The sequence below is a fragment of the Macaca fascicularis genome, chromosome 8, assembly GCF_037993035.2.
Source record: "Macaca fascicularis isolate 582-1 chromosome 8, T2T-MFA8v1.1".
Taxonomy (NCBI): Eukaryota; Metazoa; Chordata; class Mammalia; order Primates; family Cercopithecidae; genus Macaca; species Macaca fascicularis.
Genome location: NC_088382.1, coordinates 14,535,918 through 14,680,096, shown reverse-complemented (window position 1 = coordinate 14,680,096; position 144,179 = coordinate 14,535,918). Strand labels below are relative to the sequence as shown.

The 144,179-nt window shown below is 47.0% G+C and overlaps 2 protein-coding genes, 1 long non-coding RNA gene and 1 pseudogene across 6 annotated transcripts; 1 reads left to right on the top strand and 3 right to left on the bottom strand.

Annotated features, from left to right (window-relative positions):
- Positions 1-513: 513 nt before the first annotated feature.
- On the bottom strand, positions 514-25,619 carry LOC102144674 (SH3 domain and tetratricopeptide repeat-containing protein 1-like). Its single transcript, XM_065518855.2, has 9 exons — positions 25,583-25,619; positions 14,462-14,734; positions 13,883-13,972; positions 10,347-10,527; positions 9,021-9,171; positions 5,701-5,823; positions 4,837-4,993; positions 3,679-3,875; positions 514-898 (listed from the first exon to the last, which is right to left on the bottom strand). The coding sequence occupies exons 1-8, from the start codon at positions 25,617-25,619 to the stop codon at positions 3,772-3,774; spliced, it is 1,116 nt and encodes a 371-aa protein (XP_065374927.2). The 3' UTR covers positions 514-898; positions 3,679-3,771.
- An 8,275-nt stretch (positions 25,620-33,894) lies between these two features.
- On the bottom strand, positions 33,895-52,494 carry LOC141407560 (uncharacterized). 4 transcript variants are annotated; one of them, XR_012417077.1, is made up of 3 exons: positions 52,287-52,494; positions 34,570-34,870; positions 33,895-33,946 (listed from the first exon to the last, which is right to left on the bottom strand). It is a non-coding gene; the product is annotated as an uncharacterized lncRNA (long non-coding RNA). The 4 variants fall into 4 exon arrangements; XR_012417078.1 differs by lacking the exons at positions 33,895-33,946; positions 34,570-34,870 and adding exons at positions 48,251-49,437; positions 50,541-50,699; XR_012417076.1 differs by having other exon boundaries at positions 33,895-34,870.
- An 8,618-nt stretch (positions 52,495-61,112) lies between these two features.
- Positions 61,113-78,052, bottom strand: LOC135964498 (zinc finger protein 705D-like; annotated as a pseudogene).
- Positions 78,053-81,323: 3,271 nt separating this feature from the next.
- LOC135964649 (SH3 domain and tetratricopeptide repeat-containing protein 1-like) lies at positions 81,324-142,559 on the top strand. The gene is made up of 8 exons (XM_065518849.2): positions 81,324-81,353; positions 90,038-90,161; positions 132,557-132,737; positions 133,913-134,063; positions 137,250-137,372; positions 138,080-138,236; positions 139,198-139,394; positions 142,175-142,559. Exons 1-7 carry the CDS (start codon positions 81,324-81,326, stop codon positions 139,299-139,301), a joined length of 870 nt encoding a protein of 289 aa, XP_065374921.2. The 3' UTR covers positions 139,302-139,394; positions 142,175-142,559.
- The last annotated feature ends 1,620 nt before the right edge of the window (positions 142,560-144,179 follow it).

The window sequence follows — 144,179 nt, the reverse complement described above, 5'->3', positions numbered from 1 at the left end:
GGGCCACCGTCACTGGCTTGTGGCTCTCCCGACACCACAAGAGAGGTCCAGGAGCTGACCTTGGGTCCTAATGGGGGACACCTTCCTGGCTGCAGGCTGGCAGGGTGGTGTGGTGGTCAGTGTACTGGGCTCTGCGTCTCCGCCCCTACCTGCTGCTGTGTGACGGTGGGCCAGACACCTAACCTCTCTGTGCCTCTATTTCTTCAATGGCGAACAGGGACACTAGCAGACCCCACATCCGGGCACAGTGGCCTGAAGGTTAAAGTCAAGGGCGACACGAGACCTACGGCAAAAGCTCTGAGCAGGGAAAGCAGGGAGCTGCCCAGAGAGTTCCACCACCATCTCCCCTCTGGCCACCGAGGAAACCGAGGCTCATGGTGACCTGGCCCAGGTCTGTTGAACTCACGGTCCTTCTCTTCCCCAAGATCAGAGGGCTGCCACCAGGGAAGGGGCTGGCCCCTAGACACAGCCCAGGAAGCACACAGGGAAGGATGCCCTGGGGACTTCGGTAGGTTATTGCAAAGAAAAATTTATTGCTATTTGAACCCTCCTTTCATGCCCCATTTCCCAGAAAATGAGCCACGGGAGACACCAGGAGAGGGAGGAGACCATCCTTCTTGCACAAAACCCACTCCCTTGGATGCTGTCCTCAGCCAGAGTGGCTGGGGGCCAACCAGGGGGCCCACCCGCAGAGTGGCAGAGGAGGCAGGTTGACCCTCCGGACGTTGAGCTCTGTGGCGAAGGTCCTGGCCTTCTGGTAGAAGAGGAGCGACTTCTCACGGTCCAGGAGGAAGTTCTGGGAGATGGTGGCGGGCCGCGTGTAGATCTTCAGCTGTGCCTTCTTGTTGCCCAGGTCCACGGCGGCTGCCAGTGCCAGCTGGTAGTACTCAAACGGGTCCTGAAGGGGACAGGTCATGCTCAGCAAAAGGGGGACTCGGAGCCCGTCTTCCCAGAGGCCGTTCCTGTCTCCAGGTCATTCCACGTGTCCAGCCAATGCTGGCTCACCCCATGAGCCCCGAAACCTGTTACACTGCTGTGGTCTCAGCTGCAGGAAGTGGGGACGACCCTTACACCCCTGGAAGCCTTCCTGACTGCCCCTACGCCCCACTCACCCCAAGCCTCCTGCCCCAGTGCCACCCTCTCCGCAGGCAGTGGCTGCTTTCCCCATGGGCTGAGGTCAGGGCAGATCCTGCCTGCTCTGAGAGTTCCATGCAGGACCCGTGGCTCCGAGCCACAGCAGGGGCACAGCGTTGAGTGACCCAGGCTCCCCTCTGGCCCCTGTCCATGCTGACCATTTCCAGGCCCTCCACGGGACAGGCCAGGTACAAAACCATCTCACAGGTGTCCTCTCTGGCAATGTTCCCTGAAATATTGACGGAGTGTGACTCCCCAGACATCCAGTCCCATTTTCAATGCATCTTTGGCCCAAACTCACCATCCCTGGGTTGGGATGCCGCCTCCCAGACCTCCTCCTTCACCCTCCCACCCTCCACCCGGCTTCTCCCCAGGCGCCTCCTCCACATGGGGCCACCCAAGGAACCTCTCTAAGACCCATGCCTGGCCTGTCCCTCTTTACCATCTCAAGATGGCTCCCAGGGTCAAGGACAAAGTCCAAGATGCAGCAGTCCATTCCCTCACTGCCCCGCCCCACACATGGAGCAGGGGCGTGAGAAGGCCCCGAGTCACCGCCACTGCTCATCCAATGCCCCCGGCCCAGCCGAACACTGGACTCTGTGCTGGGTGAGTGGCTGAGCCTAACGAACTTGCTCCCAGTCTGAGAGACCTGGGAGTAAACACTGACCACACAGGGTGGCCCAGGCTATGGCAGAGGGAAGCCCAGGAGCCTGTGGGGGGCCCAGGAGGCCCCAGACTCAGCCGGGGGTGGAAGGCAAAGGTTTCCTGAAGGGGTGGGGGCATCCCAACTAAACAGGAAGGAGCCAGCCAATGCATATGTCTCTGCGTGTGCCTGTGCGTGTGCCTGTGCGTGTTTGTGTGCCTGTGTGTGCGTGTCCCTGTGTGTGCCTGTGTGCATGTCTGTGTGTGCGTGTGTGCACCTGTGTGTGCGCGTGCTGTGTGTGCATGTGCCTGTGCCCGTGTGCATTTCCATGTGCCTGTAGTGAGTGCAACAGCTAGTGAGTGGCAGGCTGAGCCAGGACACACCTAATCCTCCCTATTCCAGGGCTCCCTCTCACGTGTACACTAAAGGGGACCCCATTTTAGAGGCAATCGGCAAAGATGCCCATTTACCCCTGCCTCTCTGCCAGCCTTCCAGGCCCCATGCAGCCCGGCGTTTTCTCCTACTCCTCTGGGCCCTGGGTCCAGAGCCTCCTCTACAAGGAGGAGGGTGTAGCCTTGGAAAGACAGCCGCCCTTGGGGAATTCCAAGGGGCCTCCCTGTGGGAAGCTGGCCTGCGCTGACAGCATAGTCACGATGACGCCCAGAGGGCTGTGCATGGGAAGGAGGTGAAGGAGGCCTCTGCCCCTCAACCCCAACTGTGGACTTTGGCCTCTCAGGTACTACTTGGCCCTTTCCTTCCTCCTGGGCAGGCGGAGTGGGCGGCAGGCTTGACCAAGAGAGATAAAGGCCTCTTCTGGGAGGCCCGCCCCCTGGGTCCCAGGCGAGCCCCTGAGTGGTGAGCAGCGTCCCTGAGTCTGACACTTGGCACCTCCCTGTCTGGCTGGGACTTGGGAGGCCACAGGGACCACTTCTGACCACCAGGTGTCGCCAGCACTGGGCGGGGGCCTCCCGGGCAGCCCCAGGCCTGCGGTGGGGGATACGATACGGGGCGAGGTCGTAGGGCTGCCCCAGCTCCTCATGTTGTTCTAAGGACCCCAAGATCTCGGCCCCTGGACTGGAGTGCCCTGGCCCCTCAGCCCATAAGGAGCACTGATGCGGTGCCGGTGTGATGCTGAGGAGGGGCGGTGCCTGCTGGGCAGAGGGGTGGAGACACCCCAGGTCTGAGTCTGACACTCCCAGCTCTCCACCCGGGCAGGGCTGGGGGCAGAGGGAGCACAGCACCTCCGCTCCAGACAGACTCGACCCAGCAAGGCCTCAGCCTGGCTGGTTGAGGCCCTGCCCCACTGTACCTGCCCTGAGCTAGGGTTTCCCTGTCTGTGAACCCGATGGTTAGACACTGGTCCCACCCCACCCTTCCTGGGTGATGTGAAGATTCAAGGTATCTCGGGACTCCAGGAAGGAGTTGCTCAGTGCAGGCTGGCACCCTGGGCAGGCTTCCTAGAGGAGGCGCCACGATTTGGGTTGGATCTTGCAACGTGGATTCAATGTGAGGATGATGCCATCTTCCGAAATGTCCTTCTCCCGACCCTGTTTTCTTTGTTAAATGCAACTTGACACTTGACTGTCAAGACTCAGTTTTGGTGTCACTTCCTCCAGGAGGGTCCCCCTGACTACAATCCCCCTTCTTTACCCAGAGGCCACCATTGCCCACTCATGTGTCAGCCTCCCTGGCTGAGACTGAGTTCTTGAGGGTGGGGCCTGGCCAGCTTGGGAGCTGGGTTGTATCTGCCAACATTGCCGGTTCCTCCAGCCACGTGCAGAGCTCCAGGGAGGCCACTGGGCCATTCCTAAGGAAGGCTGGAACCCAGGCCTCTGGGTCTGGGTAGAGATCCCACTCCAAGGGGGCCGGGAACACCCCGAGCCCTGCCCCTCCCCACCCACCTTCAGGTCGTAGAAGATGATGTCACCGAGCACCAGGTACACCTTCACGTAGTAGAGGGTCTCCTCGTCGAACTCCAGTGGCGAGTTGCAGAGCTACAGGGCCTTGAGGTAGAAGTGCTCCGCCAGCTTGCCCTGGCCCAGCTGATGGTGCAGGGCGGCCAGCCAGTGGTAGGCCACGTGCTCGTTCAGACGGTCTCCTGGGGTGCAGGCCAAAGGGGCAGGTGTAAGGACGCGGCTCCCTGGGGCAGGGAGGGCACAGGCCCCTCAGCAGCAGGTATGAAGACCCCGGGCAGCACCTGGCTTGCCTGCAGGCACCTGCGGTCGCCTGGGCAGCTCTGGCCAGTCCCTTCCAGGTTCCCAGACTCACTTTCCCATCTGCAAAGCAGAACTAATAAGGCCTGCCCCTGTCTACTGTGAGGCTTTGGCAAAGTCGGACTTGGATGGCCCAGCTCTGTGCCTACACATAGCCACCTGCCTTTGCTCACTGGTTTTAACCAGGGGAGCCCAAAAGCCATGCAGTCCAGGTGCTCCCGGGCACCCCGGCTCCAGGCAACCCACAGACGTGACATCCGACTCCTCCTGCGTGTGTCACAATCAGAGCCCCCTACTTTGGGGAGTCAGCTGCACACCTACTGTGTACTGGGCCACGGGGCACAAGGTGCTGGGGCATGCGGCCTGCCTAGGGTTCCCTGTCTCTGGAGGGGGACAGATGACCCTGGCACAGCACCAGGGGATGCCCGGCCTTAAGGGGCAGACTGCTGGAAGGGGAACTGGGATTTTATCAGCCAGAGAGCCATGTGGTTGATGAGGTTGGGAAGGGCACAAGATAAAGGGAATGTGTCACTCAGCCTGGCACATACAGGGACCAACGAGATGCCTGGCATGTCTGGAAGGCAGAGGGCACACTGGGCGGCCCTTGTGGTCAGCAGCGGGAACAGGCAGAGGAAGCAGAGCTCAGTCAGGCAGGGAGCTCTACACTGCCTGAGAGACCTCGGGCCGTGCCCCACAGCCAGACAGGGAAGCCAGTTGGGCAGATCTGCCTGCCTGGACAGGAGACCAGGAAAATCCAGCAGCTGTTTCAGCTCCTGCCCTGCAGACCTGGAGGCTGGGCTCTGGCAAAGTGTGGGTCCTGGCAGGGTGGGGGCTCAGGGGACTTACCCAGAGTGATGCTGAGTGCTAGGGCCATGTAGGCAAACTCCAAGCCGTCCTGGGGCTTCTCCAGTGTGGCCAGGAGTGCCACCAGCTTTTTGCACAGCTGTAGCTGCAGCTCCGCCTTGCAGTTGCCCGTAGTCACTGCCAGGGCCAGGACCCGGTCCTACCACACAGGCAGGTGGGGTCAGGTTTCCCGCAGCACCCACCTTGCCCAGCGCCCTCCTCAGAGCTCAAACATGTGCTTGGAGCTTCCCACACCCCAGCTACCCCTGCACCTCCACAGAGCTCTGTGCTCTGGGATAACACACAGTTCAGACACCTAAGTTGGGGGCTGAAGAGTCACCTGAGGCCCATCCAGCTACACCCAGCAGCCTCAGACCAGCCTTTCCCACCTGGGCACCAGGGGGTCTGGCTGGGGGGAGCCAGCACTCCTCTCTGCTCTAAAAACACCGCATTTATCTGTGCCCAGGGCTGAGCCACACCGTGAGCTCAGAGGAAGGGAGAAGCTGACCCACTTCGGGGTGCAAGCAGACCTGGGCCTCCCACTGACATGCTGTGTGTCCTTTGACACGTCCCTGTGCCTCTCTGAGCCTCAGTTTCCTCATCTGGAAGATGGGGACAGGACTTCCCGCTCATGGTTGCTTGAGATCATCAGGTACAAGGGTAGAGCCATTGTCACATCCAGGCCCCAAACGTTTGTCCCGGGCAGGGGCATGGTCAATATCATTCCCGGTGAGACCACTTGGAAACTGAGCAGGTGCATGGGTGGCCCTGCCTCCAGGTGGGAGGCCTCTGCCCTGCCACACCTGTGCCTCAGCCCTCCAGGTGCTCCCCTGAGGCCCACCCACATCAGCCCACAGGCCAGCTCACCCGGTAGAAGGACACGGCTTTCTCCCGCTCCCAGGCCCCATTGAAGAAGATGTCTCCAGCTGCCTCAAACAGCTCCAGCCTCAGGCTGGGGTCGCCTGTGTACAGGACCACATTCTGTGCCACCTGAAAGGAGACAGAAGTTCCCTCAAGACCCACACCTGGCGAGGTGGCCACGCCCACCTTTGCCAGCCTCCTTCCTCTTACACACTACAGGTACACCTGAGCGTTTTTCAGGCTCTGTGCATTAGGGATGCCCCCACCACTGGCATGAGGACAATGAACTGATGCACCTGAGTGCCAGGAGGTGACTGAGCAGCTGCAGCCCAGGAGCCCGACACCTGTGAATCCTACCACCAGGGCTAGCCCTAGCCCACTTCCCCTGCACTCAAACCAGTCTCCGTGGCCCCCAGACTGCTGGGAGCCCATCCCCTGGCTCCTTTCTGTGTTGCCACATCCCTGCCACACCAATAGTGTTTGTGGGTGGGCCAGGTCCCATCTTGGCCATGAGCTCTTGATCCCTCTCCTCATCTCATGGAGGTATATAGCAGGTGCTCAATCACGAAAGCTTCACCAGGCTCGTGGGCTTCACAATTTGTTCCAGATCACACTGTGTTTGGGAAAGCCTCTGAAAACAGCCACTATGATAGATTCATTTTGTAAGGAGATGTGCCACGTGTCGCTTGGAGCAAGTTCTTCTGTGTGTTAACTGAGTGGTCACATTATTTGAGCATGTGCTGTATACCAGCAGGTGCTGGGCACTGTGAGGGGCCGCGCCTCTGCCCTCAGGGAGAAGATGCTGGCCACTGGGGGAGGATGTGCAGGAACCAGTTGGAGGGAGGGAAAAGGCACACAACAGGTGCTCAGCAGTGGCTTAGGAATGAGTGGATGGATGGATGAATGAATGGATGAGGAGATGTAGACACATGGATGGATGGATGGATGGATGGGTGTGTGGATAGATTAATGCTGGGATGGATGGATGGATGGATGGATGGATGGATGGATGGATGGATGGACGGACGGACGGACGGACAGATGAATGGATGGATGGACGGACGGGTGGGTGGATGGATGGATGGATGGATGGGTGGGTGGGTGGAATGATGTGTGTATGTCTGCATGTATGTATGGGTGGGTAGATAATGCATGGATGGGTGGAGGGTAGATGATGTATGTGCATATTGATGGCTAGATGGTGGATAGACGAATGTATGGATAAACCAATGGACAGATAGATAAATGGAGGGATGGATTAATGGGTAGATTAGTGGGTGGATGGATGTATGATGGATGGATGGATGAATGAATGGGTGGATGGATGATGGATGGATGGAAGGACGAACAGGTGGATGGATGGATGATGGAAGCATGGATGGATAATGGAAGCATGGTTGGATGATGGATGGATGGATGAATGGATAAATGGATATGTGGATGGATGATGGATGGATGGAAGGATACACAGGTGAATGGATGGATGATGGAAGGATGAATGGACCGATGGATGGATGAACAGGTGAATGGATGGATACACGGGTGAATGGATGGATAAAAGGATGGAAGAATGATGGATGGATGAATGGACAGATAGATGGACAGATGGATGAATGGACAGATAGAAGGATGATGGATGGATGGATGATGGATGGATGGATGGATGGATGGATGGATGGATGGATGGATGATGGATGGATGGAAGGATGAACAGATGAATGGATGGATGATGGAAGGATGGATGGATGAATGGATAAATGGATAGATGGATGAATGATGGATGGATGGAAGGATGAACAGGAGTTGAGTGTGATGGATGGATGAATGACGGATGGATGAATGGTGGATGGATGGAAGGATGAACAGGTGGATGGATGGAAGGATGAACAGTTGGACGGATGGAAGGATGAACAGGTGGATGGATGAAAAGATGAACAGGTCGATGGATGGAAGGATGGAAGGATGAACAGGTGAATGGATGGTTGATGGAAGGATGAATGGACGGATGGATGGATCAACAGGTGAATGGATGGATAGACGGGTGAATGGATGGATGATGAATGGATGGATGATAAATGGATGGATGATAAAAGGATGGATGATAAAAGGATGGATGGATGAATGGACAGATGGATGGATGATGGCTGGATGGATGATGGATGGATGAATGGATAAATGGATGGATGGATGGATGATGGATGGATGGATGGAAGGATGAACAGATGAATGGATGGATGATGGAAGGATGGATGACGGAAAGATGGATGGATGATGGAAGGATGGAAGGATGAATGAATGGTTAAATGGATGGATGGAAGGATGAACAGGAGGTGAGTGGATGGATGATAGAAGGATAGATGGATGATAGATGGATGGATGGATATATCAATGAATGGATAAATGGATGGATGGATGAATGATGGATGATGGAAGGATGGATGGATGAATGGACGAACAGGTGGATGGATGGTGGCTGAATGAAGGGATGATAAAAGAATGGATGAATGAATGATGGATGGATGGATAGATGGATGGATGGATGGATGGATGAATGGAAGGATGAACAGGTGAATGGAAGGATGAAAAGGTGAATGGAAGGATGAACAGGTGAATGGATGGATGCTAGAATGAAGGAAGGATGGATGGATGGATGGATGGAAGGATGAGCAGGCGAGTGGATGAATGATGGAAGGATGGATGGATGATAGATGGATGGATGGATGATGGATGAATGGATGGATGGAAGAATGAACAGGTGAATGGATGATGGAAGGATGGAAGAATGGATGGAGGGATGGATGGATAGGTGAATGGACGGATCATGGATGGATGGAAGATGGTTGGATGGATAATGGAAAGATGGATGGAAAGATGGATGGAAGGATGGAAGAACAGGTGAATGGATGGATGAAGAGGTGAACAGAAGAATGATGGATGGATGGATGGATGGATAGAAGGATGAACAGTTGGATGGATGATGGAAAGATAGATGGAAGGATGGATGGATGGACGAACAGGTGAATGGATGACGAATAGGTGAATGGGTGGATGGACAGGTGAATGGATGGATGATAAAAGGATGGATGGATGATAGATGGATGGATGAATGGAGGGATGGATGATGGATGGATAGATGGATGGATGCTTGGAAAGACGAACAGGTGAATGGATGGATGATGTAAGGATGTAAGGATGGATGGATGGATGGATGGATGATGGATGGATGGATGGAAGGATGAGCAGGTAAATAGATGATGGAAGGATGAATGGATGGGGGGATGGAGAGTGAAGAGCACAGGGGTCCTCCTGCATCCCTTGCCACTCACCTGGATGTACAGGTCCACCAGCTCGCTCTGCCGCAGGATGTAATAGATCTTCCCTGCTTGCAGCCAGGCATGCGCCTCCTTCTCTTCCTTCTGAAGGTCAATGAAAATCCCCAGACTTCCCTTGGTGTAGTCCAGAGTGGATCTGCAGGCCCTGGAATCAGACACAGGTATCAGAACAAGGGCTCTCATCCTCCTGGAACCAGTCTGCCTCCTCCCGTGGGTCTGGTGACAGATGAATCTGGAATGTGAGGACTGGGAACGGCCCTCTTGTGTGTGCAGTGTTCTGCTCTTCCCAGGCTGCTGGGAGGGCCAGGGTGAACACACACGGCATGGAAAAGATGAAGGACATCCTTCAGAGGGAATCGAGCATCATGCTACCCTGTGGCAGGAGGAGTGTGCTAGTCCATCTCCCCTGCCTCCCAGACATGGCCTGTGTCTTCTCCAGACGCACCAGGAACCGTTAGTGTTCAGGGGCTATCTGGGCCGATGGTTCTCAAGGTGTGCAGGCATCACAGTCACCTGGAGGCCAGTCCTTATAGCTTGCTGGCCCTGCCCACAGAGCTTCCGGCTCCACAGGCCTGGGGCAGGCCATAGAACTCCCACTTGCCACAAGCTCCTAGGTGACATGGATGCTGTTCTACTGGTCCAGGGACTACACTTTGAGAAGCATGGCTCTAGCACACTGGCCCATTTTCCTTCTGTGAACCTGAGACCAAGACTGGAGGCAGTCTCCCGGGTCCCCATGGAATCTGGCTCCTTCCCTGCTCTCTCAGTAAGTCTGACACTCGAGGGGGTGTGACTGCAGCAATGTCACTGGGCCCTGTGGGTGGGGTGGCCAGGGCCATGGTTACCCCACCAGGTCAGGATGCTTGGGGGAAGCCGAGTAGGCCACATATGGGACGTGAGACCTTGAAACCCTGTCCCAGGGAAGCAGGTGACACAACTGGCTCTGTCTTCTGTGGGAGCGAAGCCACAGGTGGCTGGTGTGGTCACATTTAACGGGACAGATAAAGGCCAGGAGTGAAGATTCGGGCAGGCAGAGGTCAGAGGACAAAAGCCACCATAGTAGGAAGAACAGCCCAGAGTGCACGTACTGCCTCTGCTGGGGTTGAGATGACCTTTGACCCAACAAGGGACGCTCAAGCTGGGACTCACGGGCCAGCAGCAGCCCTGGGACGACCCCAGGCCCACCAGCTCAAAACATCTGATGCCAAGGAACCGAATGATCAAAAGGAGAGGGGCTGCTGGGGTCCTGGGCCAGCTTCCCTGTGCACCCCTACCGGCCCTGCCCGCTCCCACCTCCACCACTGCAAAGCCAGCCCTTACCACTTGTTGCCCAGGGACAGGTAGAGTTGACTGATGGTCTCCAGGAGCTGCCCCTCCAGCACCTTGCCGGCCACCTTGCGGGCCAGGGAGAGCTGGAGCTCATGGTAGATGACACACTGGGCCTCGCTGGGCATGACGCTGCTATAGAAGTAGCACAGCTGGTGAACGGCCCGCAACTGGCCTGGGCAGAAGACAAAATGGAAGACGTTAGTCTCCCAGCATCAAAGCCAGGCTGGCTGGGCTCGGAGGCCCCTGCGCTGTGCTTGCCTCTTTCACACCTCTGTGAGCCTGGGCCCCATAGGCGGGGAGACTGAGCGCAGACAGGCCATGCACCCGTGCCAGGGCAGACGCCGAGCACACAGTCACATGGGCACACCTTGGTGCAGAGGCTCACGGTAGAGTCCGGCCTTCTTTACAACTCCCAGGGCCGAGGTCCTGGCCAGGCTCGGCCCCTGCACCAGGCCATCTATTTCTGCTTCACAAAGCCCCTCTGGCCAGGACCAGGGCCGCCTTCAGCCTAAGCTGATGAGGCCAGGGGCACAAGTAGACCCTGTCGCACATGGAACCCTGAGAGAGCAAAGCCAAGCGTCATGTCTGCCACACACGGCATCATGTTGGCGGAATGGGGTTCAAAGCCAGGCCCTGGCGTTCCCACACATGCTTCTTTCATGCAACCAGGCTCCCAAGCCACAGGCTCACTGGCCTCTCCCAAAGCCAGGGCGCTGGGAACGATGGAAAGTTTCTGATTTTCTAGTGCCAGAAACATTCCGGAGATTAACACAGGAAACCAGGTACGCTGAATGGACATCTGTTACACACGCCACCCAACAACAGCTGAATACACAGTCCTCTCGAGCACCCAGGGGACATTTCCCATGACAGACCATGTGCCAGGCCACAAAATGAGCCGCAGTGAATGGAGAAGGACTGAGACCGAAGCAGAGGTGTTCTTCAGCTGTACTGGCACAAAACTGGAAATCAACAGTGAAGGAAATGTGGGAAATTCAAAAATATGTGGAAATTACACACTCCTAAACAACCAGTGAGTCAAAGAGACCATCAGGGAAACTGAAAACTAATTTGAGAAGAATGCAAACAAATGCACAGCCCGGGCCAGCGCGGTGGGTCACGCCTGTCATCCCAGCACTGTGGGAGGCCGAGGTGGGAGGATCGCTTGAGTCCAGGAGTTTGAGATCAGCCTGGGAAACATGGTGAAATCCCATCTCTATAAAAAAATAAAATATAAAAATTAGCCGGGTGGGGTGGTGCATGACTGTAATCCCAGCTACTCGGGAGGCTGAGGCATGAGAGTGGCTTGAACCTGGGTAGAAGTTGCAGTGAGCCAAGATTGCACCACTTCACCATACCCTGGGCAATAGAGCAAAACCCTGTCTTAAAAAAAAAAAAAAAATAGCACAGTGTATCAAAAATTCCAAGATGCAGCTAAGGCAGTGCTGAAAGCGAAATTTATAACTGTAAATGTCTACATTCAAAGAAAGAAGAAAAATCTCAAATCAAAAACCTAACCTTCCACCTTGAGAAACTAGAAAAATAATGAACTAAACCCAAAGCAAATAAAAGGAAGAAAATAATAAACATGAGAGTGGAAATGGGAAGTAAAAATACAGAGAATGGAAAAACAAAAGAGATAATCAACAGAACCAAAAGTGGGTTTTTTGAAAATAATAACAAAATTGACAAATCTTTCACCAGACTGACCAAGAAAAGAAAGATGGACACAAATGACTAAAATCAGAGACTGAGCCCCATGGCTCACGCCTGTCATCCCAGCGCTTTGTGAGGCCGAGGTGGAAGGATCGCTGAGGCCAGCATTCAAGACCAGCCTGGGGGAACATGATGAGACCCCATCTCTAATAAAAAGAAATAAATAAAAAATTAAAAACCCAAGTTTCTAAAATCAGAAATGAAAGAGGAAACATTATTGCCGACCTGACAGAAATAAAAGGATTCCATGAAAACACTACGAACAACTGTAGACCAACAAATCAGACCATCTAGACACAACAGCCAAGCTCCTAGAAAGACACAAACTACCAAAAGTGACTCAAAAATGACCCCAAGTAAGCATGTGGGGTAGCAGCCCCGCCCTCGGTCTCCTCGACCGTTCAGCGCAGGGTGGGGAGACAGGAAAGCATGATCCCCGTTCCCTGGCCTGCATTTCCAAGTCTGAATCCCCCAGCACCCTGGGGAGGGCCTCACAGGAGGAGGTGCCACAGGCTATTGTGCCAGGAGCCACGGGAGGCTGCAGTGGGGGTTAGGGCGCTGGATTCCTGGAGGGTCTCCTTCCAGTCAGGGAATGCCCCTGGGGAAGAAGCCTGGGTCTGAACCCCCCACCCCTCCTTGGGCAGATGTGTGGGACCGGGGCCCCTTCACACGGTCCTTCCCAAAATCTCATCCCTCCTAGGGCCAGGAGTGGGTGCCAGGCCTGTGCTGGGAAATGGGCAGATTTGGCCACAGCCCCTGGGGCTCTGGTCCAGGCCACAGGAGGCACCTCTGAGTGGTCTCACTATGCCATGACAAAGCGCTGCAAGGCAGAGGGGACCCACAACAGTATCCCTTGTCTCGGCCATTTCCCTGGACTCAACTTCCTCATCTATCCTCTGCGGCCTAGATTTCAGACAGCCCTGCCCACCTACTATCCATTCACTGCTCAGTCTGCAGTGACTGTTCGATAGCACTCCATGGCTCCCCAGTGCTCTTGGGGAAAAGGCCAAGCCACAGCCTGAGGCCCCAGGCCCTGCTTAGCTCTCCAGAAGAGCTTCTCACCATCCAGCACCCAATCCACCCACTCCTAACTCTGCACCTCCCTGCATAAGCCCTGCTCACTCACCCCCGCTCACACCCCACTTATCCCCGCTCACACTTCCGCTCACTCACCCCAATCACACCTCCGCTCACTCACCCCTACTCAGTCATCCCCGCTCACACTCCCACTCACTCACCCCCATCACACCTCCAATCACTCACCCCCACTCACTCATCTCCACTCACACTCCTGCTCACCCCCACTCACACCACCACAACCCACTCATCCCCGCTCACACTCCTGCTCACTCACCCCCATCACACCTCTGCTCACTCACCCTTTCACTCATCCCCGCTCACTCTCCCGTTCACTCACCCCCACTCAATCACTCCCACTCAATCACCCCCACTCACTCACCCCAATCACCCCCACTCTCTCTTCCCCGCTCACACCCCCTTCATCCCCGCTCATTCACCCCCACTCGCTCACCCCTGCTCACACCGCACTCATCCCCGCTCACACTCCCACTCACTCACCCCCATCACACCTCCGCTCACTCACCCCCACTCACTCACCCCCGCTCACTTACCCCCACTCACTCACCACCACTCACCCCCACTAGCTTATCCCTGGTCCTTCACACAGGCTACACCACCAGGCCCTCCCCCACCACCTATTACTTGACTAAATCCTCTCAACCCTCTGGTCCCAGACTAAAGAGGCTTCCCTAACCCGGGGCCAAGTGCTGGCCCGCCATCACGCCACTCACCCTTTTGTGGCTTCTCTGGCCTAAAGCTCACATTCCCACGCTCAGTCCCTGCCACCCGAGGACCCCACAAGCCCCATTTGTGGGTGGGGCCTGACACACACAGTGCACAACAAGCTGCTTTTGCATGAACTGCTCTGCGGCTTTAGGCAATCACCCGCCCCGTGTCCTCTGTGAAGTGGGATGACAGGTGCGCAGGCTGCCAACATACCAAGCAGATAACACAGGCACAAGAACCGGCGTTCACAGCCTGGCTCATGGAGGGGCCCCAAGTCCCAGCTCAGCAGAGCCTGCCTTGATCCCAGGGTTATGGCTAGGGATTCCCAGCACGCAGGACTTTCCGTGCTCAAGGCAGCATGGTCCCTGGGCAAACTGGGAAGAGCTGGCTGCCCCAGTAGGGCAGAGGGCCTGGCCCTGTGTGGGAACCGCCTGTCTCCAGGGCGCTTGCCAACATCTGCTGCTGGCCATGACTCAGCACTTTCAATGGTGGAAAAACCACCACTTGTTTCTGAATCACAAACCCCAGGTGTGCCCTGACCCGAGTGGCCCCGGAAGGCATACAGGAGGAACCGGGGCACTCACTCTCCACATGGCCCATCTCCACAGCGACCAGAAGGGCCCACTCATAGTAGCCCTTGCCCTGCTTTTCCGGGCCCTGACGGGTGCAGAGGTGGCCCAGCCACAGGAGCACATAGGTGAAGTCCCGGCCACACTCCCTGCAGGGCAGCCTCGATAACAGCCGCACGGCCTCCAGGAGGTAGTGCTGGGCCATGCTGCTGGCACCCGCGTGCAGGCACAGGGTCCCGAAGTTGGCCAGCACCACTGCCTGGTTCCTCCGCTGGCCCAGGTCCTGAGCTGCCCGCAGGGTGTGGTAGTAGCCCTAGGCTGCCTGTCTCGTCCGGCCCAGCAGGGCAAGGGCTACTATGCCTTCAGAGCCATGTCTCTCTCTTGTCATCTAACCCATTTAAACTCTCCTTTCAAACTCTATGCCAGACCTAACCACTTCTCACCTTTCTCATCATTTCCAACCAGGTCCAGCCCTCATCATAGCTCTCTGGGTTACTGCAAAAGCCTCCCAATCACCAGGCACAGTGGCTTATGCTTGTAATCCCAGTACTTTGGTAGGCCAAGGTGGGTGGATCATCAGAGGTCAGGAGTTCAAGACCAGCCTGGCCAACATGGTGAAACCCCTCTACTAAAAATACAAAAAATTAGCCAAGCATGGTGGTGGGTGCCTGTAATCCCAGCTATTCGGGAGGCTGAAGCAGGAAAATCACTTGAACTCAGAAGGCAGAGGTTACAGTGAGCCGAGATCGTGCCATTGCACTCCAGCCTGGGGGACAAGAGCGAAACTCCATCTCTGAAGGTTTAAAAAAAAAAAAAAAAGCCTCCCAACCTACCTGTCTCCTTCCACCTTTCACCCTGCCCTGCATTCTACCTTCCACTCTCAAACATTTCAGAAAAAAAAAAAAAATTATATCCACAGAGAAAGAAAGAGAAAGTAGAAATGGGGTGAAATGTTTGGGGAATCTGAGGGAAGAGTATATGGGAATTCTCTGTACTATTTTTGCAACTTTTCCGTAAGTCTGGATTATTTTGAATTCAAGAGTTAAACAAAGAAAAAACAAAAACAAAACACTGTCTCCCTTTGTGAACCCATCCTGTCTTTCCCCTGGTAACTGAAGGACGCTCTCAACTAACACATCTATTTTTTCATGAACACTAAAAGAACCCTTGCCTAGTTTTCACTTTCTGTACTTGGCAGTAGAATTTCATATATATGTGTGTGTGTACATATATGTGTGTGGTGTGTGTGTATATACAAAGAGGGAGAAATATATATGTGTGTATATATATATAAATATATATTGTAAATTTACAATGGTAATGTGTATATATATAAATATATGTGTGTGTGTAAATATATATAATACATACCCCATAGCCTGTCCTTAACCAGTTTTAAACTTAGTCGGAAAAACGCATACCTAAGCAGAGAATTTCAAAATAATATGATGAATATTTTGATCGAGGGATGTGTTGCTATGGAACATGCTGCTAAGACACAAAACCTCCTAGATGGGGCAATGAATGAATGAAGTTTTGCACCTATAGGCACCCCCTCTGATATCCCCTCAAACATTTATACGTATATGCATTTGCTTCCCCTAGGACCCCATTTCATAAGGGTTAGTCCTAGAGCCTAGCGAGTTCCTACTACAGCTGGCACACATATGCCATTCAAGAAACAGTGGCTGAGTGAATGACGAGTTAAGAACCATTTGTCAGCCAGTGCTCAGTAATACAACATGCACTGGTATGGAAATTATATTTTTGTTGAAAGCAAGGGCAGGATCACAAAATATCTTTCCACAGAAAGCAAACCTCAAAAGCTTCTTTACCCTAGTAAAGCACGTTCTAAGAAGCTCCCCTTATATAAAAGAAAACCTCCTCATTCGTTATCAATGGCATGTAAACCTAATAAGCCTTCACCTCTGATGACATCTCTTCCATCCCCAGGGCTAGATGAAGGAGGTTCCGGAAACCCTGGTAGTTGTGAAGGTGGCCCCCAGCTCTGACAGTCTTGAACCCTGTGGGCGCGGGGGTCACACAGCAGAAGAACAACAGAGGGAAGCATCATCAGGCTTCGAATATGTTTGAACCAGAGATGGCAAATAGGCTGCAGCCAACTGAAAACACCAGAGATTCATGGTGGCCACCTGAGGGGTTGTGCTCTTAAAAAACAAAAATTAAAATTAAAAATTAAAAAATTAAAAAAGGAAGGGGTCAAGAATCCATCAGGTCTGACTGAGACGTGTATCAGTGACTAACACCCCATATGGCAAAAGTACTCCGGTGCGCTTTGGGTACTCACAGCTTCAGCAGTATTCAAAGGCGTGTGCTTCCCTAAGACTAAGTCACGGGAATACCCCCCCCCCCCCCGCAACACTGCCAGGAGAAACGTCTAACATGGATTTGGCTAGAAATACAGTTGTCTTTAACAAATTAACACTGAATACATCCTGACTTATTAGAGCCTGCGAGAATGACATTCTCAATGATAACAGTTATCACTACAATCTCCAAACATCTGCGATCCTGCAAGGAGGAACTGTGACAGCGCAGGCCACGTGTCCAGACTGCTTCCCAGACTGCCTGTTACAAAATAAAAGAAATGAAATCCCCCCAAAAATGTCTTCACTCACATTTAGCCAGTTGTTCCTTTGTGTGCATCTCTGTGCTAAAATGGCCATTCTTCCCCACAGCCTGAAGTCATACGCTAAAATCAATGAGACTCACATGAAGCCAGAAACGTGCAGATGCCAAGGAAACCAACACAAACGAAATGGGCTGGAGAGTGTGGCCAGGAGGATGGTACTTCCCAGGAAGCAATTACTTCATCTCTGCCCATGAAGCAGGCAGCTGTCACTGTCCCCCAGGCCCATGCCAGCCACTCGAAGTAGGTTCTAACCCAACTACCTCCAACAATCAACGTAAATACACCACACAATTGGCTTCTGAAAGGACACCTTGCAACCAACAAGAAACTGTAAGCACAACTTTGAAAAACTGTGCAACTAAAATCCTTGGGAAGGGATCAACACTGCCACATTTTGACTCAAATACTGTTTCGTGGTAGCACTGCAATAATTCACTGAAACAAAAGAATGAATGAGGAACATTATATAAATGAATATAAAAGAATGAATGAAGAATGAACATTATATAAATGAATGTTTATATAGGAATCAGAGGAAGCATGACTAATCATTTAAAGAAATAGGTCAAGAAACTGCTAGGTTCAGATGCTACCGTGAGACACTGTCAGGGCCTTAGGCAAATTCACTTCTCTTGGTCCTGTTTCTAGGTTCATCAAAAATCAGCTTTGGACTAGGGAATCTGTTGCTTTCCAATGCCTTCCTTCTGCGATTCCAGCCCAGATTTTAGGACTGCTCTCCCACTTGGTATATGAAAGCACTTTCTATGTGTAATAGCAAGAGTACATTTCTGTGTTGAATGCTGTTTGGGACCTACTCTATGAGGCAGAATATCATCATGTAATTTTAAGCATGACGACAAGGCGCACTCTAGATAAGAATAACACATAAGACGTGGCCATACACCTGCGCGTGCCTGGCAAGGAGATAGGGAAGTCTCATTTAATGAAGCCGGGGTACCTGTTGCACCTTAATATCCTCAGTCCACATCAAGTTCACAACGTCCTTCTGACATCCAACCACAGGTATCACATACTTTTCCACACTTTCCACCCAAGATTGAAATATGCAGAGCACCGTGATAAAGACGCCTCCATCCCCAGCATGTGGGCTCTCATTCTGTAGAATTACATACTTTCGGGGCAAAATGGTGACCAGGTTGTAGCGGCAAGCAAGACTGAGCTCCGTGGGGAGAGCAGGCCCTGCAGCAGCCACCACTCCTGTCGCCACAGTCTGATGCAGCTGCAGAGAAGCTGTGGCTGAGGCCATTCACTTTGTGAGAGAACCGCACAGGAGGGAAAAGCTAGGGAAGGTAGGGAAGAGGGCAATGTCAGGCTTCTGAGCCCAAGCCAAGCCATCGCATCCCCTGTGACTTGCACGTATATGCCCAGATGGCCTGAAGTAACTGAAGAATCACACAAGAAGTGCAAATGCCCTGTCCCACCTTAACTGATGACATTCCACCACAAAAGAAGTGAAAATGGCCGGTTCTTGCCTTAAGTGATGACATTATCTTGTGAAATTCCTTTTCCTGGCTCATCCTGGCTCAAAAAGCTCCCACACTGAGCACCTTGTGACCCCCACTCCTGCCAACCAGAGAACAACCCCCCTTTGACTGTAATTTTCCTTTACCTACCCAAATCCTATAAAATGGCCCCACCCTTATCTCCCTTCACTGACTCTCTTTTAGCACTCAGCCCGCCTGCACCCAGGTGATTAAAATGCTTTATTGCTCACACAAAGCCTGTTTGGTGGTCTCTTCACACGGACGCACATGACAGGCAGGTGCAGAGCCAGGGAAGGCTCTGTGATGAGAACAGAAAGGAATGCACCTCCCTGTACACACACTCGGATTTTATGACAATGTGGGTAGGGGGCTGAACTGGATGCCTGAGAACATTCCTCCAAGTTCCTTTGCTGATTTTCTAAATATTGGTGTAAAATCTGAACTCAGAAAGTTTTTTTAAATCGCTTCAATCAACATCTTTGTCTGGTGCTCAGCATCATGTCTACATGATCATCTAGAAAACCAACTTCAGTTCTAAGGCTCACGTCCTCCTACAAAGTGCCAGGGATTTTACAAGGGAATGCACCTCTCATTCGCATCAAGAACACACATAACTACCGTTAAAGAAATGCTTAATTTGCTTACACAATTTTTTAAACACCCAGATTTGAAATACAATAGAGAAGACAACTTTTTGATAGCTCTGCTTTGCAACAGGGAACTGCAGGTAGAGAAAATAACCTGCCCTGATTTCTAACCAGCCAACCACCTGTCTTCCCTGGCTGCAGTAGGAGCAATCTTCCTGAGCTCAGGATGAAAAAGAACCCAGCTGGTTAAGGGACAGATAGTCATCAGTTCTCAGCAGGCCTCCCGGGTCCCAAATCCCCATGTAATACGTGGAAGTAAAAAGCTATCAATGACCAAGCATCTGAACGCTTATCTCACCTCCCCATCTGCTTCTCCTGCCATACAAATATAAAATTAATAAGCCTGGTATTAGAGAACAGAGTTGGTGCTGCATCTGTCTTCCTAAAATTACGGATAATTACCAGCCCACAATGGCTTCTAATCAGATTTGAGTGGTCCCTTAGACAGGAAGCTAAAGTGCCTCAGCCCTAAACTGAGAAGAAAACTGAAACTGGAAGGCTCTAGGTTTGATTTTTTCCCCCTTGTTCTAAAGTTGCTGTTCCCAAATCTCCATCTACTGTCTTGTTTATAAAATGTATGAGAAACAAGGAAATTTAAAGACACTATAGAAATGGCCACTTTTTCTAGGTACAAATTTTGTGAACATGATTTTCAGCTGCTGGGCTTTTTCTCCACAAACTGTGAGCCTGGGGTACATTTTCTCCCTCGTGGTTACACATTCAGAGTCAGGGAAAGTGGTTTTAGCAATAAAGAGGGGAGTGCAGTGAGAAGTGACCGGGCACTGAGAAGGGCAGACAGGGACTCTACCTCAGTGGCCTGCAGCACTCCTGGGCCTCGGCCTTTACTTTTCTATCTGTACAAGGGATCTAAAGGCCCGTGATTCTAGGCCACGACAGCTCTTCATACACACATACGCAAACATCACACGCCTATGTGAAAAGCTGTGACACTTGGCTGATTTCCTGAAGAAGTTGTCTTGTATCATTTCTACTCAAGTACTCCACATCCTTCCAGACAAGTATCAGAGGATGATGGGCTATCCCACAGCAATGTGTGTAACCTCTGCTGCTTACGATCCCCGTTCACATAGCATTTTCCAAAAGCATTTGGTGTGAAGTGACAGAAGAAAGAAGAAGAAGGTTCTTTCAGCTCATTCATTCATTCATTCATTCAACAAATATTGACTGACTATCTACGTGCCAGGCACTGGTGATATACCAGGGAACATATAGTTTTGTAGGTAGAGACAGACAACCAAAAAGCATGTTCAAGAGTGATCAATGCTGTAGAGGAAATACACTAGGAAGCAGGAAGAACAATACCCCAACCACCCTACACTGGGGTGACGCTAGCGTTACAAAACGGAAACAGCGGCCGGGGGCGGTGGCTCACACCTCTAATCTCAGCTGTTTAGGAGACTGAGGCAGGTGGATCACCTGAGTTCAGGAGTTCAAGATCAGCCTGACCAATACGGCGAAACTCTGTCTCTACTAAAAACATAAAGATTAGCTGGACGTGGTGGCACACACCTGTAATCCCAGTTACTCAGGAAGCTGAGGCACAAGAATCACTTGAACCTGGGAGGCAGAGGTTGGAGCGAGCCGAGGTCGCGCCACTGCACTCCAGCCTGGGTGACAGAGCAAGACTCTGTCTCAAAAAAAGTAAAAATAAAATGTAAACAGAGAATAAGATACCAAAGGAAAGAACATGAACGATTAATTGTAACAAAAGCCTTTGTAAGCTGATACTTTCCTTCCTGGATCCTTGTCCCTTACAAATGGAAAAACACGGCGGGTAGGGGTAGCATCAAAATGATGGTGATGTTTTAAGATGGCTTTGGGTTTCAGATGTCTGACAGCCATACTCATGTACTTCAACGAGAAAGCTCTAGCTCTATAAGCCATCTGGGCAATGGTTTAATGTCTTTTTTTTTTTTTTTTTCCCCAATGGGTTTTTAAAATACAGGAAAACATGTGTGTTTATTTGGCTGCTCTGTGCCCGCACACGTGCAAACTGTGCTAACAGGTTTTTCCATTTTTTGCTGAATTTGCCAGCTTGCCATAAACAGGCTTCCGTGTCTTAATTGTCTATAAATAGCACAAACACCCAAAAATGCAAATCAAGACAAGCTGTTCCTTCAACTGCTGCTGCCATGATGACAGCGAGCGACAACTGGCCAAATCAATACCTGGAGACTGAAGCTGTCCGGCAGACAGCACAGGGTCCACTGCTTTTCCCATAGCATTTAAAGAAACAAGCGGAAACGGCTCTCCACACAGGACAGACACGTCCTTTGTCCTTTGAATAAATGCTGCCAATGCCCAAAATACTTTCTCCATCACACTATCTATATAGAATTCAAGTTCCTTCCAATACCATAAGTAACGCCAGTGATAGACTATGTTTAGCCATCATGACCCATTAGCATTCCTTTTCCTCTAAAATGTTGAAATAATAACATTGAGTGAGCACTCACAAGGTGCCAGGCTCTGAGTTTGATCTCGCTGAGTTCTCATTGAAATCCGGTAAGATCAGTACCATATTCTCTCATTTTTCATAGATGAGGAAACTGAGGCATAGAAAGGCTAAGTAAGTTGTCCATGGTCACAGGTTATTTAGGAACTTTTCTCCAAACTTTCAAAAGTTAACTACTACCACTATTACAAATGAGTTTCTGTTTGTTTGTTTTGGTTTCTTTTTTTTGAGACAGGGTCTTGCTCTGACCACGCTGGAGTGCAGTGGCGTGATGATGTTTCACTGCAGCCTCTACTTCCCGGGCTCAAGTGATTCTCACACCTCAGCCTCTCCAGTAGCTGGGATTACAGGCATGAGCCACCACACCTGGCTAATTTTTTAATTTTTATTTTTTGTAGGGATGGGGTTTCACCATGTTGCCCAGACTGGCTCCGAACTCTGGGCTCAAGAGATCCTCCCAGGTCGGCCTCCCAAAGTGCTGGGATTACAGGTGTAAGCCACTGTGCACAGCCCTACAAATGTGACTTGTACAAAGTCAGAGCAGTGAGCAGGAAGAGAACAGAGACTTCGGCGAGTCTCCTGGCTGTTGCAACACCATATCCCTCCTCCATACCGTAATGTGTCTGCACCCACCAAGCTCCTAGACGTTGAAGGCAGGCCAGCTCAGAGACGAAACAGAGTCAAGAAAGAGAAGATGCAGACATGCGTCCTGATTTCAGCTCGAGCGTGCATCTCTCCCCTGCAGCTGCACAGGCAGAAACCAGGGGCCGTGAGTCTGAGGCAGTGTGTTTGGTTCCTGGCAGGTAATCTTTTGGGAGACCATCCCATACAATTAGTGTTACACTTCTCAAAAAGGAAGTGTGACTTGTATAGAAAAATCGATTCCATTTGGGAGAAAGGTCTAATAAAAACACAAAAGGATAATACATTCATACAAAAAGAAATTCAATTCATCTGTCACAAACCGAAATCCCAAAGCCCTCTGGGCACACAGCTGCTTTTCTGAGCTGAAATTCAACTCCAGTTGAGAAACAGGTCAACTTTTCTAAAAAGATTTCTTTTTCACATGCCTTCAATAAAAATTCCTTTCCCTCACTTGTCATTTTCCAGATTTAATGGCTCTGTTGGCCTTCCTCTCATTTAGGCCATGAACACTGACTGCAAGTCTGCTACGGCCCAGACTCCAAGGGAGGCACCCTAGGGAACACAGATGACCGCAGCACAGCGACACCCTCAAGGAGCACACATGGGGAAGGCAAGATGATACCATCGCAGCCTTCACACACAAATGAACTTGGCATCCATATCCCGTCCCATTTCTAGAAAACAACGATGCTGAGTCAGTAAAATGTACTGAACAGCCTGCAGTATGGAGGCAGGCACGAGGGGGCTTCATGCGGGGAAGAGCACCTTCAGAAGGGGGCATGCAAGCAACGTGGAGGCAGGAGACGCCCCCATGCACAAGGGCCAGCCTGGGGGCCTGCAGAAATGCCCATGCATCTGGGAGGACGGAGAGAGGACAAGATACTTAAATGCTCCAAAATGAATAGAAGCCTCCCAAGAACCTCTCCCGAGATGGGGCAGGGATTTACAAAAGACCAAACCGAGCATGCGCAGTTACCTGAGCATAGCGCCACCAGAGCGAGCTATCCAGGAAGAAACAGGGTCATTAGAAGCCTGAGCCTCTACTCCCAGCTCTGCAACTCATTCACCCTATGACCTTGGTGAAGGCTCTTAGCTTCTGTGAGCCACAAGAGAATCACGGGAAAACAGAAGATATGAAAACTGCTCTGCCTTTTTCACAGAACTGCTGAGGGAATAAAATCAGATAATGGATTTTAAAATTCTCTGTGAATTACGAAGCAAAATACAAACGCATGAAATCATTCTTACCATTAACAACAGCACTGTCAAATTAAGAGCAGAGTTAAGACCACAGCATTTTCCACCCCCCGGCTCCCGAGAGAAATAGTGAGTCCAGCCGATGTATTTGGGCAACCCCAGTATCTAGGCTTTGAGAGCCTCAAACAGCTCATGAACTCTGACAGTATCGCTCCAGCCCAGTGCTCACTAAGTTCTCCAAGACAGCCAACTGACAGAAAATACTATAGATTTTTCAGCTGGGCTTGAAGCCCTCCAAGCTCACAGCACAGCTCAACAATGAAGAAGAGTTTTCTGCCACTAGGCTCAAAAGCTGGCTTTTGTAGATTCCCATAGAAAGAACATTCAAGGCCAGGCGTGGTGGCTTATGCCTGTAATCCCAGCAATTTGGGAAGCCGAGGCAGGAGGATCACCTGAGCTCAGAAGTTCAAGAACAGCCTGGCCAATATGGCGAAGCCCCGTCTGTACTAAAAATACTAAAATTAGCCGGGCATGCTGGCGGGAACCTGTAATCCCAGCTACTCGGGAGGCTGAGGCAGGAAAATCGTTGAACTCAGGAGGCTGAAGTTGCAGTGAGCTAAGATCACGCCACTGCACTCCAGCCTGGGTGACAAGAGCAAAACTCCATCTCAAAGAAAAATAAAAAAAAGAAAGAGCATTCTTTTTTGCTGATGTTAAGTTTCCTGTGCTTAATACAGAGAAATCATATAATACTGAAATCCTGAAAAACATATCATAAAAAGCATTTAGTGACTGAAAAGACATTCAATATAACCTGTAACAGTGAGTTCCCCTCCTCTCTCCAGCCAGCTCCACTAACGCTGTGACCCTTAACAATGCTTTCACTACCACAGAGGAAAATTAATAGGACCTCTTACCCCTCTCAGCTGACAGCTAAACCAGTGCTTCTCCCTGGGCTCACTAAAGATGACCTTTACCCAAAACCAGGCTGCAATGACCCTGTAGATGTTGACTAACAATTTCAAAATTCCCATAATCTTTGTCCACTCTTAAGGAAGATGAACTGAAGCCAGGGGTCTCCAAGTCAGAACTAACAGAGGCCTTAAACATCAGATGGCCCATCCCCTTCTTTGACAACCAGGGGATCTAAAGCTGAGCTTATGGAAGAAAACAGCCTGTTTAGTAACAAAGCAAAAACCAAAGCCTAGTCACTTAACCTCTGGTCTAGAACTCCTGCAACAACCCAACTCCCATACAGGATGAGTCTCCCTAACCAGAAACTCCGAAATCCACAACTTTTTTTCAGTGCTGACGTGACGCTCAAGGAAATGTTCATTGGAGCAGCTCAGATTCTGGATTTTTGAATTCAGGATGCTCAACCAGCATGTATAATACAAATATTCAAAAATCCAAAAATGTAAAAAAATCTGAGACACTTCTGGTTCCAAGCAGTTTGGATGAGGGATATTCAACCCGCATTTTTTTTTTTTTTCCTCTAATGAAGGAAATTAAAAATGAGGACTGAGCAAAGTCATTCAATCCATACTAAAGTCATTCAATAGTTTAATTAGTACCCATTTAAAGTTAAGTGCTACCCACAGATATCTAAAAGGATGAACAAATACATGCCTACAATCCCAGAACTTTAGAAGGCCGAGGCGGGAGGATCATCTGATGTCAGGAGTTCAAGACCAGCCCAGCCAGCATGGTAAAACTCCATCTCTACTAAAAATGCAAAAATTAGCCAGGCGTGGTGGCGCATACCTGTTATCCCAGCTACTCGGGAGGCTGAGGCATGAGAATCACTTCAACCTGGGGGGAGCACGTTGCAGTGAGTCAAGATCACACCACTGTACTCCAGCCTGGACCACAGAGCAAGACTCTGTCTCAAAAAAAAAAAAAAAAAGGAAAAAAGAAAACTAATTTAAATTGTGTTTTCACATGGAGCCCATGTTCCCAGAACACAAGCCCTGCTCTATGCTCCAAAGGGTGCCCCTTTATCTTAATACTCACCATATTCCATGGCAGCCATTGGCGCGTGTCTGTCCATCGCACTAGACTTCCTGCACATGAGGCAGGGATCATATATTATTACCTTTCTGCCCCAATGTATGGCCTAGAAGACACTCAGTAAATGATTACTGAACTAAGTCAGTTACTAAGACATTTAAACTTGTATTAACAAAATTGATTTAAGAATTTTGCCAATGCAGTGTTCATACCACACAGCTTAAATCTCAACCTGCGGATTCATCTTGTGTTCTGCTAGATTATCACCTATTAACATTCAGGAGGCACCTAGTATGTGCTAGGCATTACTAATTGCTGGGGACCTAGCAGTGGCAAAACAACATTCCTTGTTCAAAGAGAAGTTCTAGTATAAAGAGGAATAGAACAGGCTAGATTAATGAGAGAGCTAAGAAAAGGACAGGCTGCTGTGGGAAGCACCTGGTCTTGTCTGGATGGTACACAGTTAACGAAGTCTGAGTGCTTCATATAGCGTAAGATCATCTCCTCCAAAGAAGCTAATGAAGCTTTGATTCCCCAGTAGCAGAAGACACCACAAAGGTGCCCACAGCCACGTGCTTAGTGTACGAAGTGAAACCAACCAAACTAACAAAGCTCCAACTTCCAGAGGCAACGGTCCAATTATGAAATCCTCTGGCTATGTTCAATTGAAATTCAAGGTATTCAAGAGGCCAATATTTAAGTGATAAATTAACCCAACCACTTAAAACTAAAGTAGTCTTTGGTTCAAGGGGTAAGGGTATACTACCTTTTACAAATTTATTAGCTCTTAATATTTACATTTAAATATGATGAAGATGGTGTAATAATAACTTTACTGAGTAGTTACTATGTGTTAGGCACCAAACTAAGCACTTTACACACACATTTGCACGATCCTGTGAGATGATAATGACCCCTTGTCATCCCATTTCATAGATGAAAGTCAGGTTTATATAAGCTTAAAAACTTGCCCCAAATAACACAGCTAGTTAGCAAAACCCAGGCAGCCTGACTCCATAGGCCTTGTTTAAAGAAGTAATATTTATAAACTGTCCAGCACAGCGGTGGTGAAAACAAGAGTTCAATAAATGCCTAAAGGGTACTTCATACCCAAAATCGTTTCCCGCCAATCAAACTAGACTTACTCTGGTTCTGCATAACCAACTGTCAAATTATTGTTCCATGAAGAAAAGGTGGAATGGATAGAGATCAGAATAGAGTGAATAACTGGTAAATATACTTGATGACAGGTAGTAACAGGATGTGGCATTTAGGCTATTTCCACATTTGTTTGCATAACACTTTTTTCACAGTTCTAAAGCACAAGAACCATTGTAAGCTGGTGAAAGCATAAGGCATGTCTATGATCCAGGACTCCAATTCACTGTGGATCGGTGGATCTCAACCTTTACGGTATATCAGAATCACCTGGGGGTTTTTAACAGCACTATAGCTGCCCAGGCTCCATTCCTGCAGATTCTATTTCAACTAGTCTGGAGTAAGCACGCACGCATTTTTCACAGCCCCCCAGATGCAGCTAGGTTTGCAAACCACTGTCCAAGATGCTCTCACACTTCTGCTCAGTTCAACACACACTCACTGAGATTCTAAGCACTAGGAATCAGGGTAAGTTAACAAGTCAGGCTCCACTCCCTAATAATATTGGCAAAGAAACCAATATCAGAGATTTATTTCAGTCCAAACCAAATAAATTGCCGGGTGAAAAAAATGCCCTGGCATAGTTTGCCACACAAAACAACTTCCTGTATCTTCCCAGTCAGTAGCCTAGAGACTGACTCTGAGCCATGAGAATTCAGAATCAGGGGAAAATGCCAGTCTGAGGCATCTGTCACACTCCTAGCACACCCCCAAAAGCGCCCAGCTACATTTCACATCCACTGTCCTAACAGGGGTCGAAATAGGGAAGAGCAGTGCAATACAGAAAACAGAGCCTGCTGGGTGGCAAAAGGCTGGGAAATTCCAGTCCTAGTCCTGCTACCAATCGCTCTGGTCACTTCTCTCTGGTCCTGGTGTGGCCAACAGTTACATGAGAGGGTGAGGCATAAAAACACAGATGTCAGGCAAGCTCCAGCATCGAAAATACATAGAAATTAAAAAGCATTAAGGTGATATCAAGGAATGTATGCCATCAACCAGAAAAGTAACTGAAATATTCCTTTTCCCATTCTTAAGAAATCAAAAGTGGAAGCAGAAAATTGAGCAATCAGCCTATCAAGTTGACTGGGGCAACAGAATACACTCATGGATTCTGCTCACAACATCGGGGGTGACAGACCAAAAGAAGAACCGCAGAGCGTCCCTCTCTCCTCTGTCCACCCATGCCACCAGCACGTGAGTGCGTCCACATGCAGCGCCCAGTCTCCTGTTCCACCGACGCCAGCGTCCACTCTCCGCAAGCCTACTAAGTGCCACATGTGCTATGATGCTCCCTCATCTCATCACCATAGACATCCCTGCTGGAGGTGAGTATGTGACAGATGAAAATCATGGAGGCCTAGGGAGGTTGAGACCCGCATTCCCACTGCGGTGAGGGCGTGCTTGAGAGGAACCCCACGGCTGGGCGTCCATGCTGCTCTCCTCAGTAATCACTCCCGGACCAGAGCAGCGAGGGGGAATTTTCTTCCTCTCACTATTTTCAGCCCCTTGGCTGACCCACCATTCCCCAGAAAGCTATCGAGTTCTGGCAGCTCTGAGGCCACAAAGCCATAAACGCAGGGGACACACAGCCCATCTGTCTCGAACGGGTCTTTTCCTTGTCATGCTGGTCATTTCTAAGAGCAGATGGGTTAAGAAACACTTGGCAAGTTACCACGAAATGAACCCTCCACTCCTCCCTGGGGGAAGGCTGACTAGCCAGCAGTCAGGCCGGCTTTCTTCCCCTCTTCCTGCATTCCTGTCCCTAAGGAGCCACAGACAATCCCATCAAATATAGGCAGGGGACAGCCGCCTCCTTCCTACAGCTGGAGGGGGGAAGGGTCCTCTCGGGCCTTTCTAACTGCATGAAAACCAAACTGGGAGTTGTACTGACTCGGGCCTCACCCATGTTGCAGGCATGTACAACAAGGTGCCCAGTGGTATCATCAGGCAGAACTACGAATGTGCTTTCCATCGTTTTCATACAATGATTCCAGAACCGCTATCCACACAGCTCCACGTCTCACACATACGACGTGCTTCATGGATTACACAGCATATTCACCAAGTCCCTCATCCGCTCCTCCCAGCAGCCTTGTGTAATACCTTGAGTGTGCTTCTTCATCGCCATTTCTTAAGAAATGGAGTTTCTGAGGTTATGAAACCAAAACTTTCCCAAGAACATCCAGCTAGTGTTAGAACCAGGATATGAGGGCTTCTGATTCTAGAACCAGTATTTGTGCCACTGTTCCACATGGGCCCCTCCAGGGATTTCTGCCTGATCTTGAAATGCAGACAGGAAATCCATCTCTCTACAGTCCTGGGGTTCCCTATAGACAAGAAGTCAAACTTCTAACAGAAAGCTTATACTTTTTTGGAAGACTACCTGGGATATTTCTTTTAAGTTAGTTTGTTCATGTTTTGGAAAGATTGTTCCAATGACAATGCGGGGCATGAAGTGTAGAAAGGATTCCATGATGAGGCAGAGAAACAATTCGGGGGCTCTTACAACAGTTCAAATGAGGCATGAGGTGCAACCAGAAAGGACAGAGGGAAAATGCATTGGAAAGAAATGCAAAATGAAATCCACTCAGACCCAGGATGGAAAAAGGGGGATTAAGCATGATGGTGGTTTCTAGTTTGAAAGACTGATGACCAACGATGTCATTAACTACTGCAGAGTGGTATCTGGGGCCTGGGTGCACCAGTTTGTTTAACCATTCACCTGCTGAGCAGTCTCCGGGCTGTTTCCAGTTTCTAGCCTTCATGATGAAGCAGGAGAATCACTTGAACCCAGGAATTCCAGACCAGCCTGAGCAACAGAGGGAGGCCCTGTCTCTTCAAAAAATTTTAAACATTAGCTGGGCATGGTGTTGTACACCTGTGGTCCCAGCTACTTGGGAGGCTGAGGTGGGAGGATCTCTCCAACCTATGAGGCTGAAGTTGCAGTGAGCCATGATCGCACCACTACATTCCAGCCTGGGAGAAAGTGAGACTTTGTCTCCAAAAAAAAAAAAAAAAAAAAAACTAGAGCATCACCCATATTAAAGACAAGTATTGTCTTTTTGAAAATTTAATTACAGTTATGTAATGGACATGTAAAATGTCCACTTTGAAAGCTTGAAAAATATATAACTCTAAGTATTCTTACCTTAAAATTCTGATTCCTACCTAAGATATCGCATACTGTTTACATAAGTATCACAATGTCTGGACAACAACTAAAAATGTGTACGAGAGAGAAAAATGAGCATGTATGCCTATTGAGGTATATTTCCCCCTTATTACATAAACAAGTCATCACGGCAAACCCCTGTGGCTGTATCTAAAGCAAGCCTGCAGTTTTACTTCTCTGTATTACAAAATGCAAGGCTAAAATTCAAATACTAAACATTTCCTGAAGCCAAGGGTAGTTTACTTAAAATAAATGCCTAGGGTCTATATCAAAAATATGAAAAAGCTAGCTACTTCATAGCCATTCCAATCTAAGTTCAGCTTTTTTTTAATTGACACATAATTGTGTACTGTACATACGTATGGAGTACACATAGTGATGTCATAATACATGTAATGTATGTGATCAGTGTAATTAGCATATTCACCATCTCAAACATTTATCATTTCTTTGTGTTGGTAACGTTCAATACCCTTCCTCCAATTATTTGGAACTATATATTCTTTCTTTTTTTTTTTTTTTTTTTTGAGAAAAAGTCTTGCTCTCTGTATCCCAGGCTGGAGTACAGTGGTGTGATCTCAGCTCACTGTAACATCTGCTTCCCAGGTTCAAGCTATTCTCCTGCCTCGGCCTCCCTGGTAGCTGGGGTTACAGGCACCCACCACTATGCCCGGCTAATTTTTGTAGTTTTAGTAGAGATGGGGTTTCACCACGTTGGCCAGGCTGGTCTCAAACTTCTGACCTCAGGTGATCCACTCACCTCAGCCTCCCAAAATGCTAGGATGACAAGCATGAGCCACCGCGCCCAGCCTGAAACTATATATTGTTGTTAACTACAGACATCCTATGTTATAGAACACTAGAACTTATTCCTATCCAGCTATAATTTTGTATCCTTTAACAAATTTCTCCCTATCTCCCTCTTCCCCCACCCTTCTCACCCTCTAGGATCCTCTGTCTACTTTCAACTTTCATGAGATCCACTCTCTTTTGCCTTCCACATAAGAGAACATGTGCTGTGTAACTTTGTGTCTCTGGCTTATTTCATAATATCTTCCAGTTCCATCCACATTGTTGAGAATAACAGGACTTCATCCTGTGTTATGGTTGAATAGTACTCCACTGTGTATAAAGACCACATTTTCTCTATCCATCATCTGCTGTTGGACACCGAGGCTGATTCCATATCTTGGCTACGGTGAACAGTGCTGAAGGAAACACACAGGTGCAGAAGCCCCTCCGACACTGATTTCCTTTTCTTTGGGTATCTACACTGTAGTGAGACTGCTGGATCACACTGTAATTTTATTTGTAGTTTTCTGAGGACCCTCCATACTGTTTGCCATACTGGGTGCCCTAGCTTACTCACTCTTATTCTTTTTTCTCTTTGAGACAGAGTCTCACTGTTGCCCAGGCTGGAGTACAGTGGTGCAAATTGGCTTGCTTACTGTAGCATCCGCCTCCCGGGTTCCAGTGGTTCTCATGCCTCAGCCTCCCGAGTAGCTGGGATTACGGGCGCCTGCCACTGCACCCGGCAAATTCCTGTATTTTTTAGTAGAGATGGGGTTTCACCACGTTACCAGGCTGGTCTTGAACTCCTGGCCTCAAGTGAACCACCCACCTCAGCTGCCCAGCAGTGCTGGGATTACAGGTGTGATCCACCACTCTCAGCTAATTTTTGTGTTTTTACTAGAGACGGGGTTTCACCATGTTGGCTAGGCTGGTTTCAAACTCCTATCATCAGGTGATCTGCCTGACTCGGCCTCCCAAAGTGCTGGGATGTCAGCGTGCGCCCCGCGCCCAGCCTGCTGCCCTAGTTTACACCCCCCTACAGTGTGTAAGAGCTCCCTTTTCTCCATATCTTCACCAGCACTTGTTATTTTTTGTCTTTTTGGTAATATCCATCCTAACAGGTGAGATGATACCTCACTGCGGTTTCTGATTTGCATTTCTCTGATTATAAGTGATACTGAGCATTTTTTCACATATTTTTTGGCCATTTGTATGTCTTTCTTCAGGAAATGTCTGTTCGGTTGGGTGTGGTGACACAAACCTGTAAGCCCAGCACTCACAACGCTAAGGCAGGAGGACAACTTGAGCCTAGACCAGCCTAGGCAGCATAACAAAACCCTCGCTCAAAAAAAAAAAAAAAAAAAAAAAGAAAAGAAAAAGAAATATCTGTGTCTGTTCAGCTTTTTGATCTCCAAAAATTAAGAGCCCATTTTGGAATCAGACGACCTGCCTGATTGAGAAACAATCTGTGTTTGGTTCTACTCTGCTACTTCCTATGTGACTTTGGGAAGTTCCCTTAGCCACTTTGAGCTCAACTTCCTCAACATTAACCAGGAATAAGTAGCACCTGCCTCTGCTGGTTAACGCTGAGGACTGAAAGGAGAACCTCCACAACGCCACTTGACGATGCCGCCTGGCGGAAGCCCCTCAATGCGGGGCTGGTAGGATCATCTGAAGCCAAATACAACTTTCCTTTCCACTGTCCCAGGCTCACTCTGCATGCGATTAGCAAGGAATAGCGAAAAAAGGAAACCAAAATAGTTGCTTAATTTTTAATAAATTTTATAAAGAGGGGGTGGTGGCAAAATAGGAGGGAGAGGAGGGGAAGGAAAAGCAGCCGGTCACAAGTTCTAGTCCAGGGCTCATCCCCGGCCTCCTCACTCAGGCAATCACCAGTCCCCACCTCCTGGGGAGGGGTACTTTCTCCGCTGGCTTCACATACAGGAAACGCACTGCCACAGGTGTTCAGAAACCAGGAGCACCTTGAAATGGGCAATGTGCTTTGGGTAGGAGACCTACAATTTCCCCAAAGAAACCACGGCACAAAAGTGACCCACATAGGAGGGACCAACCGCTGTAAACCCTTGGTGGCAAAAACGGATGTCATACCTTCTGTACAGGAGACACACACCCAAATAAAACTTGCCAAAATAGCAGAGAAAAAAATACAGCAGAAATCCAGTGCCATTCTGTCACAGAAATATTTATATCCCAAAGCCAGGGACCTCTCTGGAACACTGTCTTTATTTCCACGTTTCATGGAAGATGTTTGAGTGCACTCACGTGTGTCTCAACAAGCTTCCAGTCCCTCCTCTAAACCCTGTGGCTCCTCAGCAAAACCCAAAAACAAGTATCAGTTTTCCTTCCAAATGGGAAATTTCCTGACCTAGCGAAACCAGCATCAAATCCACTTATTACGAGACAGCTGATTACAGGCGAAGTCCTCTAGTCCAGGATGACTCCCCTCCTGCAGGAGCAGGAAGGATGGGCATAGCAGTGGCCTGCCAGACCACATCTCCAGGCAGTTTGAAACCATGGCTGCTCAGGTGAGCCATGATAAAAATCAAAACCAAGTATCTCTGAAAAGTGTACATGGCAAGACCCAGACCTCGGACCAGACTCAGCCGAAATGAATGTTGCAAGGTTTGTTCAGAGACCTCCTCCCCATGCCCCCTCTCCCCGGGACCTCCCTCCTTGAACTAGGGGCCCAGGGCCAATGGACAGCTCCCTTACCTCTAGCCCAGTGCATTTCCAGGACCAGCTCCCAGACTGTACCAGACCCTGAAATGTATTCACTGAATGCACTATTTCTTGAAATGATCATAAATCACCTGATTATAACAACAATTGTTTTAAAAGTGTTCTCTCTCTCCCGCGGGAATCGTGCCATGAGTTTGAGCACGCAGCTTTGCTTCTCTCTACTGCAATTCTATCACTTGCAAAATGTTAACAATTACTGTGTTCACCCATAGCATTGTTGTAAAAAGCCTTAAGACCCACTTCATGTAGCCTGCCTGGAGCACAGACCCTGTCATATGGTAAAAGCCCACTGAAGGTGAGTTATCTGTAGCTATTATTACCTAGTACTACAGCGAACAAAAGGAGTCGATCAAGTCTCATCGTATCACCATGAAAGGATGTCCATGTAGACTGCGGAGTGGGAGTAGGGGGACTCAATGTGTATCAGGTACTATTTTGTTTTTTACAATGTGTACATGTATCTTTGTAGGTACACTGGAAAAGATCTGGAAGGAAATACACCCAGTGTTAATAGTGACTACCCCAAAGACACATTCATCCAAACACACAACAGAAAAACACTCACCATCTTTCTGTCTTCCAAATCATTTGAACTATTTTCAATAAGCATCTATGGCTTTTGTAAAGTTTTTGAAAGGAATTTATTGCAATTTTTTTCTGGAGAAACAAGCAGGAGCATGAAAAAGGTAGAAACAGAAGGTAAAATGGAATGGGACTCAATGGAATTGAGTCCCAGCCAGGCTCAGCAAGCACACGAACCACACACCTCTCACTACAACTCAACACCAGCTCTCTCTTCTCTTGGTCCTATGGCCCAAGACTTAGAGATAAAATGTTTATTGTTATCACATCAATCACACCAAGGAGCTTGGAACCACCCTTTCAAACTCCTCTGGTTCTGTGTACCTGCCCGGGGCTGTTAGCTTTCCTCCTGTGTCTTTGGCTGGCCTGTAATCCCCTAGTGGTGGAAATGCACCCGGACACTTAGCTATCATCCCCACAACACTCAGCACCGCAGAGACCAGGGCAGTGATGCCCACTCGGACTGTGATTCTACTTATAAAGCAAAGGACCAGGGGCCAGATGTGACTTGTCTTTGGTAACTTACCAGCTGTTGCTTGAACCAGAACAAAGCCAGGTCTCCTGATGCCCAGAAAAGAGCTAGTGCCTGTCCCGCTAGAAACGTGGTGAAAATGTTTTGCTTGCTGTAAAAAGATGCACTACTGGAGAATATGGGTGCAACTTCTCATGGAGCCACTCAGCCGAGATCACTAGGAAACAGGGCTGCCGGATGAGACACTCGGCCCAGGTCACCAGGAAACAGGGCTGCCGGATGAGACACTCGGCCCAGATCACCAGGAAACAGGGCTGCCGGATGAGACACTAAGCCCGTCCACCGGAAAGGAAATCTGGTTGGGCAGTAGAGGGAAATTCACACAGGTTACTCCAGCCCAACGGCAGCAACAACATGAACCAAACAAAAAATACCTGACTGGAAAGCCGTAGCCTGGCTAGCAAATTCGAAACAGAGCCACAATCCTAGCAGCACATATCACTGCAACACAGAACTTCAGTCAGTGTGCACACACTTTAAGTAGAAATGTAAAACGCCCATGTTTTTGGAACAAGCGGTCTATTTGTGTGTGTGTGTGATGTCAAACAAAATAGCTCAGAAGAAACTGTTGGCAAGGAAATAGAAATAGGCGCCCTTACACATTGACAGTGAGATAACGGTATGGCCCTAACGGAAGGGAATCGAGCAACACCCATCAACATTTAAAATGTGCAGAACCGTGGATCCCACAATTCCATTTCTAGCAATGCATCCTATGAACATATTCACGCAAATATGCAAGAATTACGTACAACTCAGCACTGATTAATCCAAACGGTTGGGAACAACCTAAATATTTACCAGTGAGGAACTGGTGGAGAACAGTATTTATCTTAAGCCGACATCTGTGTTTTTAAAAAGAAGATACATAGGCTGGGCGCAGTCGCTCACACGTGTAATCCCAGCACTTTGAGAGGCTGAGGCAGGTGGATCACGAGGCTAAGATATCCAGACCATCGTGGCCAACATGGTGAAACCCTGTCTCTACTAAAAATACAAAAATAATCTGGGCATGGTGGCGCACGCCTGTAGTCCCAGCTACTCAGGAGGTTGAGGCAGGAGAATCGCTTGAACTCAGGAGTTGGAACTGGTAGAGAACAGTATTTATCTTATGCCAACATCTGTGTTTTTAAAAAGAGCTGAGGTCACGCCAGCCTGGTGACAGAGCAAGACTCCATCTTGGAAAAACATACAAGCAAACAAACAAACAAAACTGACAACAGTGGTCACAGAGCAGTGATGAGAGCAGGACTGCCTTTCACTCTCCAGGACCTTTTGAATGTCGCTCATATTACATATTCAAAATATATGACTACAGTAAATATTTTCAAAGTAACTATGAAAAACTGGGGAAATAATAATAATATCTAACACACAGGACTGCTGCATAATTAAAGGATGAAAAATTTTAATCACTATCAGAGTTCAAAGGAAGAAAGATTAATTCTACCTTGGATGTCAGAGCAGGGATCATGTAAAAGAAGTGAGTATTTCAAGTCTTGAAGGATGGAGAAGATATAAAGAGGCAGAAGTGTGGAGATGATGTCCCAGATGGAGATAAGAACATAGGCGAAGAAGATGAAGAGATGAGAAGGTCTAAATTCTAAGTGCAGCTCTCAGGCTGGGCTTCAGAACAGGGCTTAGGCAACAAGCTGGGGTGCAAGGCTGATGGCGGGAATGGAAACACTGAAACCCAAACTTCCGTATCACTCCCGGATCATGAGCCTTGAATGCCAAGCCAGGGAACCCGTCCTTGATCTTAACAATGAAAAATCACTGGGCTGGCTGTGGCAGTTCATGCCTGTAATCCAGTGCCTTGAGAGGCTGAGGTGAGAGGACTGCTTGAGGCCAGGAGTTTGAAACCACTCTGGACAACACAGCAAGACTTCGTCCTTACAAAAAATTTAAAAATTAGCTAGGCAGGATAGTACACCTGTAGTCCCAGCTACTCAAGAGGCTGAGGTGGGAGGATCACTTGAGCCCAGGAATTTAGGGTTACCGTGAGCTGTGATGGCATGCCTGCATTCCAGCCTGAGCAACAGAGCAAGGGCATGTCTCAAAAATAAAACAAAATGAAATAAAATCACTAAACGTTTGTAGAGACATAAAGTATAAAATCATACCGTATATGATTTAATCCAGATATATAATATAAGTTCAAAGAGGAAAAGAGAAATTAGGAAGCTGTTATAAGAAGACAAGACTCAACTAAGACATGAGCAAACGCCCTGGGCTCACAGCGCTGTCTTTATATAAAGGAATGAACTGCCACATTTATTTTCATGGCATCACCAAGTTAAATACAGGCTACAGTATTCTGGAACCATCTCTGTATCAGTCAAATCACATGGCCATAATACCATAGGCAAATACCATAAAAAACACCGTAGACTGTGTGGTTTAAACATTAGTTTATTTCTCACAGCTCTGGAGGCTGGAAGTCCAAGATCAAGGTGTCGGCCAACTCAGTTCCGAGACAGGGACCTCTTCCTGGCTTGCAGGCAGTCACCTTTCTTCTTGTTTCCTCACACCAGGGCAGTGGGAGCTCTCTGCTTTCTCTTTTTTTTTTTGAGACAGAGTCTCCACTCTGTCACCAGGCTGGAGTGCAGTGGCACATTCTCAGCTCACTGCAACCTCTGACTCCCTGGTTCAAGCAACTCTCCTGCCTCAGCCTCCCGAGTAGCTGGGATTACAGGTACATGCCACCACACCCAACTAATTTTCATATTTTTAGTAGAAACAGGGTTTCAGGATGGTCTCAATTTCCTGACCTCGTGATCTGCCCACCTCAGCCTCCCAAAGTGCTAGGATTACAGGTGTGAGCCACCACACCCAGCCTGGTTTCTTTTCTTCTAAGGGCACTAATCCTGTCAGACCAGGGCCCACGCTCATGACCTCATCTAACCCTAATCATCTCCCAAAGGTCCTATCCCCTAATGCCATCACACTGGCAGTTAGGGCTCCAGTACAAGAATCTGGAGGAGACATAAACATTCACTTTATAACAATGTCTTTTCAATCCTGTTGAAAAAAGCAACCAAATGAGTAGGCGAAGAAGTACCTTATATGTAAACAAGTCAGGACTTTTCATATTTCTGCTAATACATTAAGGTCAATTTAAAATGTCTGATAACAAGAGTCAGAAGCAGAGATAAATGAAAGTTAGCTACTCTGCATTTTAGGCCCACATTGAGTTGTCTTCCAATGACATTGCGGCACAAAGAACACTGCTTTCTATTCCTGGTTTTGCCACCAAAGAAGCTGGAACATTTCCCTGTATTTCCGTTTATCTTGAAAATCACTGGGCTGATCTAGCAGACCTCTAAGGTCCCTTCCATTCACAAATTCCACAAATAACTTCCTACCAACAGAGGCTACACAAATAAACTACACTGATGAAGGGGAAAGCTAACACTAGCAAACAATGAGATGCACACAAGACAAGACGTATAGAGAAGTGGATCAACCACAAACCGGTGGACGATGAGCCAGCGGGGGATAAAAACACATTCCCTAACGATGGACAGACAGGCAACGGCGCCGAGGTAGTATTGTTGAAGATTTCCTATTTTATACCTTCAAGATAAATGGCCCAATTGTTTATATTCATTCTGATTAAATGTGAACGTGAAAACTTCCTTCAGGGGACACAGACATCTAAAAAGTTCCCAATGTATCCAATTTGTCATTTGATATTTTTACTGACCAGAAAAATGAGGGACTGAATATACAAACAGACCATGCCTGATCATATGTATAAAGACAGAACTCAGACCACAACCGGTAGCTGCCCACCCGGGAAACCAATCCCCTATCTACAGTCAACAGCCAGGAGGCCAGCCAGGCTAGCACATCAGACAGGAAGCCAGACTGCTCTCTCTCCACAACCCAGAAACTAAACCACGACTCTGTCCCACGTGGCCAGGATTTGACTCAAAACTGACAGCCACCCTAATTTTGGCCCCTATTTCCAGTTAGGATAATTCAGAGAAAGCCATATATGCCCCTAACCAATCACATAAAACACCCCACTTCTGCACAGCCGCCTACAGCCCCCAAAACAGCCTCCACTGGGAGCCGTTCTTTTCCATCCTGAAGCTTCCCCACTCCTCATCCGCCACTCACTGCCATGTCAGTCTCTGCCACACGCAAGTGACGGTGTCGACTCCATTGCCACAGCAGCTCTGAGAAAGTTGCCTCTGCCTGTCTCATGTGGGCAGTCTTCCTTTATTTCCCCCAAAGAATAAGTCTTAAATGAGGGGCTTCTCTCCATATGGCCAAGCTATACAATTCAGAAGCCCAACATGGCAGATTCCAAGCCTGGAAAGACCGTACACCCCTCAGGTCCTCTTTCCACAAAACACAGCTTCCTTGAGTTCCTCAGTCACTCCCCACCAACCAGGGAAGGAACCACGTGTTATGGAAAGATCAAGGGCCTTGAAGTCAAACTTCTGAGTTCATCAAGTACTTCATTTTTCCACTTAAATTACATGGCCTTGGCCAGGTGTGGTGGCTCACACCTGTAATCCCAGCACTTTGGGAGGCTGAGTTGGGCGGATCACCCAAGGCTGGGAGTTCAAGACCAGCCTAACCAACATGGAAAAACCCCATCCCTACTAAAAATACGAAATCAGCCTGGCGTGGTGGCACATGCCTGTCTTCCCAGCTACTCCGGAGGCTGAGGCAGGAGAATCACTTGAACCTGGGAAGCAGAGGTTGTGGTGAGCCGAGATCGCGCCATTGCACTCCAGCCTGGACAAGAAGAGCAAAACTCTGTTTCAAAAAAAAAAAAAAAAAACGGGACCTTGAACAATTTTCTTAACTTGTCTAAGCCTCTATCTTCATCTTCAGTAAAATAATTTTACCTCTAAGATTGCATTCAATGGAATCCCACATGTAAAACAGCTGACAAATATTAGGGGCCCAACAGCTGTGCGCTCCTACTACCGCCCCACTTTACCCCAAGGGAGAAGCACAAGATGTCCAGAAAAAGCCTGTTGATCCCTATACCTCAGCAACTGGTGTTCACACAAGGCACAGTGGGATCCAGACTTACCAGGGTCACCCAAATACAAGACATGTTTTCATTTTTCAACTGAGGTACACATGGCTTCTAACGTTCACCATGTATGATCCATAATTTAGAAGAGATTTTCCTACACTACCCCGTGGTTCTATTTTAGCAGACTTAGATGTGCCATAATAGCTCACTCTCTTAAGCCCTCTTCAGTATCAAAAACAAAATTTTAACCTGTAACACAGTTATCAGCAGCGAAAGTGGAAAAGGTACCTATGAGTCAAAATGACCTTCTGCCCCGCCCCGCCCTACAAAAAGCTGTTCAGGAGGATTTGGGCTGGTTATGAGAATGCTGTCTGTATTCCCAGGGACAGACAAACGCCTACCCTCATTAGAAGCTGCGCTGCTCAGCCTCCAGGGTAGAAAGCTCCCCACACCCGCTACCCAAGGAGAAGAGAAGCAAACGGGGTGGCCAGGCTCCAGGACGTGGACTGTTTAGTGTGGTTTCTGCAGTCCAGGTCACCGCCCTAGGTGAAGTTTTTCCTTCCTTCTTTTCCACCCAAGTGGCCAAGGTCCTACGGCTGCTGTAGGGTCTCTTCCCTAGAATGAGCCAGCCCAGCCATTCCCTTTCCCTCTTTTCATTTTTTTTTTTTTTGAGATGGAGTCTCACTCTGTCACCAACGCTGGAGTGGAGTGGTGCAATCTTAGCTCACTGCCACCTCTGCCTCCCAGGTTCAAACAATTCTCCTGGCTCAGCCTCCCTGGTAGCTGGGGTTACAGGCGCCCACCACCACGCCCAGCTAATTTTTATATTTTTAGTAGAGACGGAGTTTCTACTTGTTGGCCAGGCTGCTCTCGAACTCCCGACCTCAGGTGATCCACCTGCCTCGGCCTCCCAAAGTGCTGGGATTACAGACATGAGCCACCGCATCTGGCCGAGTCAGCCCAGCCATCCTGACTTTTTGTTCTGGCAAAATTACTCTCTTCCACGTCTACCTTCCAAGTAGCTAAATCAGAGATCCGGCCTTGGGGCAGGCTGGAAGAATCCCTGATTTTGGTCCTCAAGGGGTCCTACCAGGGTCTGGGACAATTCCAAGACTTGTGTTCTTAAAGAGGAAAGAAGCCTCACATACACAGCTCTCGCAGAGCTCAGGCAGAGCTCACGCAAGGCTTGGGAGGCGGCCCTAAGGTTTGGGTGTGCCATCTATGATAAGAGCTAAGAGATCTGAAGCCAGCTGTCTGGGTTCCATCCTCAATTCCAACAGCGCTGGCTGTGTGATGTTAGACAACGTCCCCAGCCTCTCTGTGGTTCCGTTTCCTCACTGTAAAAGGGCCACAATAATAGAGCTGCTCTCAAAGTTAAGTGAATTCGTGCATATAAGGTATTCAGAACAATGCTTGGCACATGGGGGACTTCAATACACGTATTGAACAGAGTAACTTAGCAATTAGTAAATATATTCATGCAGGCCATGCACGGTGGCTCATGCCTGTAATTCCAAAACTTTGGGAGGCTGAGGCGAGAGGATCACTTGAGCCCAGGAGTTTGAGACTAGTATGGGCAACACAGCAATATTCCATCTCTAAAAATGTGTTTCTGTAACGTATATGTATATATACACTCATGTATTCACAGCGTATTTATAATACACAAAATAGCTGGAATGCAGACTTAACTATTCACAATGGTTACTTCTAGAGAAGGGGGAATGCAAATTTCAGCTTTTTATGCTACACGTATATTCTTGTATCATCTGAAATATTTAAGCAAATTGTATGTATAAATTTGCCCCAACACACATAGCAGAACAGTGTAGTTTTGACTCAAAAATCTTCACATCATGGAAGATGGAATTGTTCTGTGAAAGTTATAGAGATGAAAAGTCTCCCTCCAGCCTAAATGCTCTTTCATCTGACCTATATTACACACACCAATGCAGACGCCCCAATCCTTTCCCCACTGTCATAAGAATTTTTCAGTGAACTGCAATCCCCTTTACAAACTAGATGATAGTTAGAGTCACCAGGCAAGAACGTGGATCCAGTTCTGCTTTTTCAAAGCCCAATGTTCCTCACATAATAGCAATGCATTCTTCAACCGGTCCACTGCCCCCAACACCTGACCTCTCTGTTGTACACAACTCAGCAAAGCCTGGGAGAAAGCAGGTGCAAATTTCACTTACTCAGTAACAACACATCCCGCCTGATTCCTCTGCTCAGCTAGTTCTCAAGTCATCTTTTTCTAAGCTTTCATTTGGCTCTACCACATGTACCTAGGCTGGGTAAAATACTTTACCAGGTTTTTTTTTTTTTGAGACAGCGTTTCACTCTCTACCCAGGCTGGAGTGCAGTGACACCATCTCGGCTCACTGAAACCTCCACCTCCAGGGTTCAAACGATTCTCCTGCTTCAGCCTCTCAAGTAGCTAGGACTACAGGCGCACCCAGGACTACCACCACACCCAGCTAATTTTTGTATTTTTAGTAAAGATGGGGTTTCACCGTACTGGCCAGGCTGGTCTCAAACTCCTGACCTCATGATACGCCCGCCTTGGCCTCCCAAAATGCTGGGATTACACGCGTGAGTCACCGCACCTGGCCTACTTTACCAGTTTTATTCCTGAATTAAACCTGTTATTACTATCAATAATGTCAATCAGTGCCATTTCATTCACCGTATGACACACACACACAAAGCACTTCATACTCGCTCCACCTATCTGCTTTTCTGCAATGGCCACAGTGTTCCCCATCTTACATGAGAGGCACAGACAAAGACAATGACTTCTCCAAGGTTTTGTAATTCACAATCAGTGGCAGAACCAACATGACCAACCACGTCTGGCCAAGGCCTGTGTTTCAGCCACACCACCTGGTTGCTGCCCCTAAGGCTCAATGGGCAAGTAACAGATCACTCCGATTGCAGAGGCTTCAGAAATGCCCTCCGCCATGGTACAATGGACGGTTCGCTCTCAGGAGGGGAGGCAAGGGTGGGAATCAGCACACAGTTCTGCTAGGTTTCTCATGCAGGGCACAGACTATGTATTTTGTGCCTTGCTTTACAGGTGAAATGTCTCCTGCCCCCTGTACAACAGCTTTCTTTGTCCTCTCCACATAAAAGTACAACTGAGTTCCTCAGGGGAAGGCAGTGATCACTGCCCTGTGCCACACCTGACTGATGTCCAAACAAGTGGACACACAGGCTCTTCTCTTATGGCCCAGGTTGCTCCCATCTGCTAAGCATCGAAAACTACACACAGGATTCGCAGAACATGAATGACATGGAGGTGACCGCTTTATCTCTGTGGAAAACTTACTGCACTGTCTTAAAAAAGGGAATTCAGGAAAAGCTGAACATTTGAGGCTGGCTGGCTGTAATCTTCAGCTGCTGAGAAAGCCTCAGCTGCTCGGTTCCACTGTGGAAATCCAACTCCTCCCTCAAAGTCCAACTCAAGTACACCTCCTCTGCGGTGCCTGCCCCTTCCTCCCTTTCACAAGCACGTGTTCCCTCTGCAGTCCCAGAGCATTCTATTGCCACCTCTGGAGCCACGCTGTCCCAGCCTACAGCCAGCTCAGTGCGCAGCTGCATCTCCCTGTGTGTACCTGCAGGCCCCACCTGGGCTGGAAGGCTGCCTTCTTCTCCTCCGCACAGAGGCCGCACTCAGGAACTACTGAATGAGGGATGGAGTGGATGAGCAAGATCAGCCAAGGGCTACAGGGAGTGACCTGCAGCTCCCAGCAGGAACAGCCCCTGCCCTGCCAATCCGGAGGTGCTGGCTCTGTTCTCAGCAGGGCCGCTAAAAGCTCCGTTATAACAGCTCTAGGCCACAACGGTCAACTTGGTGTCAGGCCCTAGAGACACCGAAACTCCTAACAAATAAAGAGACCGCGTATGCAGCATGCCGGTTAAAAGCACAGGCTTCGGAGTCAGAGCTTGAATTCCACTTATTATGTGATCTTGAGCAAGTTACTCAATGCATCAGTCTCATTTTGTCACTGGCAAAATGAGGACATTATCTGCCACACAGTGTTGCTGAAAAAGTAAGTGAGGTGACAGACGCAAAGTGCTTGGCAGTTACTTACTCTTATTGGTTTATTACAAAGAAGAGAACACGGGAACAGCCAAATGCAAGAGAGGCACAGGGCACACCACGGGGCAGAGAGGTCGGGGCTCCCATGCCGTCCCTGGAAGTGCCACCTTCCCAGCACCAAATGACTTCACCAAACCAGAAGCTCCCCAAACCCAGTGTTTAGAGGGTTTTATGGAGTTTTCATAACATCAACATGATTAAGTCATTGGCTACCCGTGACTAGCTCAATCTCCAGCCTGTCTCGTCTCCCCTCCCAGAGGTAGGGGTGGGGCTGACGTGTCCAACTCTATAATCATGACTCATCTTTCTGGCAACCAGCCCTGATCCTGAACCTGTCTAGGGGCCGAAGCCACCTGTCATCTCATTATCATACAAAAGACACTCCTATCACCCCAGAGATTCCAAAAGTCTTAGAAGCTCTTGTATCAGGTATTGAAACCTAAGACCAAATATTATAACCAATGATGTTCCTATCACTCAGGAAATTACAAGGGTTTTAGAAGCTGTGGGCCAAAAACCAGGAAGAATACTAAATATATACACTATTGTACTATGTATCCCACTATCACAATAATTTTTTTTGAGACAGAGTCTACCTCTGTTGCCCAGGTTGGAGTGCAGTGGTGCGATCTCAGCTTATGGTGCGATCTCAGCTCACTGCAACCTCCACCTCTCAGGTTCAAGCAATTCTTGTGCCTCATCCTCCTGAGTAGCTGGAACTATAGGTGTGCAACACTACAACTGACTAATTTTTGTATTTTTTAGTAGAGATGGGGTTTCACTGTGTTGGCCAGGCTGGCCTTCAACTCCTGGCCTCAAGTGATCTCCCCGCCTCGGCCTCCCAAAAATCTGGGATAAGTGACGAGCCACTGTGGCTGGCCTCACTATCACAATAATTATACTGAGAGGATGGGGGAGAAAAACATGGGGAACTGGAGGAGCGGGGAAGGTAAGCAGCCTGAATCTTTGTCTTCCACAGTAAGACATCTCCCTGTCTTTCACACAATCTGGAAGAACGAGCTAAAACATAAACACAGTAACCTCCAGGGACCAGGGATCAGAGTGGAGAAGGGTAAGGTAGGGGATTGCTGGGTTTTGTCCTAAGCCTTGTTAATTTCTGACTCTTAGAGCTGTAGGTCTGTACAACTTTGCTAAAAATGAGCATTTACCTGTAATCCCAGCACTTTGGGAAGCCAAGGTGGGCGGATCACGAGGTCAGGAGATCAAGACCATCCTGGCTAACACGGTGAAACCCCGTCTCTACTAGAAATACAAAATATTAGCCGGGCGTGGTGGCAGGTGCCTGTAGTCCCAGCTACTCAGGAGGTTGAGGCAGGAGAATGGTGTGAACCTGGAAGGCGGAGCTTGCAGTGAGCTGAGACCATGCCACTGCACTCCAGCCTGGGCAACAGAGCGAGACTCCATCTCAAAAAAAAAAAAAAAAAAAAAGTTTTTAGTTTTTAAACAAAATCTGATACTTGACCAACAACAATAGTATATTAAGTGATATGGTTTTGTGTTTTTGTTTGAGAGAGGGTCTTGCTCTGTTGCCTGGGCTAGAGTGCGGTGGTGTAATTCTAACTTACTACAGCCTCAAATTATTGGGATCAGGTGATCAACTCTCGAGCAGCTAGAACCACAGGTGTGCACCACCACGCCCAGCATTCTTTCTTTTTTTTCTTTTCTTTTTTTTTTTTTTTGGTAGAGGTGGAGGTCTCACTATGTTGCTGGTCTTAAACTGCTGACCTCAGTGGATCCTACTGCCTCAGCCTCCCTAAGTGCTAGAATTACAGGTGTGAGCCACCACACCAGGCCAAAGTGGTGTATTCTAAAATTTTTTGTAATCCAACCACTTTGAAAAACTATGGAGAGCTATAAATCGTCTCCCCATAAACACACATGGATGCATACACACAAAATTGTTGCACAGGATTTTGGGGACTTCATAAAGTTCTGAAAGCCAGGTTAAAAACCTTAGGATTATAGATTCTGGGTTGTTTTTTTTTTTTTTCCTTTTTTTGAGACAGAGTCTCACTTTGTCGCCCAGGCTGGAGTGCAGTGGCGTGATCTCCGCTCACTGCAAGCTCTGCCTCCCAGGTTCACGCCATTTTCCTGCCTCAGCCTTCCGAGTACCTGGGGCTACAGGAGCCCGCCACCATGCCCGGCTAATTTTTTGTATTTTTAGTAGAGGTAGGGTTTCCCCAAAGCCAGGATGGTCTCAATCTACTGACCTCGTGATCCACCCTGCTCGGTCTCCCAAAGTCTGGGATTACAGGCGTGAGCCACCGCGCCCGGCCCTAGATTCTGGTTTATTAAAGGAAATTTATTTCAAGTCAGAGCTTGTCATTTATTGCACAGGAAAATAAAAATTTCGTTAAGAAAATCAAAAACACCTACATGATAAAATGAGGTCCTGCTTGGTCTTAAACTACTTGGTGACCACCATCAGTTGTTTTCTTGACCACAGGATGCACCTAATTCCTAACTATGAATAAAGGTACAAACATTGTTTATTGGGCTTTTGGCTTCAGCCTGAGACAATCGGATTCTCTCAAACTCAGGAATGTGAATCGCTGTTGGGTGGATGCAGCTGTTTCCATTCTAGAAATGGACCTGGAATCATGTACTTTGCGACTATGAGGAGTCCTTTGTGTAAAACTTGAAAAGGCAAGGTCCCAAATTCCCCATATGGGTGTTTCTTCCAGTAGAGGAATTACTCTAATGACTTCTTAGCAAAACTTACATGATCAGGGCAGGCCATCAAAATACTCCAGAACACAAAGTTTAGCTCCATTTCTGATGGACCTGTCTCCACTGCTATCAGTCTCACCAACAGCCTCACATCAAGTCAGAGGAACGGTTTTTTCATTTAAGAAGGATCTTCATGGCTGGGTGTGGTCGCTCACGCCTGTAATCCCAGCACTTTGGGAGGCCAAGGTGGGCGGATCACGAGGTCAGGAGTTTGTGACCAGCCTGGTCAACATACTGAAACCCTGTCTGTACTAAAAATAAAAAAATTAGCCAGGCTTGGTGGCACGTGCCTGTGGTCCCAGCTACTTAGGAGGCTGAGGCAGGAGAACTGCCTGAACCCGGGAGGTGGAAGTTGTGGTGAGCCAAGACTGCACCACTACACTTCAGCCCGGGCAAGAGGATGAGACTCCGTCTCAAAAAAAAAAAAGAAGGATCTTCATGTTCCTGCCAATTTGAAAAAAAAAAAAAAAATTGGTATCTGTTAACCAGAGGTAATGAAAAGCACCTCCCAGGCTGCTGTAGTAAGTGGATTGGTAACTGTGGTGGGAGATTCCAACCCGCGAGACCTGTGACTATATCACGCAGCAAAAGGGCTTTGCCAAAGTCCTTAGGAGGAGTATCTTGGGCTATCCAGGGAGGTCCAATCTAATCCTATGAGCCTCTAAGAGCATAGAACTGGCCAGGCGAGGTGGCTCACACCTGTAATCTCCGGACTTTGGGAGGCTAAGGCAGGCAGATCATGAGATTAAGAGATGGAGACCATCCTGGCTAAAATGGTGAAACCCCATCTCTACTAAAAATACAAAAATTAGTTGGACATCCTGGCGGGCACCTGTAGTCCCAGCTACTCAGGAGGCTGAAGCAGGAGAATCACTTAAACCCGAGAGGTAGAGGTTGCAGTGAGCTGAGATCATGCTACTGCACTCCAGCCTGGGCAACAGTGCGAGACTCCATCTCAAAAAAATATTTTAAAATAGGGCATAGAACTTTCTCCAAGTGCAAGAAGAGAAATGCACACAGGGGAACTGAAGAGCCTGACCAGGTCCCTGGGTTAGCTAGTCCTGAGCTGATGGGACCACGTGCAAAGACCAGATAGAGGCCTCAGGAGCTGAGGGCAGCCCTCAACAGATGGCCAGCAAGGGAACAGACACCTCAGTCCTGCAACCACAAGGAACTATATTTGGCCAAAAGCGCTTGGAAACAATTCTCCAGTGAGGAATGCAGCTCAGCCCACATTATGATTTTTGCCCAGTGACACCCACGTCAGAACAGTGGGTGCCCCAAAAAACTGTGAGATGATACAATTTCAATTATTTTAAGCCACAAAATTTGTGGAAATGTGGTAAAGCAGCAACAGAAATGAATAGTGGTTTACGTGGAAACCCCTAGAAGAGTGTCTGGCACGGTGTTGACACTTGACAAGTGTTTACTGATTTCCTCACATCGCAAGGCAGGGCTGGCCACACTCCATCCAAAACAATAGATGATAGACTTGTTCTGACAAAACAGATTCAGTGAATTATAAATGGCCCAGAACACCTACAAATTTTAAGTTTCAGGTAAGTGATTGACTTTCCTTTCACTTAGAAACCTCCCAATGCTCATCTTACTGACAAACTCTAAGTACCAGGCAGGAGACTAAACACCAGACAAACCCAGCCCCAGATGCCCCGAGGGAGCCCGTCCCAGCACTCACTCCGCTGCACTGAAATGATGTCCAAGTCAGTTTATCCCACTAGACCAAGAACTCCAGCTCTCCATGTGTGAGTCACCAGTGCTGCCTCTGCATCTCTGCTTCTAGGATGGTGCTTCTGCACTTCACAGGAAATCTGTATCAATGTTTGTCAACACTATGTATGACAGTGTCACTTAATATCTGCACAGAAAACATCAATTCTTTGAGGACCAGGGCCGGGTTTATTAGCCTTCGTACTCCCACTGCCACTGTCTGGGACATCAGAGGCACTCGGTAGAAGTTGGTGAAGAGAAAGAAAAGGCAGAGGAGAGAGAGGAAAGCAGGACCAACACCGCAGACACAGATTCTGAGGTGGCTGGAGGAGAGGCAGGACAGAGAATCTTCCTGGTTGCTGGGATGGGGTTCACTGTGATACCTGCTGCTGGATTTCAAATGTCAAAGGTGACGCTTTGCTGACCTTGACGTCTGACTGCCCTTTAGCCTTCCCAACCTCAAGACAGGGCACTTAGAAACTGCAATGTCAAGAAATTATGCTTCATTAAGGCATGGGAATGTTATTTACATGAACCTTCATTACTGCATTTTTTTTTTACATGGGAATGTAAATAATTGAAGAGATTGTTAAAGACTAATCACGCACATTCAATAACTTTGTAAAATATTAATGATAACTGAAACACAAATTTTGATGTTCCCCAAAAATGCTAACATATAAAACAATACTGGCCAATTAAAGATAGAAAACAATCCTAATGAAGCTCCCCAACAGACACATTAAAACTTCTCTGTACATTAAACATTTGAGATTTCAAAGGAAAACCCAGATTCATTCCATTCTTAATATGGCGTTTAAAAAAAAATCTTAGGTAATACAATATTTCATTTAAAATTTACAAAATTCCATTACATTCATAATTTCGTTTGATCCTCAAAACAATCTCCTGAGTTAGGCAGAACAGGTATTACTAACAACTAACTCCATTTTATAGGTAAGGGAACTGAAGTTCAGCAAGTACTTGGGCTTAACAAAAGTTTTAATAGGGCCACATATCGAAACCAAATCCTCTGCTCAAAAGAACTAGAATAAGTTATCTTTTACATATTATTCATACTGATATCCTGTCAATATCCAAAAATGTTTTGAGGTAGCCTGCAATAATAGACACCTATCCAATAAAAACATTAAAATGAAAAACGGGGAAAAAAACAGCAGGTGATATGGGAGACAGACGAAGGTAGATAGCAAAGGCTGAGACTTATAATCTAAGAAAACTTCATCTCTGACCTTCCAGTTCCAGGGAGATAACGCTAAAGGAAACAAGATGGTTTATAGACTCAAAATCTGACAAAAGAGAGGTTGCATCAGTTCTTAACTCTGAAACACTCCTAGCAGCCACAGCAAATCTCTAGGACAACATACCAATGGCATCAAAGCAAGAGTATACTTCAGTGATAGAGTGAATTAAGTTCCCTGTTTGGGACCCAGGCCAGGGCTAGAGAAAAGAACTCTGAAATATAGAGCTCAGAAATAAATCCTCTGTCGGCCACAGGCAGTGGCTCACACCTGTAATCCCCAGCACTCTGGAAGGCTGAGGCGGGCAGATCACGAAGTCAGGAGATGGAGACCATCCTGGCTAGCACAGTGAAATCCTGTTTCTACTGAAAATACAAAAAATTAGCCAGGCGTGGTGGGAGGCCCCTATAGTCCCAGCTGTTTGGGAGGCTGAGGTAGGAGAATGGAGTGAACCCAGGAGGCGGAGCTTGCAGTGATCCGAGATCCTGCCACTGTACTCCAGCCTGGGCAACAGAGCAAAACTCTGTCTCCAAAACAAACAAACAAACAAACAAACAAACAAAAATATATATATATATATATATATATATATATACACACACACCCTCTGTCTTCTCCATACCCATATGTCCCCTTCCGTGAGAGACTTCCTTTCATTTAATCCATATAAAAATCAAGCCTACTCTAAATGAAAAATACTTCGACATAGAAGCAGCATTAACTAGTTAAGTTTTATTAAGACATTAATAAAATCTAGAAAACAATAAAGAAAATCTGGTCGCGTTTTGAAGCCCTCTCCTAAGATCAGATTCCCCAAAAGAACAAAGTGTATGGGGCATATAACAAAGATATTTTCCTAATCTAAGAATGCAAATCAAAATAAAGGCAAAATCCTACTGAGCGAAGCAAAAATTGTAATTCAGTAGCTCAAGACTTGACCAAATGTCTATTTTTAATCCCTATAATCATCCAAATAACTAGGAATAGCAGAGAAAATTGTGTCTCCTTTCTACAGAGACACATGGTTTTAAGAAACTCAAACACATCAAATTCCCACCTTACCAAACAGGTAAATTGGAAAGGAGCTTGGTATTTTATTTTTAAATTATTTATTTACCTTTTTATTTTTTAGAGAAAGGGTTTCACTCCGTCACACAGACTGGAGTGCAGTGGCATGATTATAGCTCACTGCAGCTTCTAATCTTGGGCTCAAGTGATCCTCGCTCCTCAGCCTCCCAAAGCGCTGGCATTACAGGTGTAAACCACAGCAACCGGCCTATTTTAAAGAATTAATTACCATATACCTTAGAATTGTAGCTCCTTTATAGGTCATTCAACATGTGATGCAATTTTTTACAAGTGCATTTTTTTTTTTTTTTTTTTTTTTTTTTTTTTGAGATGGAGTCTCACTCTGTCGCCCAGGCTGGAGTGCAGTGGTGCAATCTCCGCTCACTGCAACCTCCACCTCCCGGGTTCAAGTGATTCCCCTGCCTCAGCCTCCCGAGTAGCTGGGACTACAGGCGTGTGCCACCACACTCAGCTAAGTTTTTGTATTTTTAGTGGAGACGGGGTATTTTTAGTGAAGACGGGGTTTCACTGTATGAGCCAGATTAGCCATCTTCTAACCTCGTGATCTGCCTGTCTTGCCCTCCCCAAGTGTTGGGATTACAGGTGTGAGCCACCACACCTGGCAACAAGTGGTAATTTTCAACTATGCTTCAAACCATTACACAAGCCAAGTACATCTACTCAAGGCACTCTCAAGTTTCCATTTACTCCCATTTTAGTCAACAAAATAAAATGTTAAATTGGAACATATTTCACATGACACTTAAAAGATCAACAAAATGCTCCTGAAAAGTTCTGAGCTCAACAACTCCATTAATGAGAAAAAAACAAATCAACTGGATATAGGGAAGATGCTGCACATAAAACACAATTGTGAAGAATATGCAAGATATTGCCAAAAAGTTACTTAAGTTTTCATCATAGATACTTGTCCTTAAGTCTGAGATAAAGTATATACTCATGTAACTAAACTCGTTTAAAAGGAAACAAAGGGGAAGAAGAAAAAGAACTTCCACTTTAGAATCCACATTTTCAAAGGCGTCCATTATTTACACCATTGCGGGGAAGAGAATTTTTCTCTGCTGTATTTGCTTGAAAGAATTAAAGCTGTAGGGCAAAAATTCTTGGAAATTATGTAGTTTACGATCCTCAAAAGTGAGAAAAATGAAGCCCAGAAGAGAAGGCCTTCCAGGAAAATTCCAGAGCCGGAGGTAGACCCAGTACATTGTTTTTGTTTTTGTTTTGAGAGGAAGTCTCACTCTATGGCCCAGGCTGGGGTGCACTGCAGCCATTTCACTCACTGCAACCTCCACGCAGTCCCCTCAGTGAGTTGGCGAAGCAGTCTCGCTGCGAGGGAAGGCGGGGAGGGCGGGGAGGGCGGCGGAGTCTCCCACTCGCGGTGACCCGTACCCCGCCCCACGAGTGGGTCCTCGCAGGGCCCCCTCTGCCGCACGCGGGGACCAGCCACCCTGCGGGGTACGGGGCAGAAGCCCGCGCCCGGGTCCATGCAGTCCACTCCGCGGCAGACGCGGGGAGCCGGGGAGCAGTGGGGACCGGCCCCCACCCGCAGGGCAACCGGGACTCCCCGCGCGGGCCCACGCGGTATCGCAGCAGGCGCGAAGCCCCCGGTGCCACACGGGGCCGAGACAAAGCCCAGGCGCAAGGACCCCGGATCCCGACCTCGGACCCTGCGGAGCGGAGCTCGGACCCTGCGGAGCCGAGCTCGGAGCCGCCACACCCGGGGCAGAGACGCCCACCCGGTCTGGAGACCCCGTCGCCCATGGCGCCGTCTCACCTCAGGCCGCCGCCTCGCAGCCCTAGCTCCTCGCCGCGGCGCCTGGGCCGACTGGAGCGCAGCTGAGCAGCCGACAGAGCCACCGCAGCCTCAACAATGGAGCCCCAGGGCGGGGCCGCCGCCGCGCCGCTTCAGCCCGTGTTGCCCGCTCAGGATCCGGCTCGGATCAAGGAGCTGCAGCTGGCGCGGGGCTGCGGCCCGGAAACACACCCTGCAGGTGCACACGGCCCCGCCCGCCGCCCGCCGCCCCGCCCCCAGCGGAGCCGGGCGCCCAGGGCCCGCCCCCCGGCCAAGGGGGAGCCAGCTGCGCGGAGAAGGTGGGGCCTGGGGGAACAAAGGGAGGTTGGGCGGGGCGGCGCTGGGACTGGGCGTGCGGGGTCCCGCGGGAGGACCGGACCCAAGAGCTGGCCGGATCCTGGCCTCCTGGAAGACCCAGCTCAACGTCCACCTGGAGTCTACTGTACAGGACGCGCTCATCTCAAGCCCAGAACTCAGGCTTTTAGGACAGAGAGCGAGAGACAGGCTTGCTTTACAAAAAGGGAAACTGAGGTCCAAGGAATAGGATTGCCTGCTGCCCGAAGTCACGTAGTCCCATTCACTCGTTCACCTTGTCATTCAGCAAACATTTGGAAGCACGTATGGTGGGTGTTAGGAGTGAAGTAGGGCCGGGCGCGGTGGCTGGCGCCTGTAATCCCAGCACTTTGTGGGGCCGAGGCAGGTGGATTACTTGAGGCCAGGAGTTCGAAACCAGCCTGGCCAACAAGATGAAACCCCATCTCTGCTAAAAATACAGAAACTTAGCCGATCGTGGTGGCGCGTATCTGTGGTTGCAGCTACTGGGAAGGCTGAGGCAGGAGAAATCGTTTGAACCAGGGAGGTAGAGGTTGCAGTGAGCTGAGATGGTGCCACTGCATGTGCTCCAGCCTGGGCGACAGAATGAGACTCCGTCTCAAAAAAAAAAAAAAAAAAATTAATAGATGGGAAGTAGAGGCGAACCTAGGCCTTCCCTGAAGGAGCTCGGCCAAGGAGTACCTGAAATGTCTCTGCATCTCTTTAAGGTCTGATAAACGAACCAGGAGCGAGCACTAATCACTTCCCTTTCCTGCCACAGAGCTTTCATGTGTTTGCTGTTCCCCGCCTGAAATGCCAAGTACCAATGGTATTTATTTATTTATAGAAATGGGGTCTCCCTATGTTGCCCAGGCTGGTCTCAAACTCCTGGCCTCAGGCTATCCTCTCGCCTCAGCCTCCCAAAGTGTTGGGATTACAGGCATGAACCACTGTCCCCAGACCTGATCGTCTTTAAAACCTCTTTCCTCATCTTATTTGAGCTTCCTGCTTCATGTGACCCCACACCCTTGGTTTCCCTGTACTCCCATAGCTGCTCCTCGGTGGGTCCCAGGGACCCACCCCCTTCTCTGCCCAACTTGTATATGTCTGGACTCAGGCCAAATGCCCTTCCATTTGCAGTGGGCACTGCCACAAGAAATCTCTTGCTCTTCCGGGCTTCACAAACCATCCACATGCTCGGCTGCCTGCCAGAGACATCCATCCCATCAGATGCCCAGCCCTGACCTTTCCCAAAGCTCCACCTGGACGCAGGGAAGCATCTCAAATTTTCCACAGGCCAACACAGAGTGCTTTATTAGTGCCCTAACCTGCTCATTCACATTCTTGTGATTCTCTGTGAACAGCCCCTCCATCCACCCAGCTGCTCAGGTGAAAATCTCAAATCCTCCTCCAGTCCTTCCTCCCAGAACCTCTCATGCAGCCCTCTGCCTTCCTAGGACACTGAGCACCCCTCACTCCCAGCGCCGGCTGGGGTGCTGTCTGAGTGGCTGCCACCCACGTGGCATGAATTGTGACCTTTTGCCCGGAGTGGTGGCTCACGCCTGTAGTCACAGCACTTTGAGAGGCTGAGGCAGGCAGATCGCTTGAGGCCAGGAGACTGGGACTAGCCTGGCCAATATGGTGAAACTAAAATACAACAATTAGCCAGCCATGGTAATGCGTGCCTATCATCCCAGCTACCCTACCGAGGAGGCTGAGGCAGGAAAATTGCTCGAACCTGGGAGGCAGAGGTTGCAGTGAGCCAAGGTCACACCACTGCACTCCAGCCTGGGCAACAGAGTGAGAATCTGTTGCAAATTAAAAGAAAAAAAAAAAAAAAAAAAGCAGAAGAAGAAGAAGGAGAAGAAGTGTGACCTCTCTAAGGCAAGGCAGTGTCCCACTCTGATTCAATTCCATGTGTAAAACAGGACCTGCACCCTGAAGGCACTCACCCAGGGAGGCTGCTGGGATGGGTGGATGCAGTTAAAGTCTTCTTGGTGGCTGGGGCTGACCCCATCCCCATCGCTCTTCCCACACACACCTGCACACTCATCACTCCCAAGCTTGCACCCACCACTGAAAGCCTGTTCCTTAATCTGATTTGCCTAACAAGGTCCCCGGATGAACAACACATGCTTCCCTACCTCTCCCCTGCTAGGGCCCCACCGTGTTCTGGGATGTACTCAGGGATCAGGAGAACAAAACCTCAGGGAGTGAAAGGACATTCCAGGGTGCAGGCCTCTGCATCCCCCTCCATGCCCTCACCCCTGCCTGACACACCCTCACCCCTGTACTTGACCAACTCCTACCAACCCTTAAAGTCTCACCAAATTCAGTGGTGGCAGCCACACCCTAAAGTGGCTGACCACCCCCCAGTGACCTATGCCCTTGCATAATCTTCCTGACCTTGGGTACGAGCAAAACCGGTGACTGGCTTCTAACCCATAGAGCCTGGCGAAAGCAATGGGATGTCACTGTCACAGTGCATCACCTTCGCACACTAGAGAGAACGGTTCCGCCTGCAGGCGCTGCAGGAGGGAGATGCTGTGCTGAGAAAGGACCTTTGGAGGGCCCCGTAGGCAAGGAAGCAAAAAGCTGGGCCCTTGCCAAGCGGGTCCGAGGAAATGAATTCGGCCAATAACCTCGGCGGACCTGGAAATGGATTCTGCCCTGATGTAGCCTCAGATGAGGATGCAGCCCAGCTGCTTAGCGTGAGATCCCAAGCACACGACCCGCTAAAATGTGCTCAACTCCTAGCTTGCCAAAATTGGCTTAAAGGTGTGTGTTGTTTTAAGCTTCTAAGTTTTTAGTTATTGCCTATGAAAGTGTTAAAATATGAGACAATAACTTAAGTCCCCTCCCCATCACACACATTCTGCTTTCTGGCATTCATCACAATTATACTTATTGATTTAAAATCTCACTCTTGACTGGGTGCAGTGGCTCAGGAGTTCCAGACCAGCCTGGCCAACATGGTGAAACCCCATCTCTACTAAAAATACAAAAATTTGCTAGATGTGGTGGTGCAATCCTGTAATCCCAGCTACTCGGAAGGCTGAGGCAGGAGAATTGCTTGAATCCAGGAGGCAGAGGTTGCAGTGAGCTGAGATTACACCATTGCACTCCAGCCTGAGTGACAAGAACAAAACTCTGTCTCAAAAAAAAAAAAAAAAAAAATTGTCTCTTACCACTAGCATGAAGGTTCCATGAGAAGAAAAATGGAAACTCTTGCTCATAACAGTGCCCCAAATGCCCAGCACGGTGTAGCTCTAGGGCAGTTAGTCAATGGTGCATGCTGCTGGTTGGAGGGCCCAGCTGGTCCTCCCAGCTGCCTTCTCTTTGGTCACATTCCATTATAGAGAACAGAATAGTTTCTTGCCTTTCCAGAGTCCCTCTTAGTGGGGATTGGCCTAGTGACATTGTCCTGCCCCGGGAGACATAAGTGGAAGTTGGCTGAAAGGTTTCTAGCCTTGGTGTGCTGGGACAATTTGAACCAGGACATGACAGCTGACCGTCCATTGTGTGGGAATTCTGCAACTTGGTTGTTCAACACATTCAGTACTTAAAAATATTAAATAATATAAACTCGCAAATTAAAAAATGCATTAGACCAGATGCAGTGGCCCACGTCTAACACATTGGAAGCCTGAGGCAGGAAGATCACTTGAGCGCAGGAGTTCAAGACCAGCTTAGGCAAAAAAGGAAGACCCTGTCTCTACAAAAAATTTTAAAATTAGCTACGCATGGTGGTGTGTGCATGCAATCCTAGCCACTCAGGAGGCTGAGATGGGAGGATCGCTTGAGCCATCTGTTCAAGACTCCAATGAGCTCTGATAGTGTCACTGCACTCCAGCCTGGGTGACAGAGCCAGACCCTGTCTCAGAAATAAATATATTTCATATATTAATAAATTTATAATAAATGTATATATACACATTTATGTATTATAATTATATATTTAGACATAAATATCTATTTCTTGTTTTATTTATTTATTTATTTATTTATTTTGATATAGAGTTTAACCCTTGTCACCCAGGCTAGAGTGCAATGACACAATCTGGGCTCACCGCAACCTCCGCCTCCTGGGTTCAAGTGATTTTCCTGCTTCAGTCTCCTGAGTAGCTGTGATTACAGACAAGCACCACCACGCCTGGCTAATTTTTGTATCTTTAGTAGAGATGGGGTTTCTCCATGTTGGTCAGGCTAGTCTTGAACTCCTGACCTCAGCTGATCTGCCCACCTCAGCCTCCCAAATTGCTGGGATTGCAGGTGTAAGCCACTGTGCACAGCCTATATTATATATTTATATATTATAATTATGTATATTAATTTTATGTAATATATATAAATATAAATATAAAAACTTTCCTTGCCTTCTCTTGTTTCTACCTACAGTCAGTCCCATGACTTCAAATACTATCTACATGTAGTAATTTTAAATTTATAGTTTTTTAATATATATATATTTTTTTATGTTGTTGCTGTTGTTGTTGTTGTTGTTGTTGAGACAGAGTCTCGCCCTGTCACCAAGCTGGAGTGCAATGGCACAGTCTCAGCTCACTGCAACCTCTGACTCCCGGGTTCAAGCGATTCTCCTGCCTCAGCCTCCCAAGTAGCTGGGCTTATAAGCGCCCACCACCACGTCCAGCTAATTTTTGTATTTTTAGTAGAGACAGAGTTTTGCCATGTTGGTTAGGTTGGTTTTGAACTTCTGACCTTAACTGATCACCCACCTCGGCCTCCTAAAGCGCTGGGAATACAGGCGTGAGCCACCTTGGCCAAAATATTTTTCTGTTTCCAAACATTTTATATGAGAGGAAAGTGGAGAATAAATTATCTGACACTCTACTGTAAAAAAAAATCTTTGTGCCTCTCTTCTTTTCATCTTTCCTAAGTGCACATATTACCAAAATGTCTTTAGGTTGAGGTCTCCCCGTGAAAACTTTACAGGGTGTTGTGCCCTCAGCCACCCTCCTGTCTTTTCCTAGTCCTGGCATTTTAGAACTGTCTGGGGATGACCCAGGATACCCACTGTGGCCATGTCTATTGGAGGGTCTAGTGAGTATCAGCCCCAGGGTCATCTCATCCCCAAGGACAGCCCGAGGTAGGGGGTAGAGTCTCTCATGGGAGCAGCTGGATGCTCTTGGCCTTAGAGGAATCTCCTGGTATAGTTTCATCTAAAATGGTGACCCCTTAGGGTTATTAAAATTTTAGGACATTAAAATGAATGGACAATACAACGTAATGTCATTAAAGCTAGGTTATTGAAACTGTTCCTCCAGCCGGAGCTTTTATTCCTCGGAGACACATTGACGATCCGCAAATGGGATGCTGATATTGAGAGGAAAAGGCAGAAATGATTTCTGCTTTCTAGATTGTCTCAGACTTGCGAAGAGAGAAAAATTGTCCCAAAGGACAAGGAAACCCACCCCAGAGAGGATGTGCAAGAACCTGAATATGAAAATGCACTTAAGGCACACAGGAGGGCAAAGAGCAGTGCCAGTGCCTCCTAGGTGGTCACTGAGTGCTTTACTGAACAGGATGGGTGTCCCGAGGAATAGAATGGCCTGCCGTGACACTTAGAAAGGTCTGTGTTGGAGTCAGCAATGCCTCTCCCTGAGTTTGTTACCTTGATAAGGCTTGTCCGCTTATTTGACTTTCAGTTTTTCATTGACTATAAGATACATGTTGTCAGTACAGCTTGAAAGATAAAGGTACTATTTCCAAAGTAGCAAGGTAAAATGACGTATATAATTTGCTAAAAATTCATATTTATTCCTTCCCCAGAGTGAGTGTAGTAGGTTTTAAAGGTCTGTTCTTTTTAAGGGTAATTTCAAATGGAATTGTAGGACTTAGCTTTGTCAATGCTACTGGTGAAATAAAAGTATGATAGATAAATTGATGGTTTACAAAGATTCACCAAAATGTCAGTTCCCCTCTTGTAGCATGGTGAAGAATTTATGACAGTGGATACATCTGTATCCTCTTATCTGGATATCTGAGGGGTTTTTTGGTGTTGTTTTTTGTTTTTTTGGAGACACTGTGTTGCTCTGTAGCCCGGCTGGACTGCTGTGGTACCATCTCTGATTACTGCAACCTCTGCCTCCCGGGTTCAAGTGATTCTCCTGTGTCAGCCTCCCGAGTAACTGGGATTATAGGCACCTACCACCACACCCAGCTAATTTTTGTTTTTTTTAGTAAACACGGGGTTTTAGGCCTGGCACGGTGGCTCATGCCTGTAATCCCAGCACTTTGGGAGGCCAAGGTGGGCGGATCATGAGGTCAGGAGTTCCTGAGTTCCAGAGCAGCCTGGCTAACATGGTGAAAAACTGTCTCTACCACAAATACAAAAATTAGCTGAGCCTGGTGGCAGGCACCTGCAATCCCAGCTACTCGGGAGGCTGAGGCAAGAGAATTGCTTGAACCCGGGAGGTGGAGGTTGCAGTGAGCCAAGATCTTGCCACTGCACCCAAGCCCAAGCGACAATGCAAGACACCATCCTCACACTTGACATAAACCCTGGCTGCAGAGTAAAATCAATCACTTGTGGAGATTTTTTAATATAATGATGTGTCAATTTCAACCATGGATAAGGCCATTTAGCCTTAGTAAGACCTATCGTGTTAAGATTGTGCCTGTTTTGCAAAATTTCATGTCATCATCCCACTTGTTATTCAGGAAACATTTTCTCTTGAGTTTTAGGTTCAGTACTGAGGCTCCTTGATGGACAATACATTTTCCAATTCTGAGGACAAGGCAGAGGAAGCCCCCTCTGTGAGAACTTTCATTTTGCTTCTGGAAAAGTACATTGAATCAAATATAGGAAAGGCTTGCATGGTGGCTGACAGGTTCGCCTGCTTTATCATGCTGGTGTTTTATCTTCTGGACAGAAGTAAAAGGAACACAGCTATGTCTGTCTCTGTGTAATAACTCAGGACTTACCTGAGTAAACTCTGGGGTGTCATGAGATGAACTGCTACCTCCACTTAGAGAGGCTTCAGGGACAAAATTTCAAGAGATTTCTGAGGGATAGAAGAGCAGGGCTGCCTTATTCTCTGATCCCAGGTAACTACTCAGAGACCGAGGCAAGGGTTGGGGACACCCAAATGCATATACTAGGTGTCTTTGATACAGCCTCCATTTCCTTGCTAAATCTATGCAATGACACACTGAGAAATCTGACGAGTGGGGCTGAAGATCCCTGATGTGTCAGTTCCAGGGTTGGATGGAAACAAGTGGTTTCAGTGGACATTGAAGTAAAGGGAGGTGAGCTGTGAGGAAAGAGCCGTCGAAGACTGGGGAGGCTCGGAAGTTGGGGTAGAATGTCGGCCCATAAGCCAAGGAGTGCAGATGCACATCGATTTGTTAGGGCTGCATAAATGAAAGAAGGACTTCACCAACACACTAAGTTTTTTCAACAACCGATTGTATTCTTTCAATATTTGTAAGTATTGATCTTTTGGAAATGTTTAATGAGATTTCTTATATAATTCTGCATTCAATTTATGCCCAGGTCACTTTGCTATTATACATTTATGTGCTGCATTTTTATGAATAGACATTTTCTCAAATTTCTTAATTATTTTGCTAAACTATGTGTTAAGAGTTTTTTCTATGTGTTAAATCAAGCTGGAAAAATAGTCACTTTGCTATTATACATTTATGTGCTGCATTTTTATGAATAATTTTCTCAAATTTCTTAATTATTTTGCTAAACTATGTGTTAAGAGTTTTTTCTAGAGGTCCACCTTCTTGACTCACTTTTCTGATGAGAAATCTATCAGGTTTCTCCACAGTGATTTTCAAATTTGATAGCTCCTCAATGTGAGAAACTTAATGTCAACTAAGAAATGAATTACCACTAAAGAATATTCTCCTTTCAAGATGCTAACCGTGTTTTGTCCAGTGTGAAATCTCACATGTGCCACAAGCGTTACTCTGTGAAGAAAGGATTTCTCATGATTTTTCAAGGCATAACTTCTCCAGTAAGAAGTGTTTGGTATTCCAAGAGAATTCATTGCCCTTGGAAAGACTTTCCCTTCTTATTTAGCTTATAAAGGATTTCCTTTCTTATTTTCCATTTTAGCAGCATTTTATCACTGTGTTTTCTTGTGAACATCAAGCCTAGTGCTTGGCTGAATGTTTATTCACAGAAAATATAAATAAAAGGTTCATCCAAGTAAAGTTTTCTTAGGTTATTTGACAACAAATTGCACATAAAAACATTTTCACACTGAACACAGAGCTAGAGATTCTCTACCTGAAAGTCCCACACGTTTTAAATTATTAAAACTGTTGCTGAAGACTTTTAGTTTATCATGTTGACAGTTTCAGCTCTCTCGTGTCATTTATGATCAGATCACTAACAAGTCTTTGGTACACACATGTCGTACAATTTCTCTTCCATATGAATTTATTGATGTGGACTGAAGAATAAAGGCAACTGAAGTAACGTCCATGTTGGGTATAGTAAGTCTACAAAATGTGGGTCCTTTGGCATGTTTAGATGTTACACTACAGCTGAAGTCTCTTCCATATTCCTTACGTCCATCATTCCTAACACCATGTCATCTAAAGTCAGAATATGTTCTGAAGGCATTTATAAGTTTCTCTCCAGGGTGAATTTTCTGATGTTATTTAAGATTAGTACGTTGACTGAAGGCTTTCCCACATAAATGGCATTCATATGGCTTTTCTCCAGTGCATGTTCTCTCATATCATCTAAGGTCAGAAGATACACTGAAGGCTTTCCACACATAGAAGACAAGCATGTGGTTTCTCTTCAGTGTGAATTCTTGTGTGTCCTCTAAAGCCAGAGCTTTGACTAAAGACTTTCCCACTTTTATCACATTCATAACGCTTTTATCCAAGGTGAGTTCTCTTATGTCTTCCAAGGTTAAAGGATTGAATAAAGCCTTTCCCACACTGATGACACTTCTACGGTCTCTCTCCCGTGTGGGTTTTCTCATGTCTTCTAAGGTGAGAACACAGAGTGAAGGATTTTCCACATAGATGACATGCATATGGCCCGTCTCCAGTGTGAGTCATCTTGTGCCATCTAAGGTGAAAGCAATTAGTATAGGCCTTTTCACATATATTACATTGATATGATTTACCTTTAGTATGAATTTGTTTATGTGGTTTAGGGGACAACTGATTACTAAGGGATTTTCCACACTGTTTGCTGACGTAGGGTTTCTTTCCACTCTGAGTTAACAAACACTGAGTCATTGTGGAACTGTGAGTGCAATCTTCTCCCAAATCATTACATTCAAAGGGATCCTCCAGAATGAGAGAGTTCTCCTTTAGAGACAAAGATTAAAAGCTCTTAATGATTTACCGACATACATCTATACATTCATTTCACCACCTTTGAATCCTAGACCAACCATTCAGTGGTAGAGCCCAGTTGAAATGTTTCCAATGTTACTTGTGTGAAAGGAAATTAAATTTTGGCACCCCAAACTCATTTAACCAAAGGGAAAAATCAAGCTGGGAACAGGGTCACACAAACCTGCCTCCCCCTTCTGGTTCCTAAATAATACGGCTACAAGATGAAAAGCTACATGCCTCCCCCATATTTTGCCCACAAGGAGATTCCTGATGAGCTGTTAAAATTACACCATGACAATGCGAACTGATAGCTTGTCTTTACAGGCGCAGTCATCCCCAGTTCACCAGACACAAATGCATATCCAATTGTTTCCCTGCCCCATTTTGCCTATGTTGTCTTATATAAAATGCAGCTTTCCTGCATTATTCCTCTGCCTCATTTGTTTATGTCATCTTATGAAAAAAAAATCCAGATTCACTAAGCCAGAAAAATTCATGAATGACTAGTTTTTTCTACCCAACTTTTACATGAAAATTGTGTACTTCTCAATATCCCACCCTTTCCCCCTTTAAATTTGGAGAAAATTATCTTTGGAGAAAGGTATACACCTGTTCCCCAGGTGCATGTCCTTAACTCTGGCAAATACATCTCCTAAAATGATTGAGACTTGTCTCATCATTTTTCTCGATTGACACTTGCGTACACATTGTCTCCTGCAGACACAGATATTTTCTCTTTTGTAAGATCCCAACTGCAGAGTTATTCCATTGATTGTGATGATATCAATATCTTTCAAAGTCTGAGCATGAGTAATGTGTATGCACTTGTTCTATTTTAAAGATCTCATGTTATGGTTTACAACACAGGTCACTTTATTCACTGAATTCAAAGTATCAAATTTTTTTTTTTTTTTTGCTTAGAAAGCACTTAGTGCCAGCCTAATTACACTCAGGTGCCTGTGCGTCATTACTAACTTAACCCATTACCAGATCTTTAACTTAGATGACTGGTGTACAGAGCTATAAAACTCACCATTGTCATACCGGTGGATGCATCTTTTCTGATAGGATGCATGGTTATCGTGTGTTTTTTCTTAAGGGCACTTTCCTTGTCTGAAATAATTGAAAAATAAATTGTTACCTTGGTATTATGGTAATAAAATTGTTTGAAAACCCACAAGGCCTGTTTACTTTTTTTCAAAAATTGACACTTAGATGTGGCAAATGTGTCAAATGAAGAAAATACTTCAATAGAACAGAAGGTACAGCGTCAGCAATTAGAAAAGAGTCTTAAAATTAAAATGTGAAAAGATTTAAAATGGACATGAGCTATCAGGCAGGTAAATAGAGGGATAGTCTTCACAGGGGTATCGGTAAAAGAGTCAGCATGTGACAGTTTAACCCCAACGAGTACATGAATTATCCTTTTCCTGAAAGTAAAAGAAAAGGCAAGAGGACACAAGAGTAGCATCTGACATATGAACAAAACTGATGATACCATCTAAGGAATTCTGCTCCAGTAGCTTAACCTACATTTTAGAAATTACCACTCATTTAATAAAACCTCTAATTAATATTTGACTGATATTATTCATTGACAAAGCACCTCCTCCTATTAGAGCACAGGACCCTGTTGCTTACCCAGATTCTGGCCTTGGAGAAATTCTCTTCCTTCCCGCCAGAGCTCTTTTCCTTCCTCCAGCTGCAAAGTTATATAGGATTTGCTTATCTGGTACCCTGTTAGTGGAAACAGTACATGTGTTTTGAGTTCACTGTCAATAAATGTGCATTATCACCAACTGTAGGGCAGGCTATCAAGGAAGAATAAAACAGTGAAGGTCAGCTCAGGCCACAAGACCTAGAACACAGAAAACTCCCCAGGATTTTTTTGACCCAACATGAGACTAGAAAATAAATCCAAATGAAAGGTCCATCAGGAAAAGGAAATTCAAAACAGTCAGGACCTATGAATGCTGAGTCCATGCCTAAGTTCCAAGACACAATGCAGAATACACAGTCCTTTCAGAAAGAGATTAATTAAACCTCTGCACAGTATGTTTATTATTATTCTCATGCAGAACAAAAAAAAAATTTGATTTACAAAAATAATTGATGTTCTATACAGAAAAGATATTGCTATTGTTTTCACTAATGGGTCTCAGCCTAAGCATAGCGACTAAAGCAGAAGAGTTATTTAGAAAATATTAAATTTAATACATTGAAAATATTCATTAGGCCGGGCGCGGTGGCTCAAGCCTGTAATCCCAGCACTTTGGGAGGCCGAGACGGGCGGATCACGAGGTCAGGAGATCGAGACCATCCTGGCTGACACGGTGAAACCCCGTCTCTACTAAAAAATACAAAAAAACTAGCTGGGCGAGGTGGCGGGCGCCTGTAGTCCCAGCTACTCTGGAGGCTGAGGCAGGAGAATGGCGTGAACCCGGGAGGCGGAGCTTGCAGTGAGCCAAGATCACGCCACTGCACTCCAGCCTGGGCGGCAGAGCGAGACTCTGTCTCAAAAAAAAAAAAAAAAAGAAAAGAAAATATTCATTAAGTTCTCAGGTCTGTTCTGAGTATTAGACACTGAGTACCAAGGAAATCATGAAATCCTTGTCAAGATTACATTCTAATTGAGTGACAAACTAAATAAAACAAAACAAAATAAAATAAAATAAAGATATTTCTTTCAGACAGATTTAGAGAGCTCAAACTTTTTCAGATAAGATCTGTGAGAGAATCAGAGAAGAGATTAGAGTTAGATATGGGGAAGCTGTTCCAACACTTATTGAATGAATGAGTCAATGTGTGTCTACATACATATGTGAATGTTGAGGGACTCACCGAGGGACACCAGGTGACTGTTGTTTTCCAGTCACCAACAACTGGATGTGTCCATCCAGTTCTCTTGGATGTGTCCATCATGGCCCACTCTTCCTGGGTGAAGTCAATAGCTACATCTTCAAAAGTCACTTTCTTCTAAAACATCACAGACACTTTAGTTTAGACAGAGAATCCCTTTTAACGTCCAGAGGAGGAAGGCTGAGATGACATAGGTAGGAGCTGGGTATGCAGAATTCCCAGTGTTTTAGGTTCCAGCCAGTTCATTCTCAATACTAAGCTGGTATCTGCCTTTCCGATTCATTCACAGAGACGTACCCACTCTTAATCCATTAAACTTTACTATGAAGAAATATCACATGAGGTGTGGCATAATATAGCCCAGATATTTTTCAGTAATGTGTTAATCACCTGTACATAACTGATTATAAAATTTTCGCTTGAACCTTCATAAATAAAACAAATTTACCATGAATTTCAAGAAAATTACAGAGTAGTCACAAGACAAATAACCATGATTTACTACTTTTTAAACACGACCGTGATTAAATAAATTATTTCTCTAGATAAACCACAGGTTTCTCACCAATCAAATGGTTAAAAGACCTATTATGTGCTTTGAATAATCTAACGAAGTAATAGAAAACATGTTTCCTATCTAGCAAATATTTATTAAATACATGTCATTGGTCCCTTATTCATTAAAAAGTTAGAAAGTAATGAACCAGACTCCAGCATTCTTCAGAACTGAACAAGTTTTACGCAGAATATAGGATTCAATTTATACATAGAGTCACTCTAATGTTATGTCATTCAGGTGTTCATGACAAGGCTTGAAGACAGTCGAGCAGCACAAGACAAGACCGCTGAGGCTGGTACACTGAGGAAGTCTTAGTCTGATGATTCCTGTGATATGAAGCTTCCTGTTCTCAACTTTCTCTGGGCAATCCAAACATCAGTTATCACTGCCTCTCTTTTAACTTTACTTTCTCACTTGGCTTGTTCAAGGATAAAAAGACCTCTTTACTGTTTTGCTTTTTTCTAACCAGCCCTTATGAAGCATTTCCACAGAACCCTAAATTGTACTCTATCTACTATATTCCTTCTCCTGAGTGTGCAACCATAATTAAGTAATTGTATTTCTTATATGTTACTTTCAGTTACCAGAAGGTGAAAAGGTTAATTATCAAAAGGTAAAATGAATGGGGATAAGAATAATAATGACTTCTTTAGTTGTCCTTTTGCAAAGTTTTTAAAAGCACAAATATATTTTATCAAACTCTCCTTTTTCCTCAGCACTGTGCAGCTCTTGCCCAAGGCCTATCACACGGGATTTATTGAACTCAGCTGCTAGAACATCAGCCTCATTATTGGGCTGTGATCTTCTGCTCTTCACGCATCTCTATTGCCTGCATTCATCAAAATCCTAAGTCTATTTCAGCCAACGGTACAGTTAATGGGTCAATTATTTCCCTATGAGGTTATAGGATGGATAGAAGAAAAAGAAATACATAAATGAGACCTCTCATGTCTTTTTTTGTAAATAGCCTGAATAGGGGCTGGAATAAAGTAGTGTAATATTAGAAATTATATTGATAATTTAGGAATCTTTGACACATGATACCCAACCTAGAGTCCTGAGAAAACTTAATTGGAGGCCAGATACCTGAAAGTCTCCTGATTGCATTTGGAACACCCAGGCTGGATGGATTTTGCATCATGAAAACAAACAAACAAAAAGAATAAAAATGAAACACCCATGCAAACTGCAGAAAACTGCCCATTTGCCAGCAATATGGGTGTCATTTCAGCAGAGAGAGGCATCCCCTACTCACTAGTGAATGCATTGTCAAGAACTCAGTCTTTCTCTGTCTTCTTCTGGATTTCCACTTGCAGACACTTCAGGCACTAAAAAAAGCTGAGGTTGGAGAAAGAACACGTGAGACACCAGCCTTGTACACAATTTTCAGACCAACCTGTGATGAAAAGCCAGACCTTCACTGAAGTGTGACACCACCTGCACCACAGCCTGACCAATACACACAAACACACAGAGGCCTCTCCTCTTTCCCCAAGGTCAAAATTAGGAAGCCTATGACTATGGTTTCTGGCAAAGAAGGAACACAGATATCTTGTGAACGAGAACATTAAAAGCACTGAGTTTTGTATGTTAATTGACACAAGTCCAGATATTCAATTCCCTCACTGATTTTAAAATACAGGGACCCCTGACTCCGCCCACATGTGGAATATGATTTCCACCTGTAGATAAACACTGTGGGATTTCTCAGATTTTATTATCCCAGCTTTATGCCCTAGCAATGTTTCTCCAACACCAATCACAGCCTTCTGAAGCCTTACTCCACTTTTACTTTCTCTCAATTTCGACTTTTGTATTTCCCCTTGGAACTTGGAAATCAATCAAGTAAGAATCTGTTTTAGGGTCAAGTGCGGTTGCTCTTGCCTGTAATCCCAGCACTTTGGGAGGCCAAGGCAGGTGGATCACCTGAGGTCAGGAGTTCGAGACCAGCCTGGCCAAAATGGTGAAACCCCATTTCTACTAAAAATACACAAATTAGCTGGGCATGGTGGTGCTTGCCTGTAATCCCAGCTACTCAGGAGGCTGAAGCAGGAGAATCGCTTGAACCCAGGAGGCAATTACAGTGAGCCGAGATCTTAACACTGCACTCCAGCCAGGGCGACAGAGCAAGACTCTGTATCAAAAAAAAAAAAAAAATCTGTTTTAGGATGGGGATAATCATTTCAGGAATTTATTTCACTTGGAGGGTCAACACTCCCTTCCTGCTGATCTAGCCCTTAAAATCCCCTGCATCAGAAATTCGCAGCAGTACCCTGGGTCATGGTGTTTCTGTCCTGTGTATACAGTCACAATCCTCTAAGATGCTCAGAAAATACAAAATGACTTAGGGCTGAGAGAAATGTAGCAGCTCAATCTGATATTTTACTAAGGTGGCATCTAAAATTCTTGCAATCATGGTTTATATTAGTCTTTGTTAGTTGCAATATCTCTGATTATCATGATACATATTTGCTGAGAAATACTGATGTCCATGTGTATATTCATACATAGATATGTAGGTATATAGATGGATATGTTTATATGAATGCATGTGTTTGAGATGGGGGAAAACATGCATGTATTATTTCCCTGCTAAAAATAAAAAAAAATAAATATATTTTATGTACAAATGATAATTATGTTTCATAAACAAAAAATTAACTGACCCATTTGTACATGAAGTCCAGGAAAAAATAAAAAGGGTAACTTTGTATTAATTGTGATGTTGTGCTTACAGATATACATAAATTTCCTTATTTAACCCTTATAATAACCCTGCTGATGATAGTTTATTTACCAGTTCAATAAATGATCAACAGAGTTTGAAAAATATGACAAAATTACAAAACTAGAAAATGACACAGCAATACTTTTAATTATATTCTGCCTTGTCACTGCCTCTTCTTGCTTTTTTACAAAATTACTCCCCTAACCAAGGTTCTCTTTGATTCTGGGGACTCCAGGATTTAGACCCCAGTTCCCAAACTTCACTGTGTCTATTTTTACTGCCACATTTTAATGCACATTTACAGACTTCAACAAGCACTTTTCAATATCAACTTTTTTCTTATTCCTTGGTCTATTTCCTACATCTGTTTATCAAGGCTTCAGTAACATATGACTCCATCTGCCTGTCCCTTCCATGAATGTACCTGACAGTACATGTATTATGTAGTCTATAATTCAAGCAGAATAGATATTCCTTCAAAAAAATAAGATATTAGAGAATGCCTACAAAGCTTCAGTGAAACCAGCTGTAACCCTTAATATTATTACCATGTAAACTCTTCCTCGAATATCAAAATAAGATTTGGACTTTAGAGAATATCTGTGTGTGATTATAACCCAAACATGAACTAAAAGTAATTTAAATGGTCGTATACAGACTGTGCCAGGGACAAACAAGGACAAATATTATAAGAAAATCAAAGCACACTTATTTCCTAAAGGACTCTTGTATGGAATCTATAAAAACTATTTCAAGATATAGAGATTAAATATATTTCAAAACAGACACATACACAAGCAATCTTTAGGATAAATTTTTTAAAACTTATGTTATGGGTCTAAAATTTTCATTAATTCATGGAAAAAATGTATTGACAAACTTCTCACCAGAGCAGGAATAACAACTTACGTATTTGGTGACTTCAAGATGAGAGCCTGCACAGCTTAGTATCTCCATCCAGATCTCTCTCTCTCTCTCTCTCTCTCTCTCTCTCTCTCTCTCTCTCTCTCTCTTTGTTTTTTGACAGAGTTTTGCTCTTGTTGCCCAGGCTGGAGTGCAATGGTGAAATCTCAGCTCACTGCAACATCCACCTCCCAGGTTCAAGCTATTCTTCTGCCTCAGCCTTCCAAGTAGCTGAGATGACAGGCATGCGCCACCACGCTTGGCTAATTTTGTATTTTCAGTCGAGACGGGGTTTCTCCAATTTGGTCAGGCTGGTCTGGAACTCCTGATCTCAGGTGATCCACCCGCCTCAGCCTCTCAAAGTGCTGGGATTACAGGCATGAGCCACAGCGCCCGGCCCAGATCTCTTAAAAAGTCATGAGGAAGGAGCCATTCTGCATCCTCAATATTACCTTAATATTTTCAGGACACCCATAACAATTAAGAGGCTGACTTGTGACTTCCTAGCCCTTTCAGGGCTATTTAGGCCCACCTTAGTGAAGTATTAGGAATGCAGTATTAGGTCTCAAGTTCCTGGACACCAAAACCATGTTCTCCAACAGATCTTCAGTAAAAATAGCTGATGTCTATATTCTTTTGCCTGTCCTTTCCCTTCCTTTTAATTCAGAACTGCGGTCTCAAAAAGTGCTATTATTTAGTAGATTCTCTCAATTCTCAACACCAGCACTATTCAGTGTTGAGTAACATCTCAGGTGCTAGGGAAACAGCAGCTGACATTCTAGTAAAGCACAAATAGAAAAGCAAAGATCACCACAGAGTAAAAGAGAATAGATTTTTTAAAAGTATGAAACCAAAACGAATATATATCAGATTACACTATAAATGGAAAATCCTGTTATCTTGACTGGATTGCAAGTCAAAACCTCTCATGGCTTCCAACATCCAATATATTCAAAGCAGTTCAGGAATGGTGAAAGTGGAATGGAATTTAGAATTATTCTAAGGTTGCATGTGTGAAAGCACCATGCCCTGAAACAAAATATTTATTTTTAAAGCGCATAATGAACACTTCATACAAAGTTTGTGTAACCAGAGAAAAAATCTCATATTTTTTAAAAAAGGAATATGCAACATATTTACATATAATAAAATAAAATTAAAATAACAGAAATGGAAGACACAATCTGACCTCTGAAAATCAAGGGAGAAATCTCTTTTAAATAAACTTGGCACAATTTTTAAAGTAAGTTATGAAAAATAATAATACCTGAATATAGTATGTAAAAGTACCAACACAATAAAGCTAAAACAATATCCGTGGAAAAATTATTTGCTGTACATTATTTTTAAAAAATGATCTAAGTACTTTCCTCAAGAAGGTAAATGAATGAAATTTTAAAATTGCCTGAGAAAATCTGTGAAAGGAAATGAATATAGAGAAGCAGAATATAATTTAACTATAAACCACACAAATAGAATTTAAAAATAAGGCCGGGCACAGTGGCTCATACCTGTAATCCCAGCACTTTGGGAGGTGGAGGCAGGCGGATCACCTGAGGTCAGGAGTTTGAGACCAGCCTGACCAACATGGAGAAACCCTGTCTCTACTAAAAATAGAAAAAAAAAAACAAAAACAAAAAAACAAACAGGCGGGCGTGGTGGCACAAGCCTGTAATCCCAGCTACTAGGGAGGCTTAGGCAGGAGAATCGCTTGAACCTGGGAGGTGGAGGTTGCGGTGAGCTGAGATCATGCCATTGCACTCCAGCCTGGGCAACAAGAGCAAAACTCTGTCTCGAAGAAATAAAAAATAAAAATAAATTAAAAATAAGTGGCAGCCAACATGCCCCACATGATTTTCTGTGATGAAAGAAATGCTCTATATCTACATTGTCCAATGCAGTAACTACCACACATATGTAGTTACAGAATTTCTAGTTTAGCCACGAATTTGGCAATTACTACTAAGGATATGCCATTTAGTTATTTAATTATAATTAATTTACAGTTTATAGCCACATGTGACTAGTAGTTACTCTATTGGTCAATGCAGATCTAGAATCTTGGAGAAGGCAGTTAAAATAATGAGATATGGTCAAAACAAAAATGGAAAAGGCACACAAATAGTGAACACAGAATATGAGAATGTGAAGTAACAATTCACACAGTAAAATTTACTAATGAGATGCTGCCTTGATGGGACACATGTGTGATGCTATTCAAGGCTTGTCTTGTTACAGGTAGAAGAGCAGGAGCAGGGCAGGAGAGGGCTCTTCCCCTACCCACTAGAAATGTCAGGTGATGGCCTGTTAGTGATCACTTTGCCTCTCTAACAATGATAATTAGGCAGCACCAGAGACAGGCCATTTCCTGGTGGTCTACACCTGTTAACATCAAAAATGTTAATTAAATGCAGACCCCAGGAAGAAGCAACTTCTTGGGCATTTATGTTAAGAGACAAAAATGGCAAAGTATAATCTTCCGGGGACACCACTGGAAAAGGAAAGAAAGCCTCAGATGGACATGCACATAACTCCCTAAACACACCGTGCATGCCAATTCCAAAGGGTAAGGAAAGCACTGTGCATGCCGGAAACTCTCCCTAAAGGAAGAATCGTGGGAAAGAGGCAAGCCCATCCCAGGATCAAGGTTAAAGGCCCTTCTCTTTTCTCTCTTGGACCTTCAGGCATCCACTTGGGTCTCTTCCAGGAGAATTTTCCTTTCCTTTCTGTTCTAAAGCCTTTTTAAATAAACTTCCACTCCTGCTCTGAAACTTAGTCTCTTTTTCCGCTGTATGCCCCTCAGTCGAATTCTTTCTTCTGAGGAGGTAAGGACTGAAGTTGCTTAGGGACCCATGCAGATATGCTGCCAGTAACTCGAATCTCTTCTACTGGTAACAGTATCATTGTAAGGGAATGAGGCCAGTTCACATCTCAGTGCTCGGAGAACTCACCAAAAATAAAAAGTTGGAGGATGCTGTGAACTTATCTACCTTCCAAGGCAAGTCCCACAAGCAAGCAGCAAGACTCCCTTTCCCCAAGGTCTTAAACTCTTCTGATGCTCCTTCTCTGGGAAAACGCATCCTCTGGCTTCCCCTTATATAGGAAAAAACAATTAATAAACCTAATCAGCACTACATTCCAAGAGACATGCCCTGATTGCACAGATACTGAACCTAATCGAAACTGCATTCTGGAGACACACCCGGTTCAATTTGATTGGATTTTTGAGACAGCTACTGAAAACCCCACATAAAGTTGGAAACCAAAAAGTTAAGGCTATGTTGAAGGAAAAATAGGAAGATTCTTTCCTTTTTTCATTCATAAGTACTTTTTTTTTTTTTTTTTTTTTTGAGATGGAGTCTTGCTCTGTTGCCCAGGCTAGAGCGCAGTGGTGAGATCTCGGCTCTCTGCAAGCTCCGCTTCCCGAGTTCACGCCATTCTCCCGCCTCAGCCTCCCGAGTAGCTGGGACTACAGGCGCCCGACACCACGTCCGGCTATTTTTTTGTATTTTTTTTAGTAGAGACTGGGTTTCACCCGTGTTATCCAGGGTGGTCTCAATCTCCTGACTTCATGATCCGCCTACCTCGGCCTCCCAAAGTGCTGGGATTACAGGCGTGGGCCACCGCATCCGGCCTCATAAGTACTTTTGAGTGTATTATATGTACTAGAAAGCATTCGCAGTCATGGGGTACAGCAAGAAACCAGACAAACTAGAGTCTTATGGAGACTCTATATTCTAAAATTATTTGGAAGTAAACTGGACTTGAAAACAAATGGAAAGTGAATAGATATAAAAAGTTTCAATGCTCATGATGACGTAAAAAAATAAAATATATTGCAGAAATGAAGTCAAGAAGTGTTAGGGGTCATATGGTACTTCTAAGGCCATTGGTATCCTCTGAAACTCAAGCAGGCTGAAGACATTTGCATAACTAAAAGGAAAGCAGATGCTAATAGAAGACAATGAAGAAAGGGCCTGAAAGGCATTTCAGAGACCTTGGCTGGTGGCAGCCCCTCCCTTCAAAGGCCTGGAGGCCTATAAGGGAAGACTGGTTTTGTGGGCTGGGCCTAGGGCTGCACCACCCCGGGCAAGCGCAGGACAGTGCTCACAGCATTCTACCTCCCAACCACTCCAGCTCCAGCCATGGCTAAAAAAGGCCCCAGACACAGTTTGGGTCACTGCTTTGAGGGTGCAAGCCTTAAGCCTTGGCAATTTCCATGGGATATTAAACCTGCAGTTGCACAAAGTACAGGAGTGCGCTGCTGATAAACACATACCCAAGACTGGGCAATTTACAAAAGAAATAAGTTTATTCGGACTTACAGTTCCACATGGCTGGGGGGAGGCAGAAGGCGAAAGGCATGTCTTACATCACAGCAGGCAAGTGAGAGAATGACAGCCAAGCAAAACTGGTTTCGCCTTATCAAACCATCGGAACTCGTAAGACTTATTCACTACCACAAGAACGATATGGGAGAAACTGCCCCCATGATTCAATTATTTCCCACTGGGTTCCCACAACATGTGGGAATTGTGGGAGTACAATTTGAGGTGAGATTTGGGCGGGGACACAGAGCCAAACCATATCAGAAGCCTTCACCTGGATTTCAAAAGATGTATGGAAAAGCCTGTATGTCCAGTAGAAGCCTGCTGGGGTGGAGACCTCATGCAAATGTCTACTACAGCAGTGCAGAGGGAGAATATGGGGTAGGAGCTCCCACAGAGTCCTCACTGGGGCACTGCCTAGTGGAGCTCTGAGAAGACGGCCACCATCCTCCAGACCCCAGAATCATAGATCCACTGACAGCTTTCACCCTGAGCCTGGAAAAGCTTCAGGCACTCAATGCTAGTCCTCGACAGCAGCCACGGGGACTGACCCTTGTATCCAAAAGAAAATATCACAAAGACACGAGCACTCATATATTTATTATAGCATTATTTGCAATAGCAAAGACATGAATATTTTCTCTATCATCGGATAGAGAAAATGTAGTATATATACACCATGGAATACTATGCAACCATTAAAAAAAATTATGTCCTTTGCACCAACATGGATGCAGCTAGAGGCCATTATTCTAAAATAATGCAGGAAGAAAAAACCAAATATCATATGTTCTTAGTTATAAGCACGAACAAAGCGCTGATTATACATGGATGTAAAGATGGGAACAACGGATACTGAGGACTACAAGAAGGGCAAGACTCCGTCTCAAAAAATAAAATAAAATAAAATAAAATAAAATAAATAGGTGAAGATCTGAATAGACATTTCCCAGAAGAAGAGATACAAATGGCCGACAAATACATGACAAAATTCTTACCATCTCTAATTGTCAGGGGGATGCAAATAAAAACCACCATGAAATGTCACCTGACACCTCTTAGAATAGCTGTTATCGAAAAGATGAATAGTAAGTATTAGTGAGGATGTGGATAAAAGATAACCCTTGTATATTCGTGGTGGAAATACAAACTACTATGGCCATTTTGGATAATAGTATGAAGGTTTCTCCAAAAATTTTTAAATAAAACTACCTGCTGATGAGGCTGTTGAGATATAGGAACACTTTTACACTGTTGGTGGAATGTAAATTAGTTCAACCATTGTGGAAGACAGTATGGTGATTCGTCAAAGACCTAGAACCAGAACTATCACTTGACCCAGCAATCTCATTACTGTGTATATACCCAAACGAATATAAATCATTCTGTTATAAAGATACATGCACACACATGTTCATTGCAGCACTAGTCCCAATAGCAAAGACATGAAATCAACCCAAATGTCCATCAATGATAGACTGGATAAAGAAAATGTGGTACATACACACCATGAAATACTATGTATGCAGTCATAAAAGGGAATGAGATCATGTCCTTTGCAGGGACATAGATGGAGCTGGAAGCCATTATCCTCAGCAAACTAACCCGGGAATAGAAAATCAAACAGTGCATGTTCTCACAAGTGGAAGCAGAACAATGAGAACACATGGATACTGAGAGGGGAACAACACACACTGGGGAGGCAGGTGGAGGGAGAGTATCAGGATAAATGGTTAATACATATTTGCATTGGAATATTATTCAGTGTTACATAATAATGAAACCCTGTCATTTGTGACAACATGGGTGGACTTTGAGGGCATTACGTTATATGAAATAGGCCAGCCACAGAATGACAATTACTATATGATTTCACTTGCATTTGAAATCTAAAATAGACAAACTCACAAAAGCAGAGAGTAGAATGGTGGCTGCCAGGGGTCGTGGTGCAGGGGAAATGGGTAGATGTGGTCAGAGCACAAAGTTTCAGATATACCATATAAGTAAGTTCTGGAGGTCCCCAGGCTCACTGAGATGCGTACCTTAAACATGGACAGCTTTTTAAATGTAATCATAGCTCAACAAATTGGGTTAAAAAAAAAAAAAAGAGGGGGTTGGTTAAAAAATTTAAAAGGAGGGGTAGACGTTCCCTTGTTTTTCTCTCTTTGTTATTTTCTTTCCTGCTACCTGGAATTAAAAAATGATAGGTGGGCATTTAGCAGCCAAACTGGAGCCTCTTCTAAAATGCAGCAGAGCAGACAGCTGGAAGGGGCCTGGATCCCTAATGAATTTGGCAAACATCTGTACCAGCCATGATACGTGTAACTATAGATTTAAGTGAGAAAGAAATAAACTTCTGCCTTGTTTAAGCCACTTTGTTCAGACATTAATTTCATATGCGTATAGAGAATGTATGCTCCTTACGAGTAGGAAAAATGTTTATGCCATATGGTTCATAATGGGTGTTCAGCAATGTAAGGTGATGCTGATTATGATGACAATAGTGACAAACAGCATGAAATAATAAGTAATGAAAAAAATGGTTTAATAGTTGTATATGGTTACTTTCTTTAAAGATTCTGCTGCTAATATCATTCAATGTATTTGTATGCCGGTGGGAGTTTTATTAGATGTAGACTAAGAAAGTTGACATTATTTAATGAAAAATACTAGATCAATTTTAAAAAACAGTAAAAATATCATGAGATGGAACTAAGCATCTGTATTGCAAAGCAACTCTCCCAGTTGATTTTATGCATAGTAGTGATTGAGAATCCCCTGATCTAGATCCAACAGATCTCAACCTTTATAGGTGCTATCAAGGAAGCATCTAAGGAAGAAAATTTTCCTGATTCTATCCATACCTCCAGTTAGTAATAGATCTAGAGAACTAGAACCCAAATCCAGACCTCCTGCTTCCATGTGCAGTGGTCTTTCGCTGTTCTGTTTTGTTCCACTTGGTGAAGAGGATTTGAGAATAAATGGCCACATGATTCAACTCCCTCCTCTGCTCTGAGGAATATAGCCTTGTCCTAGCAAGCAAGAAGCTCATACAGTGGTGGAAGAGGCAAATATACATTCACTAATCTAACATACAAGGCAGTAAGCACTGTAACATCAACAAAGCACTTTGGGGCTTCAGACCAGGAGCAAGTGGGGTGATTAATTCTTAGCAGTGCTAGTAAAGTCTGGGAAGTGTTCACTAACAAAATGTCTGATCATTAACGAAAGCAACTGGTTTCTCAACATAGTCTAATTTATTGTAACAATATAAATGGTTGTTTGTTCATAAACTTTCATCTTTTGCCAAAATGTTTGTAGCTTATGTTCCCATTGAACAAGGTTTTCTGGCCAAAACTGTGCACCCACATCGGTCCTCCCATAAAAGCAATTTTGCATGCATAGAACACCTCTATCTATGAATATTCCTAATGAGGTACAGAAAGGCTTTCATTATCCAAACAGAGACATTCCACTGGTGCTAGAGAGCCACAGACGGAAGTTTTCTCTGCCTCCTGGAAATGAAGCCAAACTTTCTTCTTTCTTCAGCCATAAGGATTCCTGTCCTCCTCTTCACCATTTTCTTCTTTATGAGCCAGGTTCTACCAGGTAACAAAATAAACTTGGTAAGAATGGAGTGCCTAACACCTTACAGGGATTCAGTACTTAAAGAGAAATCACCATCATCTATGACCAGATAGGGGATCTCATAGGAAATCGGGAAGACACACCAGTCTCTGGCTCCCTGGTCAGGCCCAGTTCTGTCCAACCCATCTATATAGGCCCCACACACCCAGTGCCCACCAGGCTCCTGTCAGCCAGGAGGACCCGTGCTCATCCCCTGAAGCATCCCACAGGGACCTGCATCCCACAGGGACCCACATCTCGGGGCCAACCTCCATGGGGGCCTCTTGGTTGTGGTGGCAGGGGCGGGGGGTAGTTGACCTCCAGCCCTCCCATCCTGGCCACTGTATTTTGTGGTGATCGTTCAGTCCTGGGAGCTTCCTGGGGACCCCAGAAGGAAGAGAACAGGGTGGTCATGGCAGCCTCAGCCCCAGGCTCTGGGCCCAAGCGCAACAGAAGGTAGAGAACAGGGTGGTCATGCCAGCCTCAGCCCCAGGCTCTGGGCCAGAAGTTGATAATGACCAATTGAGAGCAACCACTGAATTCGATCCTCTTACAGATACACGAGAAGTTGGCGAAGAACTGAATGTCGACCATTCTATGGTCATCCAGCATTTGAAGCCAATTGGAAAGCTGAAAAATCTTGGTAAGTGGGTGCCTCATGAGCTGACCAAATATTTTAAAAAGCATCCTTTTGAAGTGTCATCTTCTCTTATTCTATGAAACAACAATGAACCATTTCTTGATCAGATTGTGACATGCCACGAAAAGTGGATTTCATACAACAGCCAGCTCAGTGGCTGGACTGAGAAGAAGCTCTAAACCACTTCCCAAAGTCAAACTTGTACCAAAAAAAGGTCATGGTCACTGTTTGGTGGTCAGCTGCCGGTCTTTTGATCCCCTACAGTTTTTGAATCCTGGTGAAATCTTTACATCTGAGAAGTATACCAAGTTAATCGATGAGATGCATGGAAAACTGTAGCACCTGGAGCTGGCACTGGTCAACATGAAGGGCCCAGTTCTCCACAACGTGTGACCACATGTCATACAACCAGGGCTTCAAAAGTTGAAGAAACTGGGCTATGAAGTTTTGTCTCATCTGCCGTATTCACCTGACCTCTCGCCAACCAACCACCACTTCTTTAAGCATCTTGACAACTTTTTGCAGGGAAAACACTTACACAACCAGCAGAATGCAGAAAATGCTTTCCAAGAGTTCATCGAACCGTGAAAGCATGGAATAAACAAGTTTATTTCTCATTGGCAAAAATGTGCTCAATGTAATGGTTTCTTTTCTTTTAAAGACTGAGTCTCACTCTATCACACAGGCCAGAGTGCAAAGGTGCAGTCTCAGCTCACTGTAACCTCTGCCTCCTGGGTTCAAGAGATTCTCCTGCCTCAACCTCTTGAGTAGCTGGGATTACAGGCACATGCCACCACACCCGGCTACTTTTTGTATTTTTAGTAAAGACGGGATTTCACCATGTTGCTCAGGCTGGTCTCAAACTCCTGACCTCCTGAATCACCCGCCTCAGCCTCCTAAAGTGCTGGGATTACAGGCGTGAGCAACTGTGCCCAGTCCACTGTAATGGGTTCTATTTTGATTAATAAAGATGTGTTGAAGCCTAGTTATAAAAATTTAAAATTCATGGTCCAAAACCACAATTACTTTGGCACCAACCTAATAGTAGAAGAATTAAAAGAGGCCTTTATATTAGAGAGCCCATGGATGATAAAATAATAAAGAATATTACAATTTCCATAATGCACAAACTTGGTAACTTAGACCAACTGGATGAATTAAAAGACACAATCTCTTAATACTAAAACATACGAGAAATAGGTAATCTAAATATATTGATATCTATTTTAAAAATGGAATCAATACTTACTAACCTCACAGAAAACCTATATATTCCAAAAATCTGCCATTCTGTCATGTTATTCTAACTGGTGGGATTCGGGGATTTCCATTTTGATAAGAACATAGGTGAGTCGCACACACTTACTTTCAGTGCTCATTGGTCAGGAAACCTATGTCCTCTATCGGATACTGCAGAGCGATGCGTTTTGGAGAATTTAGGCAAGATAATATTATTTTCAGAATTAAAGGAAGACAACCTGTTTTATGTACAGCACTTCCTCATAATATCACAGGGGATACCATATTTAAACTTTGGGGTATCCCCAGGTATAATTCATATTTGAGCCACATGTGAATTTCAGACACGGAGGCTGCCGAACTTTGGTGGCTTTCAACAGATGTGGAAGTTAATTCACAACCCACTTTGTGGAGGCATAAAATTCAATGAGCACTCATTTAGCAATTTATTTTAATACTATTTTTGTAAACTTTGCATTTCCAATTAGGTGAAATTTTAAACCTGTTTCAGTTCTTATACACTTTTTTTTTTTTTCCCCTGAGACGGAGTCTTGCCCTGTCACCCAGGCTGGAGTGCAGTGGCATGGTCTTGACTCACTTCAACCTCCACCTCCCAGGTTCAAGCAATTCTCCTGCATCAGCCTCCCAAGTGGCTGGGATTACAGGTGCCCACCACCATGCCCGGCTAATTTTTGTAGTTTTAGTAGAGATGTGGCTTCCCCATGTTGGTCAGGCTGGTCTTGAACCCCTGATCTTGTGATCTGCCTACCTCGGCCTCCCAGAGTGCTCGGATTACAGGCCTGAGCCACCGTGCCTGGCCTCTTCACTCTTTTTAGGCAGAGGGGAGTAAGGGTTGCTTTAAGTTAGGAGGGACTCCCGTGTACCCAACCCATTTGTGTAAATTTCTTCCTTCAGAGTTCTTCAAATCAGCATCACCATTGTTAAAGGCCTTCCACATGGTAATAATTGTGCTACAGGGTTTTACGCACATGAAGTTTATGTTTGGCTGAATGAACCTCCTTGCTGTGGCACAAGGGGGGCATAGGCGTTTTCACCAATTATGAAGTGGGTTCACTGTGCAATGGCTACCAACTTTTCTGAGTACAATGAGACCAAACACATTCATACATAAATTCCATGAAGTGAATTTATTACTTACAAATAGCAAACAAAAGACAACAGAAGCCTAGGATTCAGTATGAACCGCTACCACAAGATCAGGAAGGCTACCCAGAGCAGATGGATGGAGTTTTGATGTAAACACTTCACTTGCACTACAACTGAGGGACCCCAGAAAGCAGCCCACCTTGGGTTTTCTCCAATGATGTGGTTTGCTGGACACAAGCATTAAAGGCCATTCTGTTTTGAGCAGGGACTATAACAGAGCCTGGGCTGTTCTGACCAATGTCACCTGATTATCAGGATATTGCCTTCCCAGCATATCATACAGTTATCTTGAGAACTACCAGTAAGAAAGGGAGGAAAATAGCCCTGCACCCTTAAAACTGAAGGATCAGGATATTTGTTGTGACAGAGGCACAGACAGTAGCGACAGAGTATTCTTGTGAGCCATCCACTAGTTATCTTGACTGGAGCATGGCACCTAACTGCCTTTCTCTTTCCTTTCAATGGAAACTGTTTCAGAATATTTTGAATATTTTGAGTTTCTACATCTACAGAGTTGAGGCACATGATTGCTGGCAGTGTAGACTCTCTGCATGGTTACAGGAAAGAGTTCAGGAGCCCATCAAGCCACATTGGAGGAGACCACCTAATCCTCCAGAGACTGTCATTCCATCTTCCTGGAGTTAGCTCCACATGCAGTAAGGCCATTATGTCTAAGGCCGGCAAGACTTGCCGTCCGAAGATTCGACTTTTGGCATGCTGATAAGCAGCAGTGATAAGAAAAACCCACACACTCGCTAGGAATTTTTCAATGAAAGCAGCTGAGACTCTTCTTCATATGCTTTGATAGGGGCTAATATCAAACTCTTTCTTCCCATTTTCTTTATTCATCCGTGACTGAACCATGAGGCACCATAGATGTACACCTCATCAGGAGGGTGTAGGGGACAGTGGCAAGGGGAGCAGCAGCACAAGAAACAAACAAGGCCACTACTTCTGCCTACATAAAAACTATTGTCTTGGAGTATATAATAATTAATAATGTTCACATGGCTGCCCTAAGCATACAGAGATGGTGAACAGAGTAGATGCAGGGACTACAGAGATACAGCCTGATCCTTGCTAATTAGGACTTAAGTGTTGGCTTATGTGCTGCGCTTTTGTGCATTAATAAACCAGGGCCTCAAAACTGCCTGCTAAGCACAGGCCAAATGTCATGCTGGGTGCAAGTAAACATTCATGTCTAGGAGATGAGAGCAGTTTAGTGTGGGAGAAGATGACAACACCTGAAGACCACAAAACACTGTGCAGACCAAAGGGAAGGCCCATCATCAGCTCACGGTTCTGACTCAGGTGATTGCTGATGTGTTACGGAACCGTCAGCCGACAGCAGGTAGGTCAAGTTGAGCAGGTGTCCTTCATGAGGGCTGGTCCGTTCCATTTGTGTTGCCAATTGTTTCAACAGCGTCTCACGCACCCCACTGGTGAGGAAGGAATGAGCACCCTACGTTTACTGGCACCGTTAAACACATAACATCTATTACTAAACAGATAAGCCAGACATCAGTTATTAATTACTTATAGGAGGATGGTGTAAGCTCCCACAGGCCCAAACAGGGATTAACTTGGGAGCAGAGAGTGGTATAGCAGTGGTATAGCATTAAAAAAGTGAGGATGTTCTTTTTTTTTTTTTTTTTTTTTTGAGACAGAATCTCTCTCTGTCACCCTTGCTGGAGTGCAGTGGTGTGATCTTGGCTCACTGCAATCTCCGTCTTCCGGGTTCACACCATTCTCCTGCCTCAGCCTCTCTAGAAGCCGGGACTACAGGCACCCACCACCACACACGGCTAAATTTTTGTATTTTTAGTAGAGATGGGGTTTCACCGTGTTAGCCAGGATGGTCTCAATCTCCCGACCTCATGATTCACCGGCCTCGGCCTCCCTAAGTGCTGGGATTACAGGCGTGATCCACCCACGCGGCCGAGGATGTTCCTTGTTCCTACAGGAGTATGTGATTGGTTTGTCTATTGGCTGATAGGGAACTGAATCATGTGACACTGACTGGTAAGACTGTAATACTCTAAAATACAGTATATAAACTATCATATCATAATGGTGCAATACTATCTACTACAATAAGAAAGGCATTGATGAAAAGCCCAACGCTATCATATGTGACTGAGAGATTGAATGCTTCCTCCCTCAGATTGGTTACAACATATTGTCCTATCACAGTCCTCTCTCCTTCATTCAAAGTGAATGACCCAAATAATAGACAGAAATAATAAAGAATAAAGGGCAACACATACAAAGAACTCACGAGATGATACTCTATAGTAAAATTTATGTACTTAGGAATTAATACCAACTCATTATTAGCAAAAAATAAACATCTTTACATCAAGAGTAGTTTTTCCTTTAATAAAGAAAGGTGGAATGTGTATAATGAACAAGGGATAATCAAAATTTGCCAAATGAGGCTAGTAAGACAATCCCAACAATTCACAATCATTATTCACTGGTCCGTTAATCACAGGACAATACATAAAAGCGAAACTTACCCGACCGGGTGCAGTGGCTCATGTCTGTAATCCCAGCACATTGGGAGGCTGAGGTGGGCAAATCATGAGGCCAGGAGTTCAAGACCAGCCTAGCCAACATGGTGAAACCCTGTCTCTACTAAAAATACAAAGAATTAGCTGGATGTAGTGGCAGGCACCTGTAGTCCCAGCTACTACAGAGGCTGAGGCAGGAGAATGACTTAAACCCAGGAGGCGGAGGTTGCAGTGAGCCGAGATTGCACCACTACACTCCACCTCGGCAACACAGTGAGACTCCATCTCAAAAAAAGGTAATAATGAAATAAAAAAAAATTAAACTTACCTACATATTAGAAAAACATTAAAATTCAACCATGAATCCAGCACATTATCAAATGAATAGACAAAAATTCTACCAATAAACTTAATATCATTATCTATGAAACTCAAGTACTACTGCTTAAAGAGCATTTACAGAACTCTCACCTCAAGGTTTCCCTGCAAAACAAGGTGAATTGCATACTCATGACTCCTTAAGAATGAGCCACTGATAAAAACAATATACTTGTAACTTGTGTAACATACATTTTTTCAAGCACTGCACCGTAATTAATTTGCATCAGGCTTTCCAAATTAGAAAAGCTTCACTTATAGAACTTCTTTCCTGTGGGAGTTTTCACATGACTTTTCAAGTAAATGTGAAAACTGAAAATATTCTTGCAGTTTCTAAACTATTAGAGTTTTAATCCTGTGTACGTTCTTGTATTTACAAGGCCCAGGGAGCTACAGTGTGCATTTTCATATGTCCTTGAGTGGGTATGAGAGAAATGAAATATTCCCACTTTCTAAAAAAAATAAATTTCAAGTGACTCTTATTTGTTTTGATTGCTTGTTTTTAAGTTCATGACTTGATAAGATTCCTTCAGAGGACTTTATTTCCTCTTCTCAGTACAAATTATCTATATCTTTCCCAGGTTTTTCAAAGTGATCTTCAATATTCTGGTCTTTCCATTTGTTTCCTAAAATGCAGACCCACAAAATTATCATGAATTATTACAAACTACAGAAACATTACTAGATTTAATGTTCTTTGTACACAGTGCCCATGCCTGATTTATTCACCAAATCATTCCCTTGCCACATTGCAAATCACAAATAGCACTGATGATAGGGAAATACTTCTGTAATTAAGTGAAATGAGTTGTCATTCTCACCTACAGAAGCCAGGTTCCTGCAGGTTTCCTGCATCACTTCTCTGTAGAGATTCTTCTGAGAAGAATCTAGCAAAACCCATTCCTCCTGGGTAAAGTTCACAGCCACATCCTCAAAAGCCATGGAGTCCTAGAACATTCCACACATGTGGATAGAAGGATGGGTGAGACTGACTGCACTGGGAATCTATACTCAATCCATAAGCTGTTTACATGATTCTAAAATTTCCAAGCATTTTTTCTGTGACTTGATTGTCACAACTCTTACTCTGTTCACACATACTCCCTCCCACACAGCAGTACTAATGCTGGAATTGAACTATTCAGAAAGGCAACAGCAAAGTAGAAACACCCATCTCATTAGAGAATCCAGGGAGTAAGATGTGCTGCTAGGAGTTACCTTTTAACTTCACTTTGTGCATTTTTAGTATCTGTCATAATAAAGTCCTACCTGATGTGCATAAGGGAGTTAATATTATCAGTCCTGAGACTACTTATTCTTAAAAATGCCTGCTCACAAAGTTCCACCTTTGTTTGTAATAGTAACTTACATTTTGAAAGGGATTCCACCAACCCAAGTAATAAGAATGACTCACTGCATCTAAATGGCTTATGCAATATATTTACCAAAAGTTTTTCTGCCGAAGGTCTATTATTTTCACTGCAGTGGTGCTTAGGGAACCAGACACCGAAACACAGTCTGAACACTAAGTGTTCAATGAGTTTCCCTGGTAGACAATATTTTACATGTGCTGTCACTTGTTAACTGGGGAGTTGAGCCCATTCAATGTGATTATACCAAGAGAAAGTAGGCTTACTAAATTTAATTGAGTAGTAAACAAAACCAATAATTGATATTTAACAATACTAATACAACAATTTTTAAAATTTCTATTGCACAATGTCAAGGCAGAAAGGAATAAGAGGAAATACGACACGTGTTTTTTAAAATGACATTAATGTCACCATTTCCAGATGCTATTCCTATGAAATCACATAAATTCCCCAATCAGGCTTTTTTTAGGAAGGAAAAACTACTTTTTCATGCGTAGTAAAAATGACAAATGTCTAATGCTTTTTAGTCATCTAAAAAAAGAGTGATGACTTGTCTAACATACTTCTAAGATTTTCAAACGACAATACTCAGGACAGCACAGTATTAGCAGAGAGACGAGCAAGCAGACCAAGGGGAAGAAAAGTCGTAATGACCCAGCATTTATATGGAAAGTTGATGAATGATAGAGTAGGCACTGTAGAATAGAAAAAGAAATCACATGCACTTTAAAATATGAGGCAAACCAGGCTGGCATCTACTTGGGAAAATGCATTGCATTCTTCTCCATTCCATGATCCATAATCAACTTATTATATATTCAAATATGAAAGATAAAACCAGAACACTTTCAGAAGTCACAGGAAGATTTTTTTTATGAAGGATTAGGCAGAATTTCTTTTATGTAAGAAAACAGTGATAAAGGAACAGACAAACTCAAACATATTAAAATTTAGAGAATAAAAGGAAAATAGAGTGGGCCGGGCATGGTGGCTCACGCCTGTAATCCCAGCACCTTGGGAGTATGAGATGGGTGATCACCTGAGGTCAGGAGGTTGACACCAGCCTGACCAACATATCAAAACCCCGTCTTTTTGCTGTTTGTTTGTTTGTTTGTTTTTTGAGACGGAGTCTTGCATTGTCGCTTGGGCTGGGGTGCAGTGGCAAGATCTTGGCTCACTGCAACCTCCACCTCCCGAGTTCAAGCAATTCTCTTGCCTCAGCCTCCCGAGTAGCTGGGATTACAGGTGCCTGCCACCAGGCTCAGCTAATTTTTTTGTATTTGTGGTAGAGACAGTTTTTCACCACGTTGACCAGGCTGCTCTGGAATTCCTGACCTCGTGATCCACCCACCTTGGCCTCCTGAAGTGCTGGGATTACAGGCATGAGCCACCGTGCCAGGCCTAAAACCCCGTGTTTACTGAAAATACAAAAATTAGCTGGGTGTGGTGGTGGGTGCCTATAATCCCAGTTACTCGGGAGGCTGACACAGGAGAATCACTTGAACCGGGCAGGCAGAGGTTGCAGTAAGCAGAGATGGCGCCACTGCAGTCCAGCCGGACTACAGAGCAAGACAGTGTCTCCAAAAAAACAAAAAAAAAAAACACGAAAAACCCCCTCAGATATCCAGATAAGAGGATACAGATATGTCCACTGTCATAAATTCTTCACCATGCTATAAGAGGGGAACTGACATTTTGGTGAATCTTTGTAAATCATCAATTTATCTATCACACTTGTATTTCACCAGTAGCATTGACAAAGCTAAGTCCTACAATTCCATTTGAAATTACCCTTAAAAAGAACAGACCTTTAAAACTTACTACACTCACTCTGGGGAAGAAATAAATACGAATTTTTAGCAAATAAAATGCATCATTTTATCTTGCCTCTTTGGAAATAGTATTTTTATCTTTCAAGCTGTACTGACAAAATGTATCTTACAGTCAATGACAAACTGAAACTCAAATAAGAGGACAAGCCTTTTCAAGGTAACAAACTCAGGGAGAGGCAGTGCTGACTCCAACGCAGACCTTTCTAAGTGTCACGGCAGCCCATTCTATCCCTCGGGACACCCATCCTGTTCAGTAAAGCACTCAGTGACCACCTAGGAGGCACTGGCACTGCTCTTTGTCCTCCTGTGTGCCTTCAGAGCATTTTCATATTTAGGTTCTTGCACATCCTCTCTGGGGTGGGTTTTCCTCATCCTTTGGGAGAATTTTTCTCTCTTCACAAGTCTGAGACAATCTAGAAAGCAGAAATCATTTCTGCCTTTTCCTCTCAATATCAGCATCCCATTGGCAGACCATCAATGTGTCTCCGAGGAATAAAACCTCCAGCTAGAGGAACAGTTTTAATGACCTAGCTTTAATGACGTTACGTTGTATTGTCCATTCATTTTAATGTCCTAAAATTTTAATAACCCTAAGGGGTCACCATTTTAGATGAAACTATACCCGGAGATTCCTCTAAGGCCAAGAGCATCCAGCTGCTCCCCTGAGAGACTCTACCCCCTACTTCAGGCTGTCCTTGGGGATGAGATGACCCCGGGGCTGATATTCACTAGACCCTCCAATAGACATGGCCACTGTGGGTATCCTGGATCATTCCCAGACAGTTCTAAAATGCCAGGACTAGGAAAAGACAGGAGGGTGGCTGAGGACACAACACCCTGTAAAGTTTTCACGGGGAGACCTCAACCTAAAGACATTTTGGTAATATGTACACTTAGGAAAGATGAAAAGAAGAGAGGCACAAAGATTTTTTTTTTTACAGTAGAGTGTCAGGTGATTTATTCTCCACTTTCCTCTCATGTAAAATGTTTGGAAACAGAAAAATATTTTGGTCAAGGTGGCTCACGCCTGTATTCCCAGCGCTTTAGGAGGCTGAGGCGGGTGATCAATTAAGGTCAGGAGTTTGAAACCAACCTAGCCACAATGGCAAAACCCTGTCTCTACTAAAAATACAAAAATTAGCAGGACATGGTGGTGTGTCCGGAGCTGCACGCCCCGGCCATAGCGAATAATAATTAAAGATTAAATGCCTGAGCTATATTCATTTCCACCCCACACCTTCTCTCTAGATTTACCTTCTTCCCTATATTAATACCGCCATTAAAAGATGGCTCTCCTCCTGCTTCTTCTTCACTCACTTTTCCCGCGCCCGGGAAAATTGTTACTTAATAGCGCAAGCGCAACATGACGTCCGACCGGAGAAACCGAAACTAACCTGGCCACGCCCTCGGCAATGAGATCATTTCCGCCTTAGCCCAACCCCTTCCCTTCCAAGTGTATATAAGGCAGTGCATTACCGCCATTAAACGAGACTTGATCAGAGCACTGTCTTGTCTCCATTTCTCGTGTCTCTTGTTCCCCAAATTCCCAACCCCTTCTCCAGGGCCTGCTCTGACTATCCCGCGGGCCAGGATAGTGGTGGGCGCTTATAAGCCCAGCTACTTGGGAGGCTGAGGCAGGAGAATCGCTTAAACCTGGGAGTCAGAGGTTGCAATGAGCTAAGACTGCGTCATTGCACTCCAGCCTGGTGACAGGGCGAGACTCCATCTCAAAAAAAAAAAAAAAAAAAAAATATATATATATATATATATATAATATACATTTTAAATTATTACATGTAGATAGTATTTGAAATCATGGGTATATACTGACTGTAGGTAGAAACGAGAAGGCAAGGAAAGTTTTTATATTTTTATATTTATATATAATTATATAAAATTAATATACATAATTATAATATGTAAATATATCATATAGGCTGCGCACAGTGGCTTAAACCTGTAATCCCAGCAATTTGGGAGGCCAAGGTGGGCAGATCAGCTGAGGTCAGGAGTTCGAGATTAGCCTGACCAACATGGAGAAACCCCATCTCTACTAAAGATACAAAAATTAGCCAGGCGTGGTAGTGTGTGCCTGTAATCCCAGCTACTCAGGAGTCTGAGGCAGGAAAATCACTTGAACCCGGGAGGTGGAGGCTGCAGTGAGCCCAGATTGTGTCATTGCACTCCAGCCTGGGCAACAAGAGTTAAACTCCATCTCAAAATAAATAAATAAATAAATAAAACAAGAAATACATCTTTATGTCTAAATATATAATTATAATACATGTGTATATATACATTTATTATAAATTTATTAATATATGAAATATATTTATTTCTGAGACAGGGTCTGGCTCTGTCACCCAGGCTGGAGTGCAGTGGCACTATCATAGCTCATTGAAGCCTTGAACAGATGGCTCAAGCGATCCTCCCATCTCAGCCTCCTGAGTGGCTAGGATTGCATACACACACCACCATGCGTAGCTAACTTTAAAATTTTTTGTAGAGACAGGATCTTCCTTTTTTGCCTAAGCTGGTCTTGAACTCCTGGGCTCAAGTGATCTTCCTGCCTCAGGCTTCCAATGTGTTAGACGTGGGCCACTGCATCTGGTCTAATGCATTTTTTAATTTGCGAGTATATATTATTTAAAATTTGAAGTACTGAATGTGTTGAACAACTAACTTGCAGAATTCCTGAACGATGGACGGTCAGCTGTCATGTCCTGGTTCAAATCGTCCCAGCACACTAAGGCTAGAAACCTTTCAGCCAACTTCCACTTATGTCTCCCGGGGCAGGACAATGTCACTTGGCCAATCCCCACTAAGAGGGACTCTGGAAGGGCAAGAAACTATTCTGTTCTCTATAATGGAACGTGACCAGGGAGAAGGCAGCTGGGAGGACCAGCTGGGCCCTTCAACCAGCAGCGTCCACCATCGACCAACTGCCCTACAGCTACACTGTGCTGGGCATTTGGGGCACTGTTATGAGCAAGAGTTTCCATTTTTCTTCTCATGGGACCTTCATGCTAGTGGCAAGAGACAATTTTTTTTTTTTTTTTTTTTGAGACAGAGTTTTTTTCTTGTCACTCAGGCTGGAGTGCAATGGTGTAATCTCAGCTCACTGCAATCTCTGCCTCCTGGATTCAAGCAATTCTCCTGTCTCAGCCTTCCGAGTAGCTGGGATTACAGGATTGCACCACCAAGTCTAGCTAATTTTTGTATTTTTAGCAGAGATGGGGTTTCACCATGTTGGCCAGGCTGGTTTCGAACTCCTGGCCTCAAGTGATCCACCTGCCTCGGCCCCACAAACTGCTGGGATTACAGGCGCGAGCCACCACGCCCGGCCCTACTTCACTCCTAACGCCCACCATACGTGCTTCCAAATGTTTGCTGAATGACAAGGTGAACGAGTGAATGGGACTACCTGAGTTCAGGCAGCAGGCAATCCAATTCCTTCCACCTCAGTTTCCCTTTTTGTAAAACAAGCCTGTCTCTCGCTCTCTGCCCTAAAAGCCTGAGTTCTGGGCTTGAGATGAGCGCGTCCTGTAGAGCAGACTCCAGGTGGACGTTGAGCTGGGTCTTCTAGGAGGCCAGGATCCGGCCAGCTCTTGGGTCCGGTCCTCCCGCGGGACCCCGCACGCCCAGTCCCAGCACCGCCCCGCCCAACCTCCCTTTGTTCCTCCAGGCCCCGCCCTCTCCGCGCAGCTCGCTCCGCATTGGCCGGGGGGCGGGTCCTGGGCGCCCGGCTCCGCTGGGGCAGGGCGGCGGGCGGCGGGCGGCGGGCGGCGGGCGGCGGGCGGCGGGCGGCGGGCGGCGGGCGGCGGGCGGCGGGCGGCGGGCGGCGGGCGGCGGGCGGCGGGCGGCGGGCGGGGCCGTGTGCACCTGCGCGGTGTGTTTCCGGGCCGCAGCCCTGCGCCAGCTGCAGCTCCTTGATCCGAGCCGGATCCTGAGCGGGGAACACGGGCTGAAGCGGCGGCGGCGGCCCCGCCCCGGGGCTCCGTTGTTGAGGCTGCGGTGGCTCTGTCGGCTGCTCAGCTGCGCTTCAGTCGGCCCAGGCGCCCAGGTGAGGAGCGAGCGCTGCGAGGCGGCAGCCTGAGGTGAGACGGCACGACGGGCGACGGGGTCTCCTGACCGGGCGGGGGTCTCTGCCCCGGGCGTGGCGGCTCCGAGCTGGGCTCCGCAGGGTCCGAGGTCGGGATCCGGGGTCCTTGCGCCAGGGCTTTGTCTCGGCCTTGGGCGGCACTGGGGGCTTCGCGCCTGCTGCGGTACCGCGTGGGCCCGCGGGGGAGTCCCGGTCGCCCTGCGGGTGGGGGCCGGTCCCTACTGCTCCCCGGCTCCCCGCGTCTGCCGCGGAGGGGACTGCATGGACCCGGGCGCTGGCTTCTGCCCGGTCCCCCGCAGCGTGGCTGGTCCCCGCGTGCGGCAGAGGGGGCCCTGCGTGGGCCCACTCGTGTGGCGGGATCCGGGTCACCGCGAGTGGGAGACTCCGCCGCCCTCCCCGCCCTCCCTAGCAGCGAGACTGCTTCGCTAGACTCACCTAGGGGACTGCGCGGACCCTCGGACGAGGGAGTCCGTGACTCTGGGTGGGGGCTGTTTCCCGGCCCCGCATGACGGCTTCCTGTTTTGTCACCTATATAGGTGGCTGCGTGGACCCGCGCGCGTGGGTCCTGGCCGCCCTGCTAGTGGTGCTGTGCGCCGCCCCGTGGCTCGTCTGCGTCGACTCCGCCTGGGACACGCGTGTAGTGGGGGTCCGTGCGCGGGGGGCGCGGTTGGTGGGGGCGCACTGCCCCCGCCCCATAGTTTATCCTCTCACTTGCCTGGCGGGAGGAAGCGAGAGGCGCGGGCCCGGAGCTGTCGCGCAGTGGCCACACCGACCTCTGCCCTGGCTGGCGGGTCCCAGGGGGCGAGGGGCCCTCACAGCGCGTCCCACCGCGGGTCCCACCGCCGCACTTCCTGCTCTGGCCCCGGGCTGGGCTCTGATTGGAGGGAGCAGGGCCCTTCTGCCCAGCACTTCTTTATTTCTTCCGTTAGTAATGGGAAGAAAAAAAAAATCTGGAAAGCCAGATTGAACTTTGTAGCTCTTAGCGCTTGGAGAGTGGAAGAAACTCTCCCAAGAATTTGGCGGGCTGGAAAATGCGTTTCAAGCAGGAGCATCCACACCCACGGAATGAGGCCAAGGCAGTTACAGTTAGAGGTCAGACTTATGAGGGGAGAGCGAGGCTGAGGTCCGTGGGTGGGGAGACTCCGACCTCAGCTTGATGGGAAGACCTGATGCTGCCCCTCAGACGCTGTATTTCTCAGCCAGCGAAGAAAGTGGAATCACTCCTTAATGAATGCTTTCATCAAACTTTTGAAAAACCTGTAATGTCCCAGGAAGCGAAATCGAACTGGACAGTTTTCCCCTTTTAAGAGTGTTAAACGTCCTGGAGACAAACAGCAGAAGGCTCAAGGAGTCCAAATACTCAACCTGAAGTTCTTTCTGAACAAGAGATGGTGTATAAGTAACAGGCATAGGAGACAAAACTGAACTAATCACCACAGCTGTGGCTCCTAGCCCTGTAGCGTGTCATGCAGGCCCTTTTGCCTTCTCTGCCCTCCGCTGTCCCAGACTCCAAGACTACTGCGCACCTCCAGTCATCAGCTCCTGCCGACCCATTGCTATGAACTCTGTTTCGGTGGCTCTCTTCTCTCTGAAGTTTTGCTTGTTCTCCTGAAGTCCTGGTCTTTAAGAGCTTACGATCCGCAGGGACAGATTGGCTTTGGGCAGTACATAGTTAACTGTAGCACAGCTTGAAAAATGCTCTGATAGAAGTGCGCAGGCAGTTTGTACATACAGGTAAATGCGAGGTCCTTTTTCAATACCATGAATCCAAGTATTCATGCTATTTTAAATCTGCAATTCTTTGACTCTCCAGAGGGTTTTTAGATTAATTTTTTTTTTCTATTACTTCCTAGTGTTTGTAGCATAGTTCAGAATACTTGATTAAAACTTACCAGGTCGGCCGGGCGCGTTGGCTCACGCTTGTAATCCGAGGACTTTGTGAGGTCTAGGCAGGTGAATCACTTGAGGTCAGGAGTTCGAGACCAACCTGGCCAACATGGTGAAACCCTGTCTCTACTGAAAATACAAAAATTAGTTGGGCGTGGTGGTGGGCGCCTGTAATCGCAGCTCCTCAGGAGGCTGAGGCAGGAGAATAGCTTGAACCCAGGAGGCGGAGGTTGCAGTGAGTGAAATGGCTACACTGCACTCCTGCCTGGGCCATAGAGTGAGACTTCCTCTCAAAACAAAAACAAAAACAATGTACTGGCTCTACCTCCGGCTCTGGAATTTTCCTGGAAGGCCTTCTCTTCTGGGCTTCATTTTTCTCACTTTTGAGGATCGTAAACTACATAATTTCCAAGAATTTTTGCTCTACACCTTTAATTCTTTCAAGTAAATATAGCAGAGAAAAATTCTCTTCCTCGCAATGATGTAAGGAAGTCTCTCACAGAAGGGGACACAAGGGTATGGAGAATAATTTTTTGTTTTTTTTTTTTTGGGGGTGATGGAGTTTTGCTCTGTTGCCCAGGCTGGAGTGCAGTGGCAGGATCTCGGGTCACTGCAAGCTCCGCCTCCTGGGTTCACTCCATTCTCCTACCTCAGCCTCCCAAACACCTGGGACTATAGGCGCCTGCCACCACGCTTGGCTAATTTTTTGTATTTTCAGTAGAAACAGGATTTCACTGTGCTAGGCAGGATAGTCTCCATCTCCTGACTTCGTGATCTGCCCGCCTCAGCCTTCCAGAGTGCTGGGGATTACAGGTGTGAGCCACTGCCTGTGGCCGACAGAGGATTTATTTCTGAGCTCTACATTTCAGAGTTCTTTTCTCTAGCCCTGGCCTGGGTCCCAAACAGGGAACTTAATTCACTCTATCACTGAAGTATACTCTTGCTTTGATGCCATTGGTATGTTGTCCTAGAGATTTGCTGTGGCTGCTAGGAGTGTTTCAGAGTTAAGAACTGATGCAACCTCTCTTTTGTCAGTTTATGAGTCTATAAACCATCTTGTTTCCTTTAGCGTTATCTCCCTGGAACTGGAAGGTCAGAGATGAAGTTTTGTTAGATTATAAGTCTCAGTCTTTGCTATCTACCTTCGTCTGTCTCCCATGTCACCTGCTGTTTTTTTTCCCCGTTTTTCATTTTAATGTTTTTATTGGATAGGTGTCTATTATTGCAGGCTACCTCAAAACATTTTTGGATATTGACAGGATATCAGTATGAATAATATGTAAAAGATAACTTATTCTAGTTCTTTTGAGCAGAAGATTTGGTTTCGATATGTGGCCCTATTAAAACTTTTGTTAAGCCCAAGTACTTGCTGAACTTCAGTTCCCTTACCTGTAAAATGGAGTTAGTTGTTAGTAATACCTGTTCTGCCTAACTCAGGAGATTGTTTTGAGGATCAAACGAAATTATGAATGTAATGGAATTTTGTAAATTTTAAATGAAATATTGTATTACTTAAGATTTTTTTTTTAAACGCCATATTAAGAATGGAATGAATCTGGGTTTTCCTTTGAAATCCCAAATGTTTAATGTACAGAGAAGTTTTAATGTGTCTGTTGGGGAGCTTCATTAGGATTGTTTTCTATCTTTAATTGGCCAGTATTGTTTTATATGTTAGCATTTTTGGGGAACATCAAAATTTGTGTTTCAGTTATCATTAATATTTTACAAAGTTATTGAATGTGCATGATTTAGTCTTTAACAATCTCTTCAATTATTTACATTCCCATATAAAAAATGCAGTAATGAACGTCCATGTAAATAACATTCCCATGCTTTGATGAAGCATAATTTCTTGACATTGCAGTTTCTAAGTGCCCTGTCTTGAGGTTGGGAAAGCTAAAGGGCAGTCAGAAGTCAAGGTCAGCAAAGTGTCACCTTTGACATTTGAAATCCAGCAGCAGGTATCACAGTGAACCCCATTCCAGCATCCAGGAAGTTTCTCTGTCCTGCCTCTCCTCCAGCCACCTCAGAATCTGTGTCTGCGGTGTTGGTCCTGCTTTCCTCTCTCTCCTCTGCCTTTTCTTTCTCTTCACCAACTTCTACTGAGTGCCTCTGATGTCCCAGACAGTGGCAGTGGGAGTACGAAGGCTAATAAACCCGGCCCTGGTCCTCAAAGAATTGATGTTTTCTGTGCAGATATTAAGTGACACTGTCATATATAGTGTTGACAAACATTGATACAGATTTCCTGTGAAGTGCAGAAGCACCATCCTAGAAGCAGAGATGCAGAGGCAGCACTGGTGACTCACACATGGAGAGCTGGAGTTCTTGGTCTAGTGGGATAAACTGACTTGGACATCATTTCAGTGCAGCGGAGTGAGTGCTGGGACGGGCTCCCTCGGGGCATCTGGGGCTGGGTTTGTCTGGTGTTTAGTCTCCTGCCTGGTACTTAGAGTTTATCAGTAAGATGAGCATTGGGAGGTTTCTAAGTGAAAGGAAAGGCAATCACTTACCTGAAACCTAAAATTTGTAGGTGTTCTGGGCCATTTATAATTCACTGAATCTGTTTTGTCAGAACAAGTCTATCATCTATTGTTTTGGATAGAGTGTGGCCAGCCCTGCTTTGCAATGTCAGGAAATCAGGAAACGCTTGTCAGGTGTCAACACCGTGCCAGACACTCTTCTAGGGGTTTCCACGTAAATCACTGTATTCATTTCTGTTGCTGCTTTACCACATTTCCACAAACTTCATGTCTTAAAACAATTGAAATTGTATCATCTCACAGTTCTGTGGGGCAGAAGTCTAACGTGGGTGTCACCGGGCAAAAATCAGCATGTGGGCTGGGCTGCATTCCTCACTGGAGAATTGTTTCCAAGCGCTTTTGGCCAAATATAGTTCCTTGTGGTTGCAGGACTGAGGTGTCTGTTCCCTTGCTGGCCATCTGTTGGGGGCTGCCCTCAGCTCCCTCTATCTGGTCTTTGCACGTGGTCCCATCAGCTCAGGACTAGCTAACCCAGGGACCTGGTCAGGCTCTCCAGTTCCCCTGTGTGCATTTCTCTTCTTCCACTCGGAGAAAGTTCTATGCCCTGTTTTAAAATATTTTTTTGAGATGGAGTCTCGCACTGTTGTCCAGGCTGGAGTGCAGTGGTGTGTTCTCAGCTCACTGCAACCTCTACCTCCCAGGTTCAGGTGATTCTCCTGCTTCAGCCTCCTGAGTAGCTGGGACTACAGTTGCCCGCAATGACACCCGAGTAATTTTTGTATTTTTAGTAGAGATGGGATTCACCATTTTAGCCAGGATGGTCTCCTTCTCTTGATCTCGTGATCCGCCTGCCTTAGCCTTCCAAAGTGTAGAGATTACAGGTGTTAGCCACCACACCTGGCCAGTTCTAGGCTCTTAGAGGCTCATGGGATTAGATTGGACCTCCCTGGAGAGCCCAGGATACTCTTCCTAAGGCCTGTGGCAAAGCCTTTTTGCTGCATAACATAGTCACAGGTCTTGGGGGTTGGACTCTCCCACCACAGTTACCGATCCACTTACTACAGCAGCCTGGGAGGTGCTTTTCATTGCCTCTCGTTAACAGATACCAATTTTTTTTTTTTTCTTTGCAAATTGGCAGGAACATGAAGATCCTTCTTTTTTTTTTTTTTTTTTTGAGACGGAGTCTCATTCTCTTGACTGGGCTGGAGTGCAGTGGTGCAATCTTGGCTCACCACGACTTCCACCCCCCGGGTTCAAGCAGTTCTCCTGCCTCAGCCTCCTGAGTAGCTGGGACTACAGGCACATGCCACCAAGCCTGGCTAATTTTTGTATTTTTAGTAGAGATGGGGTTTCACTCTGTTGGCCAGGCTGGTCACAAACTCCTTACATTGTGATCCGCCCGCCTTGGCCTCCAAAAGTGCTGGGATTACAGACATGAGCCACTGCGCCCAGCCATGAAGATCCTTCTTAAATGAAAAAACCGTTCCTCTGACTTGATGTGAGGCTGTTGGTGAGACTGATAGCAGTGGAGACAGGTCCATCAGAAACAGAGCTAAACTTTGTGTTCTGGAGTATTTTGATGGCCTGCCCTGATTATGTAAGTTTTGCTAAGAAGTCATTAGAGTAATTCCTCTACTGGAAGAAACACCATATGGGGAATTTGGGACCTTGCCTTTTCAAGTTTTACCCAAAGGACTCTTCATGGGTGAAAAGTACATGATTCCAGGTCCATTTCTAGAATGGAAACAGCTGCATCAACCCAACAGCGATTCACATTCCTGAGTTTGAGAGAATCCGATTGTCTCAAGGCTGAAGCTAAAAGCCCAATAAACAATGTTTGCACTTTATTCATAGTTAGGAATTAGGTGCATCGTGTGGTCAAGAAAACAACTGATGGTGGTCACCAAGTAGTTTAAAACCAAGCAGGACCTCGTTTTATCATGTGGGTGTTTTTGATTTTCTTAACGAAGTTTTTATTTTCCTGTGCAATAAATGACAAACTCTGACTTGAAATACATTTCCTTTAATAAACCAGAATCTAGGGTCGGGCACAGTGGCTCATGCCTGTAATCCCAGACTTTGGGAGGCTGAAGAGGGCAGATCACGAGGTCACTAGATTGAGACCATCCTGGCTATGGAGTGGTGGCTCACACCTGTAATCCCAGCACTTAGGGATGCTGAGGCAGTAGGATCCACTGAGGTCAGGAGTTTAAGACCACCAACATAGTGAGACCTCCACCTCTACCAAAAAAAAAAAAAAAAAAATGCTGGGCGTGGTGGGGCACAGCTGTGGTTCTAGCTGCTGGGGTTGGGGGGGGTGTTGATCACCTGATCTCACTAATTTGAGGCTGTAGTCAGTTAGAATTACACCACGGCATTCCAGCCTGGGCAACAGAGCAAGACCCTCTCTCAAACAAAAACAAAAAAAACCATATTACTTAATATACTATTGTTGTTGGTCAAGTATCAGATTTTGTTTAAAAACTAAATACTCTTTTTTTTTTTTTTTTTTTTTTGAGACGGAGTCTCGCTCTGTCACCCAGGCTGGAGTGCAGTGGCATGGTCTCAGCTCACTGCAAGCTCCGCCTCCCGGGTTCACACCATTCTCCTGCCTCAACCTCCTGAGTAGCCAGGACTACAGGCACCCACCACCACGCCTGGCTAATATTTTGTATTTTTAGTAGAGATGGGGTTTCACCCTGTTAGCCAGGATGGTCTTGATCTCCTGACCTCGTGATCTGCCCACCTTGGCTTCCCAAAGTGCTGGGATTATAGGTAAATACTCATTTTTAGCAAAGTTGTACAGACCTACAGCTCTAAGAGTCAGTAATTAACAAGGCTTACAATAAAACCCAGCAATCCCCTACCTTACCCTTCTCCACTCTGATCCCTGCTCCTTGGAGGTTACTGTGTTTATGTTTTAGCTCGTTCTAGATTGTGTGAAAGACAGGGAGATGTCCTACTGTGGAAGACAAGGATTCAGGCTGCTTACCTTCCCCGCTTCTCCTGCTGCCCACGTTTTTCTCCCCCATCCTCTCAGTATAATTATTGTGATAGTGAGGCCAGGCACGGTGGCTCGTGACTTATCCCAGATTTTTGGGAGGCCGAGGCGGGCAGATCACTTGAGGCCAGGAGTTGAAGGCCAGCCTGGCCAACACAGAGAAACCCCGTCTCTACTAAAAAATACAAAAATTAGTCGGTTGTAGTGTCCCACACCTGTAGTCCCAGCTACTCAGGAGGGTGAGGCACAAGAATTGCTTGAACCTGAGAGGTGGAGGTTGCAGTGAGCTGAGATCGCACGATAAGGTGAGATCGCACGATAAGGTGAGATCGCACCACTGCACTCCAACCTGGGCAACAGAGGTAGATTCTGTCTCAAAAAAAAAAGTATCGTGATAGTGGGATACATAGTACAATATTGTGTATATTTAGTATTCTTCCTGGTTTTTGGCCCAGAGCTTCTAAAACTCTTGTAATTTCCTGAGTGATAGGAACATCATTGGTTATATTATTTGGTCCTATGTTTCAATACCTGATACAAGAGCTTCTAAGGCTTTTGGAATCTCTGGGGTGATAGGAGTGTCTTTTGTATGATAATGAGATGACAGATGGCTTCGGGCACCTGGACAGATTCAGGATTAGGGTTGGTTGCCAGAAAGATGAGTCATGATTAAAGAGTTGGACATATCAGCCCCACCCCTACCTCTGGGAGGGGAGATGAGACAGGCTGGAAATTGAGCTACTCACGGTGGCCAATGACTTAATCATGTCTATGTTATGAAAACTCCATAAAACCCTCTAAATACTGGGTTTGGAAAGCTTCTGGTTTGGTGAACTCATTTGGTGCTGGGGAGGTGGCACTTCCAGGAACGGCATGGGAGCCCCGACCTCTCTGCCCCGTGGTGTGCCCTGTGCCTCTCTTGCATTTGGCTGTTCCCGTGTTCTCTTCTTTGTAATAAACCAATAAGAGTAAGTAACTGCCAAGCACTTTGCGTCTGTCACCTCACTTACTTTTTCAGCAACACTGTGTGGCAGATAATGTCCTCATTTTGCCGGTGACAAAATGAGACTGATGCATTGAGTAACTTGCTCAAGATCACATAATAAGTGGAATTCAAGCTCTGACACTGAAGCCTGTGCTTTTAACCAGCATGCTGCATACGCGGTCTCTTTATTTGTTAGGAGTTTCGGTGTCTCTAGGGCCTGACACCAAGTTGACCATTGTGGCCTAGAGCTGTTATAACGGAGCTTTTAGCGGCCCTGCTGAGAACAGAGCCAGCACCTCCGGATTGGCAGGGCAGGGGCTGTTCCTGCTGGGAGCTGCAGGTCACTCCCTGTAGCCCTTGGCTGATCTTGCTCATCCACTCCATCCCTCATTCAGTAGTTCCTGAGTGCGGCCTCTGTGCGGAGGAGAAGGAGGCAGCCTTCCAGCCCAGGTGGGGCCTGCAGGTACACACAGGGAGAGGCAGCTGTGCACTGAGCTGGCTGTAGGCTGGGACAGCGTGGCTCCAGAGGTGACAATAGAATGCTCTGGGACTGCAGAGGGAACACGTGCTTGTGAAAGGGAGGAAGGGGCAGGCACCGCAGAGGAGGTGTACTTGAGTTAGACTTTGAGGGAGGAGTTGGATTTCCACAGTGGAACCGAGCAGCTGAGGCTTTCTCAGCAGCTGAAGATTACAGCCAGCCAGCCTCAAATGTTCAGCTTTTCCTGAATTCCCTTTTTTAAGACAGTGCAGTAAGTTTTCCACAGAGATAAAGCAGTCACCTCCATGTCATTCATGTTCTGCGAATCCTGTGTGTAGTTTTCGATGCTTAGCAGATGGGAGCAACCTGGGCCATAAGAGAAGAGCCTGTGTGTCCACTTGTTTGGACATCAGTCAGGTGTGGCACAGGGCAGTGATCACTGCCTTCCCCTGAGGAACTCAGTTGTACTTTTATGTGGAGAGGACAAAGAAAGCTGTTGTACAGGGGGCAGGAGACATTTCACCTGCAAAGCAAGGCACAAAATACATAGTCTGTGCCCTGCATGAGAAACCTAGCAGAACTGTGTGCTGATTCCCACCCCTGCCTCCCCTCCTGAGAGCGAACCGTCCATTGTACCATGGCGGAGGGCATTTCAGAAGCCTCTGCAATCGGAGTGATCTGTTACTTGCCCATTGAGCGTTAGGGGCAGCAACCAGGTGGGGTGGCTGAAACACAGGCCTTGGCCAGACCTGGTTGGGCATGTTGGTTCTGCCACTGATTGTGAATTACAGAACCTTGGAGAAGTCATTGTCTTTGTCTGTGCCTCTCATGTAAGATGGGGAACACTGTGGCCATTGCAGAAAAGCAGATAGGTGGAGTGAGTATGAAGTGCTTTGTGTGTGTGTCATACGGTGAATGAAATGGCACTGATTGACATTATTGATAGTAATAACAGGTTTAATTCAGGAATAAAACTGGTAAAGTAGGCCAGGCGCGGTGACTCACGCCTGTAATCCCAGCACTTTGGGAGGCCAAGGCGGGCGGATCATGAGGTCAGGAGTTTGAGACCAGCCTGGCCAATATGGTGAAACCCCATCTTTACTAAAAATACAAAAATTAGCTGGGTGTGGTGGTAGTCCTGGGTGCGCCTGTAGTCCCAGTTACTTGGGAGGCTGAAGCAGGAGAATCGTTTGAACCTGGGAAGTGGAGGTTGCAATGAGCTGAGATGGCGTCACTGCACTCCAGTGTGGTCTACAGAGTGAAACTCTGTCTCAAAGGAAAAAAAAAAAAAAAAAAAAAAAAAAAAAAAAAACAACCTGGTAAAGTGTTTTACCCAGCCTAGTTACGTGTGGTAGAGCCAAATGAAAGCTTAGTAAAAGATGACTTGAGAACTAGCTGAGCAGAGGAATCAGGCGGGATGTGTTGTTACTGAGTAAGTGAAATTTGCACCTGCTTTCTCCCAGGCCTCGCTCAGTTGTGTACAACAGAGAGGTCAGGTGTTGGGGGCAGTGGACCGGTTGAAGAATGCATTGCTATTATATGAGGAACATTGGGCTTTGAAAAAGCAGAACTAGATCCACGTTCTTGCCTGGTGACTCTAACTATCATCTAGTTTGTAAAGGGGATTGCAGTTCACTGAAAAATTCTTATGACAGTGGGGAAAGGATTGGGGCGTCTGCATTGGTGTGTGTAATATAGGTCAGATGAAAGAGCATTTAGGCTGGAGGGAGACTTTTCATCTCTATAACTTTACTTTCGCAGGACAATTCCATCATGATTTGAAGATTTTTGAGTCAAAACTACACTGTTCTGCTATGTGTTTTGGGGCAAATTTATACATACAATTTGCTTAAATATTTCAGATGATACAAGTATATACGTGTGGGGCAAAAAGCTGAAATTTGTATTCCCCGTTCTCTAGAAGTAACCATTGTGAATAGTTAAGTCTGTATTCCAGCTATTTTGTGTATTATAAATACGCTGTGAATATATGAGTGTATACATACGTATATGTTACAGAAACACATTTTTAGAGATGGAATATTGCTGTGTTGCCCATGCTAGTCTCAAACTCCTGGGCTCAAGTGACCCTCTTGCCTCAGCCTCCCAAAGTTTTGGAATTACAGGCGTGAGCCACTGCGCCTGGCCTGTATGAGTATATTTACTAATTGCTAAGTTACTCTGTTCATTACGTGTCTATTGAAGCCCCCCATGTGCCAAGCATTGTTCTGAATACCTTATATGCATGAATTCACTTAATTTTTAGAGCAGCTCTATTATCGTGGCCCTTTTACAGTGAGGAAAGGGAACCACAGAGAGGGTGGGGACGTTGTCTAACATCACACAGCCAGTGCTGTTGGAATTGAGGTTGGAACCCAGACAGCTGGCTTCAGATCTCTTAGCTGTTATCATAGATGGCACACCCAAACCTTAGGGCCGCCTCCCAAGCCTTGCGTGAGCTCTGCCTGAGCTCTGCGAGAGCTGTGTATGTGAGGCTTCTTTCCTCTTTAAGAACACAAGTCTTGGAATTGTCCCAGACCCTGGTAGGACCCCTTGAGGACCAAAAAACAGGGATTCTTCAAGCCTGCCCCAAGGCCGGATCTCTGATTTAGCTACTTGGAAGGTAGACGTGGAAGAGAGTAATTTTGCCAGAACAAAAAGTCAGGATGGCTGGGCTGACTCGGCCAGATGCGGTGGCTCATGCCTGTAATCCCAGTACTTTGGGAGGCCGAGGCAGGTGGATCACCTGAGGTCGGGAGTTCGAGAGCAGCCTGGCCAACAAGTAGAAACTCCGTCTCTATTAAAAATATAAAAATTAGCTGGGCGTGGTGGTGGGCGCCTGTAATCTCAGGTACTTGGGAGGCTGAGGCAGGAGAATTGTTTGAATCTGGGAGGCAGAGGTGGCAGTGAGCTAAGATTGCACTATTGCACTCCAGCTTGGGTGACAGAGTGAGACTCCATCTCAAAAAAAAAAAAAAAAAAAAAAAAAGGGAAGGGGAATGGCTGGGCTGACTCATTCTAGGGAAGAGACCCTACAGCAGCCGTAGGACCTTGGCCGCTTCGGTGGAAAAGAAGGAAGGAAAAGCTTCACCCATGGCGGTGACCTGGACTGCAGAAACCACACTACACAGTCCACGTCCTGGAGCCTGGCCACCCCGTTTGCTTCTCTTCTCCTTGGGTAGAGGGTGTGGGGAGCTTTCTACCCTGGAGGCTGAGCAGCGCAGCTTCTCCTGAGGGTAGGCGTTTGTCTGTCCCTGGAAATACAGACAGCATTCTCATAAGCAGCCCAAATCCTCCTGAACAGCTTTTTGCAGGGTGGGGCAGGGCAGGGCAGAGGGTCATTTTGACTCATAGGTACCTTTTCCACTTTCGCTGCTGATAACTGTGTTACAGATTAAAGTTTTGTTTTTGATACTGAAGAGGATTTAAGAGAGTGAGGTATTATGGCACATCTGAGTCTGCTAAAATAGAATCAAGGGGTAGTGTAGGAAAATCTCTTATAAATTATGGATCATATATGGTGAACGTTAGAAGTCATGTGTAACTAAGTTGAAAAATCAAAACGTGGCTTGTATTTGGGCGACCGCGGTAAGTCTGGATCCCACTGCGGCTTGTGTGAACACAAGATGCTGAGGTGTAGGGATCAACAGGCTTTTTCTGGACATCTTGCGCTTCTCCCTTGGGGTAAAGTGGGGTGGCAGTAGGAGCACACAGCTGTTGGGCCCCTAATATTTGTCAGCTGTTTTGCATGTGGGATTCCATTTAATGCAATCTTGGAGGTAAAATTATTTTATTGAAGATGAAGATAGAGGCTTAGACAAGTTAAGGAAATTGTTCAAGGTCATGTCATTTGTGTTTTTGTTGTTGTTGTTGTTCGTGTTTTTGTGTTTTTTTTTTTTTTTTTTTTTTTTTTTTTGAGACAGAGTTTTGCTCTTCTTGTCCAGGCTGGAGTGCAATGGTGTGATCTCGGCTCACCATAACCTCTGCTTCCCAGGTTCAAGTGATTCTCCTGCCTCAGCCTCCCAAGTAGCTGAGATGACAGGCATGCGCCACCACACCAGGCTGATTTCATATTTTTAGTAGGGATGGGGTTTTTCCATGTTGGTTAGGAGGGTCTTGAACTCCCAACCTTGGATGATCCGCCCAACTTGGCCTCCCAAGGTGCTGGGATGACAGGTGTGAGCCACTACGCCTGGCCAAGGCCATGTAATTTGTTAAGTGGAAAGATGAAGTACTTGATGAACTCAGAAGTTTGACTTCAAGGCCCTTGATCTTTCCATAACATGTGGTTCCTTCCCTGGTTGGTGGGGAGTGACTGAGGAACTCAAGGAAGCTGTGTTTTGTGGAAAGAGGACCTGAGGGGTGTATGGTCTTTCCAGGCTTGGAATCGCCATGCTGGGCTTCTGAATTGTATAGCTTGGCCATATAGAGAGAAGCCCCTCATTTAAGACTTATTCTTTGGGGGAGATGAACGAAGGCCACCCAGCCACCCACATGAGACAGGTAGAGGCAACTTTCTCAGAGCTGCTGTGGCAAGGGAGTCGGCACCGTCACTTGCGTGTGGCAGAGACTGACATGCCAGTGAGTGGCGGATGAGGAGTGGGGAAGCTTCAGGATGGAAAAGAATGGCTCCCAGTGGAGGCTGTTGTGGGGGCTGGAGGCGGCTGTGCAGAAGTGGGGTGTCCTATGTGATTGGTCAGGGGCGAATTTGGCTTTCTCTGAATTATCCTAACCAGAAATAGGGGCCAAAATTAGGGTGGCTGTCAGTTTTGAGTCAAATCCTGGCCACGTGGGACAGAGTCGTGGTTTAGTTTCTGGGTTGTTGAGAGAGAGCAGTCTGGCTTCCTGTCTGATGTGCTAGCCTGGTTGGCCTCCTGGCTGTTGACTGTAGATAGGGGATTGGTTTCCCGGGTGGGCAGCTACAGGTTGTGGTCTGAGTTCTGTCTTTATACATATGATCAGGCATGGTCTGTTTGTGTATTCAGTCCCTCATTTTTCTTGTCAGTAAAAATATCAAATGACAAATTGGATACATTGAGAAGTTTTTAGATGTCTGTGTCCCCTGGAGGAAGTTTTCACGTTCACATTTAATCAGAATGAATATAAACAATTGGGCCATTTATCTTGAAGCTGTAAAATAGGAAATCTTCAACAATACTACCTCGGCGCCATTGCCTGTCTGTCCATCGTTAGGGAATGTGTTTTTATCCCCCACCGGCTCATCGTCCACCAGTTTGTGGTTGATCCACTTCTCTATACGTCTTGTCTTGTGTGCATCTCATTGTTTGCTAGTGTTAGCTTTCCCCTTCATCAGTGTAGTTTATTTGTGTAGCCTCTGTTGGTAGGAAGTTATTTGTGGAATTTGTGAATGGAAGGAACCTTGGAGGTCTGCTAGGTCAGCCCAGTGATTTTCAAGATAAACGGAAATACAGGGAAATGTTCCAGCTTCTTTGGTGGCAAAACCAGGAATAGAAAGCAGTGTTCTTTGTGCCACAATGTCATTGGAAGACAACTCATTGTGGGCCTAAATTGCAGAGTAACTAACTTTCATGTATCTCTGCTTCTGACTCTTGTTATCAGACATTTTAAATTGACCTTAATGTATTAGCAGAAATATGAAAAGTCCTGACTTGTTTACATATAAGGTACTTCTTCGCCTACTCATTTGGTTGCTTTTTTCAACAGGATTGAAAAGACATTGTTATAAACTGAATGTATATATCTCCTCCAGATTCTTGTACTGGAGCCCTAACTGCCAGTGTGATGGTATTAGGAGATAGGACCTTTGAGAGGTGATTAGGGTTAGATGAAGTCATGAGCGTGGGCCCTGGTCTGACAGGATTAGTGCTCTTAGAAGAAGAGAAACCAGGCTGGATGTGGTGGCTCACACCTGTAATCCCAGCACTTTGGGAGGCCGAGGTGGGCAGATCAGGACGTCAGGAGATTGAGACCATCCTGAAACCATTTCTACTAAAAATACAAAAATTAGTTGGGTGTGGTGGCACGTGCCTGTAATCCCAGCTACTCGGGAGGCTGAGTCAGGAGAGTTGCTTGAACCAGGGAGTCGGAGGTTGCAGTGAGTTGAGATTGTGTCACTGCACTCCAGCCTGGTGACAGAGTGAGACTCTGTCTCAAAAAAAAAAAAAAAAAAATAAGAGAAAGCAGAGAGCTCCCACTGCCCTGGTGTGAGGAAACAAGAAGAAAGGTGGCTATCTGCAAGCCAGGAAGAGGTCCCTGTCCCAGAACTGAGTTGGCTGACACCTTGATCTTGGACTTCCAGCCTCCGGAGCTGTGAGAAATAAACTAATGTTTAAACCACACAGTTTTTACATTTTTTTTAATGGTATTTGCCTATAGTATTTTTATGGTGTTTTTTATGGTATTTGCCTATAGTATTATGGCCATCTGATTTGACTGATACAGAGATGGTTCCAGAATACTGTAGCCTGTATCTAAGTTGGTGATGCCATGAAAATAAATGTGGTAGTTTATTCCTTTATATAAAGATAGCACTGTGAGCCCAGGGCCTTTGCTCATGTCTTAGATGAGTCTTGTCTTCTTATAATAGCTTCCTAATTTCTCTTTTCCCCCTCTAATTTATATTATATATCTGGATTAAATCATATATGGTATGATTTTATACTTTATGTCTATACAAACTTTTAGTGATTTTATTTCGTTTTTTTTTATTTTTCAGACATGCCCTTGCTCTGTTGCTCAGGCTGGAATGCAGCAACAGAATCACAGCTCACGGTAACCCTAAATTCCTGGGCTCAAGTGATCCTCCCGCCTCAGCCTCCTGAGTAGCTGGGATTACAGGTGTGCTATCCTGCCTAGCTAAATTTTAAATTTTTTGTAAGGACAGAGTCTTGCTGTGTTGTCCAGAGTGGTTTCAAACTCCTGGCCTCAAGCAGTCCTCTCACCTCAGCCTCTCAAAGCACTGGATTACAGGCATGAGCCTCCATACCCACCCCAGTGATTTTTTTGTTGTTAAGATCAAGGACGGGTTCCCTGGCTTGGCATTCAAGGCTCATGATCTGGGCGTGATATGCAAGTTGGGTTTCAGTGTTTCCGTTCCCGCCATCAGCCTTGCACTCCAGCTTGTTGCCTAAGCCCTGTTCTGAAGCCCAGCCTGAGAGCTGCATTTGAATTTATACCTTCTCATTTCTTCATTTTCTTTGCCTATGTTCTTATCTCCATCTGGGACATCGTCTTCACCTGTGTTCTTATTTCTCTCTGGGACATTGTCTTTGCCTACGTTCTTATCTCCACCTGGGACATCGTCTTCGCCTATGTTCTTATCTCCATCTGGGACATCATCTCCACACTTCTGCCTCTTTAAATCTTCTCCATCCTTCAAGACTTGAAATACTCACTTCTTTACATGATCCCTGCTCTGACATCCAAGCTAGAATTAATCTTTCTTCCTTTGAACTCTGATAGTGATTAATGTTTTTCATCCTTTAATTATGCAGCAGTCCTGTGTGTTAGATATTATTATTTCCCCAGTTTTTCATAGTTACTCTGAAAATATTTACTGTAGTCATATATTTTGAGTATGTAATATGAGCGACATTCAAAAGGTCCTGGAGAGTGAAAGGCAGTCCTACTCCCATCACTGCCCTGTGACCACTGTTGCCAGTTTTGTTTGTTTGTTTGCTTGTTTGTTTTTCCAAGATGGAGTCTTGCTCTGTCACCAGACTGGCGTGATGTCAGCTCCCTGCAACCTCCACCTCCTGGGTTCAAGCGATTCTCCTGCCTCAACCTCCTGAGTAGCTGGGACTACAGGCGCATGCCACCGTGCCCAGATTATTTTTGTATTTTTAGTAGAGACGGGGTTTCACCGTGTTGGCCAGAATGGTGTGGATATCTTGGCCTCTTGATCCACCTGCCTCAGCCTCTCAAGGTGCTGGGATTACATGTGTGAGTGACTGCACCCTGCCTATGTATCTTCTTTTTAAAACACAGATGTTGGCATAAGATAAACAGTGTTCTCCACCAGTTCCCCACTGGTAAATATTTAGGTTATTCCCAACCGTTTGGATTAATCAATGTTGAGTTGTACATAATTCTTGCATATTTGTGTGAATATGTTCATAGGATGCATTGCTAGAAATGGAATTGTGGGATCCAGGGTTCTGCACATTTTAAATGTTGATGGGTGTTGCTCGATTCCCTTCTGTTAGGGCCATACCGTTATCTCAGTGTCAATGTGTAAGGGCGCCTATTTCTATTTACTTGCCAACAGTTTCTTCTGACATCACACACACACATAAAAATATCCCTTAGTTCCAAAAACATGGACATTTTACCTTTCTACTTATAGTGTGCGCACACTGACTGAAGCTCTGTGTTGCAGTGATATGTGCTGCTAGGATTGTGGCTCTGTTTTGAATTTGCTAGCCAGGCTATGGCTTTCCAGTCAGGTATTTTTTGTTTTGTTCATGTTGTTGCTGCCGTTGGGCCGGGCTAACCTGTGTGAATTTCCTTCTACTGCCCAGCCAGATTTCCTTTCCAGTGGACGGGCTTAGTGTCTCATCCAGCAGCCCTGTTTCCTGGTGATCTGGGCTGAGTGGCTCCATGAGAAGTTGCACCCATATTCTCCAGTAGTGCATCTTTTTACAGCAAGCAAAACATTTTCACCACGTTTCTAGCGGGACAGGCACTAGCTCTTTTCTGGGCATCAGGAGACCTGGCTTTGTTCTGGTTCAAGCAACAGCTGGTGAGTTACCAAAGACAAGTCGCATCTGGCCCCTGGTCCTTTGCTTTATAAGTAGAATCACAGTCCGAGTGGGCATCACTGCCCTGGTCTCTATGCGATGCCAAGTGTTGCGGGGATGATGGCTAAGTGTCAGGGTGCATTTCCACCACTAGGGGATTACAGACCAGCCAAAAACACAGGAGGAAAGCTAACAGCCCTGGGCAGGTACACACAAGGAGAGGAGTTTGAAAGGGTGGTTCCAAGCTCCTTGGTGTGATTGATGTGATCACAATAAACATTTTATCTCTAAGTCTTGGGCCATTGGACCAAGAGAAGAGAGAGCTGATGTTGAGTTGTAGTGAGAGGTGCGTGGTTCATGAGCCTGCTGAGCCTGGCTGGGACTCAATTCCATTGAGTCCCATTCCATTTTACCTTCTGTTTCCACCTTTTTCGTGCTCCTGCTTGTTTCTCCAGAAAAAAATGCAATAAATTCCTTTCAAAAACTTTACAAAAGCCATAGATGCTTATTGGAAATAGTTCAAATGATTTGGAAGACAGAAAGATAGTGAATGTTTTTCTCCTGTGTGTTTGGATGAATGTGTCTTTGGGGAGTCACTATTAACACTGGGTGTATTTCCTTCCAGATCTTTTCCAGTGTACCTACAAATATACATGTACACATTCTAAAAAACAAAATAGTACCTGGTAAACATTGAGTTCCCCTACTCCCACTCCGCAGTCTACCTGGACATCCTTTCATGGTGATACGATGAGACCTGATCGACTCCTTTTGTTCGCTGGAGTGGCAGGTAATAATAGCTACAGATAACTCACCTTCAATGGGCATTTACCATGTGACAGGGTCTGTGCTCCAGGCAGGCTACATGAAGTGGGTCTTAAGGCTTTTTACAACAATGCTATGGGTGAACACAGTAATTGTTAACATTGTGCAAGTGATAGAATTGCAGTAGAGAGAAGCAAAGCTGCTTGCTCAAACTCAAGGCATGATTCCTGAGAGACAGAGAGAGAACACTTTTAAAACAATTGTTGTTATAGTCAGATGATTTATGATCATTTCAAGAAAGAGTGCATTCAGCGAATACATTTCAGGGTCTGGTACAGTCTGGGAGCTGGTCCTGAAAATGCACTGGGCTAGAGGTAAGGGAGCGGTCCATTGGCCCTGGAACCCTAGTGCAAGGAGGGAGGTCCCGGGGAGAGGGGGCATGGAGCGGATGTCTCTGAACAAACCTTGCAACATCCATTTCGGCTGAGTCTGGTCCGAGGTCTGGGTCTTGCCATGTACACTTTTCAGAGATACTTGGTTTTGATTTTTATCACGGCTCACCTGAGCAGCCATGGTTTCAAACTGCCTGGAGATGTGGTCTGGCAGGCCACTGCTCTGCCCATCCTTCCCGCTCCTGCAGGAGGGGAGTCATCCTGGACCAGAGGGCTTCGCCTGTAATCAGCTATCTCATAATAAGTGGATTTGATGCTGGTTTCGCTAGGTCAGGAAATTTCCCATTTGGAAGGAAAACTGATACTTGTTTTTGGGTTTTGCTGAGGAGCCACAGGGTTTAGAGCAGGGACTGGAAGTTTGTTGAGACACACGTGAGTGCACTCAAACATCTTCCATGAGACGTGGAAATAAAGACAGTGTTCCAGAGAGGTCCCTGGCTTTGGGATATAAATATTTCTGTGACAGAATGGCACTGGATGTCTGCTGTATTTTTTTCTCTGCTATTTTGGCAAGTTTTATCTGGGTGTGTGTCTCCTGTACAGAAGGTATGACATCAGTTTTTGCCACCAAGTGTTTACAGCGGTTGGTCCCTCCTATGTGGGTCACTTTTGTGCCGTGGTTTCTTTGGGGAAATTGTAGGTCTCCTACCCAAAGCACATTGCCCATTTCAAGGTGCTCCTGGTTTCTGAACACCTGTGGCAGTGCCTTCCCTGTAGGTGAAGCCAGCGGAGAAAGTACCCCTCCCCAGGAGGAGGGGAATGGTGATTTCCTGAGTGAGGAGGCTGGGGATGAGCCCTGGAGTAGAACTGGTGACCGGCTGCTTTTCCTTCCCCTCCTCTCCCTCCTATTTTGCCACCACCCCGACTTTTTAAAAATTAAGCAATTATTTTGGTTTCCTTTATTCGCTATTCCTTGCTAATCGCATGCAGAGTGAGCCTGGGACAGTGGAAAGGAAAGTTGTATTTGGCTTCAGATGATCCTACCAGCCCCGCATTGAGGGGCTACCTCAAGGTGGCATTGTCAAGTGGCGTTGTGGAGGTTCTCCTTTCAGTCCTCAGCGTTAACCAGCAGAGGCGGGTGGTACTTATTCCTGGTTAATGTTGAGGAAGTTGAGCTCAAAGTGGCTAAGGGAACTTCCCAAAGTCACATAGGAAGTAGCAGAGTAGAATCAAACACAGATTGTCTCTGAATCAGGCAGGTCGTCCGATTCCAAAATGGACTCTTAATTTTTGGAGGTCAAAAAGCTGAACAGACACAGATATTTCTTTCTTTCTTTCTTTCTTTCTTTTTTTTTTTTTCTTTTTTGAGCTAGGGTTTTGCTATGCTGCCTAGGCCGGTCTAGGCTCAAGCTGTCGTCCTGCCTTAGCATTCTGAGTGCTGGGCTTATAGGTTTGTGTCACCACACCCAACAGAACAGACATTTCCTGAAGGAAGACATACAAATGGCCAAAAAATATGTGAAAAAAATGCTCAGTATCGCTTATAATCAGAGAAATGCAAATCAAAACCGCAGTGAGGCATCATCTCATCTGTTAGGATGGGTATTATCGAAAAGACAGAAAATAACAAGTGCTGGCGAGGATATGGAGAAAAGGGAGCTCTTACACACTGTAGGGGGGTGTAAACTAGAGCAGCTGGCTGGGCGTGGGGCGCACGCTGACATCCCAGCACAGTTGGGCAGCTGAGGTGGGCGGGTCACTTAAGGCCAGGAGTTCAAGACCAGCCTGGCCAACGTGGTGAGACCCCATCTCTACTAAAAAATACAAAAATTTGCCAGGTGCAGTGGCGGGCGCCCATAATCCCAGCTACTCGGGAGGCCAAGGCATGAGAACCACTAGAACCCGGGAGGCAGATGCTACAGTAAGCAAGCCAAGATTGCACCCCTGTACTCCAGCCTGGGCAACAGTGAGACTCTGTCTCATAGAGAAAAAAGAATAAGAGTGAGTAAGCTAGGGCACCCACTATGGCAAAGAGTATGGAGGTTTCTCAGAAAACTGCAAATGAAATTATAGTGTGATCCAGCAGTCCCACAACAGTGTAGATACCCAAAGAAAAGGAAATCATTGTCGAAGGGGCATCTGCACCTCTGTGTTTCCTGCAGCACTGTTCACCATAGCCAAGATATGGAATCAGCCTCGGTGTCCAACAGCAGATGATGGATAGAGAAAATGTGGTCTTTATACACAGTGGAGTACTATTCAGCCATAACACAGGATGAAGTCCTGTTATTCTCAGCAACGTGGATGGAACTGGAAGATATTATGAAATAAGCCAGGGACAGAAAGTTACACAGCACATGTTCTCCTTTGTGGAAGGCAAAAGAGAGTGGATCTCATGAAAGTTGAAAGTAGACAGAGGATCCTAGAGGGTGAGAAGGGTGGGGGAAGAGGGAGATAGGGAGAAATTTGTTAAAGGATACAAAATTATAGCTGGATAGGAATAAGTTCTAGTGTTCTATAACATAGGATGACTATAGTTAACAAGAATATATAGTTTCAGGCTGGGCGCAGTGGCTCATGCCTGTAATCCTAGCACTTTGGGAGGCTGAGATTGGTGGATCACCTGAGGTCAGGAGTTTGAGACCAGCCTGGCCAACGTGGTAAAACCCCATGTCTACTAAAAATACAAAAATTATCCGGGCATAGTGGTGGGTGCCTGTAACCCCAGCTCAGGGAGGCCGAGGCAGGAGAATAGCTTGAACCTAGGAAGCAGATGTTGCAGTGAGCTGAGATCACACCACTGCACTCCAGCCTGGGCAACAGAGCAAGACTTTGTCTCAAAAGAAAAAATATATATATATCTATATATATAGATATATATATATATAGTTCCAGATAATTGGAGGAAGGGTATTGAACGTTACCAACACAAAGAAATGATAAATGTTTGAGATGGTGGATATGCTAAGTACACTGATCACATACCTTACATGTATTATAACATCACTATGTGTACTCTATACATATGTACGGCACAAAATTATGTGTCAATTAAAAAAGAAAAAGCTGAACTTAGATTGGAATGGCTATGAAGTAGCTAGCTTTTTCATATTTTTGATATAGACCCTAGGCATTTATTTTAAGTAAACTACCCTTGGCTTCAGAAAATGTTTAGTATTTGAATTTTAACCTTGCATTTTATAATACAGAGAAGTAAAACTGTAGGCTTGCTTTAGATACAGTCACAGGGGTTTGCTGTGATGACTTTTTTATGTAATAAGGGGGAAATATACCTCAATTAATAGGCATACATGCTCATTTTTCTCCCTCATACACATTTTTAGTTGTTGTCCAGGCATTGTGATACTTATGTAAACAGTATGCGTTACCTTAGGTAGGAATCAGAATTTTAAGGTAAGAGTACTTAGTTATATATTTTTCAAGCTTTCAAACTGGACATTTTACATGTCCATTATATAACTGTAATTAAATTTTCAAGAAAACAATACCTGTCTTTAATATGGGTGATGCTCTAGCTTTTTTTTTTTTTTTTTGGAGACAGCATCTCACTTTCTCCCAGGCTGGAGTGTAGTGGTGCGATCATGGCTCACTGCAGCCTCAGCCTCATAGGCTGGAGAGATCCTCCCACCTCAGCCTCCCAAGTAGCTGGGACTGCAGGTGTACAACACCATGCCCAGCTAATGTTTAAAATTTTTTGCAGAGACAGGGCCTCCCTCTGTTGCTCAGGCTGGTCTGGAATTCCTGGGTTCAAGTGATTCTCCTGCTTCATCCTCCCAACGTGTTGTGATTACAGTCATGTGCCACTGCCTGGCCCCATATAAGTGGGATGATGACTTTAGCCTAGGAGTTCCACACCAGCCTGGGTAACATGGCTCAAGACCCCGTCTCTACAAAAACTAAAAAAATTAACTGGTCATGGTGGCACCTGCCTGTGGTCCCAGCTACTCCAGGAGGCTGAGGCAGGAGGATAACTTGAGCCCAGGAGTCGAAGCTGCAGTGAGCTCTGATCTTGTCATTGCATTCCAGCCTGGGTGACAGAGTGAGACCTTGTCTCTTAAAAAAGTTACTGGCTACCTGATTATTCATAGGAAAAAAACCTGAACTCTGATCTAAACCTCATACCTCGCACAAAAATTAACTCACAATGGATTATGGACTAAAATGTAAAATGCAAAATAAAGATGAAAAGGGGAGATAGAGACTAGGAGAAACTATTTGCAAACCACATGTCTGATAAAGGACTCATATCTATAATATATAAAAAACTATCAAAATTCAACAGTGAAACCAAACCATCTACTTTGAAAATGAATAAAAGACCTGAAGAGATATTTCAGATAACATATAAGCACATGAAAATTTGTTCAACATCATGAGCCATCAGAAAAAGGCACACTAAAGCCACGTAACTATACACCTATCAGAATGCCTAAAATAAAAAGTAGTAACAAGGCCAATGCTGGTGAGGATGCGGGGAAACGGGATCACTCACACCTGGCTGGTGGGAATGGAAGATGGCACAGCCATTCTGGAAAACAGCTTGACAGTTTCTTAAAAAACTAAATGTACAATTGCCATAGGATGCAAAACTCACATTCATGGGCAGTTATCCCAGAGAAATGAAGACTTATGTTCACACAAAAGCCTTTATGTATCTGTTCATAGCAGCATTCTTTATGAAGGCTAGAAACGAAACAGCCCGGAGACTGCTCAGCAGGTGAATGGTTAAACAAACTGGTGCACCCAGGCTCCAGATACCACTCTGCAGTAGTTAATGACATCCGTGTTCATCAGTCTTTCAAACTAGAAACCACCATCATGCTTAATCCCCTTTTTTCCATCCTGGGTCTGAGTGGATTTCATTTTGCATTTCTTTCCAATGCATTTTCCCTCTGTCCTTTCTAGTTGCACCTCATGCCTCATTTGAACTGTTGTAAGAGCCACCGAATTGTTTCTCTGCCTCATCATGGAATCCTTTCCACACTTCATGCCCCGCATTGCCATTGGAACAATCTTTCCAAAACATGAACAAACTAACTTAAAAGAAATATCCCAGGTAGCCTTCCAAATAAGTATAAGCTTTCTGTTAGAAGTGTGACTTCTTGTCTATAGGGAACCCCAGGACTGTAGAGAGACAGATTTGCTGTCTGCATTTTAAGATCAGGCAGAAATCCCTGGAGGGGCCCATGTGGAACAGTGGCACAAATACTGGTTCTAGAATCAGAAGCCCTCATATCCTGGTTCTAACACTAGCTGGATGTTCTTGGGAAAGTTTTGGTTTCATAACCTCAGAAACTCCATTTCTTAAGAAATGGAGATGAGGAAGCATACTGAAGGGATCACACAAGGCTGCTGGGAGGAGCGGATGAGGGGCATGGTGAACATGCTGTGCAATCCGTGAAGCACGTCGTATGTGTGAGAAGTGGAGCTGTGTGGATAGCGGTTCTGGAATCATTGTATGAAAACGATGGAAAGCACATTCGTAGTTCTGCCTGATGATACCACTGGGCACCTGTGTTGTACATGCCTGCAACATGGGTGAGGCCCGAGTCAGTACAACTCCCAGTTTGGTTTTCATGCAGTTAGAAAGGCCCGAGAGGACCCTTCCCCCCTCCAGCTGTAGGAAGGAGGCGGCTGTCCCCTGCCTATATTTGGTGGGATTGTCTGTGGCTCCTTAGGGACAGGAATGCAGGGAGTGGGGGAAGAAAGCCGGCCTGACTGCTGGCTAGTCAGCCTTCCCCCAGGGAGGAGTGGAGGATTCATTTCGTGGTAACTTGCCAAGTCTTTCTTAACCCATCTTCTCTTAGAAATGACCAGCATGACAAGTAAAAGACCCGTTAGAGACAGATGGGCTGTGTGTCCCTTGCGTTTATGGCTTTGTGGCCTCAGAGCTGCCAGAACTCAATAGATTTCTGGGGAATGCTGTGTCAGCCAAGGGGCTGAAAATAGTGAGAGGAAGAAAATTCCCCCTCGCTGCTCTGGTCTGGGAGTGATTACTGAGGAGAGCGGCATGGAGAGCCCAGCCGTGGGGTCCCTCTCAAGCACGCCCTCATCGCAGTGGGAATGCAGTTCTCAACCTCCCTAGGCTTCTGTGATTTTCATCTGTCACATACTCACCTCCAGCAGGGATGTCTATGGTGATGAGATGAGGGAGCATCATAGCACATGTGGCACTTAGTAGGCTTGCGGAGAGTGGACGCTGGCGTCAGTGGAACAGGAGACTGGGCGCTGCGTGTGGACGGACTCACGTGCTGCTGGCATGGGTGGACAGAGGAGAGAGGGACGCTCTGCCGTTCTCCTTTTGGTCTGTCACCCCCGATGTTGTGAACAGAATCCGTGAGTGTATTCTGTTGCCCCAGTCAACTTGGTAGGCTGATTGCTCAATTTTCTGCTTCCACTTTTGATTTCTTAAGAATGGGAAAAGGAATATTTCAGTTACTTTTCTGGTTGATGGCATACATTCCTTGATATCACCTTAATGTTTTTTAATTTCTATGTATTTTGGATGCTGGAGCTTGCCTGACATCTGTGTTTTTATGCCTCACCCTCTCGTGTAACTGTTGGCCACACCAGGACCAGAGAGAAGTGACCAGAGCGATTGGTAGCAGGGCTAGGACTGGTATTTCCCAGCCTTTTGCCACCCAGCAGGCTCTGTTTTCTGTATTGCACTGCTCTTCCCTATTTCGACCCCTGTTAGGACAGTGGATGTGAAATGTAGCTGGGCGCTTTTGGGGGTGTGCTAGGAGTGTGGCAGATGCCTCAGACTGGCATTTTCCCCTGATTCTGAATTCTCATGGCTCAAAGTCAGTCTCTAGGCTACTGACTGGGAAGATACAGGAAGTTGTTTTGTGTGGCAAACTATGCCAGGGCATTTTTTTCACCCGGCAATTTATTTGGTTTGGACTGGAATAAATCTTTGATATTGATTTCTTTGCCAATATTATTAGGGAATGGAGCCTGACTTGTTAACTTAGCCCAATTCATAGTGCTTAGAATCTCAGTGAGTGCGTGTTGAACTGAGCAGAAGTGTGAGAGCAACTTGGACAGTGGTTTGCAAACCTAGCTGCATCTAGGGGACTGTGAAAAAAGCTCGCGTGCTTACTCCAGACCAGTTGAAATAGAATCTGCAGGAATGGAGCCTGCGCAGCTATAGTGCTGTTAAAAACCCCCAGGTGGTTCTGATATACCGTAAAGGTTGAGATCCACCGATCCACAGTGAATTGGAGTCCTGGATCATAGACATGCTTTATGTCTTCACTAGCTTAGAATGGTTCTTGTGCTTTAGAACTGTGAAAAAGTGTTATGCAAACAAATGTGGAAATAGCCTAAATGCCACATCCTGTTACTACCTGTCATGAAGTATATTTACCAGTTATTCACTCTATTCTGATCTCTACCCATTCCACCTTTTCTTCATGGAACAATAATTTGACAGTTGGTTGTGCAGAACCAGAGTAAGTGTAGTTTGATTGGCGGGAAACGATTTTGGGTGTGAAGTACCCTTTAGGCGTTTATTGAACTCTTGTTTGTACCACTGCTGCGCTGGACAGTTTATAAATATTACTTCTTTAAACAAGGCCTATGGAGTCAGGCTGCCTGGGTTTTGCTAACTAGCTGTGTCATTTGGGCAAGTTTTTAAGCTTATATTAACCTAACTTTCATCTATGAAATGGGATGACAAGGGGTCATTATCATCTCACAGGATCGTGCAAATGTGTGTGTAAAGTGCTTAGTTTGGTGCCTAACACATAGTAACTACTCAGTAAAGTTATTATTACACCATCATCATATTTAAATGTAAATATTAAGAGCTAATAAATTTGTAAAATGTAGTATACCCTTACCCCTTGAACCAAAGACTACTTTAGTTTTAAGTGGTTGGGTTAATTTATCACTTAAATATTGGCCTCTTGAATACCTTGAATTTCAATTGAGCATAGCCAGAGGATTTCATAATTGGACCGTTGCCTCTGGAAGTTGGAGCTTTGTTTGTTTAGTTGGTTTCACTTCGTACACTAAGCATGTGGCTGTGGGCACCTTTCTGGTGACTTCTGGTACTGGGGAATCAAAGCTTCATTAGCTTCTTTGGAGGAGATGATCTTATGCTGTACGAAGCACTCAGACTTCGTTAACTGTGTACCATCCAGAGAAGACCAGGTGCTTCCCATGGCACCCTGTCCTTTTCTTAGCTCTCTCATCAATCTAGCCTGTTCCTTCTATTCCTCTTTATACTAGAACTTCTCTTTGAACAAGGAATGTTGTTTTGCCACTGCTAGGTCCCCAGCAATTAGTAATGCCCAGCACATACTAGGTGCCTCCTGAATGTTAATAGGTGATAATCTAGCAGAACACAAGATAAATCCGCAGGTTGAGATTTAAGCTGTGTGGTATGAACGCTGCATTGGCAGACTTATTGAATCAATTTTGTTAATACAAGTTTAAAATGTCTTAGTATCTGACTTAGTTCAGGAATCATTTACTGAGTGTCTTCTAGGCCAGACATTGGGGACAGAAAGGTAATAATATATGATCCCTGCCTCATGCACAGGAAGTCTAGTGTGATGGACAGACACATGCCAATGCCTGCCATGGAATATGGTGAGTATTAAGATAAAGGGGCATCCTGTGTGCCCTTGGAGCATAGAGCAGGGCTTGTGTTCTGGGAACATGGGCTCCATGTGAAAACACAATTTAAATTAATTTTCTTTTTACTTTTTTTTTTTTGAGACAGAGTCTTGCTCTGTGGTCCAGGCTGGAGTACAGTGGTGTGATCTCAGCTCACTGCAACGTGCTCCCCCCAGGTTCAAGTGATTCTCGTGCCTCAGCCTTCCGAGTAGCTGGGATAACAGGTGTGTGCCACCACGCCTGGCTAATTTTTGCATTTTTAGTAGAGATGGAGTTTCACCATGCTGGCCGGGCTGGTCTTGAACTCCTGACATCAGGTGATCCTCCCGCCTCGGCCTTCCAAAGTTCTGGGATTGTAGGCATGTATGTTTTCATCCTTTTAAATATCTGTGGGTAGCACTTAACTTTAAATGGGTACTAATTAAACTATTGAATGACTTTAGTATGGATTGAATGACTTTGCTCGGGCCTCGTTTTTAATTTTCTTCATTAGAGGAAAAAAAAAAAAAATGCGGGTTGAATATCCCTCATCCAAACTGCTTGGAACCAGAAGTGTCTCAGATTTTTTTACATTTTTGGATTTTTGAATATTTGTATTATCCTTGCTGGTTGAGCATCCTGAATTCAAAAATCCAGAGTCTGAGCTGCTCCAATGAACATTTCGTTGAGCATCACATCGGCACTGAAAAAGTTGTGGATTTCAGAGTTTCTGGTTAGGGAGACTCATCCTATATGGGTGCTGGATTGTCACAGGACTTCTGGACCAGAGGTTAGGTGACTAGGCTTTGGTTTTCGCTTTGTTACTAAACAGGCTGTTTTCTTCCATAAGCTCAGCTTTAGATCCCCCGGTTGTCAAAGAAGGGGATGGGCCATCTGATGTTTAAGGCCTCTGTTAGTACTGACTTGGAGACACCTGGCTTTAGTTCATCTTCCTTAGGAGTGGACAAAGAATATGGGAATTTTGAAATTGTTAGTCAACATCTACAGGGTCGTTGCAGCCTGGTTTTGGGTAAAGGTCATTTTTAGTGAGCCCAGGGAGAAGCACTGGTTTAGCTGTCAGCTGAGAGGGGTAAGCGGTCCTATTAATTTTCCTCTGTGTTAGGGAAAGCATTGTTAAGGGTCACAGCGTTAGTGGAGCTGGCTGGAAAGAGGAGGGGAACTCACTGTTACAGGTTATACTGAATGCCTTTTCAGTCACTAAATGCTTTTTATGATATGTTTTTCAGGATTTCAGTGTTGCATGATTTCTCTGTGTTTAGCACAGGAAATTTAACATCAGCAAAAAAGAATGCTCTTTCTTTTTTTTTTTTTCTTTGAGATGGAGTGCAGTGGCATAATCTCAGCTCACTGCAACCTCAGCCTCCTGAGTTCAAGCTATTTTCCTGCCTCAGCCTCCGAAGTAGCTGGGATTACAGGTGCCCGCCAGCATGCCCGGCTAATTTTTGTATTTTTAGGACAGATGGGGCTTCGCCATATTGGCCAGGGCTGTTCTTGAACTTCTGAGCTCAGGTGATCCTCCTGCCTCGGCTTCCCAAATTGCTGGGATTACAGGCATAAGCCGCCACACCTGGCCTTGAATGTTCTTTCTATGGGAATCTACAAAAGCCAGCTTTTGAGTCTAGTGGCAGAAAACCTCTTCTTCATTGTTGAGCTGTGCTGTGAGCTTGGAGGACTTCAAGCCCAGCTGAAAAAGCTGTAGTATTTTCTGTCAGTTGGCTGTCTTGGAGAACTTAGTGAGCACTGGGCTGGAGTGATACTGTCAGAGTTCATGAGCTGTTTGAAGTTCTCAAAGCCTAGATACTGGGGTTGCCCAAATACATCGGCTGGACTCACTATTTCTCTCAGGAGTCGGGGGGTTGGAAAATGCTGTGGTCTTAACTCTGCTCTTAATTTGACAGTGCTGTTGTTAATGGTAAGAATGATGTCTTGCGTTTGTATTTTGCTTTGTAATTCACAGAGAATTTAAAAATCCATTATCTGATTTTATTCCCTCAGCAGTTCTGTGAAAAAGGCAGAGCAGTTTTCATATCTTCTGTTTTCCCGTGATTCTCTTGTGGCTCACAGAAGCTAAGAGCCTTCACCAAGGTCATAGGGTGAATGAGTTGCAGAGCTGGGAGTAGAGGCTCAGGCTTCTAGTGACCCTGTTTCTTCCTGGATAGCTCGCTCTGGTGGCACCCTGCACAAGTAACTGCGCATGCTCGGTTTGGTCTTTTGTAAATTCCTGCCCCATTTTGGGGGAGGTTCTTGGGAGGCTTCTATTCATTTTGGAGCATTTAAGTATCTTGTCCTCTCTCCCTCCCAGATGCATGGGCATTTCTGCAGGCCCCCGGGCTGGCCCTTGTTCGTGGGGGTGTCTCCTGCCTCCACGTTGCTTGCATGCCCCCTTCTGAAGGTGCTCTTCCCCGCTTGAAGCCCCCTCGTGCCTGCCTCCACACTGCAGGCTGTTCGGTGAATGTTACTGACTCAGCATCGTTGTTTTCTAGAAATGGGACGGGGTATGGATGCCAAGTTCATTTGTGTGTGAAGGCTGCGATGGTATCATCTTGCCTTCCCCGTGTGTGCTCCTTGAGGGTGTCGCTGTGCTGCAGTCATCTGTGTTCCCTAGGGTGCCTCCCTTGGAGTCCCGGCCATAGCAGACATGAAGTCAGTGCTCATGGTCTAAATAAGAGGAAGGCCAACAGAGCCATTAAATCTGGAAAATGACAAGTGAGGGAAAGGAATTTTTATTGAAGGTATGTGAAAAAGAAATCTTTTTAGGAAAGTTGACCTGTTTCTCAGCTGGAGCTGAATTTCAGCTCAGAAAAGCAGCCGTGTGCCCAGAGGGCTTTGGGATTTCAGTTTGGACAGATGAATTTAATTTGTTGTTGTATTACCCTTTGGGGTTTTATTAGACCTTTCTCCCAAATGGAATCGATTTTTCTATACAAGTCACACTTCCTTTTTGAGAAGTGTAACACTAATTGTATGGGATGGTCTCCCAAAAGATTACCTGCCAGGAACCAAACACACTGCCTCAGACTCACGGCCCCTGGTTTCTGCCTGTGCAGCTGCAGGGGAGAGATGCACGCTCGAGCTGAAATCAGGACGCATGTCTGCATCTTCTCTTTCTTGACTCTGTTTCGTCTCTGAGCTGGCCTGCCTTCAACGTCTAGGAGCTTGGTGGGTGCAGACACATTACGGTATGGAGGAGGGATATGGTGTTGCAACAGCCAGGAGACTCGCCGAAGTCTCTGTTCTCTTCCTGCTCACTGCTCTGACTTTGTACAAGTCACATTTGTAGGGCTGTGCACAGTGGCTTACACCTGTAATCCCAGCACTTTGGGAGGCCGACCTGGGAGGATCTCTTGAGCCCAGAGTTCGGAGCCAGTCTGGGCAACATGGTGAAACCCCATCCCTACAAAAAATAAAAATTAAAAAATTAGCCAGGTGTGGTGGCTCATGCCTGTAATCCCAGCTACTGGAGAGGCTGAGGTGTGAGAATCACTTGAGCCCGGGAAGTAGAGGCTGCAGTGAAACATCATCACGCCACTGCACTCCAGCGTGGTCAGAGCAAGACCCTGTCTCAAAAAAAAGAAACAAAAACAAACAAACAGAAACTCATTTGTAATAGTGGTAGTAGTTAACTTTTGAAAGTTTGGAGAAAAGTTCCTAAATAACCTGTGACCATGGACAACTTACTTAGCCTTTCTATGCCTCAGTTTCCTCATCTATGAAAAATGAGAGAATATGGTACTGATCTTACCGGATTTCAATGAGAACTCAGCGAGATCAAACTCAGAGCCTGGCACCTTGTGAGTGCTCACTCAATGTTATTATTTCAACATTTTAGAGGAAAAGGAATGCTAATGGGTCATGATGGCTAAACATAGTCTATCACTGGCGTTACTTATGGTATTGGAAGGAACTTGAATTCTATATAGATAGTGTGATGGAGAAAGTATTTTGGGCATTGGCAGCATTTATTCAAAGGACAAAGGACGTGTCTGTCCTGTGTGGAGAGCCGTTTCCGCTTGTTTCTTTAAATGCTATGGGAAAAGCAGTGGACCCTGTGCTGTCTGCCGGACAGCTTCAGTCTCCAGGTATTGATTTGGCCAGTTGTCGCTCGCTGTCATCATGGCAGCAGCAGTTGAAGGAACAGCTTGTCTTGATTTGCATTTTTGGGTGTTTGTGCTATTTATAGACAATTAAGACACGGAAGCCTGTTTATGGCAAGCTGGCAAATTCAGCAAAAAATGGAAAAACCTGTTAGCACAGTTTGCACGTGTGCGGGCACAGAGCAGCCAAATAAACACACATGTTTTCCTGTATTTTAAAAACCCATTGGGGAAAAAAAAAAAAAAAAGACATTAAACCATTGCCCAGATGGCTTATAGAGCTAGAGCTTTCTCGTTGAAGTACATGAGTATGGCTGTCAGACATCTGAAACCCAAAGTCATCTTAAAACATCACCATCATTTTGATGCTACCCCTACCCGCCGTGTTTTTCCATTTGTAAGGGACAAGGATCCAGGAAGGAAAGTATCAGCTTACAAAGGCTTTTGTTACAATTAATCGTTCATGTTCTTTCTTTTGGTATCTTATTCTCTGTTTACATTTTATTTTTATTTTTACTTTTTTTGAGACAGAGTCTTGCTCTGTCACCCAGGCTGGAGTGCAGTGGCGCGACCTCGGCTCGCTCCAACCTCTGCCTCCCAGGTTCAAGTGATTCTTGTGCCTCAGCTTCCTGAGTAACTGGGATTACAGGTGTGTGCCACCACGTCCAGCTAATCTTTATGTTTTTAGTAGAGACAGAGTTTCGCCGTATTGGTCAGGCTGATCTTGAACTCCTGAACTCAGGTGATCCACCTGCCTCAGTCTCCCAAACAGCTGAGATTAGAGGTGTGAGCCACCGCCCCCGGCCGCTGTTTCCGTTTTGTAACGCTAGCGTCACCCCAGTGTAGGGTGGTTGGGGTATTGTTCTTCCTGCTTCCTAGTGTATTTCCTCTACAGCATTGATCACTCTTGAACATGCTTTTTGGTTGTCTGTCTCTACCTACAAAACTATATGTTCCCTGGTATATCACCAGTGCCTGGCACGTAGATAGTCAGTCAATATTTGTTGAATGAATGAATGAATGAATGAGCTGAAAGAACCTTCTTCTTCTTTCTTCTGTCACTTCACACCAAATGCTTTTGGAAAATGCTATGTGAACGGGGATCGTAAGCAGCAGAGGTTACACACATTGCTTTGGGATAGCCCATCATCCTCTGATACTTGTCTGGAAGGATGTGGAGTACTTGAGTAGAAATGATACAAGACAACTTCTTCAGGAAATCAGCCAAGTGTCACAGCTTTTCACATAGGCGTGTGATGTTTGCGTATGTGTGTATGAAGAGCTGTCGTGGCCTAGAATCACGGGCCTTTAGATCCCTTGTACAGATAGAAAAGTAAAGGCCGAGGCCCAGGAGTGCTGCAGGCCACTGAGGTAGAGTCCCTGTCTGCCCTTCTCAGTGCCCGGTCACTTCTCACTGCACTCCCCTCTTTATTGCTAAAACCACTTTCCCTGACTCTGAATGTGTAACCACGAGGGAGAAAATGTACCCCAGGCTCACAGTTTGTGGAGAAAAAGCCCAGCAGCTGAAAATCATGTTCACAAAATTTGTACCTAGAAAAAGTGGCCATTTCTATAGTGTCTTTAAATTTCCTTGTTTCTCATACATTTTATAAACAAGACAGTAGATGGAGATTTGGGAACAGCAACTTTAGAACAAGGGGGAAAAAATCAAACCTAGAGCCTTCCAGTTTCAGTTTTCTTCTCAGTTTAGGGCTGAGGCACTTTAGCTTCCTGTCTAAGGGACCACTCAAATCTGATTAGAAGCCATTGTGGGCTGGTAATTATCCGTAATTTTAGGAAGACAGATGCAGCACCAACTCTGTTCTCTAATACCAGGCTTATTAATTTTATATTTGTATGGCAGGAGAAGCAGATGGGGAGGTGAGATAAGCGTTCAGATGCTTGGTCATTGATAGCTTTTTACTTCCACGTATTACATGGGGATTTGGGACCCGGGAGGCCTGCTGAGAACTGATGACTATCTGTCCCTTAACCAGCTGGGTTCTTTTTCATCCTGAGCTCAGGAAGATTGCTCCTACTGCAGCCAGGGAAGACAGGTGGTTGGCTGGTTAGAAATCAGGGCAGGTTATTTTCTCTACCTGCAGTTCCCTGTTGCAAAGCAGAGCTATCAAAAAGTTGTCTTCTCTATTGTATTTCAAATCTGGGTGTTTAAAAAATTGTGTAAGCAAATTCAGCATTTCTTTAATGGTAGTTATGTGTGTTCTTGATGCGAATGAGAGGTGCATTCCCTTGTAAAATCCCTGGCACTTTGTAGGAGGACGTGAGCCTTAGAACTGAAGTTGGTTTTCTAGATGATCATGTAGACATGATGCTGAGCACCAGACAAAGATGTTGATTGAAGCGATTTAAAAAAACTTTCTGAGTTCAGATTTTACACCAATATTTAGAAAATCAGCAAAGGAACTTGGAGGAATGTTCTCAGGCATCCAGTTCAGCCCCCTACCCACATTGTCATAAAATCCGAGTGTGTGTACAGGGAGGTGCATTCCTTTCTGTTCTCATCACAGAGCCTTCCCTGGCTCTGCACCTGCCTGTCATGTGCGTCCGTGTGAAGAGACCACCAAACAGGCTTTGTGTGAGCAATAAAGCATTTTAATCACCTGGGTGCAGGCGGGCTGAGTGCTAAAAGAGAGTCAGTGAAGGGAGATAAGGGTGGGGCCATTTTATAGGATTTGGGTAGGTAAAGGAAAATTACAGTCAAAGGGGGGTTGTTCTCTGGTTGGCAGGAGTGGGGGTCACAAGGTGCTCAGTGTGGGAGCTTTTTGAGCCAGGATGAGCCAGGAAAAGGAATTTCACAAGATAATGTCATCACTTAAGGCAAGAACCGGCCATTTTCACTTCTTTTGTGGTGGAATGTCATCAGTTAAGGTGGGACAGGGCATTTGCACTTCTTGTGTGATTCTTCAGTTACTTCAGGCCATCTGGGCATATACGTGCAAGTCACAGGGGATGCGATGGCTTGGCTTGGGCTCAGAAGCCTGACATTGCCCTCTTCCCTACCTTCCCTAGCTTTTCCCTCCTGTGCGGTTCTCTCACAAAGTGAATGGCCTCAGCCACAGCTTCTCTGCAGCTGCATCAGACTGTGGCGACAGGAGTGGTGGCTGCTGCAGGGCCTGCTCTCCCCACGGAGCTCAGTCTTGCTTGCCGCTACAACCTGGTCACCATTTTGCCCCGAAAGTATGTAATTCTACAGAATGAGAGCCCACATGCTGGGGATGGAGGCGTCTTTATCACGGTGCTCTGCATATTTCAATCTTGGGTGGAAAGTGTGGAAAAGTATGTGATACCTGTGGTTGGATGTCAGAAGGACGTTGTGAACTTGATGTGGACTGAGGATATTAAGGTGCAACAGGTACCCCGGCTTCATTAAATGAGACTTCCCTATCTCCTTGCCAGGCACGCGCAGGTGTATGGCCACGTCTTATGTGTTATTCTTATCTAGAGTGCGCCTTGTCGTCATGCTTAAAATTACATGATGATATTCTGCCTCATAGAGTAGGTCCCAAACAGCATTCAACACAGAAATGTACTCTTGCTATTACACATAGAAAGTGCTTTCATATACCAAGTGGGAGAGCAGTCCTAAAATCTGGGCTGGAATCGCAGAAGGAAGGCATTGGAAAGCAACAGATTCCCTAGTCCAAAGCTGATTTTTGATGAACCTAGAAACAGGACCAAGAGAAGTGAATTTGCCTAAGGCCCTGACAGTGTCTCACGGTAGCATCTGAACCTAGCAGTTTCTTGACCTATTTCTTTAAATGATTAGTCATGCTTCCTCTGATTCCTATATAAACATTCATTTATATAATGTTCATTCTTCATTCATTCTTTTATATTCATTTATATAATGTTCCTCATTCATTCTTTTGTTTCAGTGAATTATTGCAGTGCTACCACGAAACAGTATTTGAGTCAAAATGTGGCAGTGTTGATCCCTTCCCAAGGATTTTAGTTGCACAGTTTTTCAAAGTTGTGCTTACAGTTTCTTGTTGGTTGCAAGGTGTCCTTTCAGAAGCCAATTGTGTGGTGTATTTACGTTGATTGTTGGAGGTAGTTGGGTTAGAACCTACTTCGAGTGGCTGGCATGGGCCTGGGGGACAGTGACAGCTGCCTGCTTCATGGGCAGAGATGAAGTAATTGCTTCCTGGGAAGTACCATCCTCCTGGCCACACTCTCCAGCCCATTTCGTTTGTGTTGGTTTCCTTGGCATCTGCACGTTTCTGGCTTCATGTGAGTCTCATTGATTTTAGCGTATGACTTCAGGCTGTGGGGAAGAATGGCCATTTTAGCACAGAGATGCACACAAAGGAACAACTGGCTAAATGTGAGTGAAGACATTTTTGGGGGGATTTCATTTCTTTTATTTTGTAACAGGCAGTCTGGGAAGCAGTCTGGACACGTGGCCTGCGCTGTCACAGTTCCTCCTTGCAGGATCGCAGATGTTTGGAGATTGTAGTGATAACTGTTATCATTGAGAATGTCATTCTCGCAGGCTCTAATAAGTCAGGATGTATTCAGTGTTAATTTGTTAAAGACAACTGTATTTCTAGCCAAATCCATGTTAGACGTTTCTCCTGGCAGTGTTGCGGGGGGGGGGGGGGGGGTATTCCCGTGACTTAGTCTTAGGGAAGCACACGCCTTTGAATACTGCTGAAGCTGTGAGTACCCAAAGCGCACCGGAGTACTTTTGCCATATGGGGTGTTAGTCACTGATACACGTCTCAGTCAGACCTGATGGATTCTTGACCCCTTCCTTTTTTAATTTTTTAATTTTTAATTTTAATTTTTGTTTTTTAAGAGCACAACCCCTCAGGTGGCCACCATGAATCTCTGGTGTTTTCAGTTGGCTGCAGCCTATTTGCCATCTCTGGTTCAAACATATTCGAAGCCTGATGATGCTTCCCTCTGTTGTTCTTCTGCTGTGTGACCCCCGCGCCCACAGGGTTCAAGACTGTCAGAGCTGGGGGCCACCTTCACAACTACCAGGGTTTCCGGAACCTCCTTCATCTAGCCCTGGGGATGGAAGAGATGTCATCAGAGGTGAAGGCTTATTAGGTTTACATGCCATTGATAACGAATGAGGAGGTTTTCTTTTATATAAGGGGAGCTTCTTAGAACGTGCTTTACTAGGGTAAAGAAGCTTTTGAGGTTTGCTTTCTGTGGAAAGATATTTTGTGATCCTGCCCTTGCTTTCAACAAAAATATAATTTCCATACCAGTGCATGTTGTATTACTGAGCACTGGCTGACAAATGGTTCTTAACTCGTCATTCACTCAGCCACTGTTTCTTGAATGGCATATGTGTGCCAGCTGTAGTAGGAACTCGCTAGGCTCTAGGACTAACCCTTATGAAATGGGGTCCTAGGGGAAGCAAATGCATATACGTATAAATGTTTGAGGGGATATCAGAGGGGGTGCCTATAGGTGCAAAACTTCATTCATTCATTGCCCCATCTAGGAGGTTTTGTGTCTTAGCAGCATGTTCCATAGCAACACATCCCTCGATCAAAATATTCATCATATTATTTTGAAATTCTCTGCTTAGGTATGCGTTTTTCCGACTAAGTTTAAAACTGGTTAAGGACAGGCTATGGGGTATGTATTATATATATTTACACACACACATATATTTATATATATACACATTACCATTGTAAATTTACAATATATATTTATATATATATACACACATATATATTTCTCCCTCTTTGTATATACACACACACCACACACATATATGTACACACACACATATATATGAAATTCTACTGCCAAGTACAGAAAGTGAAAACTAGGCAAGGGTTCTTTTAGTGTTCATGAAAAAATAGATGTGTTAGTTGAGAGCGTCCTTCAGTTACCAGGGGAAAGACAGGATGGGTTCACAAAGGGAGACAGTGTTTTGTTTTTGTTTTTTCTTTGTTTAACTCTTGAATTCAAAATAATCCAGACTTACGGAAAAGTTGCAAAAATAGTACAGAGAATTCCCATATACTCTTCCCTCAGATTCCCCAAACATTTCACCCCATTTCTACTTTCTCTTTCTTTCTCTGTGGATATAATTTTTTTTTTTTTTCTGAAATGTTTGAGAGTGGAAGGTAGAATGCAGGGCAGGGTGAAAGGTGGAAGGAGACAGGTAGGTTGGGAGGCTTTTTTTTTTTTTTTTAAACCTTCAGAGATGGAGTTTCGCTCTTGTCCCCCAGGCTGGAGTGCAATGGCACGATCTCGGCTCACTGTAACCTCTGCCTTCTGAGTTCAAGTGATTTTCCTGCTTCAGCCTCCCGAATAGCTGGGATTACAGGCACCCACCACCATGCTTGGCTAATTTTTTGTATTTTTAGTAGAGGGGTTTCACCATGTTGGCCAGGCTGGTCTTGAACTCCTGACCTCTGATGATCCACCCACCTTGGCCTACCAAAGTACTGGGATTACAAGCATAAGCCACTGTGCCTGGTGATTGGGAGGCTTTTGCAGTAACCCAGAGAGCTATGATGAGGGCTGGACCTGGTTGGAAATGATGAGAAAGGTGAGAAGTGGTTAGGTCTGGCATAGAGTTTGAAAGGAGAGTTTAAATGGGTTAGATGACAAGAGAGAGACATGGCTCTGAAGGCATAGTAGCCCTTGCCCTGCTGGGCCGGACGAGACAGGCAGCCTAGGGCTACTACCACACCCTGCGGGCAGCTCAGGACCTGGGCCAGCGGAGGAACCAGGCAGTGGTGCTGGCCAACTTCGGGACCCTGTGCCTGCACGCGGGTGCCAGCAGCATGGCCCAGCACTACCTCCTGGAGGCCGTGCGGCTGTTATCGAGGCTGCCCTGCAGGGAGTGTGGCCGGGACTTCACCTATGTGCTCCTGTGGCTGGGCCACCTCTGCACCCGTCAGGGCCCGGAAAAGCAGGGCAAGGGCTACTATGAGTGGGCCCTTCTGGTCGCTGTGGAGATGGGCCATGTGGAGAGTGAGTGCCCCGGTTCCTCCTGTATGCCTTCCGGGGCCACTCGGGTCAGGGCACACCTGGGGTTTGTGATTCAGAAACAAGTGGTGGTTTTTCCACCATTGAAAGTGCTGAGTCATGGCCAGCAGCAGATGTTGGCAAGCGCCCTGGAGACAGGCGGTTCCCACACAGGGCCAGGCCCTCTGCCCTACTGGGGCAGCCAGCTCTTCCCAGTTTGCCCAGGGACCATGCTGCCTTGAGCACGGAAAGTCCTGCGTGCTGGGAATCCCTAGCCATAACCCTGGGATCAAGGCAGGCTCTGCTGAGCTGGGACTTGGGGCCCCTCCATGAGCCAGGCTGTGAACGCCGGTTCTTGTGCCTGTGTTATCTGCTTGGTATGTTGGCAGCCTGCGCACCTGTCATCCCACTTCACAGAGGACACGGGGCGGGTGATTGCCTAAAGCCGCAGAGCAGTTCATGCAAAAGCAGCTTGTTGTGCACTGTGTGTGTCAGGCCCCACCCACAAATGGGGCTTGTGGGGTCCTCGGGTGGCAGGGACTGAGCGTGGGAATGTGAGCTTTAGGCCAGAGAAGCCACAAAAGGGTGAGTGGCGTGATGGCGGGCCAGCACTTGGCCCCGGGTTAGGGAAGCCTCTTTAGTCTGGGACCAGAGGGTTGAGAGGATTTAGTCAAGTAATAGGTGGTGGGGGAGGGCCTGGTGGTGTAGCCTGTGTGAAGGACCAGGGATAAGCTAGTGGGGGTGAGTGGTGGTGAGTGAGTGGGGGTAAGTGAGCGGGGGTGAGTGAGTGGGGGTGAGTGAGCGGAGGTGTGATGGGGGTGAGTGAGTGGGAGTGTGAGCGGGGATGAGTGCGGTGTGAGCAGGGGTGAGCGAGTGGGGGTGAATGAGCGGGGATGAAGGGGGTGTGAGCGGGGAAGAGAGAGTGGGGGTGATTGGGGTGAGTGAGTGGGGGTGATTGAGTGGGAGTGATTGAGTGGGGGTGAGTGAACGGGAGAGTGAGCGGGGATGAGTGAAAGGGTGAGTGAGCAGAGGTGTGATGGGGGTGAGTGAGCAGGAGTGTGAGCGGGGATGAGTGGGTTGTGGTGGTGTGAGTGGGGGTGAGCAGGAGTGTGAGTGGAGATGAGTGAGTGGGGGTGAGTGATTGGAGGTGTGATGGGGGTGAGTGAGTGGGAGTGTGAGCGGGGATGACTGAGTAGGGGTGAGTGAGCGGAGGTGTGATTGGGGTGAGTGAGCGGAAGTGTGAGCGGGGATAAGTGGGGTGTGAGCGGGGGTGAGTGAGCAGGGCTTATGCAGGGAGGTGCAGAGTTAGGAGTGGGTGGATTGGGTGCTGGATGGTGAGAAGCTCTTCTGGAGAGCTAAGCAGGGCCTGGGGCCTCAGGCTGTGGCTTGGCCTTTTCCCCAAGAGCACTGGGGAGCCATGGAGTGCTATCGAACAGTCACTGCAGACTGAGCAGTGAATGGATAGTAGGTGGGCAGGGCTGTCTGAAATCTAGGCCGCAGAGGATAGATGAGGAAGTTGAGTCCAGGGAAATGGCCGAGACAAGGGATACTGTTGTGGGTCCCCTCTGCCTTGCAGCGCTTTGTCATGGCATAGTGAGACCACTCAGAGGTGCCTCCTGTGGCCTGGACCAGAGCCCCAGGGGCTGTGGCCAAATCTGCCCATTTCCCAGCACAGGCCTGGCACCCACTCCTGGCCCTAGGAGGGATGAGATTTTGGGAAGGACCGTGTGAAGGGGCCCCGGTCCCACACATCTGCCCAAGGAGGGGTGGGGGGTTCAGACCCAGGCTTCTTCCCCAGGGGCATTCCCTGACTGGAAGGAGACCCTCCAGGAATCCAGCGCCCCAACCCCCACTGCAGCCTCCCGTGGCTCCTGGCACAATAGCCTGTGGCACCTCCTCCTGTGAGGCCCTCCCCAGGGTGCTGGGGGATTCAGACTTGGAAATGCAGGCCAGGGAACGGGGATCATGCTTTCCTATCTCCCCACCCTGCGCTGAACGGTCGAGGAGACCGAGGGCGGGGCTGCTACCCCACATGCTTACTTGGGGTCATTTTTGAGTCACTTTTGGTAGTTTGTGTCTTTCTAGGAGCTTGGCTGTTGTGTCTAGATGGTCTGATTTGTTGGTCTACAGTTGTTCGTAGTGTTTTCATGGAATCCTTTTATTTCTGTCAGGTCGGCAATAATGTTTCCTCTTTCATTTCTGATTTTAGAAACTTGGGTTTTTAATTTTTTATTTATTTCTTTTTATTAGAGATGGGGTCTCATCATGTTCCCCCAGGCTGGTCTTGAATGCTGGCCTCAGCGATCCTTCCACCTCGGCCTCACAAAGCGCTGGGATGACAGGCGTGAGCCATGGGGCTCAGTCTCTGATTTTAGTCATTTGTGTCCATCTTTCTTTTCTTGGTCAGTCTGGTGAAAGATTTGTCAATTTTGTTATTATTTTCAAAAAACCCACTTTTGGTTCTGTTGATTATCTCTTTTGTTTTTCCATTCTCTGTATTTTTACTTCCCATTTCCACTCTCATGTTTATTATTTTCTTCCTTTTATTTGCTTTGGGTTTAGTTCATTATTTTTCTAGTTTCTCAAGGTGGAAGGTTAGGTTTTTGATTTGAGATTTTTCTTCTTTCTTTGAATGTAGACATTTACAGTTATAAATTTCCCTTTCAGCACTGCCTTAGCTGCATCTTGGAATTTTTGATACACTGTGCTATTTTTTTTTTTTTTTAAGACAGAGTTTTGCTCTATTGCCCAGGGTATGGTGAAGTGGTGCAATCTTGGCTCACTGCAACTTCTACCCAGGTTCAAGCCATTCTCATGCCTCAGCCTCCCGAGTAGCTGGGATTACAGTCATGCACCACCCCACCCGGCTAATTTTTATATTTTATTTTTTTATAGAGATGGGATTTCACCATGTTTCCCAGGCTGATCTCAAACTCCTGGACTCAAGCGATCCTCCCACCTCGGCCTCCCACAGTGCTGGGATGACAGGCGTGACCCACCGCGCTGGCCCGGGCTGTGCATTTGTTTGCATTCTTCTCAAATTAGTTTTCAGTTTCCCTGATGGTCTCTTTGACTCACTGGTTGTTTAGGAGTGTGTAATTTCCACATATTTTTGAATTTCCCACATTTCCTTCACTGTTGATTTCCAGTTTTGTGCCAGTACAGCTGAAGAACACCTCTGCTTCGGTCTCAGTCCTTCTCCATTCACTGCGGCTCATTTTGTGGCCTGGCACATGGTCTGTCATGGGAAATGTCCCCTGGGTGCTCGAGAGGACTGTGTATTCAGCTGTTGTTGGGTGGCGTGTGTAACAGATGTCCATTCAGCGTACCTGGTTTCCTGTGTTAATCTCCGGAATGTTTCTGGCACTAGAAAATCAGAAACTTTCCATCGTTCCCAGCGCCCTGGCTTTGGGAGAGGCCAGTGAGCCTGTGGCTTGGGAGCCTGGTTGCATGAAAGAAGCATGTGTGGGAACGCCAGGGCCTGGCTTTGAACCCCATTCCGCCAACATGATGCCGTGTGTGGCAGACATGACGCTTGGCTTTGCTCTCTCAGGGTTCCATGTGCGACAGGGTCTACTTGTGCCCCTGGCCTCATCAGCTTAGGCTGAAGGCGGCCCTGGTCCTGGCCAGAGGGGCTTTGTGAAGCAGAAATAGATGGCCTGGTGCAGGGGCCGAGCCTGGCCAGGACCTCGGCCCTGGGAGTTGTAAAGAAGGCCGGACTCTACCGTGAGCCTCTGCACCAAGGTGTGCCCATGTGACTGTGTGCTCGGCGTCTGCCCTGGCACGGGTGCATGGCCTGTCTGCGCTCAGTCTCCCCGCCTATGGGGCCCAGACTCATAGAGGTGTGAAAGAGGCAAGCACAGCGCAGGGGCCTCCGAGCCCAGCCAGCCTGGCTTTGATGCTGGGAGACTAACGTCTTCCATTTTGTCTTCTGCCCAGGCCAGTTGCGGGCCGTTCACCAGCTGTGCTACTTCTATAGCAGCGTCATGCCCAGCGAGGCCCAGTGTGTCATCTACCATGAGCTCCAGCTCTCCCTGGCCCGCAAGGTGGCCGGCAAGGTGCTGGAGGGGCAGCTCCTGGAGACCATCAGTCAACTCTACCTGTCCCTGGGCAACAAGTGGTAAGGGCTGGCTTTGCAGTGGTGGAGGTGGGAGCGGGCAGGGCCGGTAGGGGTGCACAGGGAAGCTGGCCCAGGACCCCAGCAGCCCCTCTCCTTTTGATCATTCGGTTCCTTGGCATCAGATGTTTTGAGCTGGTGGGCCTGGGGTCGTCCCAGGGCTGCTGCTGGCCCGTGAGTCCCAGCTTGAGCGTCCCTTGTTGGGTCAAAGGTCATCTCAACCCCAGCAGAGGCAGTACGTGCACTCTGGGCTGTTCTTCCTACTATGGTGGCTTTTGTCCTCTGACCTCTGCCTGCCCGAATCTTCACTCCTGGCCTTCATCTGTCCCGTTAAATGTGACCACACCAGCCACCTGTGGCTTCGCTCCCACAGAAGACAGAGCCAGTTGTGTCACCTGCTTCCCTGGGACAGGGTTTCAAGGTCTCACGTCCCATATGTGGCCTACTCGGCTTCCCCCAAGCATCCTGACCTGGTGGGGTAACCATGGCCCTGGCCACCCCACCCACAGGGCCCAGTGACATTGCTGCAGTCACACCCCCTCGAGTGTCAGACTTACTGAGAGAGCAGGGAAGGAGCCAGATTCCATGGGGACCCGGGAGACTGCCTCCAGTCTTGGTCTCAGGTTCACAGAAGGAAAATGGGCCAGTGTGCTAGAGCCATGCTTCTCAAAGTGTAGTCCCTGGACCAGTAGAACAGCATCCATGTCACCTAGGAGCTTGTGGCAAGTGGGAGTTCTATGGCCTGCCCCAGGCCTGTGGAGCCGGAAGCTCTGTGGGCAGGGCCAGCAAGTTATAAGGACTGGCCTCCAGGTGACTGTGATGCCTGCACACCTTGAGAACCATCGGCCCAGATAGCCCCTGAACACTAACGGTTCCTGGTGCGTCTGGAGAAGACACAGGCCATGTCTGGGAGGCAGGGGAGATGGACTAGCACACTCCTCCTGCCACAGGGTAGCATGATGCTCGATTCCCTCTGAAGGATGTCCTTCATCTTTTCCATGCCGTGTGTGTTCACCCTGGCCCTCCCAGCAGCCTGGGAAGAGCAGAACACTGCACACACAAGAGGGCCGTTCCCAGTCCTCACATTCCAGATTCATCTGTCACCAGACCCACGGGAGGAGGCAGACTGGTTCCAGGAGGATGAGAGCCCTTGTTCTGATACCTGTGTCTGATTCCAGGGCCTGCAGATCCACTCTGGACTACACCAAGGGAAGTCTGGGGATTTTCATTGACCTTCAGAAGGAAGAGAAGGAGGCGCATGCCTGGCTGCAAGCAGGGAAGATCTATTACATCCTGCGGCAGAGCGATCTGGTGGACCTGTACATCCAGGTGAGTGGCAAGGGATGCAGGAGGACCCCTGTGCTCTTCACTCTCCATCCCCCCATCCATTCATCCTTCCATCATCTATTTACCTGCTCATCCTTCCATCCATCCATCCATCATCCATCCATCCATCCATCCATCCTTCCATCCTTACATCATCCATCCATTCACCTGTTCGTCTTTCCAAGCATCCATCCATCTATCCATCCATCATCCATCCCTCCATTCATCCATCCATCTATCATCCATCCATCCTTTTATCATCCATCCATTCACCTGTCCATCCACCCATTCACCTATTCGTCCATCCATTCACCTGTTCGTCCATCCATCCATCCTTCCATCTATCTTTCCATCATCCATCCAACTGTTCATCCTTCTATCCATCCATCCATCCATCCATCATTCTTCTGTTCACCTCTTCATCCATCCATTCACCTGTTCTTCCATCCTTCCATCCATCTTTCCATCCATCTTTCCATTATCCATCCAACCATCTTCCATCCATCCATGATCCGTCCATTCACCTATCCATCCATCCCTCCATCCATTCTTCCATCCTTCCATCATCCATTCACCTGTTCATTCTTCCATCCATCCATTCATCCATCATCCATCCATCCATCTATCATCCATCCATCCTTCCATCATTCATCCACTCGCCTGCTCATCCTTCCATCCATCCATCCATCCTTCCTTCCTTCTAGCATCCATCCATTCACCTGTTCATCCTTCCATTCACCTTTTCATCCTTCCATTCACCTGTTCATCCTTCCATTCATCCATCCATCCATCCATCCATCCATCTATCCATCCATCCATCATTCATTCATCCATTCTTTTATCATCCCTTCATTCAGCCACCATCCATCCACCTGTTCGTCCATTCATCCATCCATCCTTCCATCATCCATCATTCATCCATCCATCCATTTATCCATTCATTGATATATCCATCCATCCATCTATCATCCATCTATCCTTCTATCATCCATCCACTCACCTCCTGTTCATCCTTCCATCCATCCATTTAACCATTCATTCATCCTTCCATCCTTCCATCATCCATCCATCTTTCCGTCATCCATCCTTCCATCATCCATCCACTCATCTGTTCATCCTTCCATCCATCCATCCATCATCCATCCATCCATCCATTTATCCATTCATCCATCCATCATCCATCCAGCCATCATCCATCCATCTGTCCATTCATCCATCCATCCTTTTATCATCCATCCTTTTATCATCCATCCATTTATCATCCATCCATTCATCATCCATCCATTCACCCGTCTATCCATCCATTCACCTGTTGATCCATCCATCCGTCCATTCATCCTTCCATCAACCATCCATTCACCTGTTCATCCTTCCATCCTTCCATCCATCGACCTGTTCATCTTTTCATCCATCCACCTGTTCATCCTTCCATCCGTCCAACTGTTCATCCTTCCATCCATCCACCTGTTCATCCTTCCATCCATCCACCATTCATCCATCCGTCATTCATCCATCCATCACACTCAACTCCTGTTCATCCTTCCATCCATCCATCATTCATCCATCTATCCATTTATCCATTCATCCATCCATCCTTCCATCATCCATCCATTCATCTGTTCATCCTTCCATCCATCCATCATCCATCCATCCATCCATCCATCCATCCATCATCCATCCATCCATCATCCTTCTATCTGTCCATTCATCCATCTGTCCATCTATCTGTCCATTCATCCATCCATCATTCTTCCATCCTTTTATCCATCCATTCACCCGTGTATCCATCCATTCACCTGTTCATCCATCCATCGGTCCATTCATCCTTCCATCATCCATCCATTCACCTGTGTATCCTTCCATCCATCCATCATCCATCCACATATCCATTTATCCATTCATCCATCCATCCATCATCCAACCATGCTTCCATTATCCATCCATGCTTCCATCATCCATCCATCCACCTGTTCGTCCTTCCATCCATCCATCATCCATCCACCCATTCATTCATCCATCCATCCATCATACATCCATCCACCCACTAATCTACCCATTAATCCATCCCTCCATTTATCTATCTGTCCATTGGTTTATCCATACATTCGTCTATCCACCATCTAGCCATCAATATGCACATACATCATCTACCCTCCACCCATCCATGCATTATCTACCCACCCATACATACATGCAGACATACACACATCATTCCACCCACCCACCCATCCATCCATCCATCCATCCACCCACCCGTCCGTCCATCCATCCATTCATCTGTCCGTCCGTCCGTCCGTCCGTCCATCCATCCATCCATCCATCCATCCATCCATCCATCCATCCCAGCATTAATCTATCCACACACCCATCCATCCATCCATCCATCCATGTGTCTACATCTCCTCATCCATTCATTCATCCATCCATCCACTCATTCCTAAGCCACTGCTGAGCACCTGTTGTGTGCCTTTTCCCTCCCTCCAACTGGTTCCTGCACATCCTCCCCCAGTGGCCAGCATCTTCTCCCTGAGGGCAGAGGCGCGGCCCCTCACAGTGCCCAGCACCTGCTGGTATACAGCACATGCTCAAATAATGTGACCACTCAGTTAACACACAGAAGAACTTGCTCCAAGCGACACGTGGCACATCTCCTTACAAAATGAATCTATCATAGTGGCTGTTTTCAGAGGCTTTCCCAAACACAGTGTGATCTGGAACAAATTGTGAAGCCCACGAGCCTGGTGAAGCTTTCGTGATTGAGCACCTGCTATATACCTCCATGAGATGAGGAGAGGGATCAAGAGCTCATGGCCAAGATGGGACCAGGCCCACCCACAAACACTATTGGTGTGGCAGGGATGTGGCAACACAGAAAGGAGCCAGGGGATGGGCTCCCAGCAGTCTGGGGGCCACGGAGACTGGTTTGAGTGCAGGGGAAGTGGGCTAGGGCTAGCCCTGGTGGTAGGATTCACAGGTGTCGGGCTCCTGGGCTGCAGCTGCTCAGTCACCTCCTGGCACTCAGGTGCATCAGTTCATTGTCCTCATGCCAGTGGTGGGGGCATCCCTAATGCACAGAGCCTGAAAAACGCTCAGGTGTACCTGTAGTGTGTGAGAGGAAGGAGGCTGGCAAAGGTGGGCGTGGCCACCTCGCCAGGTGTGGGTCTTGAGGGAACTTCTGTCTCCTTTCAGGTGGCACAGAATGTGGTCCTGTACACAGGCGACCCCAGCCTGAGGCTGGAGCTGTTTGAGGCAGCTGGAGACATCTTCTTCAATGGGGCCTGGGAGCGGGAGAAAGCCGTGTCCTTCTACCGGGTGAGCTGGCCTGTGGGCTGATGTGGGTGGGCCTCAGGGGAGCACCTGGAGGGCTGAGGCACAGGTGTGGCAGGGCAGAGGCCTCCCACCTGGAGGCAGGGCCACCCATGCACCTGCTCAGTTTCCAAGTGGTCTCACCGGGAATGATATTGACCATGCCCCTGCCCGGGACAAACGTTTGGGGCCTGGATGTGACAATGGCTCTACCCTTGTACCTGATGATCTCAAGCAACCATGAGCGGGAAGTCCTGTCCCCATCTTCCAGATGAGGAAACTGAGGCTCAGAGAGGCACAGGGACGTGTCAAAGGACACACAGCATGTCAGTGGGAGGCCCAGGTCTGCTTGCACCCCGAAGTGGGTCAGCTTCTCCCTTCCTCTGAGCTCACGGTGTGGCTCAGCCCTGGGCACAGATAAATGCGGTGTTTTTAGAGCAGAGAGGAGTGCTGGCTCCCCCCAGCCAGACCCCCTGGTGCCCAGGTGGGAAAGGCTGGTCTGAGGCTGCTGGGTGTAGCTGGATGGGCCTCAGGTGACTCTTCAGCCCCCAACTTAGGTGTCTGAACTGTGTGTTATCCCAGAGCACAGAGCTCTGTGGAGGTGCAGGGGTAGCTGGGGTGTGGGAAGCTCCAAGCACATGTTTGAGCTCTGAGGAGGGCGCTGGGCAAGGTGGGTGCTGCGGGAAACCTGACCCCACCTGCCTGTGTGGTAGGACCGGGTCCTGGCCCTGGCAGTGACTACGGGCAACTGCAAGGCGGAGCTGCAGCTACAGCTGTGCAAAAAGCTGGTGGCACTCCTGGCCACACTGGAGAAGCCCCAGGACGGCTTGGAGTTTGCCTACATGGCCCTAGCACTCAGCATCACTCTGGGTAAGTCCCCTGAGCCCCCACCCTGCCAGGACCCACACTTTGCCAGAGCCCAGCCTCCAGGTCTGCAGGGCAGGAGCTGAAACAGCTGCTGGATTTTCCTGGTCTCCTGTCCAGGCAGGCAGATCTGCCCAACTGGCTTCCCTGTCTGGCTGTGGGGCACGGCCCGAGGTCTCTCAGGCAGTGTAGAGCTCCCTGCCTGACTGAGCTCTGCTTCCTCTGCCTGTTCCCGCTGCTGACCACAAGGGCCGCCCAGTGTGCCCTCTGCCTTCCAGACATGCCAGGCATCTCGTTGGTCCCTGTATGTGCCAGGCTGAGTGACACATTCCCTTTATCTTGTGCCCTTCCCAACCTCATCAACCACATGGCTCTCTGGCTGATAAAATCCCAGTTCCCCTTCCAGCAGTCTGCCCCTTAAGGCCGGGCATCCCCTGGTGCTGTGCCAGGGTCATCTGTCCCCCTCCAGAGACAGGGAACCCTAGGCAGGCCGCATGCCCCAGCACCTTGTGCCCCGTGGCCCAGTACACAGTAGGTGTGCAGCTGACTCCCCAAAGTAGGGGGCTCTGATTGTGACACACGCAGGAGGAGTCGGATGTCACGTCTGTGGGTTGCCTGGAGCCGGGGTGCCCGGGAGCACCTGGACTGCATGGCTTTTGGGCTCCCCTGGTTAAAACCAGTGAGCAAAGGCAGGTGGCTATGTGTAGGCACAGAGCTGGGCCATCCAAGTCCGACTTTGCCAAAGCCTCACAGTAGACAGGGGCAGGCCTTATTAGTTCTGCTTTGCAGATGGGAAAGTGAGTCTGGGAACCTGGAAGGGACTGGCCAGAGCTGCCCAGGCGACCGCAGGTGCCTGCAGGCAAGCCAGGTGCTGCCCGGGGTCTTCATACCTGCTGCTGAGGGGCCTGTGCCCTCCCTGCCCCAGGGAGCCGCGTCCTTACACCTGCCCCTTTGGCCTGCACCCCAGGAGACCGTCTGAACGAGCACGTGGCCTACCACTGGCTGGCCGCCCTGCACCATCAGCTGGGCCAGGGCAAGCTGGCGGAGCACTTCTACCTCAAGGCCCTGTAGCTCTGCAACTCGCCACTGGAGTTCGACGAGGAGACCCTCTACTACGTGAAGGTGTACCTGGTGCTCGGTGACATCATCTTCTACGACCTGAAGGTGGGTGGGGAGGGGCAGGGCTCGGGGTGTTCCCGGCCCCCTTGGAGTGGGATCTCTACCCAGACCCAGAGGCCTGGGTTCCAGCCTTCCTTAGGAATGGCCCAGTGGCCTCCCTGGAGCTCTGCACGTGGCTGGAGGAACCGGCAATGTTGGCAGATACAACCCAGCTCCCAAGCTGGCCAGGCCCCACCCTCAAGAACTCAGTCTCAGCCAGGGAGGCTGACACATGAGTGGGCAATGGTGGCCTCTGGGTAAAGAAGGGGGATTGTAGTCAGGGGGACCCTCCTGGAGGAAGTGACACCAAAACTGAGTCTTGACAGTCAAGTGTCAAGTTGCATTTAACAAAGAAAACAGGGTCGGGAGAAGGACATTTCGGAAGATGGCATCATCCTCACATTGAATCCACGTTGCAAGATCCAACCCAAATCGTGGCGCCTCCTCTAGGAAGCCTGCCCAGGGTGCCAGCCTGCACTGAGCAACTCCTTCCTGGAGTCCCGAGATACCTTGAATCTTCACATCACCCAGGAAGGGTGGGGTGGGACCAGTGTCTAACCATCGGGTTCACAGACAGGGAAACCCTAGCTCAGGGCAGGTACAGTGGGGCAGGGCCTCAACCAGCCAGGCTGAGGCCTTGCTGGGTCGAGTCTGTCTGGAGCGGAGGTGCTGTGCTCCCTCTGCCCCCAGCCCTGCCCGGGTGGAGAGCTGGGAGTGTCAGACTCAGACCTGGGGTGTCTCCACCCCTCTGCCCAGCAGGCACCGCCCCTCCTCAGCATCACACCGGCACCGCATCAGTGCTCCTTATGGGCTGAGGGGCCAGGGCACTCCAGTCCAGGGGCCGAGATCTTGGGGTCCTTAGAACAACATGAGGAGCTGGGGCAGCCCTACGACCTCGCCCCGTATCGTATCCCCCACCGCAGGCCTGGGGCTGCCCGGGAGGCCCCCGCCCAGTGCTGGCGACACCTGGTGGTCAGAAGTGGTCCCTGTGGCCTCCCAAGTCCCAGCCAGACAGGGAGGTGCCAAGTGTCAGACTCAGGGACGCTGCTCACCACTCAGGGGCTCGCCTGGGACCCAGGGGGCGGGCCTCCCAGAAGAGGCCTTTATCTCTCTTGGTCAAGCCTGCCGCCCACTCCGCCTGCCCAGGAGGAAGGAAAGGGCCAAGTAGTACCTGAGAGGCCAAAGTCCACAGTTGGGGTTGAGGGGCAGAGGCCTCCTTCACCTCCTTCCCATGCACAGCCCTCTGGGCGTCATCGTGACTATGCTGTCAGCGCAGGCCAGCTTCCCACAGGGAGGCCCCTTGGAATTCCCCAAGGGCGGCTGTCTTTCCAAGGCTACACCCTCCTCCTTGTAGAGGAGGCTCTGGACCCAGGGCCCAGAGGAGTAGGAGAAAACGCCGGGCTGCATGGGGCCTGGAAGGCTGGCAGAGAGGCAGGGGTAAATGGGCATCTTTGCCGATTGCCTCTAAAATGGGGTCCCCTTTAGTGTACACGTGAGAGGGAGCCCTGGAATAGGGAGGATTAGGTGTGTCCTGGCTCAGCCTGCCACTCACTAGCTGTTGCACTCACTACAGGCACATGGAAATGCACACGGGCACAGGCACATGCACACACAGCACGCGCACACACAGGTGCACACACGCACACACAGACATGCACACAGGCACACACAGGGACACGCACACACAGGCACACAAACACGCACAGGCACACGCACAGGCACACGCAGAGACATATGCATTGGCTGGCTCCTTCCTGTTTAGTTGGGATGCCCCCACCCCTTCAGGAAACCTTTGCCTTCCACCCCCGGCTGAGTCTGGGGCCTCCTGGGCCCCCCACAGGCTCCTGGGCTTCCCTCTGCCATAGCCTGGGCCACCCTGTGTGGTCAGTGTTTACTCCCAGGTCTCTCAGACTGGGAGCAAGTTCGTTAGGCTCAGCCACTCACCCAGCACAGAGTCCAGTGTTCGGCTGGGCCGGGGGCATTGGATGAGCAGTGGCGGTGACTCGGGGCCTTCTCACGCCCCTGCTCCATGTGTGGGGCGGGGCAGTGAGGGAATGGACTGCTGCATCTTGGACTTTGTCCTTGACCCTGGGAGCCATCTTGAGATGGTAAAGAGGGACAGGCCAGGCATGGGTCTTAGAGAGGTTCCTTGGGTGGCCCCATGTGGAGGAGGCGCCTGGGGAGAAGCCGGGTGGAGGGTGGGAGGGTGAAGGAGGAGGTCTGGAAGGCGGCATCCCAACCCAGGGATGGTGAGTTTGGGCCAAAGATGCATTGAAAATGGGACTGGATGTCTGGGGAGTCACACTCCGTCAATATTTCAGGGAACATTGCCAGAGAGGACACCTGTGAGATGGTTTTGTACCTGGCCTGTCCCGTGGAGGGCCTGGAAATGGTCAGCATGGACAGGGGCCAGAGGGGAGCCTGGGTCACTCAACGCTGTGCCCCTGCTGTGGCTCGGAGCCACGGGTCCTGCATGGAACTCTCAGAGCAGGCAGGATCTGCCCTGACCTCAGCCCATGGGGAAAGCAGCCACTGCCTGCGGAGAGGGTGGCACTGGGGCAGGAGGCTTGGGGTGAGTGGGGCGTAGGGGCAGTCAGGAAGGCTTCCAGGGGTGTAAGGGTCGTCCCCACTTCCTGCAGCTGAGACCACAGCAGTGTAACAGGTTTCGGGGCTCATGGGGTGAGCCAGCATTGGCTGGACACGTGGAATGACCTGGAGACAGGAACGGCCTCTGGGAAGACGGGCTCCGAGTCCCCCTTTTGCTGAGCATGACCTGTCCCCTTCAGGACCCGTTTGAGTACTACCAGCTGGCACTGGCAGCCGCCGTGGACCTGGGCAACAAGAAGGCACAGCTGAAGATCTACACGCGGCCCGCCACCATCTCCCAGAACTTCCTCCTGGACCGTGAGAAGTCGCTCCTCTTCTACCAGAAGGCCAGGACCTTCGCCACAGAGCTCAACGTCCGGAGGGTCAACCTGCCTCCTCTGCCACTCTGCGGGTGGGCCCCCTGGTTGGCCCCCAGCCACTCTGGCTGAGGACAGCATCCAAGGGAGTGGGTTTTGTGCAAGAAGGATGGTCTCCTCCCTCTCCTGGTGTCTCCCGTGGCTCATTTTCTGGGAAATGGGGCATGAAAGGAGGGTTCAAATAGCAATAAATTTTTCTTTGCAATAACCTACCGAAGTCCCCAGGGCATCCTTCCCTGTGTGCTTCCTGGGCTGTGTCTAGGGGCCAGCCCCTTCCCTGGTGGCAGCCCTCTGATCTTGGGGAAGAGAAGGACCGTGAGTTCAACAGACCTGGGCCAGGTCACCATGAGCCTCGGTTTCCTCGGTGGCCAGAGGGGAGATGGTGGTGGAACTCTCTGGGCAGCTCCCTGCTTTCCCTGCTCAGAGCTTTTGCCGTAGGTCTCGTGTCGCCCTTGACTTTAACCTTCAGGCCACTGTGCCCGGATGTGGGGTCTGCTAGTGTCCCTGTTCGCCATTGAAGAAATAGAGGCACAGAGAGGTTAGGTGTCTGGCCCACCGTCACACAGCAGCAGGTAGGGGCGGAGACGCAGAGCCCAGTACACTGACCACCACACCACCCTGCCAGCCTGCAGCCAGGAAGGTGTCCCCCATTAGGACCCAAGGTCAGCTCCTGGACCTCTCTTGTGGTGTCGGGAGAGCCACAAGCCAGTGACGGTGGCCCCGGGGATCCCTCACTCAGTGTCCTCTGCTCCCAGACTTGGTTGGGCTGAGCCTGGCCAGTCCCACCTCTGGCCACTGGTCAGCCCTGTGGGAAGTGAGATGCAGGGATCTCTGCCTGTGTAGATGCTGCTGCCCAGTATTGAAAGCCTTATCTGGGCTGCCCCCAAGCCATCCCCACATACCCCTCCCCTTCCGGTCCCCGGCCCTCATCTCAGTCCCTGGAATCCCAGGTTTTCCTTGTTGGAATCTCTTGGCCTTAGGGAACACAGCTCACACGGTCTCTTTGCCAGTTTACAGCAAGAAAACCGAGGTTCAGAGACTGTGGGTGTCGCACGTGATTCTCACATACACTGCACTCTCCCAGGCCCCTCTCTTAAACACTTTAAATGAGGTGACATTCACATCGCATGCAATGAACTATTTCAACGTGAATAATGTGGTGGCATTTGTGCATTCACAGTCCTGTGCAACCACTCACGCCATCTACTTTCAAAATGTTTTCATCTCCCCAGAAGAAACCTGCCATCCTCACTAAGCTGTTACCCCTCCTTGGTATCCCCCAAGCCCCTCGTTTAATGGAAGGGGAAACTGAGGCCCGGAGAGAGACTTGCCAGTGGGCGGAGCTCTGATCATAAGGAATCAGGCAGCCATCTGCTGCTTCAGTCCTGGGTTGGTTTGCCACCCAGCAGAGGTGACAGAGCCAGGAGGTTCTGGGACCCCATGCTTGCAGCCAGAGCCCTGCCCCGAGCCTCCCCACCAGGGGGAAGCAGAGAGCTTTCCAGAACCGGCCGCGGGACTGGCGGGAAGCAGCGGGTCAGAGCTGCTGACAAACCTCACGTGGACCCCAGATCGCTGTCTCTGTGGGTCGGGCTTGGGAATTGGAGAGGAGGCCGCATGATTGGAAACGTGAAGACGGCATGGCCTGGCTGGAGGAGTGGGAAGCGCCGTCACGTTGACTGGGGACACAGACCTCCTGCCCGCTGGGCCGGGCCTGCAGCCATTCTTCTCGGGGTAGGGTCCGCAGGTCCGGCTTGCTCTCGGCCCCCGACCTTCCTCAGAGTCCGGGGGGCTTTGGAACTGTGCCTTCCCATCTCCACCCACCCTGGCT

What these genes read in the sequence shown, in the direction of transcription:
- LOC135964649 (XM_065518849.2), top strand. Translation starts at nt 81,324, where the DNA reads ATGTGTTACGGAACCGTCAGCCGACAGCAG. An exon ending in TGGTGGACCTGTACATCCAG is followed by an intron (nt 134,064 to 137,249) that starts GTGAGTGGCAAG and finishes GTCTCCTTTCAG; the next exon opens with GTGGCACAGAATGTGGTCCT. An exon ending in AGCACTCAGCATCACTCTGG is followed by an intron (nt 138,237 to 139,197) that starts GTAAGTCCCCTG and finishes CCTGCACCCCAG; the next exon opens with GAGACCGTCTGAACGAGCAC.
- LOC102144674 (XM_065518855.2), bottom strand. Translation starts at nt 25,619, where the DNA reads ATGGACAGACACGCGCCAATGGCTGCCATGGAATATG. An exon ending in GCCAGAGAAGCCACAAAAGG is followed by an intron (nt 10,528 to 13,882) that starts GTGAGTGGCGTG and finishes TCTTCTGCCCAG; the next exon opens with GCCAGTTGCGGGCCGTTCAC. An exon ending in AAGCCGTGTCCTTCTACCGG is followed by an intron (nt 4,994 to 5,700) that starts GTGAGCTGGCCT and finishes CCTGTGTGGTAG; the next exon opens with GACCGGGTCCTGGCCCTGGC.